Source organism: Rhipicephalus sanguineus, chromosome 4, assembly GCF_013339695.2.
Source record: "Rhipicephalus sanguineus isolate Rsan-2018 chromosome 4, BIME_Rsan_1.4, whole genome shotgun sequence".
Taxonomy (NCBI): domain Eukaryota; kingdom Metazoa; phylum Arthropoda; class Arachnida; order Ixodida; family Ixodidae; genus Rhipicephalus; species Rhipicephalus sanguineus.
The window spans coordinates 9062491-9183684 of NC_051179.1; the positions used below are offsets into that span (position 1 = coordinate 9062491).

General features: G+C 49.1%; 2 protein-coding genes across 2 annotated transcripts; one reads left to right on the plus strand and one right to left on the minus strand.

Moving 5' to 3' along the window:
* Positions 1–36899: 36899 nt before the first annotated feature.
* LOC119389208 (uncharacterized) lies at positions 36900–38385 on the minus strand. The gene is made up of 2 exons (XM_049415053.1): positions 36952–38385; positions 36900–36905 (listed from the first exon to the last, which is right to left on the minus strand). Exons 1-2 carry the CDS (start codon positions 38380–38382, stop codon positions 36900–36902), a joined length of 1437 nt encoding a protein of 478 aa, XP_049271010.1. The 5' UTR covers positions 38383–38385.
* A 17351-nt stretch (positions 38386–55736) lies between these two features.
* LOC119389342 (solute carrier family 13 member 5) lies at positions 55737–96923 on the plus strand. Its single transcript, XM_037656557.2, has 6 exons — positions 55737–55793; positions 57015–57133; positions 80436–80598; positions 84162–84329; positions 89550–89684; positions 96491–96923. Exons 1-6 carry the CDS (start codon positions 55737–55739, stop codon positions 96605–96607), a joined length of 759 nt encoding a protein of 252 aa, XP_037512485.2. The 3' UTR covers positions 96608–96923.
* Positions 96924–121194: the final 24271 nt, after the last annotated feature.

The window sequence follows — 121194 nt, forward strand, 5'->3', positions numbered from 1 at the left end:
GATGTGTGAACGTGATGCAGCGAACGTTCGTCGTTCCGCACGGTGGTGTTTCTATAGCAGTATCTTGTATCTTAAGATACACGATACATTATTGAATGTATCGGAAATACAGATACAGATACTCGTCTTGCGAGACGTATCGCGATACAGATACAGTATACCCAAAGAGTATCTAAGATAATATCTAAGATACATGTATCTTCGATACTGCCCAGCACTGACTCACGGGGACTCACGCTCGCCGGTACTCACTCACGTTCACTGTCACGTTCACTCACACTCGTCAGTACTCCCTCACACTCAACTCGCGACTACTCACGCATATGTACTCACTCACATTCGTACTCGTTCTCTTGATACTGGTACTGACTCACGTTCATACTCACGTCTACTCACGCTCATGGGTACTCACGTTCATACTCACGACCACTCACACTAATGTGTACTCACTCACATTCGTACTCGCACCTACTCACACTCATGAGTGCTCACTCACGTTCAAACTCGCACCTATTCACCCTCATGAGTGCTCACTAACGTTCACACTCACGTCTACTCATACTCATGAGTTCTCACTTACGTTCATACTTACGTCTAATCACACTCATGTGTACTCACTCACGTTCATACTCATTCCTACTAACACTCATGAGTACTCACTCGTTCATTCTCACCTCTACTCACACTCATGAGTACTCACTCACGTTCATACTCCCTTCTACTCACACTCATGAGTACTCACGTTCATACTCACCTCTGCTCACACCTCTCGTCACTCACTCATACTCACACTCACAACGTTCAAATGAGTGTGAGTGTGCGTACTCATGAGTGAGTATGCCGAGCTATGGAAGTTATCGGCAGCAAGCGTTACGCGCAAGAAAAATAGACGTTTTTTCGCAGTCGCGTCAAACAATCAGGTAGTGCCTCGAGCAGCAAAGGTCCGCCGCGGTTAAGGTGCTCGGCTGCTGACCCGAAGGTCGCAGGTTCGATGGAGGCGAAATGCTAGAGACCCGTGTACTGTGCGACGTCATTGCACTGTAAAGTATACACCAGACGGTCGAAATTTCCGGAGCCTTCCACTACGGCGTTGCTCACAATCATATCGTTGTTTTGGCACGTAAAACCCCAGATATTATTATCGAGCAGCAAGGCTAAGCAGCCCATTGAAGTTTGGCATGCACTGGAATGTTTTTCGTTTACCATCACAGTCCAGGCGGCACGCATTACTCTTGAACTCACAGACACGGACACCCCGCCACGGTGGTCTAGTGGTTATGGCGCTCGACTGCTGACCCGAACGTCGTGGGATCGAATCCCGGCCGCGGCGGTTGCATTTTCGATGGAGGCGAAAATGTTTGAAGCCGGTGTACTTAGATTTAGGTGCACGTTAAAGAACCCCAGGCGGCCGAAGTTTCCGGAGCCCTCCACTACGGCGGCTCTCATAATCATACCGTGGTTTTGGGACGTTCAACCCCACATGTTATTATCATAGACACGGACACGCTGCTGATGTACTTGCTGCAACAGCGGTCAGCATAAAAGTCGGTCTACAGGGAAGGTGAATTGGACAATGGCTGCCGCCATCAACGTACCGCACTCTTTGATGCAGAGAAAAGCGTCCGAGCTACGAAGGGACGCGCTGTCACCCGAGGAGTCGCCCACGGACTTTGCGGCCTCGATGGCTCAGCGTCGGGCCTCGATTCTCAAGCAGCCGGGCACCCTGCCACGCTTCACGGCCACAACCCGCGCGATGGGCCAAAGGGCCTCGGTCGTAGACTTCGGCGCCGACGAGTACGCCGCATACGTGTGAGCACATCTTTCGGCCGTGTGCACCTTGTACCTCGGAAAATTCGAAATGACTGTGCAGTGGGAGATTAATATTGACCGTCTCTTTAACGGGCACTTATAAAAACATTTGTAGCACGAAGATACCAGGAAATCCATGCGGAAAGCAAGGCCTCCTAGTTGACAAAAACTTCGTCCGGCAACCAAGCATATTAAGCCCACGCTTTCTCTTCGGCAGGCTACTCGAGATAGGGCCCCCTGCTAGTGATTGACATTGCTACACGCACGGGGTCTGGCTGCCGACCATCTTGCCAGACTATTCAACGTTATCTTTTGCATGTTTATTTTCAACCCTACCTTAACCGTTTCTCGGTTGAGGTCTTCGATCCCTTTTGCAATTCGTCGCCATCATTACTGAAGAGCACGATGCACTTTGCAAAGCGGAAGTTCTCCTTTAATCTATATTTACTCTCAATCAGTCGTTTAAGTATACTTCTAAATGTACCGGGAATAACAACGTCCTCGACGGACGCCGTTCTTGATCGGGATAGTCCTGCTTTTCTTGAGGGGCTGCGGAATATCTGTGGATAATCGCTATGGTCTTCACGTATAAATAACTAACTAAATACTTCTGGAGTACAAACTAGGCTGCCACCACCAGGGAACATGGCATGTGTGAAATAAAAGATGATTCCGTTGACTGTGCTACCTGTGAGCAGCCCTCGGTACAAACTACAAAGTAAGACTACTGTCATCAACAAGTGAGCGAACAAAATTAAGCGAACTTGGAACTATCAGGATTTTACGCATATAACGCGCACATTGGAGGTGCTCCATCCGTGTGTACAATGTGCAGGCCTGGAGACGTGGTGACGAAGCCGCGGATCCTGTCGGACACGAGCGTGTCGACGCAGAGCGTTTCCCAGGCGGCTACGCCCGAAAACAAGGGCGTGTCCCGTAAGAGCGTCTCGCTGCGCAGACAGAGTGTTCGCCATTCGTCCACGTACGGTACGTTTCTTGCGGCAATCTCTGCTTCCGAGAGTGATGCAAAATGAACGCAGGCAGGGCGGTGCTTTCCGCGAGAGATCTGGGGATCATCAAGTGAAAAGGCTCGCAAGGATTTTGCCTTGTGGGACTCTAGATTTATGGAGAATAAAGAGCGGGCCGACGCGCAGTACTGCTTCATACTCTCCCCAGCAGTGTTGCTTCTCCCGGTTCAGATGCGTGGACCATGCCGCGTCGTAAAGAGACACTAAAGAGAAAAACGATTTTTCTCGTATTAAAAAATTACGGTTTCACATTCCGATAGCACCACTGCTACCGCGAGAAGGCACTTGGTGCGAAAATGTGTAAGAAGAACACGCGAAAACGTGTAAGAAGAAAATACAGGTGGCGACACAGTTTTCAAGTTCCCCACCAGCTCGCCGTGACGTCATAGATTTTTGTGGCGTCTGCTAGGGCCTAGGTAATTGTTTGTCGCTAAAAATAATTAACACTGTGTTCTAAGGGACGCAGAGTGTTAACATAGCAAGTTTTAAGAAGCTTTCATGGTAACCAATAAGGCCAAAATACGCAGAAATACTGAAGTTAATGACTGAAGGAAGGGAATTTTCGAGGGCTCGCTTCTTTCTTTGACACAAAGCTTAATGAAAAGCAGCAGATAACACCACTGTTGTCTTTTCATTGTCTTTTTGTCCACATGCAAGTTGTCTTTTCGTCCACTTTACTTTCTTCGTGTCTATGTATCACACTTGAAGCAGTGCAATTAACGTCTCCTGTACCTTCTTTTTTGGCTTCATTACCCGCTGGTTTTCAATAAGGTTGAAATTGATGACGTCACATTGACGTGCTGAAGTTTCGACGCGAAACTCAAACATTAAACACTGACCTTAATTTTTCTTCTAATAATTAACCTATGATTAACGACGAAACAGCACATTCTGAAAGAATTTATCTGTCTGCATGTTTCATTATACAGTGTCCCTGCAGGTGGGAGATAACTGCGATCGGCGGCACAGGGCGCGCTGCATATTTTGCGGCAAGCTGGTAACATTGCAGTGAAGCCAGAAAAGAGTGAACTTGTTAGCAAACATACGTCGAAACACCCCGTGTGCGTGCACAATACACTCGTTAACTGAATGTTGGCTTTATGGAGGAACAGTGGCGGATACAGCTTTCTTCCTAGGGGTGTAAGCTCATGGGAAGTCCCCTTCTTGGGGGATTCTTCTTGATAGGTCCTCTTCATTGGGATATACATTAAATAATTAAAGGGTGAGGGAGTCAGGGCTTTCGAACCAGCCGGCCTGCAGTGTGCGTGCAGCGAGCTTGCTCTTTTCCCTTTTTTCGCAGGGTGTATAAACGACGATTTTTCAAGGAAGCGTCGGCAGATGAAGTGAGTGACGCGTGTTTTCAGCGATGTCAGTTTCGGTGCATTTTCATTGTTGTAGACGCAGATCTAATGCAAGAGCTAGCTGAAGCATTTACAAACATGAAAACGAGATAACGTGAAACGTATTTGCATGTCATTACACGGTTTTGTAGTGTAATACTGCCGCAGAGACTGCCCACAATAAGTTTTCTCTACCAAGAAGCCAGCGGGCCGCTGGCTTAGCGGCCGCAATGTCGCGCGCCTGCTCGCCCTTCTTGTGGCCGCGCAACGCATGCCTCTCGCGTACAGTCACGAGACAGTGGGTTAAGCAGTGCGTTCGTCAAACGGAAGAGGAGGAGGAGGTAAAACTTATATAATGGAGACTTTTATCTGTGGAAGGCTATAGCGGACTCCGTGATTTTGCACCTAGTTATCTGGGCACACGTTTGCCTACAATAAACGAGTGTTTGTTTCCCCGCTTCAATACGCTACATTCTGGTGGAGGTGCGGGGTATGATTGGAAGTCCCCTGGGTGCAAGAGAGCGGAGCCCTTAGTCTGAGCGATTGGAACCTGGCGAACTGACTCCAGTACACCAGTGTACAAGTCGCCGCGTCCGAGGAGACCCGCCTGAATTCGGACCGCTCCCTACTGCTCCGGCAACACAGACATCCTCCACTGCCAACGACAGAACGATGGCCAGCCCGGTGACATCCGATCTCATCGTGTTCCCATCGTGCATGCCTGAGCCCTTCCATGGTGATACGTAGGAAGATGTGGAGGACTGGCTGAAACACTTCGAGCGGGTGGGGAACATCAACGGCTGAGACGAGGCAAGAAAACTGAGCCGCGTGTACTTCGCGTTGGAGGATGCAGCAAGGACATGGTATGCAAACCACGAAGCGGTGATACCGACCTGGCAAGAGTTTCAACGGCATCTGGTCGCTACGTATGCCAGCACCGATCGTCGAGAAAAGACAGAGAATGCTCTCCAGTCCAGGAACCAGCGCACGAACGAGAGTGTTGGCATGAATATCGAGGATATGTCCCACCTGTTCAGATGCGCCGATACGAACATGACCGAAGAGAAAAAACTGCGTCACCTGATGCGAGGAGTCAAACAGGACTTATTCGCAGGGTTGGTTCGCAACCCACCACGCACCGTTGATGAGTTCCGCAGTGAAGCCACGACCATAGAGCGCGCATTGCAGCAGCGCTCCCGTCGCTACAACCGTGATGCCATTAGTGTACCTGCAGATGTCCTTTCGACAAGCCTTGGCAGCAACAGCTAAGCACTGAGGGAAATGGTGCGATCCATTGTAAAGGAAGAGCTTCGGAAGCTTCTGCACCCACAAGTTACGCCGACATCCCACATCTCACCACTGTTATTCGGGATGAAGTTGGTCACGCCATTCTGCAAGCGGAACCCGAGGCGCAACCTGTTCGATTCGAACAGCCATTGCAGGAACGTCGTGTACCAACGTACGCCGACGCTGCGCGCCAACCCGTCTGCGTGCGCAGTGCTTCGTTTGCAGCCCCCGGTGGCCGTCCATCGGCTTCGAGCGGCTCACCTTTCATAGGAGATCTGATGCCCCGAAAAAGCGACGTGTGGCGCACACCCGACCGGACGCCGCTTTGTTTTCATTGCGGAGAAGCTGGACACCTCTACAGAAGGTGCCCGTATCGGAGAGGCGGTCCCCGTGAGTTTTCTGTAAACGCGCCATGCCCCCGAAATGGTAAAAGACCCGTCAAAATCGACGATTATTTGTCAAGGCATCAATTTCCAGCTGTTAGTTTCCAGCACGAGCCAAGATCACCAGCGCCTGCTCGTTATCGATCGCCAAGCCCTCGGCGTTCAAGTTCACCATCTTCAAGCTCAGCAAGGTGCTGTTCAATGAGTCCCCGCCAGGAAAACTGAAGCCAGCGACCTGGGTAGGCAAGGCCGCTGATGTCCGACAAAGCGAAGATCCTCCGTCAAGGCCTCAGTGCAACAGCGACGAGCAGAATACGACGACTAAGATAAGTAAAGAAAAAAACAGATGGCTGGTCCCTCTTTCATAGGAATCGGCATAACACGACAGTGAAACGTGTCGCCACAGAAGTAGTTCATTGTTTACAGTGCATTGGTATATGAGAGGTTTGTACAATGTCTGCTGTTGTTTGGCAGACATAGCATCGCTTGATGTGGACGCATCGCACTCACGTTGACGCCTAGTGGCACATCTCCGTACCGACGACAAACGCCCATGATCATGATTTACCCCTTGCGGTAGCTGAAGTTCTTAACATACGTGGACATTGCATATGGTGGATCCCGTGTAAAGATGGCATCAACAAGCACATAATAAACACTAATGCTCAATATGCAGTTTTTCAAAGCGTCGTGAAATGCGAAGAGAAAAGCTACGCGCGTCGTGTCTTCCCTCTAGCATGGCCGTTACTTCTCACAGGGCGAGCGGGGAACGTGGTGCGACAGCCAGACGAGCGTCGGAGAGCTATTTGTCGATATGGATGGATGCTATGAGCGAGGCTTGCGCTAAAGCCGCCACCTCACGGTGTGTTAAAGCGTTGACGAAATTAAACTTGCATTGGAAATACGCCGAATGGGACTGTTGTTGTAACGGCGCGTTTTTGTTTTAACGGATTCACACCAAGTGATGTTAATTTATTTTGCATATGCTGTTTAACGAACAATCCCTTCCCCACCTATTCCCAAACTGCGGCCGAGCGCCTTCCTCTCCTGCGAAATAAAGGTTCAATTCATTCATTCATTTTGAGCCTGGTGGCACAGATGTCACCGCCCCGTTATAAAGGGGACGCTCATAGCATCCATCCATTCAAGAGCACTGTGAGCGGCAAGTGTGAAAGATAAAAGGCGCGTTCATGTCGCCTCCGTAGTGTATGTAGCTCAGTGGGCTAAACGCCCGCCAGCTATCGTCGCGGACCGAGAGGTCATTGGTTCGATTCCCATCAACGGAACTTTTTCTTATCGTTTTTTTTTCTTTGCCATGTGATGGCGTTCATTTTGTTGACGTACTTCCGTGACGGAAATACGCCATGAAAGTCTTGGTGGACCCCGGCATAAAACACTTTCGTGTTAAAAAAACATCGTGATTTGTTTCCGTTCCGTTTGCAGAGTGGAACGTAACAGCATGACATATTAAGGCATGCGAATGACGTGGTTGCAATACACTGAAATAGAAAAAAAATCATGGTTGACCCTCCGTCATAGGAATCGGAGTAACACGAAAGTAAAGCGTGCCCTTACAGAAGTAACTGAATGTTTACTGTACATTGATATAAGAGAGTTTGCACAATGTATATTGATGTCTGGCAGCTAATGGCACCGTTTAACGTGTATGCACCCACTTTGATGATTGGTGGCACATCTCCATCCCGACGAATAACGCCCATGGTAAATGATTAAACAAACCCTTGTGGTATAGCTGTAGTAGTTAACGGTGAAAGCGTAATCAGAGAACGAGGTGTGATAGCCAGAAGAGCGTCGCATATTGGACGCAGAACTTGGTCGCCATCCCACGGCACGTTAAAATGTGATTGAACACGACGGCCGGACTAGAGGGAAACGCAAAGCGCGTCGTGCCGCCCCGGTAGCCCGGCCGCGATTTTTCTCGGGGCGAGCGCGTGAACTGGGAACGCGGTGTTACAGCCAGGTAAGGCAGGCGCGCGTCGCAGAGCTATTTTAGTTTAGATTAACGTGATGCTATGAGCGAGGCCGACGCTTTTACGACGCTTGGTCTAATGTCGCCACCTCGCGGTGTGTTAAGGCATTGACAAAATTGAACTTCTATTGAAAACGCGCCGAATTGGACGGACGTGTAACGCATTGCAGGTGCTAATCGCGGAGGCCACAGTAATGAAGAATTGTTTTACTTTACCGCCTCCAGAGGGCAACACCACCCCGCCGACGGGGAGAGTGGTAGATATAAAAGGCGCGTTTGTAAAGCCTCTAGAGTCTGTGACCGTCGCGCAGTGGATAGCGTGCCCGGCATCTGTGTTGCGGACCGAGTGGTCGTGGGTTCGATCCCCGGTGACGCAACCTTTTTTCTTTGCCATCTGATCGTGTAAATTTTTTCGACGTCATTTCCGTGACGGAAATACGTCACTGAAGTCTTGGTGGACCCCGGCATAAAACACTTTCGTGTTAATAAAACGCGAATGCTATCAAACTCGAACGTAAGTATCGAACCGGCAGCACGGCTTGACAGACTGCCTGCGGAATACGCACGCTAGGGATGGAAAGAAAGGTGAAGATACGACATCTACATTCTTTGCTGTTTCGCATTTATTTTGAAGTGGTTATAGCCTGGATGATTGATGAATAGACGGAGTCATTCATGATACAATCAAAGACCATCTAACACCTTTTTATTGCCACCACGGTCAGAGTGGGATGAAAACAGCGCGCCGCTATGTTCGCGTTTCTTTCCACCCCCCCCTGCACCTGTGAAAGCCTGCCAGAAGCACGAATGCAATTCAACTCGGATGCAAACACGAATTCGTGAGCTTCCTAATACGTGCGGCCGTTCAGCGCGAGCTTCCCGTAGTCTACTCGCACCCCGCCACCACGCGGCAGCGGGGAGCGAAGGCGGAGCGAGCGCTCGACGGCCCGAGGAGAGCGTTCGCCCAGGCACTGAAAAAATAAAGGAGGCGCTGAACTTACTTAATTGAGTTTCAATGTGTGACATACACCTACCCACTTATGTACAGACTTTATATGCATTAGGCAAAAATTATATGGGTGTGTCTTTCTAGCGTGGGTTCTGAAAATATGTTCTTCTATGCTACACCGGAATAATCATAATAATTGATGAATTGGACATTCATGAAGCTCTGCGCCTTAACATCCATTTACTTGGGTCATTTACTCAGGAAGGCATTAGGTGAACGTTAAACTTACTGTGCAAACTACAGACTCCACAGCAGCAGCAACTGCTAGAAGGGCTGGTAATTTTACTTTATGATCTCTTTCCGCCAAGTGCAGAGTAGTGGGCCAAAGCAAACTAGCCTAGGCCCCTACCCTTCTTCTAATGCAAATTCTGTCCTTAAATTAAAGAACAGCCCTATGTCCTGTCTTTGCGCTGTTCGTAATTTCAGTATGTGCCAAGCCCGCATTAACACACTTTTTCAGTTTGTGTCCCGTTAGCACGCCTGCAAAATATGCCTTGCAGTTAATATAAATTAATATTGTCCCAAACCGCGCGCTGTGAAGATATGTTTGTGGAACTATTGACCGCCAGTGCTTTTTTAATAGCTTTGTAATTGTGCTGTTTCGTAAATTGTAGTCTTGATTTAGCATCAGCAGACATTGCTTTCTTCCTGACTTCATTATCTAATTTTAGCATGCGTACATTGCAAAAAAAAATGGTTGTCATATTTAATACCGACACTCAATAGTAGTAGAAAAGCAGATTGAAGTGCCTCGTTGAATAAATTAGCTCCTTTGCAGGCGTCGCGTAGACATACACAATGCGTTTCTGATGGGGCCGTCGCTAATGATGATGCTGGGCAGCCTCTGCAGCTACTGGACCGGCCCATCCGCCGAAGCATTCAGTGAGCTCGCAAAGTAAGTACTTCGGCCAAATGTTGTTCAACCATTTTATGGATTATTATGCTTAAACATGAAAGAAACCTCACTCCTTTATTAAAAGAAACAGTCGCTTATGGCACTCGCAATCAGGAACTATGTAACGTAAGGCGGCTGTCGCACAAACAACGCATGAAAAATGACGCAGGAAAAGTGATGGTGGTAACTTGGTTGTTAACTGTCATCCTGATGAAGCAACGGCGTCAACATAATGCAACAACTATGTGGCGAGGCAGTAAGGGTATGACAAGTAATTAGCTGTATTAATTAATGCATAGTTGAATCGATTGTGAATTAAAGTGGCAAGAGCATGCAAACAAAACAATGCAGTCGGCTGAAAACATCAATGAGTGTCTCGTGAGAGCACAGGCTTTCGTCTGTGCTCTCCGTCGCGTTGCCAAAAGTGACTAATTTATTTTTGTATTGATTGCATTGTGGCGATATTGCTCGTATTTTAGTAATGCGTAGCTGCACGCTTTGTTGATGCTGTGGGTGACAGTGATGATGAATTATAATTCAGCCCCCTCTAATGCGTTGGCAGCGTTCATCCATCCACTGGTTACACAGTTCACATGGTGTGGCGCCTGGTGAGATTCTGCGCTTATGTCACATCTGTGAACCTCACTCCACGCCCGACATGGCCCCTGCACAGGGTTTTAACGCGTTAAAGAGCTCATTTTGCAGAAACTCTCGTGGCGGCGTCATTGCTTGTGAGCGAAAAGTTATCATTTTGTCCATGACCGAAAAATCGAGAAAGATGCAAATAAAATAAATAATAAAAACTTCGGTTCGAGTGAGAATCGAACTCAGGCCGTCTGCGTGGCAAGCAGGTGTTCTACCACAGAGCCACGCTATTGCTTGAAACTGGTTCGAAAATTGGTTGGCAGATATAGCACCGCTTGATGGTGGACGCACCCACGTTGACGCCTAGTGGCACATCTCCGTACCTACGACAAACGCCCATGATCACGGTCTAACCCTTGTGGTAGACGCGGACACTGCATATAGTGAATCCCGCGCGAAGATGTCAACAAGCACACAATAAACAATGTCACTCGATGTGCACTCCTCCAAAGCTTCGTGAAACGCGAACAAAAACGCTACGCGCGTCGTGTTTTCCCTCTAGCCTGGCCGTTAATTCTCACAGGGCGAGCAGGGAACGCGGTGCGACAGCCAGGGAAGCGTCGGATAGCTATTTTTCGATATGGATGGATACTATGAGCGAGGTTTGGGCTAAAGCCGCCTCCTCGCGGTGTTAAAGCGTTGACGAAATTACACTGCTATTGGAAACGCGCCGAATGAGACGGTCGTAGCAACGGCTCGTTTTTTTTTTTGCGAGCCTGGTGGCACACATGTCACCGCCCCATTATAAATGGGGTGCTCATAATATCCGTCTATTCAAGAGCTGTGTGAAAGGAAAGTGGGAGAGATAAAAGGCGCGTTCATGTAGCCTCCGCAATGTGTTTGGCGGTAGCTCAGTGGGCCGAGAGGTCATAGGTTCGACTCCTGTCAACGGAACATTTTTCTTAAGGCTTTTTTTTCTTTGCCATTTGATGGCATTCATTTTGCTGACGTATTTCCGTGACGGAAATGCGTCATGAAAGTCTTGCTGGACCCCGACATAAAACACTTTCGTGTTAAAGAAAAACACTATATGAATGTCATGTAGGGGTGTGATGAGTGGAGTGCGCGTTTGAATTGTGCGCCTTTGAAACGTGTGCATCATAAAGAAAAAGACGACGAGGCGTGCGCGCGCGTAGATGAGCACAGTGCCGAAAGGAAGACGACGACGATGAAAACCTTCACGAGGGCGCGAGGTGTAAGGATTTGACGGACACGTGGCCCAATAAGGAAACAACACCGGTAATCTCAAGAGCCAATCACCTGTCAACGCGCCGGTCGAGCAGTGTCCAATGAAGAGTAGACAAGTGGACCGGAGAGCGAGAAAAGCCTTGTGCACGGAGTTCCAAGGGGGAGTTCGAAGGGAACGAGGCAAGGAGAAGTTTGTCGCTGGACCGGGCGCTGAAGATGGCCGTCGGGTTTCGGGCCCGAGCCTCCAGGACTTCAACCGGCCGGGGCTTCCTGCCATCGGGTTCCCGTGAGAGGCCATAGACATGGTGCGTGAACTCCACCCCAAGGCCTGCGGCAGCAGTTGGGCTGCGGGCCCGAGCTGTGCTTCCAGCTGCCTGGCCAGGTTGCCCTGGCATCTCAGTGCGTCGGCCAGCAGCCACCGTTTCCTCTTCGTCACCAGCCAGCCCGCGTCAACTCTACAAGCCTGAGCCACCGCGTTCCCGTCGCGTGTGAGTCACCCAGCCCGAAGCCATTTGGTGAGAATGAACTCGTCTTCTTCACCGCTCCGCTGCTCAGCCGCGTCAGAACTAGACTGTCCAGTTTAGGTCTTTGAACTCGCATTTTGTTTGTTATTAAGAGTATGTTACCGCGTGCAGTGACCTTTTTGTTAAGCGTTTGCCTATGTATAGTTATTTCTTCTTCAGTGTATACTTAAATGTTGTGTGTGTTGTTTGTTAAACCAACGGCTTTGTCCTCAATAAAGCTCTCCTAAGCTCGGCCTTAGAGAGCTGTCGTAAACTGAAAAAAGAACCTGCATCACAAATTGGCGTCCGCAGCGACAGGACAAAGCCGTTTGTTTTTCAACTTGATTGTTCAATAGTTAAAGCCATGACGAGCACGTGGGAAATATTGGAACTCGCAGACCGCATGGGTCTCGAGGGCGCGGAGTTCAGAGCTTGGTATGAAGAGCGAATGGCGCGAGAGCGAGAGGAACGGGCTGCAGAACGAAAGGCAAAGAAGGAGAAGCTCGAATCGGAGCTTAGGGCTAAAATGGAACAGCTCGAAGTGGAGAGGCGAGCACTTGAGCGGCGACTCGAAGTGGCGATGGATGAGAAGACGCACCTTGAGAGCCAGAGTTATGGGCAAGTGGTCGATGCTTGCTCCGATAGCAGTTTTTGCGGGAGCGAATTAGATTTCTGTAAGGTTAGCCTTGAACCTCGCCATAGCCTTTCGTTAGAGCCAGGAGCTCAGATAGAGGATGGCAGAGAGGTGGGCAGCCAAGAAAGCAGAAATCTTGCTGAGCTTGATGAAGCGATGAACAGCTTCGCAAGCATGGAACAGGACAGTTCCATTGAGAGTAAGTCGTGCTTTGGTACCTCTGAGAGGCCAAGCAGGTATCAGGAAGAGGTAGGATTGCCTCTCAACAGCTCCACTAAAGGAGCACAAAAAGATCACCTGGGTGATTACGGCGAGTGCCGTGAAGAAAGGTTTAAGATGGTGGCCGCATATTCTTGTGTAGCGCTGGATGTGGTCTCAGGCGCCACAAGCATTGTCGAAGATGAAGTGAACAACTCACTGTTAAAGAGAAAGAGTGTGACTTCTGGGAATAGCGCAGATGCTACTTCTCTGAGAGAGCAGGATGAGAGGGCAGAAGCATTCATCAAAACAAACAGTATCGAGTCGAAAGCGCGTTTGTTTGTACATGCTGATGCGGCCGAGCAGGATGGCCAATGTGTAAAGGTCACTAGTGTGGAACCTAGCGATAAATCGGTTGAAGGTGAACAAGATAGCCGATTGCAAGCGCAGTCCTCTTCGAGCACCGATGAAATTTTTGCGTTTGCTGGAGCGTCTTTGGTTTCAAAAAACACGCAGAATTCGTGTCGGCTAAGAGATCGTGAGCCAGAGCAACGCCTCCTGAGGCGCTGGCCAGAGGAAGGCGTTCGCGTGAGGAAAGACGTCGTGTGGACGCTCTTGTCTCGGTGCGCCTGGAGGCAACGCCTCGTGTTGGGATTGAATTCTGGCTGTGCTGTGGCTAGGAATTCCATTGAGCGTCCAGTTGTTTTCACGTGGGTTTTTAGACACGCGTCTTACCGACCACGCTTGAAAGCGTCTTTCTTTCTTTGGTCTTGTCGGCGTGTGAAAACTTCCACACGTTTGGTTTGGGACGCTATTACATGAGCATCAAGTTCAATGACCGGTCGCTGTTTCGGGTTCCTGACTTTGGACAACGGATTTATATGTTTTGTAGATATACGAGTTGGTTGTGGACATTCATTTGAGGTTGAATGTGATATAACATAGCTTTTGGCAAGGTTTTTGTTGTTGTATAAGGAAAGCATTGGTTGAACTAAACGGGCTGAGGTTTCAAATATTCATTGTACTTGTGTGTTCGTTAGGTCCGGATAGTGCGCGCAACTGAGTAATGACTTCTAGCCTATAACGAACGGACTTGAGTTGTGTGAATACGACTAAGAGCTTTATTGTGAACACTGTGTTCTCGATGTCTATATGATTAGAGAGCAGACTACAAATTGGCACTCATTGGTGTTAATTGTTTAGTGTTATATCATGGTAATATAACGCAATTGGTTAATTACTCTAAGGCAAGTGAACAAGTGTTGCGTTCTGGTTGTCGGTGTTGTGAGTGATATTATTGTGTGCTGTCTATCACTTATATGTTCCGCGCACTGAGCAGCGGTTTTTCAAAGCGAAAAACTTTTCGAAAAGGGGGCCTTTGTGATGAGTGGAGTGCGCGTTTGAATTGTGCGCCTTTGAAACGTGTGCATCATAAAGAAAAAGACGACGAGGCGTGCGCGCGCGTAGATGAGCACAGTGCCGAAAGGAAGACGACGACGATGAAAACCTTCACGAGGGCGCGAGGTGTAAGGATTCGACGGACACGTGGCCCAATAAGGAAACAACACCGGTAATCTCAAGAGCCAATCACCTGTCAACGCGCCGGTCGAGCAGTGTCCAATGAAGAGTAGACAAGTGGACCGGAGAGCGAGAAAAGCCTTGTGCACGGAGTTCCAAGGGGGAGTTCGAAGGGAACGAGGCAAGGAGAAGGTTGTCGCCGGACCGGGCGCTGAAGATGGCCGTCGGGTTTCGGGCCCGAGCCTCCAGGACTTCAACCGGCCGGGGCTTCCTGCCATCGGGTTCCCGTGAGAGGCCATAGACATGGTGCGTGAACTCCACCCCAAGGCCTGCGGCAGCAGTTGGGCTGCGGGCCCGAGCTGTGCTTCCAGCTGCCTGGCCAGGTTGCCCTGGCATCTCAGTGCGTCGGCCAGCAGCCACCGTTTCCTCTTCGTCACCAGCCAGCCCGCGTCAACTCTACAAGCCTGAGCCGCCGCGTTCCCGTCGCGTGTGAGTCACCCAGCCCGAAGCCATTTGGTGAGAATGAACTCGTCTTCTTCACCGCTCCGCTGCTCAGCCGCGTCAGAACTAGACTGTCCAGTTTAGGTCTTTGAACTCGCATTTTGTTTGTTATTAAGAGTATGTTACCGCGTGCAGTGACCTTTTTGTTAAGCGTTTGCCTATGTATAGTTATTTCTTCTTCAGTGTATACTTAAATGTTGTGTGTGTTGTTTGTTAAACCAACGGCTTTGTCCTCAATAAAGCTCTCCTAAGCTCGGCCTTAGAGAGCTGTCGTAAACTGAAAAAAGAACCTGCATCACAAGGGGAAGGAGTCTCCTTCACACATCTAATATTGCGTGGCAGAAGGGTAGGATCACGCCAGGCGTCAAAGCATGTGAATTGCGCAATGAGTGGGTGTTTTAAAGGGGTCATTAAGCACCCTTTGGGCTTGCTGAAAAAACACATTCTGGGGAAAACTGACACGGCTATGAACTGCTCAGCCAAATATTGCAGTCTTGCGCGCCGGCTAAAGGCTACAAGCGGAGCGCGAAGCTGCTGTTTTCTCAGGCGCCCTCTTTTCAAACAGAGGCCGGTTCTCACTCTCGTCTGTGGGCGGGCGCCTGTCAGTCGACGTCACGAATCTGCTTTTCCGCGTCGCAAGAGACATAGCATCCTTACTGGCCAATAGCCGATATAAATCAAGCGCGGTGTTTGGATCAGATGCGCTTGTTCTCGTTGACACTATGTATAGTAGTTGTTGTAGTTAAATAAACAGGCTGAAATATGGAAAAACTTTGTTGTTGCGAGTTTTCAGAAAGACGACTCACTTCCGCCAATTGTCGTCTGCTGAATTCAGCGCGCCCGCGCACGTTCGAGTGTAACCTAAATTTGGCCACACTGCCTTTTCGGTATCGCAGCCTCTTGTGCCTCGCTTGTTTCGATTAGCTTTGAATGTCATAACTGGCCTCAAATCTTACAAAACTTGTGTGTAGCGTTGAGTTCCAACGCCACGGATCTCGTGCTGACTTGATCAGTGCGTGAACAGATCGAGTTGCAAGCAGGTTCGTAAAGGCCAACTCCGGCGATTTTTGGCCATGTCAAAGTAATGGTGCTTTTATGTTCCTGAGACGCTCCTGTCACGGGTCCGATAGCAGAAATACTCGGCAAATTGGAGAATAATTTTAAATAAGCAAGAAAGCGCAACACCGAAACCGAAACCCAACTGAGCATACTGTCTTCGCGTGACGTATAAGTGGGGATAAAACCGGAAATCATGCAAGGCATGCCGGTCCCGCCAGCGCGTATTACGAAAGCTGCGAAAGCGGCGAAGAGCAGACGCTCACTTGAAAGGTGACACCGTCGGAAATCTTGTGTGTGACTGACCGTGTCACGTGCACAAGCTGAGCTGTCGGAAAATGACAGCTGCGATTCCGACGTATTTGGAGGCCAACTATAATGGCCATTCCTCTTCGATGAAGTGGAACACACCTGTTTAGCTCTTTGCTTGCCTGGTTGCGCATTCCACCGCCAGATGGCACCACCTGTCCAGGCAGCTCAAGTTTGTGGGGCCACGTGATCGGGTAAAATGCTATTGCTGAGAAGTTCGCGGACTAACTAAAGCTTCTTAATATTGCTATGGGAAGAGTGCATAAGTTTGGCAATATCGGCGTTCAACATCGCGTTGGTAAGGCTGAAGGAATTTAACATAAGCCAAGTATGAGCCACCTTTCGCACCATTAGGTTACGTTGTTTCGCACGATGCGCAGCTCACCGTATACCGATAGGCCTGGCCACGGTGAAAGTGTTTCGGTGGTGTTCTTGCACGTGCATTCTTTAGCCGGTACGGTATTACCGTACTTTCCGTGCGGTAAAGCGGCATTGCTAGCTAAAACACTATATAGAGACGCAGGGTAATTGTTAGGCGCGAGTGTGTCGTGATTGCCAACGGGGAGTCGTGTGGAGCCCACAACGAGACACCAGTTGCCACCCAACGCACGCATTACCACAAGGAACTAAAATTCACACGCCCAGCCAACGAAGCGCTCGCCAAACACACGCGATTGTTGCCTTGCGGATAGCAGACGCTCTATGGGCCTTCGGTTCCAACGTTTATAGTGCTCGGTTCCGTCACTTACGCTTTAACAAAAATGACGTCACGCACACAATGTTGCCAATAATTCTGGGAAGCCAGGTGGGGAGAGTCGGAGCAATCAGTGAAATTCATTTGCAATGAATCTGCGTATGTCTCCAGCTTGTAATTTGGCATAAATAACGGGAACGTGAAAAGGAACGTACCCAGCGAATTTTATTGAGATCCATATGGATCTCGAAAAATCGCCGGAGTTGGCCTTTAACAGGCCGGAGAGCGGCCCCTCGTGAACCAGGAGGGTTGGATTATAGCTGAGGGTTTTAACACTATTATTCTTTTGACACAGAATGCACACGATCATTTAACTTTTGGATAATACACTTCACGTCAAAGATATCCCGAAGACGGATTCAGCGGTAAGGTCGAAATAATACAACCTGAATTCCACTGTCAACTCACTGAGGGCACTTTTGCTTCCAGTCGTCTTCAAAGAACAACCATCGGCCTGTGTTTACGCTTACGTAAGGCCACTACATAATTTCTGGGGCGTCATGCAGGCCGAAGTGAACACCTTCGGCTCCGAATTCTTGGGTTCGTCTTGTCGTGTCGTTACAAAAATGATAAACGTGAGTGCTTCTCCATGTATACCTACAATGCTTCGCTCGCTCGAAATTCGTGGATACCAGCGCGACAAAGGTATCTTCAGTTGGCCGAACGTATGTGCATTCCATGGGCGCATGCTGTGGGGCAATTTTATTAATTTCTGCCGCGAGCTGCACGCGTCCAGTGGCAGAAGGGTGGGATCTGTTCTGAGCTGTTCTAAGACCGCCTGTGTTTGCATTGTAGGGGTCTGGGACAGTCGCCGCGCAGAACATCTCAGAGGCGAGGACGAGACACTGAGCAACACGTCTTCGTCATTCCAAGGCTCGGCCGCGACTCACTGTCAAGGCTACTGAGCGCGAGCCGCGAGCGTGCCCGTGTCCATCGTTATCTTCCACCGTCGGCGCGCTCGCGGCTGCCGCTCCCGTAGCATATAAAAGTTACACACGCAGACGCCCCAGTTACAAGGATATTGTAACGCGCCTACTGTCGCGAGCTGCACGCAGGGCAGTAGCGCCTTCTGGGCTGTTGAACGATAATCTATTTCCGCAGTTAGTACTTATTTGCAATCCGCGCTTTAGCGTGGCATACAGTGGTCCTCTGTAACTGATATTCTGTATTTAGTTGCTTTCATACTCGGAGACTTTTCTACTATCTTACTAATTAACCGTTATTGTTAAGCATCACGCCACCGCGTTAAAGCGAATGACAAAAGCGTGCCCCCAAGTCAAGCTAATCTACTAGCGTTGGTCAAGCACAACATCCACAAATTTACCAGTGACTTGCTCCTGCAAAATAAAAAAAGTTAATGCACTTGGCATAGTGGATCCTATAGCACTTGATATGCCATGAGGTTGAATAAAATTTGACCACGCACGTATAAAGGCTGTAAAGCAGTCAGGACTTATGCTCAGAGTTAAAGAAAGCGGGAAAACAAGACCACAACACACATAGAAATGAAGGGGACAGGACGACGCGCCACTAGCAACTGAAGTTTAACACGCCTTTGGCTTTTAAAAACATATTTGTCTCTTTCTGCGACTGCGTGATTCTTAAATTTCGTAGTTTGTTCATACTGTGTGTGTAGCTTTCTGTGGTTTGTATTAAACTTCAGTTGCTAGGAGCGCGCCGTCCTGTGCCTTTCATTCTCATTTCTCTGTATTTTGGGTTTTGTTTCCACACTTTCTTTAACTATGAATACACATCAACTCGCCCAACTGTCCATTTGAAGATAAAGTTTGCTGAATAAAGCCGGTTCCACTAAGTATCAGTTTGAACAATGAGAAATTTTCAGATGCACATGCTACTGGAAAGGTTGCACGCAGTATCATGCATAACACCCTCTGCATCAATCCCACTATTTTCCCAAATGCTGTAAGATGTACGGAATGTTCGAGATGGTGTACAGTGAGGGACAGTGAAGTGTTCCCACAACACACTGTCTCGTACACAAGCTGTGGGCAAGCAGCTCATGCTGCTTTGCCAGAAATGTCTTCCTGAAAATGATGCAAAAAAGAAGTCCATTAAGCTTTCTGTGTCCATAAAAATGAATTTCTTGCGAAGGAGTCACACTTGACTCTATCGCAGACTTTTTAACAAAACATGAAACAAATTCAATATTGCCAGGCTGCTAAGTAGTTCCTTGTGAACTTTTCACTTAAAGTACACAGGGCGAAAAATACACGAAGGTAAAGAAATGCGAAACAACACCTTAAGTGCTATTCTTGTCCTGTGTACCACCATTCGGGTAGTTTTCGATGTCAGTCAAGATAGCATTATAGTGTAAACGGGTGTGAATGCTGGTGAGATTCACTTTGTATTTAAACACGTTGGACACTAGCTTTTTGATCAACCACAGCTGCTCTGTTTAGGACTGAAGATTGCGCGACTTGGTATTGATTCATGGCAAAAATTAACAGCGTACTTGTAATGAGGACAAAAGAAGACCTGGACACAATACCAGCGCTTTTACCTTGTCAGAAATTGTGTGAACAGTGAGAACATTGTGTAGAGATAATAAACACTATGGCAACATGTAATGCAAAACAAAATAACGAGAGGGAAGAAACAAGGTGATTCTACAAAGTGGTTCAACATGTTGAACTCACTTATATCAATGTGATTAAAATAGCCTTGCACAACTAACACATCTCCTAAAGGCTATAAGTATGCACATGTAACCCTGGCAAGTTCTAGTGCTGATATGTGACTAATATGAGTGACAATACCATAAAATGCATGTTCTTCACAACACACACCGTCACTTTGTGGACGTCACTTTATGGCCAAGGTTATGTTTCATCATATGGTCATAATTATTTGACGATTATCGCACGTATGTTAACGCGCACAAATTGACATCAAGACAGAGGATCAAAACAAGCAAATCAAGCATGTAAACAGAATAAACAGACAAGAAATTTGACCGCAATGCGCATTTCATCACATGACAGCGTGATAACAGCGGCCTTTCTTTTTTTCTTTTTGCTTTAGTGCATACTCCTTGAAAGCACTCTGCTTCTTTATGCTTTATCGCAAGGAAGGAAATTATGTCGTACAAACATCTTTTTTCAAGGCGCACTCGCGCCTTGGCTGGCCGTGCGAAGCATATGTGCTATATTCACAGGAGTTTCTAAACACGCACTGCACATTGCCACTATGTGAGCTTAATTACTTTTCTTTCTTTTTTCGATATTTAATTGCACTTTGCACGCGACGCAATGTGCAGAACGACACCTACAGCTGCCCGAGCGACGATAAGGTCGCGCGAACAGAGGAAACATAACCCATGTTACACAGGCAAAGCAAGCGCGGTTACGACCAACCACGGTTGACCGCGTTGAACTGCGGTTAGCGCCAACCACGGTTCGCCGATGTTACACAGCGCGAAAGCATCCTCGGTTAAGGTGGCTAACGCCATCTGGCGTAGAACAAACTAACTGACGCACTAATCAACAGAGCGACGTTCTGTTTACAAATATGCCACTTATTTCTTGCATAATGTTCTTCAAACGTATAATTATGCGAATATATGCATCTTTTACGCTAAAGCCTCATCGCTTGAGATAGTTCTGTTTTTGTGTGCCTATTACAACTTTGGAACAATGCGTCAGGCGGAAGTTCGGCTTTTAACTCGGCTTTAATTGCCGCGTACACCTTTGCATTGCGTGACGTGCTCCGCAGATCACGCAAATGATTTTCCCACAACCTTATCAGGCTTTCCGTGGTCCGTGTCGTCCAGTTCGATCGTTTTTCACGCGCGCTCGCCGGCATGCACTGTAACTCATCGGTGGTGGGCGCCGCCATTTTCTCGGTTATCTGCCTAACCGAGGTTGCCAAGCTCGGTTTCTTAAAACCGCGGTTAGCGGCATAACCGCGGTTTCGTGTGCCGTGTAACATCAGCGAACCGCGGTTAACGTAACGGCGGTTAGCGTAACCGCGGTTTAGGCTGCCTGTGTAACAAATATTACCATTCGTGTTCCTGATGGTACCGCGAACGCAGCAGGCCCATCATCTGCTTGGTAATATACACTTATAAGGGTACTTGCTTGGGCCAGTTGGTATATATTCATTGTTACTTATTGCGCACCACTTTCAGGACGAAGACTGAACCACACGAACACTTGCGCTTGTGTTCGTGTGGTTCAGTCTTCGTCCTGAAAGTGGTGCGCAATAAGTAACAATGAGTAATATACACAGCGGCAGGCTCGCTTGATTCGCCGGGTCATCGTCACACCATATCGCAACCGCAGGAAGGCATATTGCACTGTCGTCAAACCACGCATTTCACGTCCAGCGGCGAGAGCAGGCACAAAACGCGCACACACGGCCGACACAGCTGAGTAGTTCAGAAGCGACGTTCACAGGGCCAAGGTAATCCCATGACGGCTTTGCTTGGGTTTCCCGCACGCTGCTGGGGCCAGCCTAAAACGACTCTGTTCTCGCGTTTCTTTCTTTTTTTTTTTTGCTTTCTTTCCTTCGTGCGCGCTTACGTCGCGACGCATTCTCCCATCTCGCTTGTATTCCGACATGTCTGATTGTCTGATTTCCTCGCTCTTGCTGACGAGCAGGCGGGCTGCAACCGTCCGAAGGTCGAAGGGCATTTTATCTCGTTTCCTCCCGTTCACCGTCGCCGCTTAAAAAGGATCGCGTTTTTTAAATGCGAAGCATTTCTTAGCGAACTTCTGCGACTTTGAGCGTATCTATCTATCTATCTATCTATCTATCTATCTATCTATCTATCTATCTATCTATCTATCTATCTATCTATCTATCTATCTATCTATCTATCTATCTATCTATCTATCTATCTATCTATCTATCTAGCCACCTACGACTTTGTGCTCTCCTGGCCGTTTCGTTAATCGGATGTATACCAAGATTGGTGTGTCATAACATGGCCTTATTACGAACATAAATGACAGGTCATATCATGAAAATCATGACACTCATGTCATGAACAGCATGATTTACATTCCTCGACCTTAGGCTCTTGCGGCCGTTCCGTTAATTTCATATACACCAAAATTGGTACGGCGTGACAAGAATTTATGACGAACATAATGACTGGTCCTAACATGCAAATCATGACGCGCATGTCATGTGCAGCATGATTTACATGACATGGTCGCTGGGCGCTCGCGGCTGTTTAAATGAAGGGATATATACGAAAACTGGTATGACGAGACATTTCTGTATGACGAACATAACTGACACGCGATAACATGAAAATCATGACATGCATGTCATGTATGACATGATTTACATGCCACGCTCATGGCGCACTCGCGGTCGTTTCGCTAGATTGATATACACCAAAATTGGTATTGTGCTATGTGACTGTATGGAGAACATGGATAACAGGTCGTATCATGAAAACCATGACATCCATGACATGTATGTCATGATTTACATGCCACGCTCATGGTGCATTTGCGGCCGTTTCGCTTGCTTGATATCCACCAAAATTGGTATTGCGCGCAGCGACTGTATGACGAATGTAAATGAGACATGGTAACATGACAATCATGACATGCATGACATGTACGACATGATTTACATGTCATGGTCATGGCGCATTCGTGGCCGTTTCGCTTGCATGATATACACCAAAATTGGTATTGCGCGACGCGACTGCATGACGAACGTAAATGAGAGGTGGTAACATGGAAACATGACATGCAGGTCATGTACGACATGATTTGCAAGCCACACTCATGATACATTCGCGGCCGTTTTCCTAGCTTGGTATATACCAAAATTGGTATTGCGCGACGCGACTGTATGACGAACATGAATAACAGGTGTTAACATGAAAAACGTGACATGATGTTATGTATGTCATGATTTACATGCCGCGCTCATGTTGCATTCGCGGCCGTTTCGCTAGCTTGGTATTGCGCGAAGCGACTGTATGACGAACGTCAATGAAAGGTGTTAACATGAAAATCATGACATGCATGTCATGTATGGCATGATTTACATGCTATACTCGTGGTGCACTCGCGGCCATTTCGCTCGTTTGATATACATCAAAACTGATATTGCGCGATGTGACCGTATGGCGAACATAAATGAGAGGTCTTAACATGCGAATCATGTTATGCATGTCATGTACGGTATGATTTACATGCCACTGTCATGGTGTGCTTCCGGCCTTTTTGTTAACTGGATATATACCAAAATTGGTATGGCACGACACGAGTGCGTGATGAACATAAGCGACAGGTCATGCATTGTATATACCAGAATATGCGTTTCATTGGCATGGTGTATACCAGATTGTGCATGCATGCGTGCATGGCAAACATGCGATATATGGTGGACTAGATGCCATGGCATAAATGATTTCATTTGGCTCAAAGACAAACAATGCGATGTATGCAGCTCTTTGCTGGCTGCTTCGCATTACATCGATTTCCACAGTGCGTGGGATCTGCCGACTATTTTTGCTTTTTTTTCTTGCTTTTTCGTCGCGTTTTCTCCGCACGGGATTTTATTCCGTGCGTTGAGGCAGGCCGCCTTGGCCTTTCGTTATCTAAAAGCGCATACTGAGTGTGCATGCCGCGCCAATCGGCCACATCGAGGGCTTGCCGGCTTTTCCTTTTAGTTTAATTTTGATTTGATGGAAAAGTGACATACGCGAAGTCATTCTGTGGTCGAAGTGCTCCGTGAACCCGCGCCTAACGGTCCAAGGTGTGCCCTCTGCAGCATTCCATACGACAATGTGTATCAATTGACGAGCCGAAGAAATTGTTTATTTGCTCGTTCATGAATTTATTAAGCATTCTGAGAAATTTGTGTTTTCCTATTACAACACGCTTCTTCCCCCTGCACAGCTGCATGCATGCCCGCCAGCACTGAAGGCATTGTAGAGAGCTTGGGAAACAGATGAAAAGAAAACATGACGCGTAGGAGGTGAAGTGGGAGTTACTGGTCTCGTTCGGGATGAATGACGTCAGATAGTGAATGTACTTCCTTTCTCCCACCTTTTATCCGCATAATTTCTTAACGAAGTAAAATTGAGGACGCAGAACCTTATTACACCCACCTCATTACACCCTAAGATAGTGTGGTCCAGATGCAGATGGTATTAGGAGGACTGCAGCCCTTAAAACGCCCAATTAGGCTAGCTTGCGTTTGCAGTGTAACACACACACACACACACACACACCCACACGCACACACACACACAACCTCTGCCCCGCCACGGTGGTCTAGTGGTTATGGCGCTCGACTGCTGACCCGAAGGTCGCGGGATCGAATCCCGGCCGCGGCGGCTGCATTTTCGATGGAGGCGAAAATGTTTGAGGCCCGTGTACTTAGATTTAGGTGCACGTTAAAGAACCCCAGGTGGTCGAAATTTCCTGAGCCCTCCACTACGGCGTCTCTCATAATCATATCGTGGTTTTGGGACGTTAAACCCCAGATATTATTATTATTACACACAACCTCTGTTTCCCACGGTCAGTGGAAGCCGCCGGCTCCCGAGTTGTAGACCTTAATGGTATGCCACTATAAGCGTCGAAACCAATTTCCCGTGTCGTACGTTCAATCCGCGCTCGCAGCGCGGGATCCATCGGCGTGCTGTTACGCCTGCTGCTGACGTACGCGCACAATCGAAAACAAGCCGCGCACAGAGGACGTAAGCATGCGCGCTTCCGAGCCAGTAGGCGTGCGACTAAGGGAAACGCAGCGGATTAGACGACAGTATCAATGCAAATATCGCGACAGCGCCTAGAACCCAGACGGCATACACCGCGCCTATAGTGAACTAGAATATTCTAGTTCACTATAACCGCGCCAGACCGCGCTGAGAGAAGCAGCCGACCGGAACTATTAGTTGCCAGCAGCAGCCGTCAACACCACCAAGTTACGCGGAAAGGAAACCACACAACACTGAAGCGAGGTGACGCAATGCACTAGGCGCGGCGCCTGGAACGGCGCTTCCCTCTCTCCTCCGGAATAAAGCGAGTTGAGCGGGAATGCGTCTGGTGAAACTAGCGATCGCTATATCTCCGGTCATGCTTTAGCTTTTCGAAAAATTATTTCGGCTATATATTCTTGGGAAGGGTCCGACTCATTCCAAAGTGTCTTTCACGCCAAGCGCGAGGGGTGGTTCATGACCCCTTTAAAGGCCCACCCATACAAAGCCGTGTAACACGTTTTACGGACGCGTAGTGAGCTCTTCGCTGATTCGCAAAAGGAAGAGACATGGCGAAGTCGACACTTAACAACTGTACTTGCAGCAGGCATTCTTGGATAATTTGAAACGGCCAATGCTATGCGCACAGTCGTTCGTTTCCTTACGGCGTGGTTGAGGCGTGCACCGAGAACCCAAGCCAGACTAACACTTGAGAAGGCGATGCGCTCGGGGACCGATTACGCTATCGTGTTCTACTCTTCAAAACGAAGCTCAAGCGTCCTCCAAGTTTTTTTTTTTTTTTTCGATGGAGTTCCAAGCAAAGGCGTGGCTCTGTGGTAGAATACTTGACTGCCACGCAGAATGACTGGGTGCGATTCCCAGGTCGGGTGACTCTGTGAAGTTTTCTTTTCATTTTCTTTCTGAGCTAACCACGTGCCCTTTATTGAAGTCACATCCATGATGGAAATAGGTGTTTTGATTCTTGGGGGACGCGGCATAAAACACTTTCGTGTCAAAAATGGTCGCGCTCGTGCAAGTACGACTCGGCATGATGCGGCCGGCCTTGTGACACAGTCCCATGTTGCGTCACGCTCACTTTTTCGGCAGCGCATTCTGTGATTAACGCCGCATTTTCAAAGAGTGCTGAATCGAATATTTATTTCGGGATTACTTGCGCGTTTGCGTTATCCCTGCAGGTTGGCTAAGAATACAACCAGGCGCACGCTTTCGTCTAAGACATTTGTTTTCGTTTGTAAAGCGACCGGTCAATCCCTCTCCGTTTAAAATATCGCACAAGCCGATAATTAGAGCACGCTACGCACAAGCGCTTCTTTTTTTTTAAATTATCGTTCCTGCAAATGATGTGGCCGGCTACTTAACAAGCAGAAACGTGGCGTCGCCAGAGCCAGACATGACGGCCTCTTCCTGGTGTGTGCTGACGCTCCCTGGCTGCATGGCAGCGCTCTTGCTGGCCTACTTCTACCTCTCGTGGGTGCACGTGCTACCTTAGTAAGTTCTCAAATCATAGAAAGCTGTTTGCTGCGATGACGTTGCGTTCACTGCTTGCGATTAACGTGCTGTTGAGTTTCTGTGCTTTACGTGAGCTAAGAAATGTCATCGTCAAACACGGCTGCTACTCCAGCTTCAAGTTCAAGTGTCGTGAGGACGAATGTCCAGTAAATGTTGATGCGAGCCTTAATTAAGCTTCCTCCTAACTAGCGTGTAACGCTACCTGTGAACGCATAGCCTGTCCACTTACTGAGATCCCTCGCCGATACTGAGAATTGTAGGTCTGACGAGACGCGTCGCCATAGAAACAAGTTAATGTTGGCCAATTAATTATCTTGGCTCGAACAAATCTGACACGGGGGTTCAGGTGGCGCCTTTTTTGTATGTTTTAAAGGTTGGAGGACTAGTGGTGGGTAAGTTTAGGGGGAAAAGACAAAAAATAAATAGTGTGAGAATTCAGTCTACTCTGCCGTAAGGCGCTGTGAATTTACGAATCCTATTCAATAGAAATAAAAGTTTAATTGAGGCAGACGAGGCATTAGGCTGAATTAAAACATAATAAGAAAGCTATGCTCGAGCTTGGCGGCGCACAGGTCACCGCCAGTTATGAAGGGGACGCTTATAGAATAGGCATCTCACGCTCAAACATCGACTCTCAAGTTTGCGCAGCGCCGTCCGCCGCCCCAGCAGAGGGAGGAGGAATCTTCGTTACGAATCGCGCTTGCTTGGTTTTCCCATTGCGCGCGTGGCAAGCGGGGTTCTCCACGCTTTTTTCTCGCGTATTTCTGGCTGTGGCTGTCGCCACTTCGTCGTCTTGGAAAACAGGCACGCTTTCCTGCTACATTGTGAACGGCCACAAAGGTTTAAAGGGACCGACAAGCGCTCAGAACACGGATTTAGAAAACTCCATTAGTAGAAGGAATGTCTATTGTATTGTCTAAAACAAACCCTGTTTTTCTCATTAAACGCAGATTTATATTATTGCGATAGGAATTATATGGACAGTCTCGACGGGTTTTTACCGTCGCCGTTGCCGTCGCGTCCTTCCGGTAAGAAGTCCAAATCGATAAAATCCCCCCGCGCATCGTACGTTCTACCGCAGCCAAAAGCGCGCGAGCGGGGGCGGCCGAAGCATAGATCAGACGAGCCGTCCCGTTTCCGTCGCTCGAAAGGTGCATGCGATAACGTCACCCCGCTCGTGAGGCCTGCCGTCGAAGCCGACAGGAAACGCCTCCCCGCTGTTAAATTTTTCGTCGAAGCACTCGAAGGTTGTAAAAAACGGCATCGCCATGTCTTGCCTTAAGTCAGCCCTCACCAAGTCGTGTGAGCACAAAATGAGTGATAGCTTTAGCGCACAGGTTACGCGTCTTTTAGATGTAGGGTATCCTCGTGATGCAGTGGCCACGGTCGCTGAGCGTTTAAAGAAGTCTATTGTGTTAAGTCCGAGCATGGTTGCAGAAAGCGATAGGAAGAAACGTGTCGTAGGTATTCCGTACATTCATTGCATATCCCACAGGCTAAAGAAAGTAGGAAGTAGATACGGCGTTAATGTTGTTTTCACGGCTGCCAATAAGCTAGGTAAGATTTGTGCCGCTGTGCAGAGGAAGAATGAGCGAGTAAAAGACAAGAAGCGGACCGATAATTGTTTCGTAAAACACACCAACAAATTCACTGATTGCCGTACGAGTGTGGTGTATAAGGTCCCTTTCAGCTGCGGCCGCTTCTACGTAGGACAGACGGGCCGATGCATTAACTAGAGATTGTTGGAACATAAGAGATCGCTAACAGGAGGCTCACCTTCTAATCTATCTTTACATTGTCGAGATTGTAAGTGCACGCCAAAATTCGATGAATGCGCAGTGTTGTACCGGCATAGAAATGAAGAAACGCGCCTGATGATTGAAGCATGGCATATCGAGAATAGTGGTAGCGCATGCGTGAGCCAACCGTCGATTAACTTGCATAAAGATGAAATCAAATGCCTTAACAGTTATCTTCCACGTAGACCGCCACGCGTGCCGGATTGATAGGTTCGCCGGTTGCATGGGCATGCGCAGATAAGTTTTCGTGCCTTCTTTCTTTTCAGCCGTTGTGCGTCTCTTCAGTTGTTAGTCGGCGTTTGTGGTGTCCTGATCTCTTTCTTGTGTCCGTGTTTGCACGCCCTGTCTCTATTTAGAATGAATACGTACCAACTAGCTCAGCTCTCTGTTATTCTAAGCGAGGAGCAACTTTGAACTTTGAATCTAAGGGCGCGGTCGCGATCGCTGGTGCGCGCGCAATCTCGAAAGCCATCACAGCGGGGGGCTCGTATACCCTTCTACGTGCTGCGCCCTCAATGCGAAGTGACTATGCGGAGAGCATCGCTCCCTGGAGCGGCCGTATTCTCTTACACCAGCGTTTTGTAGTTAAGCGAGATCGGATACAAAACAGTTAGCTGCCAACCTCACTTCGTGTAACACTACAACTTGTTGCTATCGCATTCATTGCTTCGCCTTTGCGGTGAAACTGTGACTTCTTTTTATTTCTTCACTGGATGGATGGATGCTATGAGCGTCCCCTTTATAACAGTGCGGTGACAAGTGTGCCACCAGGCTCGACAAAAAAAAAACTTTACTCTTCTTTTTCTTGTGTTGGCCTAGTGCATTTACTTCAATTAAAACTATCTTACTCCAGAAAAAAAAAAGCAAGTTTTTCGCTCCGTTCTCTGCCCTTTACGGCAGAATGACCTTATTTTTTTTCAATACTTATTTTTGTCCTTCCTCTCTAATTTTCTGCCACCAATACTCTAACCGTGTCTTACTTATTTCAATCGCGGGTATGTTCAGCTTTCCATTGTCTCGAAAACCCAAGGCGTCATGTAGGCTCGTGCCCAAACGTACACCTGGGTGGATGTCTCCACATTCAGTCAGAACATGCTCCGCCGTTTTCTTATCTTCCCCGCAGCACGTGCATTGTTGTTCTTCTTTACTGAATCTCGCTTTATAACTACCCGTTCTAAGGCAACCCGATCTCGCTTCAAACAGTAAAGCGCTTCACATTGAATTATCGTAAAATGCCTCCCTCCTTATTTCATTTTTGCCCTTTCGGTAGTTACTCAAAACCGGTTTTTTCTCCATAGCTGCCCTCCAGTAAATCCTCTCCGTCTCTCTGACTTTTCGCTTAACGCTCTTTGTTGACATACTGCTTACACTACTAGCCGTATATTTACTAGTGAGCTGAAATTACTGAAAATTAGTTTTGGCGCCTCTGGCGGCAAGAAATTCAACATGCACATGTACCTACCACGTGACCTTTTACTGGTGTGAGCTAATAATTGTCTCTATATTAGCGTTGAAATACAGCACACTTTTTATTATAATCTTTTCTAACGTAAAACGTGCAGATATGCATTCGTTTGCACTGAGCGGGACAGTGGCGCCGCCTTCGCTTGACGTATGACCCGATGCTCATGAGCGCAGCGTGAACGTTGTTGGCTGAGGGCCTAGCGACACCTGGCGACGTGTTGGAAAAGTACGAAGAGCGCCTAGCTCGCGGCCTCCGAGATTGCCTCCGGCGACGCGTTGCCGGAACCAATCGCGGAGGCCACAAGCGCCTAGCTCGCCAGGTGGTAAAGAGATGTCACGTGACGACGAAGGTTCTGAAAACTTATTCTACCTGATTTTTATGTTCTAAAACGGTCGAAAATGTCAATATGAAGATGGTTAACCAGTTTCACCCACTCCTGTGAAAGTAAAACCTTGAGCATAATGCGAAGAGGGCTATCGGCATCGCCGTAGCTTCACAGCGTAGCTGGAGGACGTGTACGTACAGCACAAGGGCTTTTCAGATCGAAAAATACTGCTAACAAAATAACCACGTGCTTTTGGGATTTACCGCTGCAGCTTCAAACACTGCGAAGGGTGAGCTTTCTATTGCGCCGTAAAAAACTTGGTCGAGAAAAATCGGTTGTCGGTCCCTTTAAAAATACCGAAAAGCCGAAAACTACACCCGTCAAGTTCTACCGTTTTCAAATGAATGGAAGCAGTGCGAGGAGCAGAGGCGTCAAGAGTGGAATATGGCAGTTCACCGAACTAAGCGGTGCTTTCACGGTCTTGTCACCTTGAAGCAATTTTTGTCGAACACTGTATTACAAACTATTAACGGCGAGAAACGCGATGGCCATGCTCATTTGGAAGGGAAGTGCGTTTGTGAAGCGAAGCTACAACATACAGACAGACGCTGCACATTTCGAGATTGCTCGCTGGATTTCCGAGTAAACCGTTTGTAAGTGGCAGCAGTGGAGCATGTTAGCTTAATACACCACAGTTTAAATACCGTAGCGTGAGTACTACAAGTGTTTTATTCAGCTGATGGCGGTACATTTGCCGTCGCGGTTCAATGTAAACAGAATTGAGCTGCATGTTTGCACTCAGCGTTTATATTCGCCTTGCATGCAACACGCCGTGATTGCTTATCAGGCTGAGGTGTTGCGCGGCGAAAATTGAGGTCGTGGGTTCGATTCCCGCATACGGCAGCAGCATTTCGATGGGAGCGAAATGCAGTACCACCGGTCTACTTAGACTTAGGTGCACGTTAACCCCAGGTGGCAGAAATTAATCCGAGCTCGCCCACCACGGCGTGCCTCATATATGATATCGTGGTTTTGGCTATAGTAAAACGTTATAACCTTGCATGCGCGTGAGCCGCGGGCGATATACAGCTGCCGCTTTGGAAACGAGCTGAAGAAAAAAACCTAGGCGGCAATAAAATTTTCGATGGCTTCACGAAATCAGACGCGGTTGTTATCGGGGACAAATCTCGGCGCAGTCATAAACAAGCATGATGCCAGTGGGTATTGCATAGTATGATGCTGACCAAGCGAGCTGTCGAAACAACCAAAGCGACATTCGAGTCAGCGCACACGGTGCGTGATCAGGCGTCGATATTATCCGAAATGCAACACGCCGCTGCAGGAAACATACGTGATCGAAGTGGGCTTGAAGCATTTTTTTGCGCCACATCATTATGCTGTCAATTAGAGCTGTAAAGAAATCCAAGGTGGCATTCAACTTACGATCCGACGTTGTTATCATCCGATGCAAACCTCGGCAAAAGTGAAACTCCCATGAAAATGAACACTGCTCATTGCATTACTACCAGCGACTCAACAGGGCAGACTAAATTTGGTCTCTTCACACTGTGCTCATAATAAGTTTAAGCCGCACGATAAACTTGGCATCCAAGCAATTGAAAGTCGAGCGCTATACAAACGCACGCGAAAGCGTGGTGGTTCTTTGCTTACAGCTCCGAGCAGACAGGACTGCCGCAACGAATGTGCGTTTTACCGGTAACATAATTACAGAGCCCGCGCAGTCCCATCGACACGCACGTAGCGCTCGCACATTCAGCATCGTCCTTGACGACCTGCTCGGTCCCGCAAAAGTGGTCGGTCAACCGCTGTCCTCTGGTGAGATTCACACAATGAAAATGTTTTATTGCGATAGCAATTATATAGACACTCTCGGCTGGTTTTTGCGTTCACCGGTGCCGTCATGTCCCGGATATGTATATGTATGTATGTATGTATCAATAAACGCCACAAAAATAATCAGAAGAAAAAAATTTTTGAAGTGCGCCATCGGGATTCGAACCTGCGACCCCTCGCTTCGCAGCGCGCCGCTTCAAACAATTCCACCACGCGCCACCGGCTGCTTACATAACAACGGCGAGCTATTTATATACACCATATAACGCTAACTGCACACAGAGCAGGTGCTTCAGCGTGTGAAGTATTACCCGCAAGATTGACCGAAGGACGCGCTTTAAAGCAATGCTTCTACATTTTCCTTCGGTTTGAAAGATGCCCTTGAGACGTGAACTATACTCCGTTTCACACATCAAGTGCAACGCTGTGTAAGCTATGCAAGAAGTTCGGTCAGCAAAATGTGTAAATCCGCGTGTCTTCTGCTTGGTCTCCGCGATCAGTTCCAGCTGCGCGCTGCCACTGCTATTCGCGGAGGCCGTGACACAAAAAAGAAAGAGACGCTGAGCGATCCAGAACAAACTATCGACAACAGTGTAAGTAGCGGGGTTCGTTTATTTCTTGGACACAAATCACCTTCTTTTATTACACAGCCCATGAACGAAAAAAAAAACACATTACGCGTGGTAAATTCACGGTACTATTTCTTAGTGCGAACGCATCTACAGCAAGAAGTCTCGCTAGCTCCCGTAGCGTTGCACCTGATGTATGAAACGGAGTATAAATGTGGCCCATTTCTGTACCCACCCACGATGTGGAACGCCGGGTAAACAATGCGTCGAACGCCACCGCGCGGCAAGAGACACGGAGGGGTCACTCCACGCGCCGCAGTTTTCAAGAAAAAAAAAATCTAAGAGCATTGGGTTGTAGCGCGCTGCTTAAACACGAAGAAGTAACAACCGTAACAGTTGTTAGTTCGCGCTCGTCCTGTGTATACCTGTGCGTTCTTTTCGAGTGTCCTTCCTTGCGTTTGAGCAGCGCGCTGCAAGTATCAAGCTGCTTGCCGTTCTTCGTGTGGCATTCTAATTTGTTGCTGTCGCATTCATTGCTTCGCCGTTGCGGCGAAACTGTGACTTTTTGTCCGTCTCTGATTCTTTTTTTAAACCTTCGGAGCAAGCGACGCGTCAGGCTGCACGTGCACTGGAGCAAACGACAGCGCGTGCAGGGCGCGTGAACGTGCGGGGAGAGTGGGGATAGACCTCCAACGCTCAAGTTTGCGCAGCGCCGTCCGCCGCCCCAGCGGAGAGAGGATTGGATTGGATTGGAACAAACTTTATTTGTGCCTGCAGTTGGGCGCTCGCGCGCCCCGACGAGGGCCTACGTCGTCTTCGGGGTTTACTCGGCGCGGGTCTCCGCTCGCCGTTGCCGGCTCGCTGGGTCCCTGCCTTTCGAGCGCCCCGAGGACCTGCTGGACGGCCCAGAGCTGTTGATCCAGGTCGTAGCTCTTCGCGGCTTCCTCGAGCCGCGACGGGATCGTTCTTGATCTCGCTTCCTCTGGGTGTTTGATGCAGTCCCACAAGATGTGCGTGTGATCCGCCGTCTCCCTCCGGCAGACCTTGCACTTGTCGGTCGGGTATGTCTCGGGGTACATGCGATGCATCAGTCCCGGACTCGGTAGCGATCCGGTCTGGAGCTGTCTCAATAGTACCGCCTCCGCTCGACTCAACCGCGGGTGCGGGAGTGGGAAAGTCCTGCGAGCCATGCGGTAGGCTTTTGTGATGTCGTTATAGTCCGTCATGCGGTCCTTGGCTCCGAACCACGTCTGACGGTCTGTCGCCGGGGCGCGGTTAGTTAGCGCTCGCGCCGCTGCGTGTGCCGTCTCGTTGTGGTTGGCATTGCGTTCCGACGCGTCACCCGCGTGCGCCGGGAACCACTTAATTCTCACTTTTCTGTCTTGCAGTTTGGCCGCACGCAATACTCGTTCGGCCTCTCTACATACTTGGCCTTTGGCGAAGTTTCGCACCGCCTGTCTCGAGTCACTTAGCACGGTGTGGCAGTCTGGGTCGATGATGGCCAGGGCGATGGCCACCTCCTCCGCTTGTTCCGCTCCAATGCTCTTCACGCTCGCTGCCGTCCTTGTTGCGCCGGTCGACGCCTCGATGACGATCGCCGCGAAAGCGTTCTGTTGGTATTCGGCCGCGTCCACATATCGCGCGTGCTCGTCGTTGGCGTGCAGGTCGATGAGAGCCTTGGCCCTCGCCGCTCTTCTTCCCTTGTTGTAGTCGGGATTCATGTTCTTGGGTATGGGGTCGGTTCTGGTCTGGCGTCGGACCTCTTTGGGGACGGGGAGCTTCGTCTCCGCTTCGTTCGAGTGTCCTATTCCCAGGTCATCCAGTATTTTCCTCCCGGCATTGGTCGTGGACAGCCGCTCCAGTTGAGCGCTCCGTTGTGCTTCGGCTATTTCTTCGAGCGTGTTGTGTATCCCGAGTTGTAAGAGGCGGGTCGTGCTCGTGGACTCAAACAGGCCCAACGCCGTTTTGTACGCTCTTCTGATGATGGCATTGATTTTGTTGCGTTCGTGTTGCAGCCATCTGTGGTAGGCTGCGACGTAAGTGACGTGGCTGATGATAAAGGATTGTACGAGCCTGATTATGCTCTCCTCTCTCATGCCTGCTTTCCGGGACGTGACTCGTTTGAGGAGTCGCGTCGCGTTGGCCGCCTTCGCCGTAAGACGGGCGATGATGTCGCCGTTTCTTCCGTGCTTCTCGATGACCATGCCTAGGATCCTGATTTTACCGACCTCGGGGATAACGTTGCCGGATTTGGTTATGATTCGGATCGTTTCGTATTCGCGTTTTTTGGTCTTGCCTCTGACGTTGTTGGTAGGTGGGAGTATTAGGAGCTCCGATTTGCTCGGCGAACATATCAGTCCGGTGCCCTCCAACCGGTCTTCTATCGCGTCGACGGCGGTTTGCAGCGCGCACTCAATGTGGGCGTCGCTGCCACCGGTCACCCACAGCGTGATATCGTCCGCGTAGATGGTGTGCCTGACGTGTTCGACATCCGCGAGCTTCTCTGCCACTCCGATCATTACCAGGTTGAACAGCATCGGCGAGATGACCGACCCCTGCGGTGTGCCAGTGCTCCCAAGCTTCTTCTCTTGCGTTTGTAGGTCGCCTGCTCGCAGCTCGGCGGTCCTGTCCGTGAGGAAGTCCTTAATGTAGTTGTAGGATCTCTCACCCATGTTGAGATTTGAGACTTGGGACAGGATCGCCGAGTGTTTCACCTTGTCGAAGGCGCTCTGCAGGTCGAGCCCCAGGATTGCCTTGTTGTCGCGTGCGCTGCCATCGCCGTCGATGATTTGGTATTTGAGCTGCAGCATCGCGTCCTGCGTGCTCAGGTGCTGTCTGAAGCCGATTACCGTGGCCGGGTACAGCCCTTCTCGTTCCAGGTAATCTTGCCACCTGTTGAGCAGGACGTGCTCCAGCACCTTGCCCACGCAGGACGTGAGCGAGATGGGCCGGAGGTTGTCCGTGTCCGGTGGCTTCCCCGGCTTGGGAATCAGAATGGTCTTGGCTGTCTTCCACTGCTTCGGCAGCTCGCCCGCTTTCCAGCACTTGTTGAAGTACTTTGCTAGGTTCTCAATGGAGCCGTCGTCGAGGTTCTTCAGCGCCTTGTTCGTGACGAGGTCCGGGCCGGCCGCCGACCGGCTGTTGAGGCCGTGCAGGGCCGCGCGGACTTCCTCGACGTCAATATCGCGATCGAGGTTCGCGTTGGGTTGGCCGCCGTACGGCGCGTGTTGTTCGGTGGGTGTAGTTGGCAGGTATTTGTCGTTGATACGCCTGGTGACTTCATCGGCGCCGTGTACCGAGACCGCCCGATGTATGAGCTTGGCGAGTCTGTCCCTTTGGTGTGACTTGGTCTTGGTTTCGTCGAGCAGATGCCGCAGCAGGTTCCACGTCTTCCCGCTGTGCATCTGCCCGTCTGCTGCGTTGCAGATCTCGTTCCACTGTTGCGCGCATAGCACGCGGCAGTGATCTTCGATCGCTCGGTTGAGCTCCGCCACCTGCTTTCTGAGTCTGCGGTTGAGCCGTTGTTTCTTCCATCGATTGAGTATCGACTGTTTGGCCTCGATGAGATGCGCTAGCCGGCTGTCTACTTTGTCTATCTCCGCGTCCGTTTTAATTTCTTTCGTCGCGTCGCGTACGTTCTTGGTGATTTCGGCCGTCCACGAGTTGATGTCTTCGATCTCGTCGTCACCGTCTTCCCTCTGGTTTCTGGTGTGTCGGAAGGCATCCCAGTCTATCCATCTGTGTGTTCTGTTGCTGGTGTCGTTGTGTTCTGGTATGCCGATTTCCACGATGGTGTGGTCACTGCCGAGGTCGGCCCCCGTGTTTCTCCAGGTGATCGCGCCCCGGACGTCGTTCTTGACGAACGTGAGGTCCGGAGTGGTGTCACGGGACACGGAGTTACCGATTCTCGTCGGATGTGTCGGGTCCGTGATGAGGGTGAACTCGAGTTCCGTGGCGTCTTGGTACAGGTCGCGGCCCTTTGCTGTGTACTTGTTGTAGCCCCAGGCTGGGTTCATCGCGTTGAAGTCACCGCACGCGATCAGCGTGTTGCGGCCCGCCGCGGTGCTGGCTCTGTGCAGTAGTGTCTTGAATCTCTCTTTTCTCTTCGATGGGTTGCTGTAGACGTTCAGCAGAAATATGCTTCCTTTTCTCTTCTTGCCCGGGATGATTTCGGTGAGTGTGTGCTCGATCTTGATAGTGTTGTGGAGCTCGTGTTCGACGAACGCGAGTCCCTTCCTGACCAGGGTGCACAGGCCTCTGCCGTCGGGTGGGCCCTTGTGCACTCTGTAGCCGGGGAGTGACGGTGCGTCGGTGAGTGTCTCTTGTAGTAGTATCACGTCCGGCTTGCGCGCGGCGCGTGCAATGTGCTGCTGGATGACTGCCTTCTTCCTTCCCAAGCCGCGACAGTTCCACTGCCACACTGTTACGCCTGTTGCTGCTGCTGCGTTGGCGGCCATAATTGCGTTGGCGCGTATGCGGTTCCTTGGTTGGGTGGATGTAGCGCGAAGATGGGCGCAAACGTCGGGTGGCTCACGATCGGCTGTAGGGTCCTTTCGATGTAGGCGAATCTGTTTATGTTCTCGGCTTGGTAGTTATCCACTGTTTGTTTCATTGCTGTCACTGCTGCGATGTTCGCCGTGAGTAGCTCTTCGAGTTTGGTGAATCTCGCTTCGAATTTGGCTTCGAGGTTGTCGTTGCGGTCGTTTTCTTTTTGCTTGCGCGGGGCCTCGATGGCTCGCTTCTTCTGTGCCGGTTCCTCTACAGCTGCCTCCTGGTTCTTCGTGCTTGTTTCCTCTGTCTCTCTTGAGCTTGGCGTGGGTCTCTGTGGAGACTCGTTGTTGCATAGCAGCAGCTTACGGATCTCAGCAATCTCTCGAGAGAGGTTGTTAATAGTTGTTCGCAGCGCCGCGTTTTCTTGCCTTAAGGTCTCGTTGGCTTCTCGCACCTTGTTCATATCGTCTTTCTTTGCGGCTTCCGTGATTTTCTGCGCGCTCCTTGTATTGTTCCCTTTCGCTGCGTCGACCCAGCCTACTCGTTCATGTGATGGTGACCTTTTCTTGCTGCTGTCTCTGGATTTTGGCGCGCGATTCTTCGATGGTGTCCTTGACTTTTGTACAGCTGACGGCTTGTCGAGTAGCGGGAAATCGCTTTCCGGCAGCAGCTGGAGTTCGGCCTGTCGCCGTACCCATTGTCGCTTGCGCACAACGTAAGGCATCTTGTATTTTGCCTTGCACGTTCGGTCTCCGGTCGAGTGTTCGCCCCCGCACAGCTTGCATTTTGGGGTACAGCTATGGTCTTCCTTGGGGTTCGCGAGCCCGCAGGCCAGGCACGTCTTGATTGTGGGTGTCGGGCACACGTCCTTACGGTGTCCCACTCGGCCGCACTGGTGGCAAACGTCGATCTGTTTCCTGTAGAGGTGGCAAGGTATCAGGGTGACTCCGTATCGGACGAAGTTCGGTACCTTGGGTCCCTGGAACACCACGATCGCGGAGGTCGTGCTGCCGATCCTCTTTGCGCCCACTGCTAGTGGGTTCCTCTCGTTGACAATATTTCTATCGAGCTCTTCGGCGTTCGCGTCGGTGGGGATGCCTTTGATGACTCCTTTTACGGTGTCGTGAGGTGCCGTGCGATATGCGCTGACTTCGTAGAGTTTGCCTTGAATAGAGATTTCATGGATTGTAGCGTACCTTGCTGCGTTGTTTTCGTTCGGTGTACTGACGACCATGATATTCTGTTGCGTGTTGGGGCAGATGGTGTCCGCCGCGCTTTCCTCGCTCGTGATCTTGGCCGCGGCGAGTATGGCCGTGGCGACGGTGGTGGTGCCGGTCTTGACGATGTCCAGTCCCCCTCTGGGTCTGACGACTATCTTGCTCTCTTCCAGCGGCATGGCTGGCATGCGTGCGGCCTTGATGACCGAGGCTCTCACGTTTTTGTTGAATTTCGATTTCGGGCTTGCTTGACTCCCGCCGGATCCGTCGGGCATGCCATTGGCGGGGGCCCGCCGGCGCAGCCTCGACATACGCTCCCCCGCGAGCGTCCATCCGGCCTCGTTGTGGTACTCCTCTGGTGTTATTTCTTCTCCTTGAACTTGAACGCGCATTTCGTTGTCCACGATCACTGTTGTCCGAGCGGACGCCTCCATCTCAGAGCTGACGAGCGGCCGCCACCGAGCAGTACGGCAGACGGCGACCGGCGCGACGGTGCCAGGCCTAGCGCCCGCGGAGCACGCCTAGGCCTAGCAGTCCTTCGCACGGCGGCGGTAGAAGAAGTCCCGAAATTTGACAAAAAAAAGCGTACCTCAGGGGTCAGCTGGTATCAGTCAATGCCTCTCGTCATCACGGACACATTGGTGGAGGAAAAAATTTTGGTTCGAGGTACTTGGCACTGCGTAATGGACCATTTGCAAAAATCTGCAAGGCGGCTTTCCTGCAAGGTTGTTTTCCAACCAAAAACTCTCAACCCCCGACTGCTTTTCTCGCTCATTCTGTTTTTGCTTCTCCCCCCCCCCCCCCCCCCTTTTTTCTTACGAACGACGGCTGCCTTGTCCACCTAGCGAAGGCTGAGGGTTCGTACGAGGCGGCCTTGGGGAAAGAGGTCGTTTTGTCGTACTCGCGTGCCTTCACTGGAATTAGGAGGGGTAAAAGTACAATGAGCGAGAAAACCAGTCTGCGACGGAGAGTTTTTGGTTGGAAAACAACCTTGCAGTAAAGCCGCCTTGCAGATTTTTGCAAATGGTCCATTGGTCAGCAACGGCGGAGCCGATGCAAACACGTCTGCTCGCCTGAGGGGAAAACTCCGGTAGCTGGGACGGGTCGCTCTTGCTTGGTTTTCCCATCGCGCGCGCGGAGAACGTGCTCCCCGGGGCTTTTATCTCGCATTTTTCACGCTATGGGTGCCGTTCCTTCGTCGTACTCGAAAGCAGGCACGCAGTCCTGCTGCATTGTGAACTGTCACAAAAGTTTAAAAATGTCCAAGAGCCGAAAACTTCCTGTCATGTTCTACCGTTTCCAATGCAAGCAGTCCGAGGAGCAGAGGCGTCAAGAGTGGATTATGGCAGTTCGCCGCGATGCTTTCGCGGTCTTGTCACCTTGAAGCAGTTTTTGTCGTACACAGTATTACGAACTATTAACGGGGAGAAACGCGATGATCGTGCTCATTTGAAAGGGAAGTGCGTTTGTGAACCGAAGCTACAACAATAAAGAGCCGCTGTACGTTTCGAGATTGCGCGCTGGCTTTCCGAGTCAACCATTTGTAATGTTACAGCAGCGGAGCATTTGGGCTTATTACACCACAGTTTAAATAACGTACCGTGAGTACTAAGTGTTTAGTTCAGCTGATTGCGGTACATTTCCCGTCGCGGCTCCCTGTAAACAGAATTAAGCTGTATGTTTGCACTGAGCGTTTATATTGGCCTTGCATGCGACACGCCGTGATTGCTTAGAAGGCTGAAGTGTTGCGCTGCTAAAATCGTGGTCATGGGTTCGATTCACGCATACAGCAGCTGCATTTCGATGGGAGCGAAATGCACTAACATCGGCGTACTTAGATTTACGTACACGTTAAAGAAACCCAGGTGGCCGAAATTAATCCGAATTAATCCACCACGGCGTGCCTCGTATTAATGTCATGCGTTCGGCACGTAATAAAAAGCCTTGCATGCCGCTTTGGAAACGAGCTGAAAAAAGAACCAAGATGGCAATTAAATTTTCGATGGCTTCGTGAATTCAGATGCGCTTATTATTGGGCACAAATCTCGGCATAATCATAAACATGCGCGATCCCAGTGCGTATTGTATAGTATCAGGGGCGTAGCCAGAAATTTTTTCGGGGGGGGGGGGGGGGTCCAACCATACTTTATGTATGTTTGTGCGTGCGTTTGTATGTGTGCGTGTACATATACGCAAGCAAAATTGAAAATTTTCGGGGAGGATTTGAACCCCCCCCCCCTTGGCTACGCCCCTGTATAGTATGATGCTGACCAAGCGAGCTGTCGAAACAACCAAAGCGAACACGGTGCGTGATCAGGCGTCGATATTATTCGAAATGAAACACACCTCTGCAAGAAACATGCATCGTCGAAGTGGGCATGAAATATTTATTTATTTTTTGTTTGCGTATATCATTATGCTGTCAAAGGGAGCTCTAAAAAAATCCAAGGCGACATTAAACTTGCGATCCGACGTTGTTATCATTCGATGCAAACCTCGGCAAAAGTGAAACTCCCACGAAACTGAACACTGCGCATTGCGATGCAGCCAGTTACTCAACAGGGCACATGTAAATTTATGCTCTTCACACTGAGCTCATAATAAATTTAAAGCCGCACGACGAACTTGGCATCCAAGCAATTGAAAAGTTATCAATAGAAAACGCACGCGAAAGCGTGCTGGATGGTTGCTGACAGCTCCGAGTATATACGACTGCCGCAACGAATGTGCGTTTTACCGGTAACATAATTACAGAACTCGCGCAGTCACTTCCCTACTCATGTCAAAGAAATGTGCCCGTTCAACATCTGCACGCACGTAGCGCTCGCACAAACAGCATCGCCCTTGACGACCTGCTCGGTCCCGAAAAGGTGGTCGATCAACCGTCCTCCTCTGGTAAGATTCCCACCGTTAAAACGTTTTTTTCCATCTCTGGGATCTTTCTAAACCTTCAGAGCAAGCGACACGTGAAGCTGCACGTGCACGGCGAGCAGAGAACAGCGCGTGCAGGGTGCCTGAACGTGCGGAGACAGCGCAGTCAAAAGGCTGGTGTGGGGACAGGAGCGACCGGTTTTCGCAAGAAAGGCGGCGAAACGCGTGCGACGCAGCGCCCCCTGGCCGAGCTTGGGAGGCCTATAGGCCTCCAACGCTCAAGTACAGTGGCTAGAATAGGGAAGTGTGAAGACCGCGCCGCCTGCGCTGACGCTCTCCACCGATGCCTCGACCGGCGCTGTCTAGGTGGCGCTGGTTGTAGCTTACACGTAACGGAATGTGGACTTGGGAGAGGACGGACGTGTTTTTCGTGGGCTCCGGAATGACAGCGTCAGATAAGTTTTTTTTTTTTGCATGATTCGAGCTTGTTTTTTTAGTTATATGAGTACATAAGCCACTAGATTGAAGCTTAATAGGGCTTACAATTTTGTACTGTTTCCTGTGTGACAGTCGCCTGGGTCTTTTTTTTTTTTTTTGTTCGGTCACCACGTGGCTGAAAGGCACACGTGTGCTTTGAAGTATAGCATACTTGCGGAGTTTTGAGATACTATTTGATTTTAAGTGTAACTAATCCGCCGTGTGAACGATCTAGCCATGGTCAAAAAGACCGTAAAGTGTACAGGGTGCGGAATGGGATGGAAAATAGAGGTTTGTACGGATGAGAAGACAGAGGGAGCTGACGCCAAGTGTAAGCAATGCGAGTTAGAGGCGAAAATGGAAATAATGATGGCTGCCCAGAATGAGCTCATGGTAAGAATCGCCGAGCTGGAGTTTGCGTTGGCGACAGAGCGGGAAAAAACGATGGCCATGGGGGAAAGGCTTAAGTCAGCCGAGGAGAAGTTAGCAAAGGTAGTAATGGTGAACAAAGAAGCAAGCGACAGCGGGGCATCGACCCCCACAGTGGTAGACGCGAAGGGGGAAACAGGTTTGGAAAAGACAGGTGCAAGGGTCACAGGACCCAGCTTCCGCGAAGTAGTTTTGGGAAAGGGAGGGGACAAAGCAGCAGTGACACGGGCTAATAACCGAGGCAGTAGCCAGGTGCGGGACGGTCCAGCAGAAGAGTCGGAGCACGTGATAATCGCCGGGGACTCGAATTTAGTTAGATGCGAAGAAGCAGTCAAGGAAAGGGTGAGAGGCGACGAACGAGTTTTAATAGGGAAGTTCCCGGGACATAGGTTGGGATCAGTGATGAGACGAGCTAGCGCAAAACTCGCAACTAAGGCTAATGGACGTAACCTCGTGATAATCGCGGGAGGTCTAAACGACGTCTTGAATGAAGAATCAGCCGAACTAGCGCCCACATTGGCGAAAGGGGTCGATGACATGCGCGCCATTTCCCCTCAGGTGCAAATAGTGGTATGCACAATACCGGAAGTACCAGTGAGGAATATCAACTTGCAAAGAGCAGTTTGCAAAGAGCGGTTGTCGACGCAAACAAAGAGATATGGCGAATTAGTCGTGAGAAGGGCTTCGAGGTAGTGGATATAAACAGGGAGGTGCACAGGTGGGGCGGTTTCCAAAGAGACAGAATTCACTTCGATAAGAGGCTTGGTCATGAGGTGGGTTGGCGACTGGCAGGTCGCGCAGTAGCTTTTTTGGGGGGCACGCGGGCCCTTCGGTGCCCAGGGTAGCTTGTAATGAGGGAAACAACCAGGGGGACTCTTTGACAGGCAGTATAGCGAAAAACCAGAGAAAAGGTAAAAGAAGGGAGAAGGCGCGTGTTGCAATTAGTTACATAAACATGCAGGGTGGCAGAAAAAAGGCAAAATGGTTAGAGATTGAGGAGCAGTTAAGCAAGGAACAGATAGGTGTTTATGCGGTTACAGAAACACACCTTAGAGACTTGGAAGAGCCACCACATATTGACAATTATATTTGGGAAGGATGTAACAGGATCACATCAGAAAGGAGAGGTGGGGGTGTTGGAATGCTGATCCATAGCAGAACAAAATTGGATAGAGTGAAACAAACGTGTTCAGAGCACATGTGGGTTTCGGGCACAGTAGGTGGAAAGAAAACGTGGCTAGGTGTAGCTTACTTGTGGACGGGGAATAACTGCAGAGAAAAGAATCTGGAGATAGTGAAATGCATAAGCACCGATATTAAAGAATTTGGTCCTGATGCCGAAATAACCCTTCTAGGGGACATGAACGCTCACATTCATGACCTTGACGGATATTCAGACACCAATGGCAAGTTATTACTAGATCTCTGCGAGCAACATAGTCTTGAGATAGTTAACGTGGGGCCTAAGTGTGAGGGGCAGATCACGTGGGAAGTCGGAAACCGGCAATCGAGCATTGATTATTGTCTCATGACAGAAGGAATATATGACAAACTTAGAGAGATGAGAATAGACGAGGAAGGCATTAACAGCTTGGGTAGTGATCATAAACGCATAATATTACAAATGGGATATAAAACTGATAATAAGAACATAGAATCAAAGTTTGGCAGCTTGTATCTAAATGACAAACAAATAGGAAATATAGCCGCAAGAGTCGAGGAAAAAGTAGACGAACTACCAGGTAAAGACTGGAAGTATAGTGAGCTGCTACATATAATCACAAAAGAAATGGAAAAAGAGAAGAAAACTATTTGTTGGAAAGGAAAGAGAAAGCCAAAAAGTTGGTGGAACAAAGAAATCCGGGAGGCGATCGAGAAGCGACGTGAGGCATCACGGGAGCACAGACAAGCAAAAAAGGAGAAGCGGCCACAGGACGAAGTCAACCAAATATGGGAAATATATTTAGAGCAAAAATCCATTGTGCAGAAATTAGTCGAGGCAAAAATTAAAGGTGAAAGTGAACGCTGGATGACAGAGATTCGCGAAAAGAAGAAGGCCGCGCCTAGGATATTTTGGAGCCACCTAAAAGCGCTGGGTAGGAAGTCTGTCACAATGCAACAACATATGGTAGATGAAGGAGGAAATCAATTGGAACGGTATGAAGCGCTAGGTTACATCCGAAAGATAACAGCCGATTCATTTAAAAAGGTCGCCCAGGGGATTCCCCCGGTGAGTAAAAGTGCGCAAAGGAGTGCAACCGACGAAGATGTAGTACTAGAGAATTTCAATTGGAAGAAAGCCGAAGGAAAAATTCCTAGGCGCACTACACCGGGCTTAGATGGGGTTCCCGTCAGCCTCATTAACGAACTCGGACATAACACTAAAGAAGCACTGCTGAAAGCCGTAGAAAAGTGCTTACAGGAGAGGGAAATACCAGACAGTTGGCGAAAAAGTAGAATGAACTTAATCTATAAAGGCAGGGGAGAAAAGGATAACATTCGCTCGTATAGACCGCTAACCATTACATCGGTGCTATACAGGTTGGCGATGCAGGCAGTAAAATTAAAAATAGAAGCGTGGGTAGAACAAAATGATATTTTGGGAGAACTTCAGAATGGATTTCGAATCGACAGGCGGTTAGACGATAATCTGTTTGTTCTTACCCAGTGTATAGAAATATCGAAAATAGAAAACAGGCCCTTATACGTAGCTTATCTAGATATTACCGGGGCGTATGACAACGTTAATCAGGAAATTTTGTGGGATATACTGAAAGAAGTGGGCATAGGTGACGACTGTATACAGCTTTAGAGGGAAATATACCGAGAAAATACAGTTTGTATAGAATGGGAAGGAATAAGTAGCAAGGACAGCGTTGAAATCAGCAAGGGGCTGAGACAGGGATGTCCTTTGTCCCCGCTGTTATTCATGCTGTACACGGTGAGGATGGAAAAAGCGCTAGAAGGTAGCAACATTGGATTTAATTTGTCACACAAACAGGTCGGCACGATGGTTGAGCAGAAGCTTCCAGGTCTATTTTATGCTGATGATATTGTCTTATTTGCGGACAGTCAAGATGATATACAGCGACTGGCAGATATATGCGGAAGGGAATGTGAGGCTTTAGGACTAGGATTTAGTGCAACAAAATGTGGATTGATGGTATTCAATGATCACGAAGACCATGCGGTCTTTATACAGGGCCAAGAAATACCGAGGGTAAGCGAGTACAAGTACCTCGGAGTATGGGTAAATGAGGGGGATAGATATATGGAGGTACAAGAGAAAGCATCGGTAGCAAAGGGAAAGAGGAATGCTGCAATTATGAAGCACAGAGCTTTATGGGGGTACAATAGGTACGAGGTGCTTCGAGGGCTGTGGAAGGGTGTGATGGTCCCGGGGCTTACATTTGGGAACTCAGTGGTGTGCATGAAGTCAGAGGTACAATCAGGAATGGATGTAAATCAAAGGACGGTGGGCCGCCTCGCATTGGGCGCTCACGGGAAGACGACAAATGAGGCTGTAAAGGGTGATATGGGATGGACAGGCTTTGAAGTGCGGGAGGCTCAGAGCAAAATGAGATTCGAAGAGAGGCTGAGGAAAATGAAGAAGAGTAGATGGGCAGAGAAGGTTTTCAGGTATTTGTATAGAAAAAGCGTTGACACGCAGTGGAGAAAAAGAACTAGGAGGCTCACCAGTAAATATACGGCTAGAAGTGCGGGCGATATGGCAACAAGGAGCATTAAGCGGAAGGTCAGAGAGGCGGAGAGGACTTATTGGATGGCAGCGATGGAAAAGAAGCCGGCTCTGAGTAACTACCGAAAGGGAAAAAACGAAATAAGGAGGGAAAGGTTTTATGATAATTCAAGGGGAAGCGCTTTACTGTTTGAAGCAAGGTCGGGCTGCCTTAGAACGCGTAGTTATAAAGCGAGATTCAGTAACGAAGAAGAACAATGTACATGCTGCGGGGGAACTAAGGAAACGATGGAACATGTACTGATTGAATGTGGCGATATTCACCCAGGTATACGTGTGGGCACGAGTCTACATGAAGCCTTGGGTTTTAGGGACAACAATGGAAAGCCGAACACGTCCGCGATAGAAATAAGTAAGAGACGGTTAGAGTATTGGTGGCAGAAAAGTAGAGATAAAGAACAAAAATAAATAATGGGGGGAAAAATAAGGTCATTCTGCCTTAAGAGGCAGAGAGATAGACCGTGAATTTATATTTTTTTTGGTATAATAACATAGATTTAATCAATGTAAATAAGGTATTAGGCCAACATAAAACAAGGAAGGTTTTTTTTTTTTTTTTTTTTTTTCCTCCGAGCCTGGTGGCAGACATGTCACCGCCCCGTTACAAAGGGGACGCTCATAGCATCCATCCATCCATCCACGTCGCTCGCTCGGCTCGCTGCAGCGAAGCTGCCATGTCAAGGCTGATTTGTGGCGGATATGGTTTTGTTTGTGCCGTAAATTTACTATACTATATTGCTGGGCGTAAGTGTCTCATAAATAAATGAAATTCGCGGCAGATATTATCAAACATTATCACCGTATGGTATGACCGTACGCACAGTATCATAAGTGAAGCTTTACATTCGCAAACATCGCGGCCAGCTAAGCTTGCCACTGCTTGTGATCATTCCTCGATGCTGAGAAATGTAACCGATTAACATTTTGAGGGGATTGCCATTTCACAAGGTTATACGCAACCTCAAGAAGCACGAAAAAATGCTACTATGACATTGATATTCATTTTCTTCATGTTGTTATACAGTATACTTAACATTTTGCATGAGATAGTTCTTAAGGATTTAATTATTCTTGCGTATTCACACTGGAAATATATTTCAATTAACAACTGCACAGAAAATCGGAGAGCATTTCACTCTTCTCACACATTTTATTTAAAGTGGGAGGCATCAAAGTAGGGAAGAAAGCTAGCACACTACAGGGTGATGCACATAACATCGCTCTTCGAAGCTTGAGGTGCTTTTATCTTCCTCTTGCAGAACTTTTCTGTTTGTTTAGAGGTTTCGTGAAGAAGTGAAGCCGTGTGAGAACAAAAAACTTCATTATATGTTGCTCGTCAGGTCTTGCTTGTGCAAGTCGCACCCTACGGGTGGTACGGTCTGCATCGAGTTAGGAAGTTCAACTATAGTGTCCCTTTGGAGCTTATTATAACTGAACCACAATGTGAATGTGTCCTCCAGTGCCTCCACAAATGAAAACAGTTCCGGTGACAGGTACAAAAGCCCTCCAACATCACAGAACGCTGTGAATGACGCAAGATCCTTATCTGCGTTCTCGAGTGAGCAGCTGCTCAAAACAGTCCCGGCATTTCGTTGCCATAACTTTCCTCCGTGCCACATAGCCGGCCAAATAGTACACCGGTCTTCCGTCACTGACTTGCACAGGATACACATGGTCAGAAAGGAGAGTCGATGCCTGTAGTAGACTTGAACAGTCGTCCAGGTTTCCAGTGTCCAGTAAATTGTAGACATGGATGGCCACTTCATCAGTTCCAACTAATGACGTAAGTATGTCACCTGCACAGTTGTCCGTGCCTGCTGCTTTTACCAAATTGTAAAAGCTAAGGGAATTCACGGCAGTAAGGAACTGGGTCGATGTGGGATGATCATTGCACCCGGATAACTGACGAATTATGCCGAATAGCTTTTCGATTGGATCTTGCCGATTGGAACGACAGCATTCTTTTCCAAAGGCTTGTCTGCTCTTGGTATATTACGCTGCCACTGCTGGAACAAATGGTCGTCTTTCGGGACTCCAAGCAATGAATGCTTCTGCTTGCACGATTTCTACCCAGTTGAGCATCTAGGCACAAAACAGTGGCTCTGACGTCTGCTCGTGGCACACACCCCGCAAAAGACATAACGTAAACATGACAAGGCTGTCCGACCAGCAAATGCAGCACGCAAGAACAGCGTAAACATGCAAAAGAATCACGTTTGACCGGCGAGTTGCAGCGTTGAACAACGTGTTCAGCCTGAGAGCCTGACGTGTATACGACAGCGCGCGCCACCTAGCGGAAACATCGTAAGGCGGCTTCACTACCTCCCATTGCAACCGCTTGGCGGTGATCACACTTCTAGTATTCTAGCCACTGTAGCTCAAGTTTGCGCAGCGCCGTCCGCTGCCCCAGCGGAGAGAGGGGAAAACTCCGGTAGCTGGGACGGGTCGCTCTTGCTTGGTTTTCCCATCGCGCGCGCGGAGAACGTGCTCCCCGGGGCTTTTATCTCGCATTTTTCACGCTATGGGTCGTTCCTTCGTCGTACTCGAAAGCAGGCACGCAGTCCTGCTGCATTGTGAACTGTCACAAAAGTTTAAAAATGTCGAAGAGCCGGAAACTTCCTGTCATGTTCTACCGTTTCCAATGCAAGCAGTCCGAGGAGCAGAGGCGTCAAGAGTGGATTATGGCAGTTCGCCGCGATGCTTTCGCGGTCTTGTCACCTTGAAGCAGTTTTTTTCGTGCACAGTATTACGAACTATTAACGGGGAGAAACGCGATGATCGTGCTCATTTGAAAGGGAAGTGCGTTTGTGAACCGAAGTTACAACAAATAGACAGCCGCTGTACGTTTCGAGATTGCGCGCTGGCTTTGCGAGTCAACCATTTGTAATGTTACAGCAGCGGAGCATTTGGGCTTATTACACCACAGTTTAAATAACGTACCGTGAGTACTAAGTGTTTAATTCAGCTGATTGCGGTACATTTCCCGTCGCGGCTCCCTGTAAACAGAATTAAGCTGTATGTTTGCACTGAGCGTTTATATTGGCCTTGCATGCGACACGCCGTGATTGCTTAGAAGGCTGAAGTGTTGCGCTGCTAAAATCGTGGTCATGGGTTCGATTCACGCATACAGCAGCTGCATTTCGATGGGAGCGAAATGCACTAACACCGGCGTACTTAGATTTACGTACACGTTAAAGAAACCCAGGTGGCCGAAATTAATCCGAATTAATCCACCACGGCGTGCCTCGTATTAATGTCATGCGTTCGGCACGTAATAAAAAGCCTTGCATGCCGCTTTGGAAACGAGCTGAAAAAAGAACCAAGGTGGCAATTAAATTTTCGATGGCTTCGCAAATTCAGATGCGCTTATTATTGGGCACAAATCTCGGCATAATCATAAACATGCGAACATGCGCGATCCCAGTGGGTATTGTATAGTATCAGGGGCGTAGGCAGAAATTTTTTCGGGGGGGGGGGGGGTCCAACCATACTTTATGTATGTTTGTGCGTGCGTTTGTATGTGTGCGTGTACATATACGCAAGCAAAATTGAAAATTTTCGGGGAGGGTTTGAACCCCCCCCCCTTGGCTACGCCCCTGTATAGTATGATGCTGACCAAGCGAGCTGTCGAAACAACCAAAGCGACATTCGAATAAGCGAACACGGTGCGTGATCAGGCGTCGATATTGTTCGAAATGAAACACGCCTCTGCAAGAAACATGCATCGTCGAAGTGGGCATGAAATATTTATTTATTTTTTTGTTTGCGTATATCATTATGCTGTCAAAGGGAGCTCTAAAAAAATCCAAGGCGACATTAAACTTGCGATCCGACGTTGTTATCATTCGATGCAAACCTCGGCAAAAGTGAAACTCCCACGAAACTGAACACTGCGCATTGCGATGCAGCCAGTGACTCAACAGGGCAGATGTAAATTTATGCTCTTCACACTGAGCTCATAATAAACTTAAAGCCGCACGACAAACTTGGCATCCAAGCAATTGAAAAGTTATCAATAGAAAACGCACGCGAAAGCGTGCTGGATGGTTGCTGACAGCTCCGAGTATATACGACTGCCGCAACGAATGTGCGTTTTACCGGTAACATAATTACAGAACTCGCGCAGTCACCTCCCTACTCATGTCAAAGAAATGTGCCCGTTCAACATCTGCACGCACGTAGCGCTCGCACAAACAGCATCGCCCTTGACGACCTGCTCGGTCCCGAAAAGGTGGTCGATCAACCGTCCTCCTCTGGTAAGATTCCCACCGTTAAAACGTTTTTTTCCATCTCTGGGATCTTTCTAAACCTTCAGAGCAAGCGACACGTGAAGCTGCACGTGCACGGCGAGCAGAGAACAGCGCGTGCAGGGTGCCTGAACGTGCGGAGACAGCGCAGTCAAAAGGCTGGTGTGGGGACAGGAGCGACCGGTTTTCGCAAGAAAGGCGGCGAAACGCGTGCGACGCAGCGCCCCCTGGCCGAGCTTGGGAGGCCTATACAAGCGACCGGTTTTCGTCAGAAAGGTGGCGAAACGTGTGCGCCGCAGCGCCCTCTGGCCGAGCTTGGGTCCATCCTTCCATATCTTGCTCCTTACGTTCCGTTAGCTTACGCCAGGGCTCTCAAACTCCCTCAGCTAGAGGGCCGCGGTCACGAAATTTATTCCTGCAAGGGCCGGGTAAGTGAAGAAGGCTAAAGCTTGGGGGAAGGGATGAGGGCTAACAAAATGTCATCTAACGCTGCCATTTGAAAGAGCGAATTTCCCATGTCTCATGTATGGATCATTTCTGAAGGGCGTCAGGATTCGAGAAACATGTCGATATACTCATCTCCAGAACGACTGAAATCTGGACGCCAATTCTGATATACAGAGATTTTGTGCGACGGTTATGTTTCAACACGCGGTGACCGCATGAGTTGCCTCACGAAAAAAAGAATGCTTGAGACCCAACGTTACTAGTCTAGTAACGGTGCTTGAGACCAGTCCTGTCTCTGTAGCTTACCCGAACAATTATTAATCGCAATAGGCGAGTAAGTAATGCGAGTAATATTTAGCAAAGTTACAAACATTTTATTCACGTTAAGCTGAAAGTCTTAAATAGACGCGCACCTAACGAACTACATTGCATTAACAAAGTGCTGTGGTCGCTGTGAAGCATTTCAATATTTTAGAATCGATCTTCATTCCGAAGCATCTTTATCCCACATTTGTGATGAGCCTCAAGTCTACAATGCAGCGACTGCGCCAGTTAGTTCCGAAAATGAGGTAAATCAATCAATGGCGTTTTTCTTTCTTTTGACAATATGCTGTGTCTTGAGGTAACTAAAAGTGTGTGTCTTGCAGTGAGCCGGATGACAGCAACACGGAGCACTCAGCTGCAGTGCAAAATGCGTTCACCAAGCTGAAAGCGCTCGGCACGCCATCGTGAGTAAATATGCTGTGCATGCGTTGAGGGGCGACTGAAAGCTCCTCGGTCGTCGCAGATTGGCGGGCGCTCTTATCGTGCACGGTGCTGTGTTGGCCCTCGTGATGTGCGTGCCGGCGGGCTACATTGGAATCGACATCAGGCAAGAACCTGCTTTGATCGCATGCGCAAAGGAACATCAACACAAACGTTGTTGAGAAAAGTCTGTTTTACGACACACACGAAACAAAGGAGCTATCGTCCTTCTGAAATCGGTATGCGACCCGACCACGGCGATGTTGGGTGAAGGGATTCAGCTTTTTGCAACATATATGTCCGCACTCGAAAACAAGTTCTAGCGCTTAGTGCCAGCGCGAAATTTTTGTAATCGTTTATACAAGTCACTCTAATAACTCCCCGATATTGTAGGATGCTAGTAGGTATACAAGAAAGTACAAACATTGTGAAACACTCCGCAGGCGCACTATACGCGGCAAATAAACTAAACGTGATATTCAATTTTCGGCGCACATATTCTCGCATATTCTGTGCAACGCTGTGCTGTCCTCGGCTCACTTCTTTAGCCACAGGTATCTCTACACTTTTCACGATGGCATGTGTCAGTCTTTTTCGAAAGAAACAAGGCATGGACATGTGCATGAGCGGTGCGCCGCAAACCAAACAAAAATACTGATCGTGCATTTCAAATCTACACAAGGAGAGCGGCCCGAGTACGTAATGCTCTTTTACTGCACACTGGTTGTTTATAATGCGTCGTGGCCGTAATCTATCGCGCGGATTTAGTATTGTCGTTCTGGTTTTCTTGAACGCTATGCGTGTCCACTCATTGGCATATCTTTTTAAAATCCCACGGCGGCGTTGCATTACCGTGCGCCATTGCGCCCAGTGTACGAGGGGACGAGGGCCCGCGATCAGTGGAAAGGTTAAGACGTGAACAAACAGCGCTGAACACGGGACGAAGAAGAACGACAGAAACAACCGCTGGACTAACAGCCACTGGTTTATTGCTTGGATATGCCATATATACGGAAGCAATGCGCCGAAAAATAACACGAAAGTAAAGCGCGCCCTTACAGAAGTAACTGAATGCTTACTGTACATTTATATAAGAGAGTTTGCACAATGTATATTGATGTCTGGCAGTTAATGGCGCCGTTTAACGTGGATGCAGCCACTTTGATGATTGGTGGTACATCTCCATCCCGACGACTAACGTCCATGTTAAATGATTAAACAAACCCTTGTGGTAGCTGTAGTAGTTAACGGTGGAAGCGTAATCAGAGAACGAGGTGTGATAGACTGAAGAGCGTCGCATATTGGACGTAGAACTTGGTCGCCATCCCGCGGCATGTTAAAATGTGATTGAACACCACCGCCGGACTAGAGGGAAACGCAAAGCGCGTCGTGCCGCCCCGGTAGCCCGGTTGCGATATTTCTCGGGGCGAGCGCGTCAGCATGGAACGCGGTGTTACAGCCAGGTGAGGCAGGCGCGCGTCGCAGAGCTATTTTAGGGGCGAAACTCCTTAAGGCGGCACCGGTTCGTCCCTCGTAGTAGTGCGTAACCAGTCGTAACGCTAGTACCAGATCTTGACCTCCAAGGTGGTGCCGGCGGGAGATTTTTCCTGTGCGTTGTTGAACAATAAAAAATTCGCAGCGTGCGCGTTAACTAAAAGCCGAATTCTTCTGTCTCTCATTCCCCATTAGCAGCCATTGGCATGTTCCAGTAGGAAACGTTAGTAGAAGTAGAAGTGTAAGTGTTAGCTAAAAACCGACTTCTTCTGTCTCTCATTCCCATTAGCAGCCATTGTTTGCCTCCAAGGTAGTGCCTGGTGAGATTTCTCCTGTGCGTGATTAAACAATAAAGATTTTGTTCAAAACGCCGTTGATTGATGAAATAAACCAACGAAAGACGCCAGATGTTTTGTAAAAGCAAAACGAAAGAACGCCAGATGTTTCTAAAGCAAAACGAAAAGACGCCAGCTGCTTAACGAAAGACGCCAGATGTTTTCTAAAGCAATGGTTTTCTAAACAATGAAAATTCACAGCGTACATGTAAAATAAAAGTGAGCTGCAAGTCGTCATAACTCATCGAACCTTTAGTATAAACGCGCCCGATCCCACGTCGGTGATGATGTACTGGGCAGAATTCACGGAAGATTCACGGTTTACCGATGAACCTCCGCAGCTTCGCCCACTCATCATCATTCACTCCGTGGATATGCTGTGATTTTTAAAGACGATAGTCTTTCTTGGGGAACTTAAACGCAGAAATTTTGGTCTGTCTGTCTTTCTGTTTGTCGGCACGTCCCTCGATTCAGCCACTCGGCCAAAGTTGAACCACTTGCCCAAGGGCCAGCCGTCTTGAACTGGTATGGCTGTTCATACTTGTGAACGTTGTCGATCATAAATTAAATATCATGCATATCTGAGGTGCAACATCACTAGGTAAGTATTAGGTGGCGTGTTCCTTTAATAGAAAATGCATACATACGTAATTTTAAGGACCCTAGTTTCTTAAGCTGCGCTGAAAATGCATAAGAATGGAAGCTTGAGCGAGTTGGTATGCGTTCATATTTGTTGAAACAGCGCTCACTAGACGACGACGAAGTAAAAGAAGGCACAGGACAGGCGCTGCCTGTCCTGTGCCTTCTTTTACTTCGTCGTCGTCTAGTGAGCGCTGTTTCAACAAAGCTGAAAATGCGACTGCGCTGAAATTTGCCTTCCTCCGTGCCCTTCGCACGAGCTCATTGTTGTGTTTCGGTTTCGGTTCTGTATTGCACTGTACGAATGCCATGGGTTGATGTTGAAAAACTTTAGTTTTGAGAAGGCCAAGAAGGTGAAAAAAAAATATTTAAAAAATGAAAAAGCAGCGTTGTGGGCGGCCTTCAGGCTGCCGGTTGTGGGCGCCGCTCTGGCGTTCCTGTTTTACCCAGGCGACGTGTAAATAAAAGAGTGTGTGGAGAGTACTCGCTGAGTGCGGACGTTTCTCTGCTTCAGCGCTTCTCGCCAAACCGCGTTTTCGGGCTGGCTGGCGTCCCCGCCGGTCGCGTTGGTCACCGCCAGTCTTCGCCTGCTGCTGCGCCGGGACTACCAGCACGCAACACAGCACTCATGTTTCCCGACGTATTGCCAGATGGCGTCCATATCTCACACAGCGCCTCTTCTATCGTCTTTACACGACATTTGCAGCGAAGCACGCAGATACGCGGCCAATTTTTTTTGGTTTGTGTTAGCGTGATGCTGAGCGAGGCCGACGCTTTTACGACGCTTGGACAAAGGTCGCCACCCCGCGGTGTGTTAAGGCATTGACAAAATTGAAATTCTTTTGAAAACGCGCCGAATGGGACGGACGCGTAACGCGTTGCAGGTGCTAGTCGCGGAGGCCACAGCAATGACGAATTACTTTACCTTACCACTCCCAGAGGTCAACACCACCCAGCCGACCGGGAGAGTGGTAGATATAAAAGGCGCATTCGTAAAGCCTCCAGAGTCTGTGACCGTGGCGCAGTGGATAGCGTGCCCGGCATCTGTTGTTGCGGACCGAGCGGTCGTGGGTTCGATGCACGCTGACGGTACCTTTTTGTCTTTGCCATCTGATTGTGTATAATTTTTCGACGTCATTTCCGTGACGGAATTACGTCACTGAAGTCTTGGTGGACCCCGGCATAAAACACTTTCGTGTTAAAACAACAAAAACAGAGTAACTGCGCAATGCGCAAAGAGGGGTAAGAAGTCATCATATCAGATGCGTCGGCAAAAGAGGCTGTCACGTTATGGACAAGTAATTGATTTCACAGTTGTGTAGATAAATTGATGGAACACTTACGCAAGCATATCCGTGTGCATGGATATGGTGTGCTTCACTAATCTCACGTGTTCTTTGCTGATTGTACGAATCCAAAACGGTGCACCGCTCAAAAATTGGCTTACAGCCACATGCTTTGCAGTGCTGGGCTAAATGACTGGGCACAGATCTGTTAAGCGAGTACGCATGCTTTCGTAACCGGTCGTTGAAACGTCGGCCGGTTTGGCCGATGTAGCAACTTCCGCGCGTAAATGAAATCTTGCACACTACAGCTTTCCTGCATTCGACAAAGTGCTTTGTGTGCTTTTTCTCACGCATATCTTTCTTGCCACCTTTGTTCACTTATCTCCACAGCGCTGCAAGTTTGCACTAAATACAACGCCTACACCAGTCTTACCAGCAACCTTTTAGATGCGTAGCAGCTCTTTGACTAGCCTGTGTAACGCTGTCCGTCCGTCCGCACAAACGTGAGGCAACGCGCTTCCCTCGGCGCAGGTGTTGGAGCGGTGTCAAGTAGGTCATGCCCCAGCTGGCCGTTGACGTCACGCACCCCTCGCACGCTTCCCTTGCAGGTGTGCGCGTACGCCACTCTCTCCCTCACCCGCCGGAGCGCCGCAGCTGCCGGCTCCAACGCCCGCTTGCCTCCCGTGTCTGCGTTTCAAACAAACGTTTACACCAGTAAACGCTACACCGAGTTTCGCTTCAAACGAATCTTCCAGCGCTCGCCGCAGCATCCGCGTTAGCGCCGTTCAACCCGTGACGCCACCCGTGCGCAACGCTGCTGCTTCGCATTCCATCAGCGTTCCCTTCGGGGAGATGGTCCAATTTTTTTTTCAGTCTGTGCGAAACTTCGTGAACATAGGGTATAACCGCCGTACCTGCACGAGGCCTTGGATCCTCTTGGTCGCGTATTGCCCCTCCCCTTGTCAAGCTCACCAAAAGCCTTTCGGCAACAGACACCAGCCGCGCTTGGGGATAAACAGCATGGCTGAGACGTTGCAGCTGGTGCTCGAATCTACCAGCCACCTGGAGGTGGCACGAGTGGGTCAGAGACGCTTTTAGGCAGGATACGGCAATACCCCTCTTTACAAGTTTAGAGTGCGCTGACGTGAAGGGTAGGTTTGCTTTCTTCGAGCGGGGTTTATATTGCCAGCACACATGGTCAGTGTTAAACGACAGCTCAAGGTCTAAAAATCTTATCTTTTTGTCGGAGGGCTGCTCAACCATAAGGATTGGTGGCTTAATTTCACTCTGAAATACGTCAAAAATATCCTGTGTTGACGACCCACTCGTGTGAAGCACAAGGAAGTCGTCCACGAAACGGAAAACCTTGGCCACTCTGGTCTGCGTAAGGTGGGCCATGAGGCTTCTGTCAAATCTTGCTAACATAAGGTTGCTAAGAACGGGGGCAATACTAGAACGGATGCACACGCCATCCCGCTGAATGTAAATGGAGTCATTAAAGCTGGTGAAGGTTGAATGAAGGTAAAAAGTAAGAAGTTCAAGGAACTTGTCCACATGGATTTCGCAGACATTTTGAAATTTTGTGTTCCCATACTTATTGATACATTCGCTCACTTCATTACAGACACGGTTACGGGGCAAGGAATAAAACAAGTCTTTCACGTCAACCGAGAATCCACCTACAAGCTTGCTTCGGGCACTCGGTCTGAAAGCATCCAGACACACTGTTCGGGCTGGCGATGACACCCGGATCATCGATGGGGAGGACATCTAAGGACGACTGCAGAAAAGAAGCACGCACCGCTGCCAAGAACCACGTTCTGAGACGATGGCTCTGAATGGGTTACCGTCTTTGTGGGTCTTCACAGAAAAGAACACGTCAAGGCATAGGTTACGTGCGGCATTCACGGACTTGGTCAAGACAGGAAGGCCCACCTCGTCACAAAACCTGGCTGCCTGCGTTCTAGCTTTTGTCGCGTTGACGCTAAAGATCCCTTTGAAGTTCATCGAGATGGCCCCCTCAGCTTTTCAGTCATATTCGTCCTTCGGCATAAGCACAAAACCTCCCTCTTTATCAGCCTGAAGGAGCCTGGCGTTGGCTTTAAGCAACGTAGAAACCACATAGCGTGAGCGTTGTCCTGTCTTCGTTATATCTTGTGGGAGGCAGTCGACTCCTTCCTGAACAAGCCGCCCAACTTCATCTTCCTTCGCACGCCCCACGGTGTCTCTAACCAGGCCGAGCGTTTCCACCTCGTCAAGTTTTGGGTGCTTGCAGTATTTTGGTCCCTTTCTTAACAGGTTTTCCACATCGTTTCCAATGACGACCACGTCTTGGCCAGGCTGCACGTCTCTGCGGCTTCTCTTTGGCAACCAAGGCAAGAGCTGGAGCCAAAGGAACTCAGCCGACTGATCCGAAGGTCCTTGTGGAAGAGCCTCTCGCTAAATTCCCGGGGCGCTTGTTCAAGTTGGCAGGCTGGTTGGTACCAACCAACCAGCCCAGTTAAGCACACTCCTGCAGTTGAAAGATAAGTGCGGTGATCTACTGTCACGGATCTCCGGACAACAGTCAGCCAGAAGGAACGGACGAGGCGAGAGCGTTAGACACACTTATATTAATTACACACAAAAGAAAAACACACATTGTTACCCCAAACCACTGCAAACATATAAAACGTATACCGGCACTAAACAAAGCTATCATACGTACAACAAACAAATTATACAAGTCGCTAAACCGTATGAAGCGTTCGTCGCTTAATCAACTCACAGCGTTCTGTGCCGATGCGAGATGAGTCGAGGCGTTGCGTTGGTCACTAGTCAATGTCGGCGTACAAGTCGATGACGCATGCTTCGCCTCGTGTGGAACGCGAGCTGGCGTGGTTGAAGCTAGGAGGCTCGGAGTTCAGTGACCTGTGCGTCGCAGGTACTTGAGCTGGCCAGTGTCTCCCGGGAAAAGAAACTGGCTCGGTCGAAGTTTACGGAGCGGTGCCGTAGGTCGGTGCGCTCGGGTCAACAGCCGATGGCGCGTCCTGGGCGTTGCTGGTAGTCCCAGGTCCAGGTCCGTGGATGTGTCCTCGAACAGGCGGTGGCTACGGTGCGATGCCGTAGAACGAAGAAGAGCCCGGAACACAGGCCGGCGACGCTCGTCCCAAGCTCACGCGCTGACGTTCGAATGCACGCAGGGCCCCCTGCCCACGTCATCTTCTCTTCTTATCTCTTCGACGTCGTTTTCGTCGTCTTCTAGCCTTCATGCCATGATCGACGTCTTCCTCTTCTTTTGTCATATTTTCAGTGCACCTGTCAATTTGACATCTACCTAGAGTTTCTGTATATGCCACCTTTATAGTTGCACATAGATCTGGCTAGTAACCACAGCTATGCGGCGAAAACGCACTCCGTTTTTGCAGGCGACATGCCTACCGTGTCGCCGATCGACATGTTTGGCGTGTCGAAGACCGGTGATTAACTTGACTCTGAATGACTAGTGTAAATCCAGTTCGCTGCAGCGGCGGCATCAAGAAATACAAAAATTGGCGCGGGCGTCAGCTTCTCCGCAACGAATGGTTGCTGGTGGCGTTTGGAAGACAGACGCGCCACTGTGCTACCTAAAGGTAGCGTATACAGTAGCTCTATGTCTGCCGAACAAACAGCTCCATCTATTGTATGGGCTCCGCAACTCTTAGCTCCAACGACGTGTTCGCAGCGCGAGCTGACCGAAGAAATAAAAATAAAAGCGAAGGGATAAGTATAGGGATAAGGGGGTGTAAAGCGAAGGGCAGACGCGGCATGCGGAATGTGCACTTCGGCGCACACTGCCTTGCGAAGCTTTCAAAGGAATGCCTATTCGGATCATTGCGCCGATCGAGTCTCGTGTGGCGGCACTGATATTCCGCGTACGCGCGCAGCAGCCTCTGTGGCACTGCTTACACACGTTTATATACGTAAATCATTGCTTTCGTCCATCTGCAACACCGACAAGCTAATGTTAATCAATCATGCTCCCTCGCGCGTGTGCGACGTCGGCCGTCTGTTTTAAAATGCGTATGTCGTAACATTGTTCTGCAAGTCTAGCTTATGTTGCAGGCGAGCAACTAAATTGCACGGAGAAATAAGAACTGAGGTTGAAGAGCACTTTTGCGCGCGCCGGTCATTTTCGAACCAAAGCGCAGTGCCGATCTTGTTGACGAAACAAGTTCGCGTCGGTGTACTTTTTCTTCCTTCAGGTGGTCACTTAAAATTAGCGTTACCTTGTTCCCGGCATTGTCACGGCTCCCTCGTTGCCTGAAGAGCGCACGAAGCATTGGGAAGTCATCGCAGAACGAAGATGAAAAAAAAAACAGCGGCTAGTACCTGAAAGGCTGCGATATGCGACTGGTTTCGTTTTCACGCCCAGCTGAACATAGCGGATCGAGCTTATGGACTGGTCGACAGTTGGCGACACTGGTCGACAGATGGCGAGCTTATGGACGCGTCGAAATTTTGAACGAAAATTATGGCTGTTCAGAGCGGGCTCATGACGAGAATAGCAGAGCTGGAGAATGCTTTGGCGACAGAGCGAGAGAAAGCGAAGGCCATAGGGGAGACCCACGCCGTGGGAGGCGCTGCGGTGCTGGGCGCTGTAGGGTGCCTTGATGCCCGCGCGCCCCCGCTTAGGGTGGAGCCACTCTTTGACGGAGCAGTTGCCGCCACAACCGGTTCTCGGGGAGCTCCGACGCCATTTTCTTGCTTTCCGCTCGCGCCGACTCTCCCGCTCGACACGGAAAGCACCACTCTTCACGCCGTCTTTGCGCAGAATGCCTGGGTGCTGCATTCCGCAATGCAGTAACAGCGCTAAAAATGGCTGCAGAATGTTTTCCTTTCCCAGACACCCAAAAAGACGGCTCCTATGGACCGCTAAAATCAAGCGGGACAAGTGGCAGCCGACGAACCATACCTGTATATGCAATGTGAGTACCTGATTTGTAGCAGTGTGAAATCCATATGCCAGCGTGTCTGCACCACTCTTTCTAAGACGCAGACTTGCTATTTTATGTGTTCAGATTGGTGGCAACGTAGCCTCTTACAGCGGGAACCAACATATGGAACCTCTGGTGCATTTACAGCTCCTTTTTTTTTCACTTGATATAATGAACTAAGGCACAGGCTTGGAAAATACGATCAATCTTTCTGAACCACAAAGGTTGTAGCTATCTGAGGCGCATCGCGCTTATTTTAACGAAATTGTTCACTACCTATCTTTGCGCCTACATAGCAGTGTGAGGAGTGAATCTGAGAGCTCAAAACATGTGAAGCGCTATGCTTGTGTTTCGCAGTGTTGTTTATAAAGGTATTTTATACGTTATGTCGTGCAGGAAAATTATTATGCTATTGTGACAGTTATTCTAGCTCGAAGGAACAAATCACATATATTAACAACGTCAATTTTCCGTACAGGCTCACTTTGAAGAATGCTGTTTTGAACAAAAGCGGGCAGATGGATGGAAGAAGCGGAAGCCAAATGCTACATTTCTACATACACCGCGGACAACAAGCTATGAGCTTGATGATCGAGACTACCTCGTCGAACTCCTTTCTCAAGCGAAGAAGCAACACTCAGAAAATTTGTATGAAGAAATAGACGACTCCGAGATTTTGTTCATTGAGGAGCTGACGGCAACGGAATGCTGCATTTTGTACTATCTTGGAGGCTACATCCTGAAAGGCGTTTTGAAGTCCGTAACCTGTTCCCAGTGCAAGGATGCCCTCCTTGGTGCAGCCAGCAATGAATATGCTTCTTTGACAGTTCTCAAGGAATATGTGAGTGATGGACGAAACTTGATTTATCCGAGCAGGGAAGTGATCCGCACTCTGAAGAACTATGAGGAGCACTTCATGGGCGTTATTGCGTGGTGTACAAACAATGTAGACACGATGAAGTCGCCACTACGCTCTCTGACAGAATACCTTGCGAAGGTAGACCGGCCATGCCTGAGTACTTGCGCAGAACATAAGGAAGGAATATGCAACATGCTGGTAGCCATCTACACAAGACTGAGGCTACGCATACATTTACGTCAGAAACCATCCACACATGCCGGAGGTCACGGAAGCAAAACTTGTGCTGGTGTTAGTCTACCTTAACAGCAAGGCCTTTTTGTATCTATATATATATGCACATACGCATGAGAAGAAAAAAAGCTCGACGGAATTAAGCACACAGTTCATAATCATCTTGTCCATAATATATTATGCGTAACGGTATTAAATGATTGTACTCCATCGCGTGTGTTTGTTTTGATTACCTAGTGCATGACACAGTTTGCCACCATGTAATCGTGTAGGCGGCGCGTAATAGTGACAAGGGTAGTAAGGATGCCGGGCAAATTCGTACTTATATACACAGCAGCTATCTACTTTAGCATATTTCTCTTACTTTCCGCTATGTCCATATGTGAGCGCGACGACAGAAAGCTCGCGGCGACGGTGCAACTACGAAGACGAGCAGTTGCCCGCCGTTGTCAACTCTTATTATAACAGAAAGAATATTAATCTCTATACCTTCGCTAATCCTCTCGAACTAGCGGACGCGTCACTGAATGTTCACTCTCGCTTATCATCTACTCTGGCAAAGGAATGAATATCGAAGCTAAAGTAGAATGCAAGCGCCTACTGCAAGCAGGAGCCACCGCTATCGAGGCGCTCCCCGCGACCGGCGCATGCAAGAAAATGGCGGTTGCGCCAGCAGACGACGCGGTTGTCCTCACCCTAGGAGGGCGCTCGCATCGAGGCACCCTAGGGCGCTGTCAGTCAATGTGGGGAGAAAACTGGTTACTCGAGTGGTACCCCTGCGCTCTCCCCTTCAAGCTGCCTCGAAAACGCGTTGCTTTGCTCGCACGCTGCACGCGTTCTGCACGTGTTTTTGAGAATTTCGCGTCGCGCGCGGTTAGGATGTACACACGCTTCTGTCCGCGTGGCAGCAATTTGGTGAAAGGTCAGCGTCTGCTCAGCCATGTAGCAGATGCGGAGCGAGTGATAGCAGACGACGCCGCCCTCGTCAGAGCGACGTGCATTTCGCAAGTGAAGGACGACAGAAGGACGTTTTGCTGGGCGAGTTGGTAATATTCCATTATTAAACTTAGCGCAAAATAACACGGACAAAGTGAAGTGGTAACATACACAGCGCAGATGTTACCACTGCGCTGTGTATGTTACCACTTCACTTTGTCCGTGTTATTTTGCGCTAAGTTTAATGAAGGACGACGCTGTTTACGACGTGGAGTTAGCACAATGTTCTGTACGTTCATAATTATATACCTGTTTTATTTGGTTTGCTGTGTGTACGACGCGCTCCCTATGTTTGTTACTGGATGCATGGGTAAGGCCGCTTCTCGTGCTATAGGTTAAGCGGCCCTGGCGCTGTGACTGCTATTATTAGTTGGGATACCTTAATTTACTAGCAACCATTCGCGTTATCGTGCGGTACGCAACACTCCATAAACAAATGGTCTCTTTTGGGCTTCTTTCTTTCCCGCAACAAAAATTGACATCTATCTCGCGTGTCTTTCCTTGCATTATCGCCGTTCTCATAGCCTGTACTCCGAGTTCACGAACAGCGTGCGTACTATCAACGTGACATAGCATTATTAATAGGGAAATGACGAGCCCCCAGCTTTCAGAAAAACTTTTTTTTGTGTGCAATCTATCTTGGTCCCTGTCGAATGTGCACCGTGTTGTACGGACTGTACCTGCACACTCAGTAACAACTAGTTCACTGTATCTGCCAAAAAATCTAATGGACGTGCAACAACGGCTAATGCTTTTTTTTTTTTCTATTTTCGTAGTTGTCGTCGTCGTGCCCACTCAAGCGTGAGCTTCGCATCCATGCCTGTCGTCTGCTTTTTTCGTGCCATCTGTTTGGGAATCGCTAAAATTTCACTGTTGGAGCCGACCCCTTCGTGTTTGCATGGCCATTGTGACAGTTGACGACGCAGCAATAGTTCCCCCCTTTCTGTCGGGGTGACATCGCGGAACGAGGGGGGTTTCACGTGCAGCGCGCGCTTCGCAAATGCGTGGGAGCCAAAGGGAGCGGAAAGGTCGTACCGCTCTACAGTTGTACGCTTTTTCCGGCAGGGGAATGGCAAGCGCTGGCGTCGGCGCGCAAACTTGAGCGGGAGGTCCCTATAGACCGTTTTCACGGAGAGGAGGAGCGTAGCCTCGAACCGGTGTATTTTCACCGCTTTCTCTCTCTCCACCTCGGCCGACCGCTGCCGCTGGTGTGTGCGGAATCCCGAGTTTCGCACTGCGTGGTGCGTGAGAGGTCCGCGTGTTTCCATTTTTCGACGCGCTGAAGCAATTGTGCTGCCGCAAATCGAAATGTCGGACGAGAACAAGTCGACAAGCTACCACTGCGCTGTGTTTGGCTGCGGCAACAGCTACGGAAGCCTGAAAGACTGGCAGCCAAGGCATGCGAAGTGCACAGTGCTTTTAAATGACTTCGCTTCTCTCAGGTCGCACGCCTTCTTCTGCCGCAAACAGTATATTATATGTGCTGTCTTCAATTATGGCCACATTTTCCAGTCATCACACCAGCTTGTGATTGTGCTTGGGTGCTGGTACACTTCATCTGCACCAAAGAGAACCAATGTCAAGGCTGACGATTAATACACAAAATGTTTGGCCAAGAGTTGTTCTCTCATAACATCAACCTCTCTGATTCCTGTGCTACAGCGTATGATTTACAATGCCTCCGGCTAGAAAATGTTCCATCTTTGTGCGTCCAATTTCGAGGTTATCGAATTAGCACTTTCCAACCTACATGACAGAATGGCCTGCCGGACATGTGTGCTTTGGCGCAGGTACGCGTCTCTAACGTTTTGTCGAGAGCACGTTCTTTCTCGACTTGACAATTTTGTGACGATAACTAAGGTAGCGTTATGACAACCGCACCTTTTGTTTTCTTTTTTGCGCGGCAACCTGGGTGTCGTGAATAATCGACCCACGTTCGTTAAAGCCAGGTCGTTACCTGGACACGTGCGCTCGTCGTAATGCTTCTCAAATACTCGCCAGAAAACAGACTGACAATATTGTTACCAAGAGCGGGCGCCCTTTCGGCGTATCGTTAGTGGCGGCGGCTCGCGCCGAAGCGAACTTACGCCATGTCATGCTTCCAGATGTGCAACAGGCTTATGTTCATTTTATCATCGTGTTGTTTCTACGCCGAATTTTGAGCTCACCCGTCGTACATCTGTTTCTTATCCTGTGCGACGATCAGAGGCCACAAACTTTTCACTACGACGGTCACACGAATGAACACAGGCATCGGTGTTTGGGCTCCTGTCGTTCCATGAACATTGTATTGCGACGTGCTAAGCGAAACCAAATGGTCTGTTAGGGATTAGAGTAACGTTTAACTGGCATAATCACGGCACGGAAACCCGAGAGTCATCTTAAACACTAATGCGCGCAGCCGGACAATGGCCTACGCGTTCGCTCGTCTCCATTTACGTTTCTCCGATTACTTCGAGAGTTGTCCTAAATGTTAACCCTCTCTTATAGCGCATATTCCAAGAACCACACCGAGGTCAGCTATAACAAAACATACAAAGCAATTGCCAATTTACACACGCTGCTTAAGAACTGCATTGTCATTCTACTCATCGTCGGCGCTGCTGCGGGAACGTCTCGTCGGCCGCCGCTGCTTGCTGTTTCAGCCATTTTGAAGCTGACAGCTAAGCGATTATTTACCAGCGCCTTTACACTCGCGAAGCGTTCCTCTGTTTTGCCCGTGTACCGCGAAGAAAAGCAATACCTTGTGAACTGAGCGTATACGCTGCATACACCGCCACGGAACCCCACACACCGGAAGTGCGGCAAAACATCGAAGACGCTAGACGGCGCTGCGGCGGTGGCGAGCTTTAAAAATGGCAGCCTCCTTGTGAAATTGGTGTATTGGAGAAAGGCTTAGGTCAGCTGAAGAAGGGCTATCGAAGGTTGTCAAAGGGAACAGAGGTGACGGCAGAAACATTAGGGCGTCGACCCCCCGTGGGGGAGAGGCGAACGGAGCATAGGCTGACAAAGGCAGCTACGATGGTCACAGCTTTGGTCACAGGGCCCAGCTTCCGGGAAGTAGTTTTGAAGGAGGGAGGGGACAAAGACAAAGCGGCAGCCGTGACTCACGTTAGGCACCTAGTCGGTAGCCAGGTGCAGGTCACTTCAGCAGGAATGTCTGAGCAGGCCGTTATCGCCGGTGGCTCGAATTTAGTTCGATGCGCAGAGACAATCAAGGAGAGGTTGAAAGGCGATAAAAGAGTTTAGATAGGGGCGTTCCCAGGAAATACGCTGGGGTCAGTCATGAGGCGAGCGAGTCAAAAACTCGCAGCTAAAGCTCACGGACTTAACATCGTGGTAATTGCGGGAGGGCTAAATGATGTCTTGAACAAAGAATCGTCAGGGCTAGCGGCGATCTTGGTGAAAGGCGTCGATGACATGCGCGCCGTGTCACCCCAGGTGCAGATTGTAGCATGCACGGTACCGGAAGCACCAGTGAGGAACGACAACCTGCAAAGAGCGGTTTTCGACGCAAACAGAGAGATATGGCGAATGAGTCGAGATAAAGGTTTCGAGGTAGTGGAAATAATCAAGGACGTGCACAGGTGGGGTGGTTTCCAAAGTGAACGGAATTCACTTCGATAAGAGGCTTGGTCATGAGGTGGGCTGGCAACTGGCAAGACGCTCAGTAGTTTTTTTGGGGGGGCACGCGGGCCCTTCGAAATCCGGGGTAGCTAGTAACAGAGAAAACAAGCAGGGGGCTCTTTAACAGGTAGTACTGCGAAAAACCAGAAAAAAAGCCGCCCGCGTCTTCCCACGGGGGGAACTCGAGTAAATGCGTCGCAGAGTGGTGGGGGTATCGCGTCGTCATCATCAAAGACGTAAGATCGGGCACGTTTATACTAAAGGGTCGATGAGAGTTATGGCGACTTGCAGCTCACTTTAATTTTACATGTACGCTGTGAATTTTCATTGTTTAATCACGCACAGGAGAAATCGCACAAAGGCACTACCTTAGAGGTCAAAATCCAGTGCCTATATATAAGGAGTGGTCAGTGAACGGTTGTGCAGCGCGAGCGGTCGGTTTTTTCAATCAAGAAACTCGCTAGCAGACGCTGCTTGCTTTGAACGGTTGTGCAGCGCGAGCGAGGGGGAGGGGGAGGGGAGGAGGAGAGGGAGGGAGAGGAGTGGCCTGCTGCCGGCACGAGACGAGCCGAGCATGCGAGGGAGGGAGAGGAAAGGCTTGCTGCCGGCACGAGACGAGCCGAGCATGCGCAGTGGGGGTGTGGACGGCGGCCGACGCCGCAGGTGCGACTAAGAAATGCTCCGCATTTAAAAGGAAAAGGGAGAAGGCGCGTGTTGCAATTAGTTACATAAACATCAGGACGGTGGAAAAAAGGCAAAGTGGTTAGAGATTGACGAGCAGTTAAAAAAAATGATAGGCGTTTATGCGGTTACAGAAACTCACCTTAGATACTTCGAAGAGCCACCACATATCGGCAATTATGTTTGCGAAGAGTGCAACAGGATCATATCAGAAAGGAAAGGTCGGGGTGTAGGAATGCTAGTTCACTGCGGAGCCAAATGGGATAGAGTGAAACAGACGTGTTCAGAGCACCCAGGGGCGTAGGCAGAAATTTTGTTCGGGGGGGGGGGGGCACCTCAATGATCTGAAGGGGCAGGGCAGGCAGATGTGGTCTCGTGTCATTTTGGGCTGTGTATGCCATGGCAAAAAAATTTCGGGGGGGGGGGGGGGCGGCGTGGGCCCGGTGTGCCCCCTCCCCCTTGCTACGCGGCTGAGAGCACCTTTGGGTTTTAGGCAGAGTAGGTGGAAAGAAAACGTGCCTAGGGGTAACCTACTTGTGGACGGGGAATAACTGCAGAGAAAAGAATCAGGAGATAGTGGATTGCATATAAGTACGGATATTAAAGAATTTGGTAATGGGGCCAAAATCATCCTTCTAGGGGACATGCATGCCCACATATATGACCTTGACGGATATTCAGACACCAATGGGAAGTTATTGCTAGATCTCTGCGAGCAAATAGTCTGGAGATAGTTAACACGGGGCCTAAATGTGATGGGCAGATCATGTGGGAAGCCGGAAACAAGCAATCAAGTATTGATTATTGTCTCATGACTGAAGAAATTTATCACAAACTGAAAGAAATGAGAATAGATGAGGAAAAGATTAAAAGTTTGGGTAGTGATCATAAACGAATAACATTACAAAGTGGATATAAAACTGCAGCTTTCATTATATCCCAAGGCAGCTCGTATTTCAGTGACAGACAAATAACAAATATAGCCGCAAGAGTCGAATAAGAAGTAGGCAAAATACCAGGCAAGGACTTGGGATATAATGAATTGTTGCATGTAATGACGCAAGAAATAAGGAAAGAGAAGAAAACTATTTGCTGGAAAGGAAAGAGGAAGCCAAAAAGTTGGTGGAGCAAGGAAATCCGGGAAGCGATCGAGGAGCGATGTGAAGGATCACGGGAACATAGACAGGCAAAACAGGAGAAGCAGCCGCAGGACGAATTCAACGAAATATGGGAAATATATTTAAGAAAAAATCCATTCTACAGAAATTGGTCGAGGCAAAAATTAAATAAGGTGAACGCTAGGTGACAGAGATTCAGGAAAAAAAGAAGGCTGCGCATAGGATATTTTGGAGCCACGTAAAGGCCCTAGGTAGGAAGTCTGTCACAGTGCAACAACATATTGTAGATGAAGGAGGAAATCAATTGGAAGGGTACGAAGCGCTAGGTTACATCCGAAAGGTAACAGCCAATTCGTTTAAAAAGATCGCTGAACATCTCGTAAGTGGCGCGAAGCTAGGAACATGAAAAAGGGCCGGAGGAAAGAGACAGAAGAGCGCCAAACTACCAACTGTTTATTGCCAGCGCAGGCTGAAAAACAGGTAAACTTCCACACATGCGCAGTGGAGTGGAAGAGTTACCCCAAACATGACATCACGTGAGCAGTTCATTAAAGAAGGACAACTCAGACTGAAAGAGAACAATGGATGTGTCACTGACACAAGCGGACCCTTTACTTCTAATATGATACGCCTCTAGTAATTCCCTTGCTGTTTGATCTCTGCTTTTGCCGATAATCCTAGCTTGCGCAAAACGTGGCACACACGAGCATGACCTGACATGCGCGGGAAGGTGCGCACCATCACTCTTACCTATGCTGTTGGCATGCTCCCTGAGGCGGTCGTTGATACACCGACCCGTTTGACCGATGTAGGTCTTGCCACAGCTCAGGGGAATTTCATATGCAACCCCTTCGGCACAACGCCTGAAAGGTTTTACGTGCCTCTTTTGGCACCCTTGCTCCTTAGCACGAGAGATTCGTCGGCACAAGTGCGCCAGTTTATTCGGAGCGGAAAACACAACAGGGATTGCGAACCTGGCGGCCACCTTCTTGAGGTTGTGGCTCAACTTGTGCAAGTACGGCACCACCTGTGGTTTGACGCGCTCCTGTTCTCTCGAGTGCTCTTCCTGAGTGCTGAAGTTCAGCTTCCGTAGCAGAGATTCGGCAACGGCATACAAGACCGCCCGAGGAAAGCCAGCCTTTTCCAGTCTGCCAATCTGATTACACAGGCTGGTGTGCATCATGTGCGGACACGATCTGCGCAGCGCGGATTGAAGGCAATGCTGAGCAATACTACGTTTTACAGTCTTAGAATGAGTGGAATCAAATGGCAAAAGCTCTTTTTTACTGCGAGGCATGTAAGCACAGCAAACATGATCGCTTTTCACGGCCAGGTCTAAAAACTGCAAAGCATTGTCGGTAGGAAGCTCATGAGTGAAGGTTAATCCTTTGGAATTTGTGTTAAAGGCATTTAAAATGAAGTCCACCATTTCATGGTAGGGCACTGGGCACGTCTTGTCTAAAACAATTAAAAAATCGTCAACATATCTAAAAACATAAAAAGGATGTGATGAATTAGAAACACATTGTAGTGCCTGGTCAATAAAGGATAAAAAGATGTCACATAAAATAGGTGCTACACTTGACCCGATGCAAATGGCTTTCTTTTGCAAATAAATGTTTGCTTCAAAAGTAACGAAAGTACTCTTGAGGTACGCTTCCAGTAAAGACATGAAATTAGTTACCGACATTTCAGCACAAGCAACAAAATTAGCCTCACCGCTTTTTTCAATACATAGCTTAACAGCAGCAAAGAGCTCAGGGTGTGGAACTGAATAAAATAGATCAGTCACATCGACAGAAAAAAGATACCCTGTGTTTACTTTGCAGCGGAAGAACTCGACAACTTCATCAGAATTTCTTATTAGAAAAGGGTCATTGATGGAAAGGCACTTGAGCGACTTTTTCAGAAACCTACTGACATGCTCTTGCCACGCACCCCACTCACTAATTATCGTTCGGAAAGGAATGTCCACCTTATGCGTCTTCGCGCTGAAAAAAGCTATCAAGCTATCCGCTTTTGACTTGGAAATCTGCTTAGCCAAACGTTCAGCTGAACGTTTGGCTAAGCAGATTTCCAAGTTCGTGTCCGCACATGAGTTCGTGTCCTCACATTCCAAGATCGTGTCCGCACATGATGCACACCAGCCTGTGTAATCAGATTGGCAGACTGGAAAAGGCTGGCTTTCCTCGGGCGGTCTTGTATGCCGTTGCCGAATCTCTGCTACGGAAGCTGAACTTCAGCACTCAGGAAGAGCACTCGAGAGAACAGGAGCGCGTCAAACCACAGGTGGTGCCGTACTTGCACAAGTTGAGCCACAACCTCAAGAAGGTGGCCGCCAGGTTCGCAATCCCTGTTGTGTTTTCCGCTCCGAATAAACTGGCGCACTTGTGCCGACGAATCTCTCGTGCTAAGGAGCAAGGGTGCCAAAAGAGGCACGTAAAACCTTTCAGGCGTTGTGCCGAAGGGGTTGTATATGAAATTCCCCTGAGCTGTGGCAAGACCTACATCGGTCAAACGGGTCGGTGTATCAACGACCGCCTCAGGGAGCATGCCAACAGCATAGGTAAAAGTGATGGTGCGCACCTTCCCGCGCATGTCAGGTCATGCTCGTGTGTGCCACGTTTTGCGCAAGCTAGGATTATCGGCAAAAGCAGAGATCAAACAGCAAGAGAATTACTAGAGGCGTATCATGTTAGAAGTAAAGGGTCCGCTTGTGTCAGTGACACATCCATTGTTCTCTTTCAGTCTGAGTTGTCCTTCTTTAATGAACTGTTCACGTGATGTCATGTTTGGGGTAACTCTTCCACTCCACTGCGCATGTGTGGAAGTTTACCTGTTTTTCAGCCTGCGCTGGCAATAAACAGTTGGTAGTTTGGCGCTCTTCTGTCTCTTTCCTCCGGCCCTTTTTCATGTTCCTAGCTTCGCGCCACTTACGAGATGTTCAGCAAACTAAGGCACCAACTCGCCCAAAAACAAGTTCTTCTAGTTTAAAAAGATCGTCCTGGGGATTTCCCCGGTGAGTAAAAGTATGACGGAGAAAGCAGCCGAGGAAGAGCTAGCACCTGAGAATTTCAACTGGAAAAAGGCCGAAGGTAAAAATTCCAAAGTGCACTGCCCCGGGTTTAGATGGGATTCCCGTTAGCCTCATTAACGAACTAGGACACAACACTAATGAGGCACTGCTGAAAGCCACAGAAAAATGCTTACAGGACAGGCAAACACCGGACAGTTGGCGAAAAAGCAGAATGAAATCAATCTGTAAAGCCAAGGGAGATAAGGATAAGATTCGCTCGTATAGACCACTAACCATTACATCGGTACTATACAGGTTGACGATGCAGGCAGTAAAATTAAAAATAGAACCGTGGGCAGAACGTAACGATATTTTGGGAGAACTTCAGAATGGATTTCGAGTCGGCAGGCGGTTAGACGACAACCCGTTTGTTCTTAAAATCTAAAAATATCTTAAATCAAAAACAGGCCCTTATACGTGGCTTTTCTAGACATCACTGGGGCGTATGACAACGTAAATAAGGAAATTTCGTGGGATATATTGAAAGGAATGGGCATAGGCGAAGGCTGATAGAGCTTTTGAGGGAGATATACCGAGAAAATACAGTTTGCATAGAATGGGAAGAATGAGTAGCAAAAAGAACGTTGAGATTAGCAAGGGTCTGAGACAAGGGTGTCCTTTGTTGCCGCTGTTAGTCATGTTGTACATGGTGAGGATGGAAAAAGCGCTAGAAGGTAGCAACACTGGTCTGTTTTAATCTGTCACACGAACAGGGCGGCGTGACGGTTCAGAAGAAGCTTCCAGGTTTATTTTATGCGGACGATAATGTCTTATTTGCGGACAGTCGAGATCATATACAGCGGCTGGCGGATATATGCGGAAGGGAAGGTGCAGCTCTAGTACTAGGATCTAGTGTAACAAAATGTGGATGGATGATATCCAATGATTCCAACGATCAGACGTTGTCAATACAGGGCCAAGAAATTCCGAGGGTAAGCGAATACAGGTACCTCGGAGTATGGGTAAATGAGAATGGTAGGTACAGGGAGGTACAGAAAAAAGCCTCGGCAGCAAAAGGAAAGAGGAATGCTGCAATAATGAAGCACAGAGCGTTGTGAGGATAGAATAGGTACGAGGTGCTTCGAGGTCTGTGGAAAGGTGTAATGGTTCCGGGGCTTACTTTTGGGAACTCAGTGGTGTGCATGAGGGCAGAAGTGCAATCGGGAATGGATGTAAATCAAATGACTGTGGGACGTCTCGCGTTGGGTGCTCACGGGAAGACGACAAATTAGGCTGTAAAGGGCGATATGGGATGGGCAGGTTTTAAGGCGAGGGAAGCTCAGAGCAAAATAAGGCTCGAAGAAAGACTGAGGAATATGAGGGAGAGTAGATGGCAGACAAGGTGTTCCGTTATTTGTATAGGAAGAGCGCGGAGAAAAAGAACTAGGAGGCTCACTAGTAAATATACGGCTGGTAGTTGTGGAGATAGGTTTGCACTAGGCTTACCTACGAGCGCGACCGTGTAGGGACGCGACGTTCTCCACTGCCGCTGCGTGCGACGACGCTGCGGCCGGGTTCGTCGTTTTCTCCGACACGGCGCAGAAACCACGCACGAGGCAGGGTAACAACAACAACGGGTTTGTTAACCCAAGATGCAGCACAGTGCGACACTCACGGGCTTGCAGGCCGTATAGGGAACTCCGCAAGACCGAGCAAGTACGCTTTTCTACGGCGCGACGACTCACGCACGAGGGGCGAAGTCGAACGCACGAACGAGAAGCCGCCTGCTCAGCAGCGCGTCAACCTCTCGTCAAGGCCTGAGAGCATCTGACGCGGGCAAGCCCGCGCCAGACAGAAGCGAGCTCAACGGGGAAGGGGGTTGTCACTGGCGGCCAATGAGAACAGGCGTTGCGCAGTGACGTAAGCTAGCTTGGTGGCGTGAGCATGTGAGCGTGTCGAGGCATGCCCGGACGCGTGCCCGCGCGCCGGGAAGCTGACGCATGGCTCGCACCAGACAAAGAGGCCTGGCGCTACCGCCGTGGTTTGCCGATTAACGGCGGTTCCCGGCGCTCGAGCCGCGCGGGGCCAACACGCGCGCTAGCTGGGGAACGAGGCGCCAAAGGGAAGGGCGCGCTCGATTCCCACATAGTGTAAGCAACATGTCAACAAAGAGCGTTAAACGAAAAGTCAGAGAGGCGGAGAGGATTTACTGGACGGCAGCTATGGAGAAAAAACCGGTTTTGAGTAACTACCGAAAGGGCAAAAATGAAATAAGGAGGGAGGCATTTTACGATAATTCAAGGGGAAGCGTTTTACTGTTTGAAGCGAGATCGGGTTGCTTTAGAAAGCGTAGTTAGAAAAAGAGATTCCGTAAAGAAGAGGAACAATGCACATGCTGCGGGGAAGATAAGGAAACGACGGAGCGTGTTCTCATTGAATGTGGAGATATCCACCCAGGTGTACGTTTGGGCACGAGCCTACATGAAGTCTTGGGTTTTAGGAAGAACAATGGAAAGATGAACAAGCCCGCGGTAGCAAAAAAGACGGCTAGAGTATTGGTGACAGAAAACTAGAAAGAAAGGAAAAAATAAATAGTAGGAAAAGTAAGGATGCTGCAGTAAGGGGAGAGAACCGGGCTGTGGCTTTGTTTTTCTTTTTCTCTGTGGTAAGATTGATTTGATCGTAGTAGACAAGACATTACGCCAATCAGAAAAAAAACGGGGCGGGGGAATGCTTTTTTGTTTTTTGTCGAGTCTGGTGGCACACATGTCACCGCCCCGTTATAAGGGAGACGCTCATAGCATCCATCCATCCGACCAGGGGCGTAGCGAAGGGGGGGTTCAACCCCCCCCCCCCGAAAAAAATGTCTGGCCACGCCCCTGCATCCGACACCGTAGAGCCGGATGCAGGTACTAATGACGATGCCGCGTGTGCTACTCTGAGAACGACGAACCAGGATGCTGTTCGCCTAAGCCCCCTTCCCTCTAACCCAGGGGCTAGTAAACAGCAAAACATCGATGACAGGAAAGGAAATGAGCCGAAGGCTGCTCAACGGCCCCAAACCGCAGGCATTGGCCGAGATGGGGGCGAATCCCACCAACCTGTCGATGCGCGCAAAGCGGGGAAAAACCGAAACGCAGCCCCCGGACACACTCCACATGTGATACTGATTTGCTGTGACGACAACACACCACGCATCGCAGCCGCGCTACGACACTAGTTATGAAGCATTGTGTTGCAGAAAACCCGTGTCGCTAATGGGGGCACGATGGCTGTGGCGACGCGCCTTATGCGGCGATGCTGGGAGAGAGAAGGCCAGTACATCCGGTTGGTAGTTTTCTATGCAGGGCTCAGAGGCTCATTAAAGGGAAGCCAGTCGGATGATGCCGTGCAGGTGCTCAGAGATCAGTTGGTTTCTCCAACACCAGGACTTGTCATCTGCTCAGTACCGGAAAGTGAAACCTACAGAAAAGGAGCGCACGCGCGAGTCGTTCTTCTGAAAGCTCGACTCAAACAGCTGTGCACAACTTGGAATCCTGAATTCCTCAACGCCTCAAAAGTGCTCGAAGGAAAGGGTGGTCTAGTCAAGGAGAAGAACCTCTACACAAACGAGGCCAGTACCTTGATTGCAGCTGAAATAGCCAAAGTGTTGTTCTTTAGGAGCAAAGCGTGCACGTTATCGCAAACGCGACCATCCCCGGCGCACCAGCACAGGGCAGAGTGCACCGACGCCGACACAAGAAGTGAGGGGCCAGCATCCTATGCAGGCTGGAACAAGACCAGCCGCTCAGGTACAGGCTTGCCATCACGAAACGACAGCACAGCCTTATCTGGCGCACACTGCGACACCGGAGACAAGTCCACAGCTTCTTGCCGCACCGGCAGTCCTACCAGAAGGCCATGTCCTAGGCTATTACTTAGGAATGATTCAGCTTCCGCAGGGGCACAGCCACCAGCACGGCGGAATTCCACTGGCATACGCGCGAGTGCACCCACCGTAGGCGGAACCAAGAATGGCGATAGCACGAGCCCAATACCTTGCCAGCAGCCATATATGCCGCCCCCACCGACAGTGCAGCAAGCCCCGCTCCACCCCAGATCTTAGGGTGGCCTCTACCTAATTGTGGGGGACATGGTCCACCACCACATACTAACGCAAGGAATCGTGCGGAACTTGGGCAGCCCCAAATAAGAGACGTGCGACGCAGACGAAAGAACCGAAAGCACCAATATCTCTGTAGAGTGGGCTTCCTAAATATGAGCGATGCACGACATGCGCTGAAATGGGAAGATCGCACAACGACCGCAGAGCGTATCCTGCTCTATGCTGTAGCTGAAACGCATCTCCGCGAACTCGAGGAGCCACCTGTTCACCCCGATTGGAGATGGCAGAAACAGAGCTGGACACGGTCGAAAAAAAATTGCACCATCTCCCGCTAAAGGGGACCATGAGGCGATGCGAAGCCGGAGCACTTGCACGATCGCGTTCCGTTGGCGTTCGTTGGGCATGCTACCGACCTCGCGTCGTGGAACGCGAAGAGGGACGCTACGCGCGTCGTATCTTCCATCTAGCCTGGCCGTTAATTCTCACAGGGCGAGCGGGGAACGCGGTCGACAGGCGGGCGAGAGGGGGGCAGCCTAGGAGAGGAGAGAGAAGGGGAGGGGACGCGCATGCGCTCGAGCTCATCGCGGCGTTGCGCAGGAGAGAATTTCGGCATGTCTAGCCCGCGTTTCAGAGGAAGAGTGGAAAGGGGGAGGGGAGAGAGAAAGTGGAGAGGGAAAGCGGATAGGGGAGGGGGAGAGGGGAAGGGGAGAGGGTGAGTGGAGAGGAGGCGTGTGGAGAGGGTATGCGCATGCGCAGTAAGGGTGGTCACGCCGCACACCACCGGATTGAGCTCGGCCTTAAGATACTTCGCATCTAAAAAGCAGATGGTGTGGGCCTCCCGTCGCGACTAGAACGGCAATGGCAGAGAGAGGACAGAGACTGTGCTGATCATCTGTGGATGACGGGCGACTTAATGAGAATACCATCTGCAGTGTGTGTGGTGTATATGGCCGTCCAGGGTGTGCACTATGAGGAAAACGAGTGACTGTTGGAGTGTGTTCTTGTCGAGTCTGGTGGCGATTTGTCGAGTCTGGTGGCGCACTTGTCACCGCCCCGCTATAAAGGGGACGCTCATAGCTTCCATCCATCCATCCATCTATCCTACCTTTTAGTACATTCTGAAAAAAAAAGTTCATCTTGAAAAAAGTTTATTTTTCTTTATTTTTTTTTCATCGAGCCTGGTGGCGCACATGTCACTGCCTTGTTTGAAAGGGAAAGCTCATACCATCCATCAATCCATCCATGCCCTATGGGGAACCCAAGCTCAAATTTGGGTGCGACGTTCGCGCGGCTGAGCTATGCGTTAGGGCAGACGCTGCCCGCGAAGGTGGTTTGTCGCTAGATTTGCCAGCGGCGGCGGCAAGGACACGTGCGCGCATGCGCTCCTCATTCGGCCCAGAACACTGCTAGTCAGCAACAGTTACATTGTGACGCACTACAGATGCAATCCGAGAGCTCTGCGCTTGCGCGGAAGCGGGGGCGGCAGCGTTGTTATGGTGTTGTGGCTGTGGATGCCCCAAGTTGCGATAAGAGCAGTGGCGCCGCTCGACGTTGCTTTGGAAGCCTATTGTCTCTTGAAGATGAACACACTGTGGTGAGCGGTTGCTAATAGAATATATTCAGCACCCACCGATACCTTTCCGCACCTATGTCGTTTTGCACTGCCTCCGTGATTGGTCCACCTTTGAGCCAGCGATGACGTCATGTGATATCATGACGACCTCATGATGATTTTTTTAACACGAGAGTGTTTTATGCCGGGGTTCACCAAGGCTCCACTGACATATTTCCGTCACGGAAATGACGTTGTAAAATATAAGGACTAACAGTGGGCAAAGAAAAAAACCAGAAGAAAAAGTTCCGTCACCGGTAATCGAACTTACGAGCCCTCGCTCCGCAGCGCGAAACGATTCGGCCACGGACGGTACGTTCTTCACAATGCTAACGTCGAGCTATTTATATACACCATTTGCCAGTGGCGTTACTCAGAGATCGGCGTTACAGCGTGTTTTCGTTATCACTAGCGAGATGGCGCGAAGGGCTCGAAGAGCGTAGAAGAGTGCGCTTGAAAGGTCGTCGCCGTTGCGACGAGCGCCCGCGTCTACAGGGCGTGGTCGCTCGTGCGTGCGCTTATCTCGTGATCGCGGTGGTTTGTACGTCTCGCGTTGAGAGCACGAAGGTCACTTGGCTCACTGCAGCGGCCGCTTTTGCGAAAAGAGCGCGGTGCTCAGGTAGAAATAAGTTACAAATGTGACAGTTAGTTCGCTCTCATCCTGTGTATGTTCGTACCGTGCGTCCTTTCTGCGTGAGCAGCACGTTGCAAGTTTCGAGCTGCTTGCCGTTCTTCGCATGACATTACAATTTGTTGCTGTAGCATTCAATCCTTCGCCCTTGCGGAGAATGCGCAACAAACGTTCAACTATGTCTGTGAAGACACGTTTCACTTTCGTGTTATACCGATTCCTATGACAGAGGGAACAGCCATGCTTTTTGCATCACTCGTGTTGGCGCCGACGCCGCGGGACGCCGGTCAATTCTCGCGTTTGATGAGGCATCTAAGGCCGTAATAATTAAGCAGTTAATGAATCGGCGCGTGGTTGCCCGTGGCTGCCGGGACGCGTATGAAACACCGAAAGCAACCGAACCGATCGCGGAGGTCGTTTGGTTTGCAGCAGTCGCGGCGCCTCGTGCACAGGCTCGCGCGAGCATTCGCTAACACGAAGGCTGACCGTGAGTGAGTGAGTGAGTGAAACAACTTTATTCGGTCCACAATAGACGCGAGTAAACTCAACGTCACCTGGCTAGGCCCACTCGGGGACCATCAGGTTAAACCTGACGGCCCTCGCGCGGGTCCTCTGGACGGCCAGGATTTGAGAGGTCTGGTCCTGGGCCTTAATGAACCTCTTCATTTCCGCTTGGGTGAAAGGGGGACCGGCAGAGGCGCAGCGCCACAGGACATGCTCGAAGTCCGCATAACCACCACACAGGGGGCAGTCCGGGCTTGGGAACCGTTCAGGGTACATTGTGTGCAGTGCCGCAAGGCTCGGGTAAGTGCTTGTTTGTAGCAGTCTGAGAGTAACAGCTTGGGCCCTGCATAGCGAGGAGTGTGGTAGAGGCAACGCTCTTCTTGAGAGATAGTGATGCTTACATATCTCGTTGTACGAGCAGAGAGGCTCAGGTCTCCCACGAGATGACGCGTTACCCGGTACACGGTCAGTCAAACCTCGTGCAGCCGAGTGCGCCTCCTCGTTGGGATTGAGCGAGGCACCCTCAATGGTTCCAAGGTGCGCAGGAAACCAGACCAATGAGTGATTTTTGAGATCTTTGACTTTGTGAATGATCTGTAGGACCTGGGGAGGCACCGTGCCCATCTGAAAGGCCTTGATAGCGGCCTTGGAGTCTGAATAAATTGTGTCATGCACACCGTCCGTCAACGCAAGAGCAATGGCAACCTGCTCTGCAACGCTGGAACTAAAGGTGCGGATGGTAGCGCAGCTGATCACTTTGCAATCACAGTCGATGACCACTGAGGAGAAGGCTTCTTCTTGAGTGTACGAAGCAGCATCTACAAAGCAGGCTCGATCCTTGTCCAAGTGGGCACTGGCGAGCAAAGATTTACCCCTGGCTCGTCTTCGCGCTTCGTTGTAGATTGGAAGGCTGACCGTGATCGTAAAATAACAGCGCAAAATACGACGGACGAACACAGAGAGACAAACGAGCGTTGTTTTTTTTTTTAATGCGAAGCATTTCTTAGCGAACCTTTCGCACTTTGAGCATTTCTATCCACGTATCTATCTATCTAGCCGCCTACGTCTGGGTGCTCTCACGATCTCCTCCTTAACTTGGTGTAGACCAACATTGGCATGGTAGGGTAAGAGGATTTGAAGAATATGACTGTCGGGTCATGACATGAATAACGTGAAAATCTTGTCGTGTACGTCGTCAAACCCTCTCCTCCAGACACGTGTGGCACATACCCGTGCCGCGGTATACGGGTATGCGCCACAGGTGAGTGACAATTTATATCTGCCCAGGAACGGCGACAACAAACATTGTTAATTTAAATACGAGAGCTTTAAGAAAAAACCGACATCGGACGCGTTCACCCGGCGAATGGAAAGAATGAAAATTAGGATCCCAGCAGGAAACGAACCCAAGCATTCTGCGTGGCAATCAGGTATTCTACCACAGAGCCAAGCCAGATCTATGAACTCGTTTGGAAAAACAGGCAAGCTATGCAGGCGTAATATCTGTGCAACGTCAATTGTGGTTGTTGTGCTCGCTGTCTAATTTTACAAGAAAGGAATAAACACTACATGTCCTACGATACAGGCGTCATATCAGAGTAATGTCTGTGGTTACAGTGTTGGCTCCGCTTTTATAGCAGTCTAATAAACATACATTTGTATTCCTATGATTCAGCGAGCTATATTGAAGCATTGCTCTGATCCCGGAGGAGTACATTAACGAAAGTTACATATGATATTCACGTGATTGCACCATAAACTCCACTTAGTTGCGATAATACTGGCGTATGTACCCTAACGTGAGGGCTGACGTTTTATCGCACCATAAGTTACCCTTTAAACGCCAGTGTTGTCGGCCTGCCTGGTAAAGCCCACGATGTGCACACAGCTACTATACACTTAAAAATGAATGCACTTACTAAAGAGCGTCGATCCACCTCGTAACGCTGGGCTCAAAGCCATAAAATACAGCATAGAACTACTCGTCGACTGCTTCGCATAAAACCGATTCCCACAACGCGTGGGATCTGTCGAAGTTTTTCTGACTTCCAACTGGTTTATTTATGCGGAAACATAGAAATGTATAGAACTCACATATCACAAGAAACAGAAAAGTACATCATGCGCAGAAAATCCTTTTCTTTATGAAGAAGAGCTATTGAAGGAGTGCTAACGCACTGATCACCAAGCTTATCAACCAAGTCAGCTTCTGTGATCTCACGCGTAATCTGTTCTCGGTTTTTAGCGACGAAACTCGACTTGACAAACAACGGAACGCACCCGCAGCGAGAACAGTGATGAGCTAGATTGCCTTGCTTATATTTTTCTACATTGTACTTGTGTTCAGATAATCTAGAATTGAGGAACCTGCCCGTCTGGCCAATGTACAATTTTCCGCACGATAACGGTAGACGGTATACAACGTTCACTGTGCACTGGACAAACTTTGCTTAATAGTGCATGCTGCAACTTTTTTGCGGTTCGGCTCAGTGATCTTCCAAATCTTAGACAACTTACCACGTGCAGAAAATGCAACACGAACATTAGCTCGCTGAGCTATTTTTTTTTTCCGACCGTGGGAAAGGGTACGCAGATTGGCACAACGGCGGTTTTTGGCTTTTGTGCAGCCAACCTGCAAGTTGACTGCTCAGACCTGTGCTCATTTTTGAGCAAACCCTCAAGTATTGAGGTTAACAAAAGCTTTGGAAGCCCCATGTCTGTTAAACGAAGAGCTTGTCTGTTAAGGCTCTCGGTCATGGAATGAGAACATGATTTTTTAAGCGCACTAGTGAAACATAGCTTAGTTATGCTTCGCTTGACGAGTTTTGAATGCGCGGAGTCACACTGAAGCAAAGGCTTGTGTGCGCGCGGTTCATAAATCCAACTCTGTGTGTTGTCTCTGTGTGTTCGTCCGTCGTCTTTTGCGCTGTTATTTTACGATCATGAGCAACCAAATAGCTCGATTTACCGCCATTGTGATGACCATGATAGGCGTTTTGATGACGGAACTTGTTGCGAAAATATCACCTTCGGTAACCGAGTGTAAAGCACAAAATAGTGTCTAACAAACGTCCGCTTTTTATCTGTGCATCTGATTGCACCTTATAGGTCAGCATGCTACTGCGGAGTTTCCTGCAGACAGAGTATGTCACTGCTAACTGAACGATATACGCAACCGCCATAATGCAACGTCATAATGTGACGAGGTGCGGATGAGCATATCTTAAGGGCCTTTCTCCCTTCGCATTGGCTAAACAGTGCGGTAAGGAACATCATTATTACAAGCCAGGAGAGAAAAAATATATCGAACAACAAGCGAACTTTTTATTTCTTTGACGTTTTGCGGAAGCTTGCTTCAAAGAAACGTTTTTCCCTGTGCAGGCTGACGCTCCTGACCTTGTTGACGTGGACCGCGCTGCTGGTGAGCGCGTTTGGCTCGCTGTTCGCCAAAACGGCGATGACGGTGCGTCAAGCCTGGTGCAGGATGCCATGGGGCGTTATTATCGTCCTCGGGGGCGTCCAGGTTGCCACCAGGCTCGTTGAGGTGCGTCAGTTTGCTGCGGAAGAAGTTCGTCATAGCAACCATCAACAAGAGAGCGTGTTCACTGGGGCTGGTTTGTACGTCGTAAGGAAGACGGGACGAGCACACGACAGACCAAATGCTTCATTTCCAGAAGCGGCACGTAAAGTCATCATGACGTTTACACACACACACACACACACACACACACACACACACACACACACACACACACACACACACACACACACACACACACACACACACACACACACACACACACACACACACACACACACACACACGCGCGCGCACGCACGCACGCACGCACGCACGCGCACACACACACACACGCACGCACGCACGCGCACGCACGCACGCACACACACACACACACACACACACACACACACACACACACACACACACACACAAACGAAATGAAAAAGAATAATGCGCTTTAGCATAGAAGACAGTCCAGTTCTTTCGTTGAACTAGGCTGACGCATGCATCTCCACTTGTGAATACGCAAAATGCTTCAAAAGTCTCACGCGCGCGCTATTCGCGGTATCTTCTATTTTGCCCTCGTCAAAGATCGGGCTGCAACCGCACTTGACACAGTCGGTCGCAAGATGAGTGTAAGGGTTACCGTTCAGTGAAGATTTGTGTTCGCGTAGGCGGTCATTAATGCGCCTGTCCGTTTGCCCAAGCGGGATTTTATGCAAGCCCTGCATTTTACACTCGAGCATACTTCTTAGAATAGTGCTCTCGCACGATATTTTCATCCCTGTTGACTATATCGCATAACACGCTAAGTTTTTTAGAGGCGTTACAGACAGCCTTTACTACTGTCTTATCCTGAACTTTCATGTTGTGGGAAACCCGCTGCAAATATATGCTATGACCACGGCGTCGCTATGACCGCAAGCCTAGATTTTTTAAAGGAGGTGTCTGAATTTGTTCTCCACGGTTTCGTAACACTCTGACGACAAGTGCAACAACACGGCACAAGGTGCTGTTCGGCCAGCCTGATAGTTTTCTTCTGTCAACCTTTGTTGAAAAGCTCTGTTCGACAGAGTGCTCGCACGAACGCCCGAGAGCGGCCCGCCTTGCCGAGGCCTCGTTTGACCACTATGGAGTCTGCAGGGAAAGAAGCTCTTTCCGTGAGCGAGGCGCATATATTACGCCGACACCAGAGCCCTTTTTAAGTGCGAAGCATTTCTTAGCGAACCCAAGCCGTATACCGCGATCCACGGTAAGCGCCATAGGTGACTGACAGTTTATACCTTCCCAGAAAAGGCGAGAACGTATATACATTGTTAATTTAAATGCGAGGGCGTAAATAAAAACCGACATCGGCTGCGTTGACCCTATGAATACAGAGAAAAAATCAGAATCCCAGCAGGAATCGAACCCAAGCATTCTGTGTGGCAGTCAGCTATTCTTCCACAGATCCACGCCACGTCTTGAAACCTGCTTTGGAAAAAGGCCCTACGCAGGTGTAACGTCGGTGCAACGTCAATTGTGGTTGCAATGCTAGCCATCTATTTTTTATAACAAAGCGATAAACATTACCTAGGTGGCGTTTTTTTTTTTTTCTAAAAGAGCCAAATGCACTTTAACTGAAACTGAGAAAAACGCACTTTTTTTTGCTGCTGCCAATATGGTCGGGCCTGCTCCAACGATTTTTTTGCCACTGTGTTCCTGTCCCCTAAATATCTCAAATCTATATGCGGCTAAAATCTGTATCCGTCTTTAGCGGCTGAGCATTGCTTGCTGCCGTTCGTAGCGGTTCCGGAAAAACCGCAGTGGGAGCTGAGCGGGTTGAGAGACGCGGCAATGTTGGCACGCCCGTTTTCGGTGACGTTAAACTTCACCTCCACTAGTTCACGGCGTGGCCGCTTGGCGCGGCAGCTTGCGAGAAACGCATTAAATAAATTATTTTCCGCTAATCCCTGTCTGAAATGAAGGTTATGTCTGCCGATATCAGCAGCAAGTTTTTCAGCTTGGCTGAAAATCTCGGCAGCAACAATTTTGTTCAGTATCTCTTTAACATAACATAAAACGCGGAAAGTTTTAGGAAATAAGTTGATTCAGGGCAAGGCACTAGGCCGAATTAAATACTGAGCCGAGTTGCTCATTGGTCATCGCGCCGTTATAAAGAGGACGCTTGATCGCAGCATCCATCCATAAAGATTGGTGAGACGGGAAGTTTGCAACCAAGTACAAGGTAATCCAAACAGCCAACGAGGTGTCACGAAAAAAAAAAAGTGTTAGTGAAACAGGGACGGCATGGCGAATAATTGAAACGAAAAAGACCATGGAGACTTGCAGAGCCGAGAAAAAAAGACATCGCTATAGGGAATGATATCGCTTTGCTATGTGAAGCCCGAGCTGCCTGCCCGGGGGAAATTACAGGCGCTATGTTTGCCTCTCTTGTGCCATCCAAGCTCAATATATGATACCAACAAGCCCATGTAGCCACCCTTATAAATTTTGTGTCTCTAAGTCGAAGTAGCGTCGCAAACATAAGTTATTTCGTTATATCCGAGTGTAGACGACAGGCGGCTCTGACAATTCGACATTCTGGCTGGCGAAAAATCCTAGACACGAAACGCATTATTCTAGGCTTCAAACCCACCATAGGCGTGCGCACAGGGGGGGGGGGGCAGGGGGGGCGGCCGCACCCCCTAATCACCTAAGAGGGGGGCGCGAAAACTGCCCCGTACGTTGACCTTTCTAGTCATCTAAGAGAGGGGGAGGCGCGAAATACATTGACTTAGTAGGGTGGGGGGGGGGCGCTGCGATGAACCTTTGCCCCCCCCCCCCCCCTCTGATGGGCAACCCTGCGCACGCCTATGACACCTACTACAAACGAGGTATATTTACCTGTCTCCTTGCGGCAATTCAAAGTTGGGTTCGCACGGTGGCCCAGCCAGTCAAATGCGCTGTTTTTCGTTTTTTCGCCGGATGACCGAAATATCTGCAACTTTTTTAAACGATTAGACGAATGCGGCTGTGAAATGTATTTCAATATTTATTTTGCTTTTTATGTTACCTTTTGAGTTTTGAGCCTCGCGCAAACCAGATATTTGTTCGTTACTGCCGATATCGCGACTGTCGCGTTTTGGTTTCGTTATAAAAAGAGTGAATGTCACTGACCAAACGTGACCAACAAAAGCTGGCATTCAGTTCAATATAACTGATATTTGGCTGTATCAGTGTTCGTTATAGCGAGGTTCGTAACACACTGCATGCACGCTAATCGCTTGCGCCTTTTTTGCTTCCGTCGACTCGAAGAGAACGTGACGCTTTTCGTTTTGTTTCGAGGATTACTCACAAGCCAAGCACGTGGATGATGTCTTCCGTGAAAGCGGTCTTGCAGTGCGTGAATTAACGAAGGTCTGCCGGCGCCTTCGGACAAGAATGCTGTGCCCCGTAAACTTGCGATGTTGCACAACTCTTCCGCCAGTTGAGATGCACGGGGGTGCAATCAAAAGCAAGGTTATCGAAAAGATGTGCCGACCGTCAAACAGCCTACAGGCGACGATGAGCCTAAGTTAATCGGCGATTTGCTTGGCATGCAGGAGTACGACTTGCTGCCCCAGCTATTCAAGATGTTCAAGCCGACTTTCTGGACAGCGCGGTCGCACATCGAGGTGCAGGCTATTCTGGCCACCATCTCCTCCATGCTGGCCGAGGCCACCAACAACCGGACGCTCAGCGTGCTCATGATGCCCATCGTGCAGGACATCGTGGGTGGACTTATGCAAAACATCCCTCACGCATAATTAGTGCTCACATACGAGAGATGTTTCTTATTGGCTAATTGTGGCTGCAAACCTTGTTGTCACGCTGCCATGCACACCTCTTACGCTGAACCTAGCCACATTTCGTTTTTTTTTTTTAATGCGAAGCATTTCTTAGTGAACCCAAGGCACTTTGAGCGTTTATCTATCTATCTATCTATCTATCTATCTATCTATCTATCTAGCCGGCCGCCTACGTCTGGGTGCTCTTGTGTTTGCCTCCTTAATTTGATGTAGACCAAAAGTGGCATGGGAGGGTAAAAGGGTTTGACGAATATGACTGTCTGGTCATGCCATGAATAACGTCAAAATCCTGTCGCGTACGTCGTCAAACCCTTTCCTCCAGACACGTGTGGCACGTACTCGTTTACCACGGGCTGCGGTGTACAGGTATGCGCCACAGCTGATTGACAGTTTATATCTGCACACGAACGGCGAGAACAGACATCGGTAGTTTAAACGCGAAAGCGTTAAGAAAACCCGACATCGGCAGCGTTGACCCGATGATTGCAAAGAATAAAAATCAGGACCCAGCAGGAATCGAACCCAAGCATCCTGTGCGGCGGTCAGGTATTCTACCACAGAGCCACGCCGCGTCGTGAAACTGCTTTGGAAAAAGACCCTATGCAGTTCTGGCTATCTAATTTTATAACAAAGCAATAATATGTACTCCTATGATACAGGCGTCACGCCGGGTTAACGTCACTTGTGCTTCCAGTGTAGGCTCCGCCTTTTATAGATGTCTGTAAAGCATTACATTTCTATTCCTGTGATTCAGCAAGCTATATTCAAGCGTCGCTCGAGCCCGCGGAGGCATGCGCTAACGAAAGTTACGTAGGATATTCACATCATCGCACCGTAAAGTGCACTTCGTTTCAATAATAGTGACGTCTGTGCTCTAAAGTGAGTGCTGACGTTACGTTAGACCATAAGTTACCTTTTTAGCGCCAGTGTAGTCGACGTGCCTGTTAAAGCCACGATGTGCACACAACTACTACGCGTACAAAAACACGTCGATCTACCTCGTAACGCTTGGCTGAAAGCCCAAAAAAACATGGCTGATCCCTCCGTCATAGGAATCGGTATAACACGAAAGTGAAACGTGTCTTCACAGTAGTAGTGCTTATTGTGTAATGATATATGAGAGCTTGTACAATGTCTATTTGTGTTTGGCAGCTATAGCACCGTTTGACGTGGATGCACCCATGTTGACATCATGTCTCTATCGCGACGACTAACGCCCATGATCATGATTAAACCGTTGTGGTAGGTGACGGTGTGAACATATATTTGGACACAGCGAATCATGAATCCCGCGTAAGAATGATATCAACAAGCTCATAATCAACACTGGTACCCGGTATGCACTTCTTCAAAGCGTCGTCAATTAAGGAGAGAAACGGCACGGTGTGCGCTTTCTAGTAATGGGTAGCCGACGCCTGTGCTCATGCATACATAACACGCACACTGCGCTTCAGCAACACGAGAGGTAGAGGTTCGTAGCCTGAGCCGCAAACGCGTGCGTCCCGCTGGCCTCTGTCTCGCAAGCGCTGCTCTCGCTCCACCAAGGCACGACATTCGCCCGTCGAAATCGCGTCCTTTCTGCAACACATATTGCAGCAGTTTTGTTAGTCGGTGCTCTCGCAATCGAAGCATTCGGCGGCGGAGAAATCCCGTTAGTGCACGTGGAAGCTGCACTACTCTGATGAGCCGACGCACGCTAACACGAAGCCAAAGGCAAAGAACGTAACTGCGTCAAGGGTGCCTCGGCGACGCCAGCGCGGCCAGTCTAGCTCTCTGGTATCGAGACGCTTTAACCATGACCTCCGATATCACGTGCAATCTCGGAGTAAGCGCTAGTAAGTGTGGATCGTGAAGCATTACTTATTTTTACCTCCCGCAGACGGCGGCACCGCCCCGCTCCGCCCGCCGCGAAAGAGAATGTGTGAAAGATATAAGGCGCGTTCGCGCCGTATTATCAACTCCCGAGTTGGCTTATTCGGTAGGGCGTCGGGCGCTTGCCGTCGCGGCCGCAACGTCGTGGGTTCGATTCCCAGCGGGGTATCTTTTCCTTCATTTTTTTCTTTCTCACCCGTTGGCGTCCATTTCATCAACGTCATATCCGTGACGCATGTACTTGGTGGACCCCGGCATAAAACACTATCGTGTTAAAAATGCAGCATAGACAACTATTGTATACTCGCTGACTGCTGCGCATGAAACCGATTTCCACAAGACGGAGGATCTGCCGATCTTTTTTTCTTTTTTTTTTGTGGGTCGTTTTCTGCGAGTACAGCGATTTTATATGTGCGCTTAAATTGCGCCACACATGACGTCAATTTCCCTTGATGCGCGCTTTAAAGGGACGCGTTTCATTTTCCTTTTATTACGTACGAGCCGAGTTAAATATTTACTCTTTTACGGACTACGTTTTTTTAATGTAGAAATAGTAGTTCTTTTTTCATCCCGTGTTAGGTTTCTTAGCGAGCGTAGTCAGAGTAACCTTTACTGCCATTTACAAAGATTTTTCGGTGATGTCCGAGAATTATTTCTGAAGCTCAGTTTCTTGGAACTGATGTCTTGAATAACTACGGTAGCACGAGGTAACGGGACACAGGAAGAACACGGAGACACACACCTGTCTCCGTGTTCTTCTTGTGCCACCATAGTTACTCAAGAATGCCGCACCAACAAGCACGCCACTTTACTTGACGTAGTAGTATTTATTTACTCCCGTAACTCAGTTTTCACGCCTATTTCTGATGGTTAAAAAAAAGCCATGGCATTTCCCATTAAATTCACATCGAAGGACGCAGTTTGGATGACAGGTAAACAGCGTTGGCTGTCTGGTTAGGTTTGATTACTCAAGTCCAACCAAATCAATATTCAAGAGCCGACCTTTCGGAGGTGGCTCGGCTCCTGTGGGCCAGCAGCGGTGAGCGGGTCGACGAGGGAAGTTGGATGTGCTCCCAACAAGGGCTGCAGAAATAGCGTCCTCTCGTTCAACCCCCATTTTCTGTCTGGTTCTGCGCTGCGCAGGGAGGAGCGAAGACTGTGGGTGTAAACAGGGGCAGGTTTCATTGACAAGGGTTCAATTTGTTTGGATATGCCAGGACCCAAGTAATAGCCGTAATCTCGTTCCAACTGGAACGAACTACGGTTCTTCGGAATGTGAGGCTTTAGGATGTCTCGCAGCATTGCGGACGTCATTGTGGTGCTGTCGTAGTTTTTCTTCGAGGTTTCACAGCTAGCGCAAGGGATTTCGTATACTACGCCTCTCTCTTTCGGTGTCCGGTATTCGGCAGCGAATGTGCGCCACTCGGTTGCGTTCTCTTTGAGGACACGAGCGGTGCTTTCGCCTCGGACAGGAGGGCGGCGTATTTCTGTGGTGGCGTTGACTCGGGGGCGCCTGCGCTGCTGTGTTTTTGGAAGTGGATTGATTTCCGGATAAAAGTTTTTGGGTAGCCGTTCTTGCCGAGTTCCATGAATATCGTGTGTTCTTTTGTTTTTTCGAGTTCTGTGCTGCAGTGCGTTTCGCCTCTTCGCATTAATGTCTTTATGACCGATGTGGATTTTTGGGCGATATGAATTGCGAAGGTACGGACTTGTGTTGGTGGGTTTCGGTATACTGAAAATTGTAGAGAGCTTTAGGGTTACGAGAAGATCCGAAAATGGCAGATAGTCTTTATATTTGAAGGGTGAACTGAATTTGTGGGGTTCGATGGAATTTAGAGAGATTTAGGTTCAGTGAACAGTAAGGAGCTATAAATCTGCAATATTAATCGGTCAGCGGTGACGCGTTGCCAGTAACTAGCTACGTGGTGCATCTCCCGGTGCTCGGTCGTTTGTCCTGTGTGCCTTGTGTTCCTGCTATTCAAGATGAACACCACGCCCAGGTGATTGGGCGAGTCGGTGCAACACAGCTTGAGTGGGCCGCGGCGGCCGTATTTCAGCGGAGGCTAGAGGCCCGCGTACCTACAGATTCAGGTGCTCCTTAAAGAACAGCTGGTGGTCAAAATTTCTGGAGCCCTTCACTGTACGGCGTCCCTCAAAATCATGTCATGGCTTTGGGACGTAAAACCCCAACGATTATTATTATTATTATTATTATTATTATTATTATTATTATTATTATTATTATTATTATTATTATTATTATTATTATTATTATTATAGTTTGAGTTTGAAGAGACGTAAGCAAAGAAGGAAAAAGGCAGACGACAGGATGAGCGCTAAACTTGCAACTGATCTTTATTCCATGATCCGACTGCACATTAGATGGATCGCTCACAACACTCGTGACAGGAAAAAAAGAAGCAGTAAGAACACAAACACATCTTCAAACTTACAAAAAGTACATGACAGCAGCTCACTGGACGCATGTTGTCCGTAAATCAAGTTATTTTCTTTATAAAGATTGCGGCAGTCAACTGACGCCCACCTTGACACTTTTCGCAATATCATCTCGCTCAGTCAATTCGCCCAGTTTGACACTCATTGAACGTATATAGAAACTGAGCGACGCCTCCTTACTTTCTTTGTTGCGCTAATAATTTTAGCAGAGTGATGAAATCTGACCAATATGGCCGCCAAAAGCGAAACGCGGAAGAGCCATACTCTTCAGGGATGTCCAGAATGAGCGAGCGTCGTGATATCAACCATCCATCTACTTCGAGTGCGAGGGCTGCGATTCTGGCACGCATGGCGCCTGTAGGTTAACAAATGCAGAACACCACAACTGCAATAGTTGTAGCGAACAGTGACGTCATTCTGGTCGTCTGCTAGCGTGCTCACCTGCGCTTCGGTTTCGGTTTTGCCGGCGAATTTGGTCGAGTTTCATTTCTTACCAGAGGCCGGTTTTTCCAAATCTAAAAGCGGCAATGAGCAGGAAAGCATCCAATTCTTACATTCGACCCTGCCACCTACTAAATGAAATGGTAATTTAATTTCTTTAATTACTGCCGTGATTGATGTCTTGTAAATTTAAGATGTCTGCCACTACAGCAAAAGTAACTATGAAGGTAGCAATCTTATATTTCATATTTTTGAGGATTTTCGGACAGATTTCCTGAAACAGCCTGTATAGCGCAAGCGCGCGACAAGTGCATCTGTTTGGCCGTACTGAAAGTGGCTCGTGGCCATGCAGACCAATGCTTGGCTTCGCAGGCGGAGACCAAGAACGTGTACCCGATGTACTACGCCATCCCGGTGGTTGTGGGCGCGTCCAGCAACGTCATCATGCCCGTCTCAATCCCCATGGTGGTCATGCACGACGTAGGACGTGTGCCCTTCGTCAGACTCGTACGTGCGGCAACGTCCATGCTCATCACAACTCCAGAGGGTTGCGGCGACGAAACAGAATGAGATGTCGCGGTGCCCGTGATGATGGTTACGACGGCCAAAGGTTTTGAATCGCGCATTGGCTCACACCTGAATGTGCTGCCTACAGCTCTCGAATGTATGCTCAGAGGACTAAGGGAATGAGTGTGGCATTGAAGAGAAACTTCAATGCCACACTCATTCCCTTAGCCCGCGCTCTTCACAACATCCCTCACCTTCACCACACCCTCTATGCAGACGACATCACACTGTGGACCACACACGGTAGTGATGGCGACATAGAGAAAACCTTACAAACCGCCGCAAACATCACACAACAACACGCACAAAGCATTGGTCTCTCCTGTTCCCCAGAAAAATCTGAGCTGTTTATCATACGCCCTTCACCACGCACTCTTCCCACTGCCCCGATCACTGTAACTCTGGCCGGTCGCCCTATCCCAGAGGTCGACACAATCCGGATCTTGGGCCTTCACATCCAAAACAACGGCCGTAACACTTTCACTATCCGGATACTCAAGCGGGTGACGGAAGCGCTATCGCACCTCGTCCGCAGAGTTTCTGGCAAACACTATGGTATGAAGGAACACGATTTGTGTCGCCTCATTCATGCCTTCATACTGAGCCGCTTCCTATATACAATCCCGTATCTCCGACTTCGACAAGAAGAAATAGCCACCCTGGATGCCATGCTTCGTAAAGCCTACAAGGTGGCCCTACACCTCCCCCCTAACACACAGACCACTAAACTTCTTCAGCTTGGGCTCCATAACACCACACAGGAACTCATTGAGGCCCACAGACGAGCGCAATACACTCGTCTAGCTCAGTCTTTCACCGGACGCTACATCCTTGACACCCTCAATATTCACATACCAGCAGCCGACCCCACACTTCTACCAATCCCCCGACCCATACACACACAGCTCATAGTAAAACCTCTCCCAAGAAACACCCACGTTACCTACCATTCGGCCCGCCGCAAGGCACGTGCAAAAGCTCTCCACAAATACTACGGTTCTGAAGAGGACGCCGTATGGGTGGATGCAGCTTGCACGGGCGACGACGCGGCAGTTGCAGTCGTTGATCGCACACTCCGACCCATCGCAACTCTCCGCCTTCCTCCTGCGTCCACACCGGAATCCTCGGAAGAAGCGGCGATCGCGCTTGCCCTCACACAGACTGACGCCCGGTACGTTCTTTCCGACTCGAAAACCGCGATCCTAAATTTCGCGCGAGGACGAGTCCACGAGACCGCTTTCCAAATTCTCAGCTCGCCCACCAAAAACCCGGCCCGCCATGTGGAGCTGATCTGGGTGCCTGCGCACTCTGGGAATCCCGGCAACGAAGCCGCCAATGACCACGCCCGAGGTCTCATCAACCGGGCGGCGGCGGAATCGGAGTCGGGCTCTTCTAGGGAGCGCATGCATTCGTTCAACGAGATTACCCAGTCATACCGCGCCGAACGCCAGCTATACCCCCCACCCCACCGATCCCTGAAAAATTTTCACCAAATATTATGGCGCCGCCTTCAGACTCGCACCCTTCCCTCCCCCTACTTCTTTTCCCGCATTTACCCGGGAGCGTACGCCCCGTCCTGTGCTCAATGCACTCATCCCCACGCTACCCTCACCCACATTCTCATGGAATGCCCGGCGGACCCTCCCCCGCGGGGCCCGGAGCCACTGACCACATGGGAGGAATGGGAGACCCTGCTGCGCTCGACGGACCCGGCCAAGCAGAAGATCGCCACTGACCGGGCCGCCCACGTCATGGAACTGCATGAACTCATGAACGCATAGCGCAGTGGGGTCGTGCGGGGACCCTGGGACGTACGTGCCCAAATCCCTTGGTCAAATAAAGTTTTACCTCCTCCTCAGAGGAACGGGCAGGCGCCAATTTTCTTCCGGCAATCCGTGGCCTTTTTTCGTGGCCTCCGCGATTAGCTCCCGTATTCACGCTGCCGGAGCTAATTGCGAAGGCCACGTTCCTTCTACGTGGCCTCAGATCCGCGAGTGTGGCGATATGGGCTTACCTTGACTGGCGGAGCACTGGCGGAGAACGAAAGGAAGATACACGTCTCGCAACAATGAATCTCTTGATCGATCCGAACAAAAGTGTCTTAGGTACACGTCACCGATCACGTGACGCTCATAACATCCGGGGAGCAAGATAGTTAAACAGAGCGAAACAACTCAAGAACCAAAACAGACCACTCGAACAAGATTAGAGAATAATATATCGCCCACCGAGGTGGTGATGCGGCTACGGTGCTCGGCTGCTGACCCGAAGGTCGCGGGTTCGATCGCGGCCGCATTTCGATGGAGGCGAAATGCTAGAGGTCCGTGCACTGTGCGATGTCAGTGCACGTTAAAGAACACCAGATGGTCGAAATTTCCAGAGCACTCCACTACGGCGTCCCTCATAATCGTATCGTGGTTCTGGGACGTTAAACCCCAGATATTATTATTTGACAATAATATATGTTACGGCTTCGGCAAGAAACTCCGTTCTTTATCGGACAGTGTTAGCGAAGTTTTGCTGACGCAATAATAGCGAATCTGTTCACTTTCCTTTATCAAACGGATGATTTCGCGCTTGCTCTTTCCAGCTATGACGGTTTTGTCAAAGAGGTACAGAAGCGCATTAATGGAAACGAATTACAAGAAAACCATCTGCAGGCGTCTCGCTATATTTGTAGTAGTGCTCTCTCTACCGCTTGGACGATAACGGAATGCGACAAACTGCACTCAACAAGCTTCCTTTTGTAAAATCACCTTCACTTGGATGAGTTCTTCCACTCACACTTCGCAGTTTTTTTAGGCGTTGATAACACGGCCTGTACGTTTCCCCGAGCAGCTGTTTTCTTTAAGTTGTACGAAACTTGGTGGATATAGGGAATGACGGCTATCAAAAGGTGGAATGATGTTCGTGCTAGATACACCATGATTGCTTTTACTACGCCGGTATGTACCTATAGACTGATACTAGCGTAGCAATACGATAAGCGGACTTGGAGAGTTGATAAACTTGCTTATTGAAAGTGTTTTGTAGTAAATGGCAACATAACTTGTCAAGTGCATTGTTAAAAGACATCTTCGTAATATCACGTTTCATCAATTTAAAATGGCTGTAATGAAATGGTAAAAGCGCCTTTTTAGCTCTTGGCGCATAACACCAACAGGAGCGCTGACGTGTTCATTAAAAGTTTACTTCTAGGAACCTTATGGGCGTGTCAGCAGTATTTCGATAGTCAGGACGAGGGGGTGAAAACATTTACGTATATTAAAAATGATGTCATAACAGTCTCTCTGGAATTGCTCAAAGGAGAAATCCAACACAATAAAAACAACCACATACATATATAAAAAAATGCATGCATTTTCCGTGTGACACCGGGCGTAGGGGCAAGGCACTATCGAACTTCGCTAAAAACAAATCACTTCAAACGGGAAGGAGCCAGTGCGAACCCCGTTCTTTCGTTCCACTCAGTGAAGGCTGAAGAAAGGTAATTCTAAAAAACCACCGACGGAGACACCCGCTTCAGAGAGAACATTTACGTATTCATGAATGCATTGTTCGACACACCGTCATCGTGCGGTAAGGAATAGCCATCCGTCACAACTATGGAGAAGACCTTCAGGCCAACGTCACCCTGAACGTGGGATCGTAACACGCATAGTGTGCATAGAGAACAATCTGCATTTCGCATGGTGGCCGCGCAGCGCTGGGGCTGAACTGTCACGACACGCCGTTTGCCATGGCGTTCTGTGCCGACCATGATTACTTCACCAAATAGTAGCGTGGTCTGACGGTACATCTTGGGAGGTTTGGAAGAATGGATAACCGTTGGTGTCACTAGGACGACGTCTTGCTACCAGCAGGGTGTCGGAACGAAATGTTTTTACTTTCGGTTTTAGTTTCGTTCCACCGCAAAAAGTTCCGTTCCGTTTCTGTTCCGAAACAAAAAAAAAAATGTTCCGTAACGGTTTGTAACTTTTTTTGTGTGTGTATGCAAAAATTTGAAGTTAAGGTAATCATAAAAAAAAACATTTGATTTGTGCTGCAGTTACTTGCCCTCCTCTTACCAAAGTGGGACAGTGGTAAAACACGTTCTTCCCACGTTCTTCAGAGCGGAAGTAACTGTACCACGAATTGCTACCAACTAGCACAAACCAGTATACCCTTCGAAGTCATGGTATTTATTTTCTCAACAGTCAATTACGATTTTTTGTAGTGGGCTCAATGCTTTGTGTCAAGGAAGTGAGCACGATCTCAGAAGCAGCACGTCATTGAGCGTACCCTCTGATGTGCGAGACCGCTGTTATGATAAAAAAAGATCGCCAGGCCTGCGCAGAACACGCAGCACAGTCACAGTGAAAGCTGAAAGAGCGGCCTTTCTAGTGCCCGTTGTAGACTCTTTTCGGGCAACTAATACAAGTACATATGCGAGGTACCCACTACGCCATAAATCGCCGTAGTTTTTCTGAAGTAGAGAAGCAGCCACTATGGCATTTTTCGTCAATTTTCGGAGAATCGTGGTACCCGCTACACATCTGTATGGTATTACGTGCACTTTCTGCTGTTGCTGATGACGATGAAGAATTATGGCTGAGCCCTTTGTAGATCATTGCTCGCGCCCTAACTTCGTTGCTGACTCTAATGACTATCGCCAGGTATACCACATCACTTCTCACTGCACGTGTGAAGGATTGAATAAAGACAAACTCAAATTTCGTTATAAATGAAAAACTTGTATTCTTAGATATGAAACAAAGAAAGAGCACGAAGAGAGAGAGAAACAACTTTACTGACGGCACAGCGAGGTCGTTGAATTTAGCTTGCCGGTGGTTCGAATGGTGGTGGCAAGTAGATCGCCACGATCTTTTCGGCCCAGTTAATAACTTCTGTCTGAATACGTTACATCTCAGCGTTTGGACACGCGTCCGCTCTCTACTAGATCGTATGAGCGTCTCTCAAAACACGCACGCACGCAGTCCGTCCCCTCCTGCTGACGTAACTACACACCACCCTCACAAGCACAACACACGCGGAGCGACGCCCTGCTCTTCTGTCAACACCGCGGTCAAAGGTTGCCCCGCCGAGGCTATGTTGGCGGAGGTGGCGCGGTCTCACGGTTTCAGACCCTCGACGCCGGCAGACGAGGAGTTGTGGTGCTTTCCTGGAAAAGCGTCTTGACTGCGCGCGTCACGTTCAACAAGTACAGATCGAAACAACATAGAAATTGGCAATTTGAGCGTTTCTCAAAATAGAAATTGGCCTTTGGCAATTTGAGCGTTTCCATCTATCTATCTATCTATCTAGCCGCCTACGACTTTGCGCCCGTTTACCACGGGCCGTGGTGAATGGGTATGCGCCACAGGTGATTGAAAGTTTATATCTTCCCAGGAACAGGGAGAACATAAATTGGTAATTTAAATGCGAGAGCGTAAAGAAATACCGACATCGGCAATGTTGACGCAATGAAGAAAAATCAGGATCCCAACAGGAATCGAACCCAAGCATTCTGAGTCGCAGTCAGGTATTTTATCACAGAGCCATGCCACGCCTTGAAACTGCTCTGGAAAAAGGCCCTGTGCAGGCGTAATGTCGGAGCAGCGTCAATTCTGATTCCAGTGCTGGCTATCTAATTTTATAAAAAAGCAATGAACATTACATATGTGCTCCTATGATACGGGAGTAATGCGGGTTAACGTATATTGTGTTTAGTGTTTGCTCCGCTTTCATAGAAGTCCAACAAACATTACATTTGTATTCCTATGATTCAGCAAGCTATACTGAAGCATTGCTCTGATCCCGGAGGAGTACATTAACGAAAGTTACATATGATATTCACGTGATTGCACCATAAAGTCCACTTAGTTGCGATAATACTCACGACTGTGCTCCTTAAGTTACCCCCCTTTAAACGCCAGTGTAGTTGCCGTGCCTGGTAAGGCCGCGATGTGCACACAACTACTACGCTTACAAAAACACGTCGATCCAGTTCGTAACGCTTGGATGAAAGCCAAGAAATGTAGCATAGACAACTACTCGCTGATTGCTTCGCATGAAACCGATTCGCACAAGGCGTGGGATCTGCCGAATTCTTGCCTTGTTTCACGCGATAGCGGTTACGGACACCGGCGGACAACTATGGCACCAAAATCGGCTGTTGTGATCCCGTAACAGCTTTCGTTGTCACAAACTACAGCGCCGACAATGCCCTCTCCACGCTGGCCTGCGTGAAAGGCACGCAAAAGTAGATTTGCGTTAATATAAACATCTCTGGTTGCCACTGTTTTCGTTTTTTCGGACAATTTGAACATACCTTTGCTTTGGAATTCCTGCCTGAGGTACGCGCTAATGCTGTACACTGAGATATGCGTAATCGCACACGTTGCATGACCTCACTTGTTCCGGATTTCCAAGTTTTCTGGTGAACCGAAAAACGACTTAAAAATTTTCGGTTTCACTCCGGAACGAAATAATAGAAAACGTTTCGGTTACGTTTTCGTTCCAGTCAAAAATATCGATCTTTTTTCGTTTTTCGTTTTTGGTTTTCGTTCCGTTCCGACACTCTGGCTACCAGTATTATTATATTGTATACCACACCGCAGCACCGATCTCATATAGCTGCACTTATAACGAGCGCTGAATCGGTAACAAAAAAACAGTTGTAGGCAGCAACGGCTGCTCGGGATTCTCAAATGGAGCATGTCCGAGCTGTTGCGGCCGCAAAGCAAGCATCCCTTTTTTATGCGCAGTTGGTGCTGGGCATAGTGCTCAAGATGGTGCTCGTCGGCGTGGTCCTGCTCACAGTAAACGCCATCGGCCGGACCCTCTACGACTGGGGCAACCAGCACGTCGTTCCCGACGCCTGACAAAAGAAGACAATGATTTTTTTTGCATACATTATGACCCCTGCGTGCATAGACTCGAACGCCTGTATAGGCCTTGGCGGCAAGCATGTAATGACGTTATTGCGCTTTTTTCTGTCGTGCCTGTGAATACTGGTGTCGTCCCTGCACGTTCTCGATTATAGAAACTGCATCGCATTAAATTGGGCTACTTCGTTCCATCAGGTTATGCTACGCTTTCCGTGATCTTATCGTCAGCGCAACAAATCTAGATGAACTTCGCCAGCTCGCCAGTCAAACATTCATGGCCACTCTGGCAACGGCTCGTGAAAACACCGGTATTTGCTACCACGGAGAATAAAATATCAAAAATATATTTTTCTTATTCTCACGTACCATGCTGTATTCTATTTCGAGACACAACTTCCCCGTAATTTCAAAACAGCGTGGCGTTCCAACCGAAGCTTTTTATCGCTGTATTAGTGCTTTAAATGTTTCCCTCGTGTGCAAATTTAACGCGAAAGCGTTAAAGAGCCGGTGTCACAGAGATTGCGGCGTCGGCGGCGTTGTCCGCAAGTGAAAAATCGCGATGTATCGCAATGAAGCACAAAAAAAAACTTTGCACAGCCACGCATCATTCTATTTGAAAATAATCGCTAAAACTACGCCTTCGCGAATGACAAGCACATCGCAACAGCTCGCCGTGACTCACGACCCCGAGAGGTAGGCCTAGCATGGCGGACGCCGGCCGTCGCCTACGCCGCTCGCGATCACACGTGAGCTCGTCATAGAGCGCTTGTTTTTGCCAACAATATTAAGCTTTGTACTCGCATGTAACGCGTTAGCATACGCTATTAACTTTCTCGATGTCATCGATGTGAAAAGCAAAGGTGGAAACGAAGCGAGCCGGCTCGCCGAGACGAAGGTGTCGCTGTGTTTACCTGCGAAATGGCCTTGCATCGCTGGTCGCGATCTCGCTAGTGGTTTGGAAACGGGCACTGTCTTGCAGAAATGACACACTTCAAACATCACTTTATTCAATCGGGAATTATTTCACGTCACAAACAAAATGTACTCGATGTTTATCACGCCGCCGCGAGCGGCGATCGCGGCAATTGCTCCGAGGCTCGACTCCACCGACGCGCCTTGGCCACGGTGACCGGAGCGGCGACGTGGAGAGGGCGCCACCAGCGGCGTGACTACACACGTCTCCCGAGCTGTCATTGGCTGCGGCCTTCCGACGGTCCGATGCGGAGGCGAAAATATCTGCCCGGTTGGATACACGCCGGACATGCGATGCGGCGATCCGATGCGATGAAACGTCACAAAACGTCACCATTCCGGCTGCCGCATCGCCGCGCCGGACGTCGCATCGGATGGAAAATCGTACCGTCTGTCTCGGCCTTAAAAATGTCACGCGAGAAGAAAATTTGGTTGAAAAGCGAGATCCAAAACATGTTAGACGCTGGCATAATACGGCCATCGGTGTCCGCGTTCGCCTCACCTATTGCGCTGGCGCTCAAAGAAGATGGATCTCTGAGGCTATGTACTGACCAGCGTTGCCATATGGTGAAATACGGCACCAGATTGGGAAAATCTGGTGAAAATTGGGGGCTGCTGGTGTTGAGGTGCCAGCACAGCTACACCAGACAAAATCTGGTGAAAAGTGGTGAAAAATGTTGAGGAATGGCTTGTCACTAGAATTATTCGTATTTACATCGCGTTGTTGCCGACGACTTGTTGGCCCTTCATCCACATCCCACGGGTAGCGCCAGTTTCTTTAGCACTCAAATCTCCCAAACCCTCAAACCAAAGACGGCCGAGCAGGCCGATTGTGTGGCGAAGGTCGCGGGACAGTTCACGGGCATGGAACACCACCGTGGCCCTCTCCGCTCGTTCCTCTTGTCTTTAATAAAGTTTATTTTCTCCTCCTTGTTTATGCATATCCACCGTTATGGCTCTAGAAGGCGACGGGCTCTACGGAGGTTAAAAAAATTCTAGAGTGGAAGCAATCGAAGCTTCATAGGAGCGAATGTGAAGCCAGCGTTTGGACATACTTTACCTGAAAAACACAGCCTTCTCGTGTGATGTCCGATTAGAAAATGCCCTTGTTCTGGTGACGTAAATGCTAGGTTAGTCATTGGTCCGTTACTATACCGAGGAAAGTAATATATCCGAATGAGTATGTGATGGTCTAATAAAGCTTGCCAAGACTTTGATAAGGAAGCCACTAACACAGATGCACGTTGGGAAGTATCTGTCCGGAACAATTAGCCATCGAAGGTCCGTATTCAAAACCAACCTTGTCTTTACCTCTTGTTTTCTTAACACGTGCTAAGTGGATAAAAACTGTAAACAGGGCTAAATAACTGAAGTCTGTTTGTGGACACTGGCTTCATCATACAAAGAGAAAACGAGAGGTGAAGGCACGGTGTAAGATATATGTGGAGTATATATCTTACACCGTGGGTAAGGGTAAGCTAATTTATTTTAAACTAAGAGCACATGTGACAGCTGACTTGCTACTTTTTCTTAGCCGACGTTTTATCGTTCGGCTTTTCCATTCCAGCATCTTTTTTAACATCCTTGGGTGGACCTTTCTTCGAGAAGATATCTCTGCTCACTCCGTCCTGGTTCTTCTATTTTTATATATATTGTTTTTCTTCCATTCTCGTATTTCACTCCGTGGCGCCTCGTTCGTTGGTTCCCGCTATTTTCGCTGCCCAGAAGTTTGCCTGCCGATACACAGTCCTTTCGCGAAATAAACATAAGAAAATGCATAGAAAAGCGACAGTTTCGGGTCCTACAAGGATACTTGAAACGAATGCATGGCTGAAGCTAACTGCTGCTGCAGGACACACAAAGGATTCAGTGAAGAATGCACAGAACGTTGCCGAGTCGGCTGGTCTTCAGGCGACGCTCCGAAAATCTTTTTGTTATGTAGTAAGTAGTGACAGTGACAAGTAAAAAGTGCAGAAATAATCAAATCACTGTCTTTTGTAATAAAATAGTTGTAAACAACAGAAATATTTTCTCCGAGGCAGGGCTTTTGGAAAGTAAAACGCTAAAAAGAAAAAAAAATGACGTCATAGTCGCCATTTTAAAGTGTTGGTGAAATCTGGTGAAATTTTGGTCTAGGGTTGGTGTCGAAGCCCCTTTCCAATCTGGCAACGCTGGTACTGACTACCGAATCCTTAATCACCAAACAGACCTATCTCTTTTTCCGATGCCAAGTATCGACGGAATAATTGAGGCAACAGGAGGTTGCAAAGTCTTTTCTCGAATAGATATTTGTAAATGATTTTGGCAAGTACCACTCGAAAAAGAATATAAGATGTGCACGGCCTTTGACGTATATGAGTGTAATCGCTTACCTTTCGGGTGGAAGGACAGCGCTGCCTGGTTTGAAAAGATGATTAATGGCGCTTTGAAACCCTTCCTTGGAGTGTTTTGTAACGTCTATTAGAGCACCGCACGAGCCCGGACCGACCCGAAAGCCCGGGCCCGGCCCAGCCCGCGGGCCGGACCGGGCCGTCCGAAGCGTTTTCCGGTGGGCCCGGGCTGGGCTCGGGCTTGAAAGTACGGGCCTGGGCGGGGCCCGGGCTTGAGGCTGCGGACCGGGCCGGACTCGTGCCCGCTCATTAAAAGGCCTAAGGCAAGCCTTCGAGCACACGCGAACGTTATGCAGTGCATGGTCTAAGGCATTCTGTGCCAAGCTGAAGTGACACGTGCAAAGAGCTGGCTCTTAGTAAAGCTTAGCAAAGAAAATAGAAAAACAGTTGAAGTTCTATTTTTTTTTCTCTTTTCCACAAGAACGAACATGGCTTCCATGTGTAACGACCTGCCATGTGCCATATAGGCAACATTTCATTTATATTCCTTGGTATTACGTGCAAAAAGTACGTATGATTACGAGGCACGCTGTAGTGGGGACCGGATTAATTTCGACCACCTGGAGTTCTTTAACGTGCACCTAAAGATCAGTACACGGGTGTTTTTGCATTTCGCCCCCATCAAAATGCGGCCGCCGTGGCCGCGGGAATCGCACCCGCGTCCTAAGACGTAACAGCGAAACAGCTTAAACCGCGGGCAAAGCAAGATTTCGATGCATGTACACACCGGATTTTCCGCACAATCGCCCGCTACAAAGCGCATGGCATCATTAATAATCAACTAATATCCTCTAGCGGGCCCGGGCCGGGTCTGGTCATGAACACGCGCGGCGCCCTGAATAAGTTTAGTAATGAACGCCAGGGCCCGGGTCCGGGCCGGGCCTGGGCTTGGAACGACAGGCCCGGGCCGGGCTCGGGTAGGGTTCGGTCATGTACGCCAGGGCCAGGGCCGGGACCGAGCTTGGAACCGCGGGCCCGGGCCGGGCGCGGGCCGAAAAATCAGGCCCGTGCAATGCTCTAACTTCTATATCGACAATATTGTCACGGGGTCGTGACGTCGACGAAGACAACAGCTGGCGTGGTCTGAAACTCTTTATATGGCCGAACTTGTGGCTGGGAAATGAAAACTCAGACTACAGCAATACACGCTGTACACTGATAGCGGCGAACTGGGCGTCGGCCGTCGAACAACTGACAAGCGGTCAAGCGCGTCGGCTTTTATACAGGCGCTATCGAACTTTCCAGCGATATCGCTGGCGGCGGCGTTATCTCTCGACAAAGCTGGAACATTCGCGTGCAGCGCGCAATCTTAACAAAACGAACTGCTACAATCGCGAAGCTTCTCGAACACTGCTTCGAGGACAGCGTCGAGCGTTGATAACCGTCCTTGCTGGTCAAGCCCGAATACATCAAAATAAAACAAGAAGTGGGCGTGGCATTGCCACCCTCTTAAAAAGCATCGTCCCGATGCTTGCAACAGAACATGGAAGGGGAAAAACAAGTGCATACACAAACAAATTACAATAACAAAGGAAAAAGCAGAGTCCCCAGGTTCGCTAACGCGCAAAAAACGGCTTAAGGCGCACGACATGGACGACTTCAGGTCGTGCGCGGCGTCGCTGGGAGTTCGTAATGCCGTCCGGGACGACCTCGTAGTCAAGAGCGCCGTGACGTCGAAGCACCTTGTATGGGCCGAAGTATCGCCGAAGAAGTTTTTCACTGAGCCCACGTCGGCGTATCGGCGTCCAGACCCACACACAGTCACCGGGTTGGTATTCCATGTGGCGTCGTCGAAGATTATATTGACGGCTGTCAACCCTCTGCTGGTTTTTGATGCGCAGGCGGGCGAGCTGTCGAGCTTCGGCGCGTTGCAAATAGGCGGCAACGTCGAGATCGTCTTCGTCGGTGGCGGTTGGTAGCATTGCGTCTAGCGTCGTTGCCGGGCTTCTTCCGTAGACCAGCTTGTACGGCGTCATTTGCGTCGTTTCTTGCACGGCCGTGTTGTATGCGAAGGTCACATACGGAAGGATGGCATCCCACGTCTTGTGTTCGACGTCGACATACATGGCCAGCATGTCGGCGATGGTCTCGTTTAGCCGCTCGGTGAGGCCATTGGTCTGTGGGTGGTACGCTGTGGTCCGGCGGTGGCTTGTTTGGCTGTATCTCAGTATTGCCTGAGTTAGGTCAGCAGTAAACGCCGTACCTCTGTCGGTGATGAGGACCTCTGGGGCGCCATGACGCAGGACGATGTTCTCAACAAAGAATTTCGCTACCTCGGCGGCACTGCCTCTGGGTAGGTCCCTTGTCTCGGCGTAGCGGGTCGGCAGCTACGACGATCCATTTGTTTCCGGTATTGGACGTCGGGAACGGCCCCAGTAAGTCCATCCCAATTTGCTGGAACGCCCGTCGAGGTGGCTCGATAGGCTGCAGAAGTCCGGCTGGCTTAGTCGGTGGTGTCTTGCGTCGCTGACAGTCTCGGAAGGTCTTGACGTAGCGAGTTACATCGGCGGCAAGGCGCGGCCAGCAGTACTTTTCCTGTATTCTTGCGAGCGTGCGAGAAACACCCAAGTGTCCAGACGTCGAGTCGTCGTGCAGAGCCTGGAGGACCTCTGGTCGCAATGTCGAGGGCACTACGAGAAGGGAATCGGCTCGAAGCGGCGAGAAGTTCTTCTTAAGGAGAACGCCGTTGCGCAAGAAAAACGACGTCAGTCCTCGCGTGAATACCTTCGGAACAACGGCGCTCCTGACCTCGAGGTGTTCCACAAGGCCCCTGAGTTCTGGGTCCGCTCGCTGTCGTTCAGCGAAGTCGTCGGCACTTATGGTTCCCAAGGAGCAGTCATCCTCCTGGTCGTCCTGCGGCGGTGGGTCGACGGGGGCGCGGGACAGGCAGTCAGCGTCGGAGTGTTTTCTTCCGGACTTGTAAACGACGCTTATGTCGAATTCTTGAAGTCGTAGGCTCCACCGTGCGAGGCGACCTGAAGGGTCCTTCAAGTTAGCTAGCCAACACAAGGCGTGGTGGTCGCTCACAACTTTTAAGGGCCGGCCGTAGAGGTAGGGGCGAAACTTCGATGTAGCCTAGATGATGGCCAGGCACTCCTTTTCTGTTGAGGAGTAGTTGATTTCTGCCTTTGATAGCGACCGGCTAGCATAACTGATGACCCTTTCCAATCCGTCGGTCTTCTGCACAAGGACGGGGCCGAGTCCTACGCTGCTTGCGTCGGTGTGGATTTCCGTATTGCCGTATTCCGGCCCAGCGCCTTACAACACCGCGGCCGGAGCTAATCGCCGAGGCCACGTCTGTAATAGTCATGGTCGGCCTGTACATTTTAGCGTGTTGCTCGGCCGGCGCGCCCTCTTCGTCTTCTTATTAATCGTCTGCTCGCTCCCCGAGCACGTGCGCCCGGCTGAATAGCTAATTGGCTGGGTGGTATACCTGTAGCTAATTAAGCTAGGACATGCTATGAGCAAGCTAATTAAGCCAAGTCATGCTAAGCCCGAGGTAATTAAGCCACATCTTGCTATGACCATGATAATGAAGCCGTGTAAAGCTAATACAGATCTAATGAAGAACACGCTAATTAGCATGACGCTAATTATGGGGGCGCTAATTAAAGTTATGTGAATTAGGACCTTCCTAACTAGGTATGTCTAATTAGGACTATGTTAATTAACATCGTATTAATTAGGACCTTGCTAATTAAACCTGTGTAATTAATATCGTGTTCATGAAAACATTACCAATTAAGACAGAACTATTCAATATTATGGTAATTAAGACCTAGCTAATTAATACCATCAAAATTGAGACGGAACTGGCGTGGTCTTTACTCCGAAGCAGACCGAGCAGACGAGCCACGTAAAGAGCTGGAAGAAGCTGGGTGATCACAAGCTCCTTCGATGGCTCCAGCCTTGCGCGAGAAGTGCAAGCTGACTAAATTATTTTATATGCAAAGAAGCTGCTGCTTAGCGTCCATCGCATGAAATGCTTGACAGGCACACAGGCGCTATGACAGTCACGAGTTGAACTGGGGCCTTTTCAGAGTCAACGAGTTTATGCCCGAGTTCGCGCGTCAATCAGCTTCATTGACAGACGCCCGCGGTGAAGATCCGGTCCGCCCACCGCTTTTGCTCTTGCTTGCCGAAGAGCAGTGCTCACTCGGCAACGCCATTGAGCGGCACGATTCATCTATAAGCTTAATCGCACAGACTATGCACGAAAAACTAAAGGTTATCGCTCGGCCCGACTTACAGCAAGGCTGAGTGGGATGCGCTTTTGCGCAGCCCAAAGCTACAGGACCAAATCCTGGCCGTCCAGTGCGCCCGCGACAGGGCCGTTAGGCTAGACCTGCCGGTCCCAACGTGGGAGTAGCCGGGTGGCGCGGGGCAACCTCTGCGTCTGCACTGGACTCTTAATAAAGTTGTACTCTCTCTCTCTCTCTCGTCACGGGGCTAGGACGTCTCGCATTCAATTTCACCACGCTCAGGACGTACCACTCACAGCCATAAAGCAAGCACCCCTGGTGGCATTTGCGGCGAGAAATGTTACTATTCGTAAATAGTAACATTTCTCGCCGCAAATGCCACCAGGGGTGCTTGCTTTATGGCTGTGAGTGGTACGTCCTGAGCGTGGTTAAATTGAATGCGAGACGCCCTAGCCCCGTGACGAGAGAGAGAGAGTACAAAGGGCACTCGGCCTTCCAATCCGAACTAGCACGGAGGGGCTGCTAGCATTAGGAATTCACAACACGTTGGATGAAATTATAGAGGCTCAACGCACGGCGCAGATCTCTCGCCTCTCGGTCACCCGGGCGGGTCGGGAGATTTTGGCACGTGCCGGAATTTCTACAATACTGCAGGAAGAGCGGATGACTTCTGTTGACTCCACCGTCAGACAGGCACTCGTAGTTTATCCTATTCCTAGGAATATGCACCCTCAATTTAACGTCGCAAGGAGAAGGGCTAGAGCCAAGAAAATTTTGGAGCAGGTGCACTCGAAGTCGCGATCGTCGACCTTCACGGACGCTGCGCGTGCGGATAGGAATCGTTATGTGGCCGTTGCGGTCTCTGAGCGAGGTACAGTAATGTCGGCATGCTCTGCCGAGGCAACCTCCCCGGCAATAGATGAACAGGTATCCATCGCACTAGGGCTTTTGGACTCATCCCGTGTTCAGATCTATTATGATTCCCGTTCGGCGGTTAGAGCCTTTGCCTCTGGCAGGGTCTCCCCACCTGTTGCTAGGATTCTCAGAGGTCGGACCATCACTCCACACGAGATCATTAGGCTCCCGGCCCATATGGGCTCCACGATCAGCGGCATCACCAACTCCAATGAATTGGCCCACGCCCGGGCGCGAGGGCTTGCCTTCCGCGCGGGGCTTCACGGCCCTGGCACGTTGGACCGCTCCGCCCCGCCCGGGGCCGATCCTCTGGATGGGGGTGCGGCTGATCGAGGGTCGCGGGACGTTCTAGCGACAATTAACTAAGTCACTTCACATTATCGTTTGAGTCGTAGGGTCTTTCCTCCACCCCATTCGCATCTTACCAGAGGACAAGAAGTCACGCTCAGACTACTACAGACAGGGGTTTACCCTTGACCAGCTAATGTATCTATTTATATGGATATATCTCCTGACTGCCCGGACTGTGGGTGTGTGTGTACATTTGAGCACATGATGTGGGACTGCCCCCACATACACAAGGAACTCAAGGCGCAAATCATCCCAAGACAAGGGTTTTATTCCGCCATCAAAAGTACGGATCGTCACCGTCAGCTTCGGGCAATCCAAGGGGCCCACGATGCCGCAGGCAGGTACTCCCTGCCTGTTCCAACGTGGGGGCGGCCCGTCGGGGTAAAACCCGGCTCTCCTCCCTCGGTGTACAATAAAGTTAGATCTATCTATCTATCTATCTATCTATCTATCTATCTATCTATCTATCTATCTATCTATCTATCTATCTATCTATCTATCTATCTATCTATCTATCTATCTATCTATCTATCTATCTATCTATCTATCTATCTATCTATCTATCTATCTATCTATCTATCTATCTATCTATCTATCTATCTATCTATCTATCTATCTATCTATCTATCTATCTATCTATTTACTTGTTCGTGGAGATATTGTTTCTACCGGTTCGTTACTGCAGAAAAATATTCGGACCTGTAATGTAAGTAGCAGTAACCTGTCCATTAATTTATCTGTAATATTCGAGAGAAGCGAAGCGAGCTGCAAGGGAGTGCTGCGTGTGCGCCCTTGTTGCTTTCGAGAGTATAAATTTACATGATGCAGGTGGAACGAAAGAACTTGCCCGAAAGAGGACAAACGCCCACGAACACGCCTGTGGGAGGCGCGGTGGCCAGTTGGCAAAAAGATAACGCGACAATCACGCTGACGTCGCTGCACTGCTGAAATGTTGACTGAGTGGTGGCGCTGACGCGTGCGCACGCGGTGTTCCATTGAAAACCGCCGCAAATGCCGCACATGCGTTTGTGACGCCATGCTCGTTCTTGTAGCCGTTTTTATTAACGCTGCTACGCGCGCTTCGCACTGTCTTCCTATCATGACCGCCGTAGTGCGAACTCGGAGCAAACTCGTGTTCCCGAGAAGCTCGGGACATCCTGCATAGCACCCCAGTGCCGGTTCGTTACTCTGCAAGTATAAGCTGGGAAGCGACAAGGTCCGGTATGCACCGTTTGCCAAGCGTATCCCTTTGTTATGTGGGGTCGAACCTCTTGAGGTAGGCCTCCCTTAACCGTAAACTACACTATCATAATCTAATTCGCTACGCACCAATGAACGATGGATGTTCAGAAGGCACTTACGGTCAGCGCCCCAGTGCTTCCGTGACAAAAATTTAAGGGCGATGAGTGCCCTAGTCGCTTTAATTTTTAGTCTGGTAATGTGTGACAGAAAGTTGAGTTTCTTGTCAAATATGACCCCCAAAAATTTGTGCTCTTGTTTGACTGGTAATACTGTCTCATTCAGTTCAAGAATTGGGTCCGGCTGCAAGCCTCTTTTCTGAGAATACACTACAGCAACTGTCTCTTCCCCGGAGAAACGAAAGCCGTTTTTCCCAGCCCATTGTGTTAGTTTGTTCAACGTGATTTGAGTCTGTCGTTGACGTGCTACCATGTTAGACGCGCGGCAAGCAATCGTCAACGTACAGGGAATGCATGTGTGGATCGTATAACTTTGTTTACAGAGTTCATTTTCACAACAAAAAGTGCAGTGCTCAAAACGCACCCCTGAGGTACACCGTTCTCTCGAGTAAATATAAGAGAAAGTGTCACGCCAAGGCGGACCTGGAAGCCTCGGTTGGACAAAACATCGGAGAGACAGTGAAGCATTCTGCCGCGGATTCCTAGATCCGCCAGGTCTCGTAAAATGCCATACCTCTAAGTAGCATCTTAGGTATTTTCGAGATCAAAAAAGACTGCTCTGAGACAGTGTTGTTTGTGTAAGAAAGCTACTCGTATTGTGTTTTCAAGCCGAACTAGGTGGTCGGTTGTTGAACAATCTTTTTTGCAGCCACGTTGGTGGATGTCTAGCGAGTTTTCTGTTTCGAGGACGTACGTTAGTCTGATGTTAATGACACTGTCATAGCTTCTTGCAATACAACTTGTAAATGCGATTGGCCTATAGCTGTTTGCTAATGTAGGATCTTTTCCAGATTTTAGGAATGGGATTATAATGGCTTTCTTCCAATCCGTGGGCATTCGACCAGTTTGCCAGATAACGTTGAAGAAATGCAGGAGGACCTCAACTGTTTTCGGTGACAGGTGGGCGAGCATTGCATAGTGTATTTTGTCAGGACCAGGCGCTGTTTTTCTTTTTGCCTGCAGAAAGTACTGTGTTGAGTTCATGGAGGGCAAAGGCGCATTGTGTGGCAAGTCTAAAAAACCTGTTGTAGGAAGCTTTTGTTTTTCTATAGATTGTTTGTGCCTTGAGAACGTTTCTGAATAGTTTGTTGAGCTAGATATGTTGTCACGTGGTCGTGACGTCGACGAAGGCAGCAGTCAGCGCGTCCGAGATGAAACTTTATTTGGCCGAACTTGTGGCCGTGAAACTGAAAGTCAAACAACAGCAATACACTGATAGCGGCAAACAGAACGTCAGGTGTCGAAAAACTGCTCATGGCTGGCACGCGCCGTCTTTTATACATCGCGCATCGAACTTTCCAGTCTTATCACTGGTGGTCGCGCAAGCTCTGGAATAATCTAGGCTGTTCGTGGCCTGCGCGCAATCTCAACAAAGTGGTCTACTACAATCGCGAAGCTTCTCGAACACTGCCGCGCGGTCAGCGCCGAGCGTTGCTAACCGTCATTGCTGGTCAAACCCGAATACATCAAAATAAAACAAGAAGCGGGCGTGGCAATATGTTGTAGAAGTGTAGCCCCTATTAGGTCTGTCTGTTCCTGTAGGGATGTCTGTGTACCTGTTGTTGAAAGAAAGGGGACGGTTAGAGGCAGCGTAGTTGCCATTAAACTTGCGAACCTGATCCCACATTCTTTTGGATGTGACCGAGCTATTTATGGATGAAACATAGTTTTCGGAGATTATCACGGCGTGTCTACGAACTTATCTAGCTTTCGCTTTCGCTTTTTTAAAGGAGATGAGGTTATCGTATGTCGGGTACCTCCGGAAGATGCCCCAGGCTTTGTTTTGGAGTATTTTGACTTCTGTACTTCCCGTAGTAGCACGCAATGTAGCCACAACGTTGAAACAACTTTCTTAATGTGGTGGCAACGTTGTGTCAACATTTGGTGCCACTAGGGTTCGCGCGTCCACCAGGGCCTCAATCTCTTAAGAAAAAACAAAAAAGCAGAAGACTGAGGGATAGCTTTCTCTGCTTCCGTAACTATACACGTTGTTTTTCTTCCATTCATTTCATCAACGCTCAAATGATCTAGACTCTCCTTATCCATACTGGCTTGATGGGTAAAAAGAGCCCAGTCTGCCAAATGAATTAAGTCGCCAGCAGGGTGGTGGGAAGTGCTGTGGTTATACTGGTGAGTGCAGGCATGCGGTCATCTATTACATTCCATTTAAAAATCTGTGAACACGGCTGGAGAGCATAGCGCCAGGTCCAGGCAGCTCATAGCTCCTGAACTTGGGGAGCAATAACTGGCAGCGCCAGAATTTAAAAGACAAACATCATTGGCTCAAATAAAATCTTCAAGTTTTTGTCCTCTAGAGTCAACAGTTTTACTACCACAAAGCGTGTTACGTGCATTAAAATCACCTGCTATCACAAAAGGCTGGGGTAGCTGGTGTAAAATTATTTCTAAATTGCATTGCGTGTGTGGTGGAATGTAGAGGTGATGGTTTTGTGCGCTAGAATGGTGACGGCGGCAGCCTCTACGTGACTATTAATATGAATTTCTCTCACTACTACGCCACCTTTAATAACAACGGCCACTCCACCCGACAGTCGGCTTGCGTGCGTACGATCGCGCCGCACAACCGTGAACCCTTTTAGGATGTTTTGATATGGCTCACCTAAGTTGGTTTCCTGAAGGCACAAGGGCACAGGAGAAAAGTCGTTTAGTATTTCCTTTATGTCACCTAAATTGTCCCTCTACAGTTCCAATGATTAATAAAAGCCATTTTGAATGTGATAGTTTAAAATCGAGGTGCAAGTGAGTAAGAGATAATAGAATGGGATGTGACTTGCTTCTAAAACGCTAAAAGATGTGTGTTCAACATTGGAGCAGGTTCACTTATTTTAGAGGGCCCTTTCCTGGCCCTGTAATTGGGGTATTGCTTTTTTTGGAGCGGTCGAGAGTCGCCGCTCTTTAGGCGCTACCTGCACCGCTGGGCTAGAAGTAGTGTCCATCGCCTCGTGCTGGGCGTCGGACAGTTGCTCTAGCGAGCGATGATGGCGTTGTAGGCTTCGTCTTGGCAGACGAGAATGGGATGTGACTTGCTTCTAAAACGCTAAAAGATGTGTGTTCAACATTGGAGCAGGTTCACTTATTTTAGAGGGCCCTTTCCTGGCCCTGTAATTGGGGTATTGCTTTTTTTGGAGCGGTCGAGAGTCGCCGCTCTTTAGGCGCTACCTGCACCGCTGGGCTAGAAGTAGTGTCCATCGCCTCGTGCTGGGCGTCGGACAGTTGCTCTAGCGAGCGATGATGGCGTTGTAGGCTTCGTCTTGGCAGACGAGGTCTTTGACCCCACCTGAGAAGGGGTTGAAGGGACCTCTTTGGCCACTGGGTTGCTCTGGCTGGTGCCAGAGCTTGAAGATGCCTCCAGTGTGGTCGAGTTGGGGGAGGCCAGGGCAGCGTTGGCTGCTCCTACCGTGAGGTCAAGGGGCGATCGCCTCAGCGCGCTGCGCGTGGCTTGGGCGGCCGCGTGATGCCGTTGTGGTACTGCCCTACGTTGCACCACTTCGGCGAATGATGTCTTTTTGGCAAGGTACGGTCTGGCTTCGGGGAAACTTATGTTTTCTTTAAATTTGATAGTGATGATCTCCCTCTCTTTTCTCCGGTCTGTGCAGGATCTCGAATACGCCAGGTGGTCACCATCGCAATTCGCGCATTGGGCTTCAGCACTGCAGTCGTCATCAGCAGAGTGTCCTATGGCACTGCACTTAGCACAGGTAAGCTGCCCTCGATAGCTCTGTGATGCATGACCAAACTTTTGGCACTTGAAGCAGCGCCTTAGGTTCGGAATGTACGGTCTGACGTGCAACTTGAGGTAGCCTGTTTCTATTTCGTCTGGAAGTGTGCTAGAGTTGAAGGTAAGTATTATGTGCCTGGTGGGTATTTCCTTGTTGACTCGTCTGATTTTTATTCGTTGTACCTGTACGACATTCTCGTCCTTCCAGCCGGCCAGGAGTTCGTCATCAGTAAGTACCATGAGGTCATCATCTGATACGACACCCTTAATTCACCGTGTTCATTGTTCTGTGGGCGGTGACAGTGATGGGTTTATCCCCAAACGCCACAAGGTTGGTCAATTTCTGGTACTGCGACTTGTCTTTTACTTCGACTAGCAAATCCCCACTGGCCATCTTGGTGTCCTTGTAGCCGCTTCCCATGGTCTCAGTGAGGCACTTTGACACTAGCAATGGTGAAATGTTACAGGCTTTTTCCCGGTGTTTTCACAGTGAATGACGTGATACTCCAGGAAGGTGTCTTTCTTTTTCTGGAGGATTTCAGCAGTTGCATCGGTGCGCCACCGTTTCGGGGAGGGGGGAGGGGGGATCAATTGCGAAAGGGTTGGATGACCCCATTAAATGAGTAAAATGTTCGGCAACAATGCCAGTCACCCGCCACCGAGCCCAACAAGGGTTCACGACATAGGTTGTTGTGGAGCAAGCCCTGCCATGCCAACTGTACATCGTTGCTATAACCGAATATGGTGTACCCAAGGTAGGACCACCACACAAGGTTAACCCTTGCCACCAGGAAAAATGGAAGTAAATGGAAGGGAGAAGACGACAGTACAGATTGAAAGTGGGAGAGAAAGACGAAGATGTGAGGAGAGAGAGACAGGAAAAGGCGACTGCCGATTTCCCTTGGGTGGGTCAGTCCAGGGGTGCCGTCTTCGTGAATTCTGGAAACAAACAGAAGAAAAAAACGTAAGACTAGCAGAAGAAAGCAACAGGACAAGCGCATATTCTTCTGCGCTTGTCTTCTTGAAGCCGGGGCCAAAAGGGCGTGTTGTCTCTGCCAGGGGACCTTAAAGGTCCAAGCACCCAGCGTCGGCTCAACCCCCAGGATCCCTTTTCCCTGGACACGTCTAAGTCACGCACGGCTAGGCGTGGGAGGGGGTCGAACCCCCCTTGGCTCGAGTCCGTGGTGACGCCTCTCACCAAACGCCTGCTTGCACAAACGCCCCTGCGGGGGCCTCTCTCGAATAATTGCTTTCCTCTTTACAAATGCCTCATTTATGACAGACACACATGCCCCGCTATCCACCAGTGCATCACCATCTTCACCTTTAGTTTGATATATAGAAGGTTAAGAGCCGTTAGAAAAACAATCTCCAAATTTGTTGTCAGGGGACTGCGCACCCTCTTTTATTCGTTTTTTTTTAGATGCGTAGCAGCTCTTTCACTAGCCTGTGTAACGCTGTCCGTCGGCACAAACGCTAGGCAACGCGCTTCCCTCGGCGCAGGTGTTGGAGCGCTGCCAAGTAGGTCACGCCGCAGCTGGGCGTTGACGTCACGCACCCCTCGCACGCTTCTCTCGCAGGTGCGCGCGTACGTCACTCTCTCTCTCACCCGCCGGAGCGCCGCAGCTGCCGGCTCCGACGCCCGCTCGCCTCCCGTGTCCGCGTTTCAAACAAACCTTTAAGGCCCGAACACACGTACGCGTCGCAGCGCGTCAACGCGTGACTTTTTGACGCGGCGTCGAGCCCTCTCCCTATGGGGAGAGAGGGCGCGCGGCTACGCGAAGCTGCGCGCCCTCCCTCTCCATAGGGAGAGGGCGCGACGCCGCGTCAAAAAGTCACGCGTTGACGCGCTGCAACGCGTACGTGTGTTTGGGCCTTTACACCAGTAAACGCTACACCGAGTTTCGCTTCAAACGAATCTTCCAGCGCTCACCGCAGCACCCGCGTTAGCGCAACGCCACCTAGACAAACTTAGACAAACTTCGTCAAGGCCGGGAAGCTAAACTCCATTTGTCGCGTGTCGTCAGAGGTAGTGGGCTGACTTTTTTCAGTGGGCCGCTCTTGCTCGGCGGACGCTAGCACCCATGCTAAGCCACCATACCCATGCATCACTACAGGGCTGCGACGCTGGTTGCGTTGTGCGCTGTGCTTGGTGGCGGATTATCGCCTACGCCCGCGTTCGGCGGCGCGTTCGCACCGGCGTTTTGGTCACTTCAGCATTACTAGTGTTCGAAGCTGGACGTGTATCGAATCTCTCACGCGCTGGCTGCCATTCGATGCCGAGTTAAGTTGAAAGCAGTGCGAGAAACGCTAATGCTGCGTTGCTTTGAGGGCCGTTGGTTCCTTCGAAGCTGTGATGTGTGCTGCTTGTGTTTGTGCGCGTGTTGGTCGTTGAGTGACTAGGCTGTGATGCCTGGGAAGTGTTGTGTTCTACATTGTTGTGGCAACTACGACTCGAGGCCCAAGGTACACGTATTTGGATTTCCAACCGATGAAGACACGCGGAAGGCATGGATAGGTGTTAACCCAAAGGATAATTTCAGCCCGACCAAGCATTCAAAGGTAAATACACACCTTCTCTTTTGATTTTCGTGTATTCCGTTTCATGTAGTATGATGGTATTAGGTTTCGTTTTTGTCACGTGCGTGCGTTTCGCAGTATGTTAGGGTGAACTGCAGAAACGCGAATCGTAAAGTTGTCACTCTCTTGTCACTTGCAGGTGTGCGAAAAACACTTCAGTCCGGACGATATTCTACGAGAAGTTGGCAATAAACAAGGCACAAAAGCGGAACGAGATGTGTATGCTTATTTATGTACTTTGAAGCATGCGTTGTTTTTCATTATTAGAACATTTGGCACACAAATAACGGGGGTTCCAATCGAATATAAAAGTCGCCACATGTCACGCACTGCGGGAGTTGATGTAATGCGTAGCAGTGAGCAAGGATCTGCATATATCGCATTATTTGTATGTGAGGCAAATGAAGGCATTCATGTCATAACAACGGGTTCACTATTGAATGTTTGTCGTGCATTCATGCATGTACATTTCGGTAAATACCGTGCTATAGAACTTACATTCTCGTGTATACAATACATGGCTGCTCATTTATATTCGTCACGCACTTATTTCACGTCCTACCACTTTTGGTATAAATCCGGCTAGCGAAACAGCCGGAAGTGTACTTTGACAATGTCATATAATTCCCGCCTTACTTGACAAACATGTCATGATTTGCATGCTAAGACCTGTCACTTATGCTCCTCATATAGTCACGTCACTGCATACCAGTTTTGATACACATCTTGCTAGCCAAACGGTTGCGAGCCCACCATGAGTGTGGCATGCAAGTCATGCCGCACGTGGCATGAATGTCATGATGTTTACGTTACAACCTGTCATTTATGTTTGTCATACAACCATCTAACGCTATGCCAATTTTGGTATACATATATTTCATGAAACGGCAGCGAGCGCTCCAAGAGTGTGTCATGTAAATCAATCCTTAAATGACATGCGCGTCATAGTTTACATGTTACAGCCTATGAGTCCTGTTTGTCATACACTCCTGTTCCGCCATACCGATTTCGGCATATATTAAATGAACTAAACGGCCGCTAAAGCACGAATACCGTAGCTCACGCAGGTCGAGCGTCAGCCCACTAGTGACACGTCACTCGAACAGCTTCCAGGCCTTGACGAAGTTTGTCCAGGTGGCGTTGGTTAGCGCCGTTCAACCCGTGACGCCACCCGTGCGCAACGCTGCTGCTTCGCATCCCATCAGCGTTCCCTTCGGGGAGATGGTCCAATTTTTTTTTTTTTGTTTCCGTTGCTCCTGGGTGCGAAGAAGCGATATTCTCTTGCTCGTTATTGGCATCGGAGATTAGATGGACCGCCCGGTTTCAACCATGCCAGTTGTCAAGCTCGCGTTACCTCTATGATGCTTTCCCGGGATGATATTCTGGCCGACGCGGATACTACGAGTTCGAATCAATTGAGAGGTTCCTGGAAGAACCAAGAAGTTCCTCTACAGTTTCGGGCGATTGCACTTGCGCCTGTCTCTGGAGTTCCTTAGGAAGGCCGCGAATGATGAGAGGAACGATCGTAGACTCCAGAAGTTCCGGGCTTGCCACTTCAAGAAGCCGCCTCTTCTCATAAAAATACTATAGGGGCTTTCCTGATCGATATTTGTAAAAAACCCACCTTTCAACTGGGTTTTCGTCGAAAGCTGCCAGGAAGCTCTTTTTTCACTCGTTCCATGTGTCGGTCTCGTCACCAGCGTAGTGGAGCTCGTGCCACTTAGCCATTCCGGTAAGAAACGGACGCATGTTCCTGATGCGCTCACTGTACTCTTGCCACGAGTTGTCCTCGCATGCTTGTTCGTAGAACTTGATCCAGGTCTCTGGGCTTGTGCTTTCATTGTGGGATCGATCAGGCTTTACTATCCCCTTGCTGGGTTTTTGCTGTGCTTGGATGACGGAAGAAGACTGTCCATGAATTGCTGCTGTCGCTCTGCGTACTGCTGCTGACGGTGGAGCATTTCTAGGAGGCATGAGTCAACAGAACATTTTTCTTTGCTTGTCGAAACCCTTGACGGCGTTTTCAAAAGCGGCAGCATGATATATTCTTGAAACTCTGAGTACTTCAGTCGGAGCTTCACTGATGTTGGCGGTCGATCTCCTCCGGCGTCTTCCCGGCTTTTCAAGCGGTGAATTCGCGCAGTTCGGAAGTCGTGATGCTTTCAGGCAACTCATACTTGGCGTCTTCATCCACGTCGTACGTCGAAAAATACGGCTTGTCACTTGAATTGCGGGATATCGTCAGTATTAGTTGCGGTCTTGATCCGGTCATAGACTGCGCCAACGTACTGATCATAATGACGATGATGATGATGACCTATATAAATGGCTCACACCCACTCTGGAGGATTGGTGAAGAAACGAATAATTTATAGCTAAAAGTGGTCACATGTGAAAATGAATTATAGAAGGTTAGAATATATTATTAATGCTCATTTAAAACTTCAGAATCAAAATCGCCCTGATTCAATTAAGAATTTTTTTACTGCGGAACAGACATCCCGGTGACAATGACCTAATGAGGAGGCTCCCAAGGATAGAATATTCGAAGTAATGAAATCCAGTCTAATACGATTAAACGCTGCTTTGAGAATGTTTTTCCTCGGTAAATTGAAGCGGTTACATGATAAGAAATAATGTTCAATTGTTTCGTCCTGGTTACAAAACGAGCAAAGAGGGGAAGGAGCCAGACCAGATCTATGCATATAAAAGTTTAATTTAAGAACGCGACATCGTAATTTAGTAAAAATAACTGCATCTTTTCTAGTTAAACAGAAATTCCTACGCCAAGGGAACAAGAGGTGTCGATATTCGTTTAGATGAGTGATTAATGTTTTACCGGAATCTTGAATTATGGCACGCCTTCTAAATCTGTCACGAATTATGAGTGCTGATGTGGGGATAATCGATAGTATCGGACCACTGAGAGCGGCTTTCGCCAGAGTGTCCGCCATTTCGTTCATTTTTATCCCTTTGTGGCCTGGTACCCAGAATAATCTGATTAAAGTTACGTGGGAGGGAACAAGAAAATGAAAAGTACGTGATAATTGAGAATCACTATGTGCAACGAGTGCTGAACACAAAGATAACGAATCTGTAACTATGGCCACTCTTGAGGTTGATGGGCTCAGCTTTCGTAAAGCCATAATCACCGCTAGAAATTCCGCCGAAAACACTGATAAGAAATCAGGAAGTCTTAATGAGAATGACCAATTGAATGTCTCGGAGAAAATCCCAATGCCAGATTTTTCTTCAGACTGTGAGGCATCGGTAGCTATAATATTTGTTGTATTTATCCCCTCTAAATGCTTTTGTAGTAGGCCGTTTAATATCTGTTAAGGCAAATTTTTGGCATGATTTGGATATATATCGTCAAAAATGATTTTAAGGTTGTGCCTTTCCTTGTCAATGGAAGGAACTTCACTGAGTTTAACATCTTATGGTCGAATAAGTGCTTGTACGTAACCCATGGTTTATGAAACCGAGGCCAGTAAGATTGAAACAATAACGCTGGGTGAGACATGAAAACAATTTTTCCATTCATAACAAAACATTTCTTCTTCTTCTTTCTCCAAAGTAGTTCTTCGTCGTCTTTGGGCCACTACATTTGCATTTCACTCCAAGAAATGAGGCGGCTGGCAAACACACCCGCGCCCTCGACATCCCACGCGATAAGCTGCCACGGCTGTTCGACAAGAGGCGTTCCCGAACAGTTTCAAGCGAAACCTCGACTGACCTTCAAATCTGTAGCGGAGTTCCTCTTAACAGTGATTTTCCTACACACCCCCTAGGGGGGAGGGGTGTTTCCCCCCACCCCCCTGTTTTTCTAAACCAAGTTTTCGCCAGCTTATCGAACGGTGCCGACTGGCTATTGATTAGCCATCAAGTAGCAGCACCGCATTAACACGATTCCAGTAGCTCAATCAACTTAATTATTTTGATTAACCTTATTAAGCCAATAAATCAGCTAATTAATATGAACGTTGTTTAGTTAATTAGTACAAAATAAACTTAGGCTTAGATAGAACTAATTCGTCTTAATTAGGCTTGACTCGGTAAGATTTACCAAGCTCGACCTCACTAGCCACACTAAGAATTCAACTCCCGGCTTAAATGAGGCTAATTAAGTTCTGACTTAATTAGCTTAATCATGTTTAGGTAATTATGTGTTACCATGCTCAATTAGGCAGGCTTGGCTATAATTACCTTGGCTTAACTGGTCTCATCTATCATCTAAGCCTAAATTGGCTTGACCTGGAAAAGGCAAGCTGTGCATGATGATGATAATTTTCTTTCTACGCCACACGGACAAGCCTCAAGCATAAGCTCTGCTGTAAAGCTTTAATAAAGGTCCGTCGGAACGCGCTCTAGCTCGTAACTCCCACGTCGGAACAGAAAAACAAAGTATCTTTGCTGCGTCGCGGGCCCGTTAGGCTGCCCATGGCTGTTCTTCGAGTCCGGGGCTTAGCAGCCTCCCATTTGGACGGCGTGATGCCTTCGCCACCGCGTAACGCGGGGCACCGCCAGAGCACGTGTTCTAAGTTGGCGCATAATGAGCATGCATCTATAGTTGGCTCCGTGTCCGGACAAATCTTTTGCAAAAGTGCGGGACCCTGTGGTAAAAAAAAAAATGAAGAATTTAACTCAGTACGCGTCCCGGTTGCGTGAGGCGTACGCGATAAGTAAAGGACGCCGAAAAAGGGGAGTAGCAATAGCACATTTTACACATAATTGCTATTGCGATGTAGGTCGAAAAGACACGTGCAGAATTTACTTCGCTTGGCTACCAGCGTCATGGCGACGTTTTATTACAGATACCGAAGCAGCGGTGTGTAGCCGCTGCTTCCGTGATGCGTCACTGCGCATGCATGCGCTACAGAATGTAGTACGTATATCGGTGAGTGTCTTTACAATAAGCAGTTGTTAGTCACCTGTCCTTGTCGTCTGCCTCGTATTTTTGTGTCCGTCATTATTTGGGCATTTTATAACGACGGTCTTCGGTAGTGACGCAGGCAGATTCTCCTCCGAATCGGATTAGCCTTCAAAGCGCGACAGCAGTGTTTACACGCCGCCTGCTGTTCGAAATGAACCAGCGGGAACCATGTGCATACTAACAAGCGTGTCGCAAATTGCCGCGCTGCTTAATATATGCCGTGGTTGAGCGCGGCTAAGTCCCCGGAATGCTGTTGCCGGGCTGCATCGGCATGACGTCTTTCATGTTCGTATAGCGTTCGTCATTCTGTAGAGCGGCCCAGCGAAGGGACCATCACGCCGTCAAGGAAACGCAAGTTAGGAATTCAATTTTCTCGAAGCCGGAATTTTGCTGAAATGTTCAATTCCTGATATCGGCCTTACGCGTTGTCCAGCAGATCGCTTTTAGTCCGCCAACAGGAAATATTTCAGAGAAGCGCCCATAGCAAGTGTACTGGGGTGCTATGCAGGATGGCCCGAGCTTCTCGGGCACACGAGTTTGCTCCGAGCTTGCATTACGGCGGTCATGACAGGAAGACAGTGCGGAGCACGCGATAGCGGCGTTGATAAAAACGGCTACAAGAACGAGAATGGCGTCACAAACGCATGTGCGGCATTTGCGGCGGTTTTCGAAGGAACACCGCGTGCAACATGTCAGCGCCGCCACTCAGTCAACATTTTGACAGTCCAGCGACGCCAGCGTGATTGTCGCGCTATCTTTTTGCCAACTGATCATCGCGCCTCCCACGGGCGTGTTCGTGGGCGTTTGTCCTCTTACGGAAAATTCTTTCATTCCACCTGTAGCATGGAAATTTCCACTCTCGAAGGCAACAAGGGCGCACACGCAGCACTCTGGTGCAGCTCGTCTCGCGTCTCTGAAATATTACAGATAAATAAATGGACAGGTTACTGCTATACTTACATTACACGTCTGAATACTTTTCTGTAGTAGCGAATCGGTAGAAACAATGTCTCCGCAAACAAGTAAACAGTAACATTTCTCACCGCAAATCCCACCAGGGGCGCTTGCTTCGTAGCTGTGAGTGGTACGTCGTGAGAGCGGTGAAATTGAATGCGAGACATCGTAGCCACGTGATGATATAACCTTTAGTTCTTCGTGCGTGTGTGCATAGTCTGTGCGATTAAGCTCATAGATGAATCGTGCCGCTCGCTGGCGTTGCGTCGTGAGCACTGCTCCTCGACAAGAGGAAACGCGGTGGGCGGACCCGCTCTTCGCCGCTGGCGTCTGTCAATCAAATTGATTGACGCGCGAACTCGGGCACAAACTCGTTGATTCTGAAAATGCCCCAGTTCAACTCGTGACTGTCATAGCGCCTGTGTGCCTGTCAAGCATTTCATGCGGTGGACGCTAAGCAGCAGCTTCATTGCATAAAAAATAATATGGTCAGCTTGCACTACATGTGCAAGGCTGGGACCATCGGAGGAGCTTGTGATCACCTAGCTTCTTCCAGCTTTTTACGTGGCTCGTCTACTCAGTATGCTTGATCTGCTTCGGAGTAATGACCGTGTCAGTTCGGTCTCAATATTGGTGCTATTGATTGGGAAGGTGTTAACTAACATGATATTGATGAGTCATTTCTTAATTGTTAATGTTTTAATTACCACGACAGTAATTACCCGGGTTTAATTCGCAAGGTCCTGAATAGCACAGAATTAGCATAATACTAATTAGCACGATCATAATTAACAGGACCTCGGTGAGTAACGTCTTGGTTATCATGGTTTTATTTACACGCTCCTACTTATCGTTGTGTTAATTAGCATTATTGTTAATGTTTTAATTACCGCGCAATTAATTACTCAAGCTTAATTCGCAAGGTCCTGAATAGTACAGAGGTAATTAGCATATTCCTAACGAGCACGATCCTAATTAGCGTCGTGTTAATTAGCATTAACTGATAATGTCTTAATTACCACGGTATTATTACTCAGGTTTAATTCGCAAGTTCCTGAATAATACAGAGGTAATTAGCATAATCCTAATTAGCACGATCCTAATTAACATGATCTTGGTAAGGTCCTGATTATCTTGGTTTTAATTACACGCTGCTAATCAGCATGGTCTTAATTACCTTGTTCTTAGTTTACACGACTTTATTAGCATGGTCTTAGTAAGACGTGGCTTAGTTAGCTCGGCCTTAGCATGATTTGGCCTAATCAGCTTCGTCATAGCACGTCCTGACTTAGCTAGGTATACCGCCCAGCCAATTATCTAATCAGCCGGGCGCACGTGCTCTGGGAGCGAGCAGACGATGAAGAAGAGAACGACGAGGGCGCGCGCCGGCCGAGCAACGCGCTAGAATGTACTGGCCGACTATGGTGATTATACACATGGCCTCGGCGAATAGCTCTAGCCGCGGTGTTGCAAGGCGCTCGGCAGGAACTAATCTCAGAGGCCACGGTGCCGATTATTCTAAAGAATACTTAGTGCTTACATTAAACGCTTCAAAATGAATTCAAACGGCCTGCGCACACATAAAAATAGAGTTTCCTGCATGGGTGCACTTCTGCACTCAGTGGAACGACAAACAAATGAAAGAAGCTGCCTCTAGTTTGACGACACCACCCAAGCTTCTCGACCGCCCTTGACGTGACGCCGCGTTCCATCGTAACCAATGGAACGGAGCGCGCGCCGAGGGATGGATTTCACCTTCTCGTACTGTTAGCTCGTTCAAAAGGGGGTGTCGCCAGAGCTCGGAAAGATCCCGAGTTTCGCCAAACTCGGGCCATCCTGCATAGCGCCCCTGCTTCCAAATTATTTTTTTGCATCGTCGGTAGAACGCATTCGTATATTTCAGTTCAGTTCACATTGGGCAAGCATGGGCACGCGGGCACATGCCAGAGTCAGCCTATGGTTGGTTGGCATGTCTCTGAATTGCGGAGGGAAAAAAATGATTTGAATGGAGTGAAGGTAGTAAATAAAGAAAAAAAAGTTTTCGGACCGGGTGGTTCCGGATTCAAACCCGACCCCAGGAAAGAAAATTGATTTCATTTTATTGTTTCTTTGGTGCGCGCCAGCTGT

Excerpts from the sequence above, each read along its gene's own strand:
- LOC119389208 (XM_049415053.1), bottom strand. The coding sequence starts at position 38,382 with ATGCGCGTTCAAGTTCAAGGAGAAGAAATAACACCAGAGGAGTACCAC.
- LOC119389342 (XM_037656557.2), top strand. The coding sequence starts at position 55,737 with ATGGCTGAGACGTTGCAGCTGGTGCTCGAATCTACCAGCCACCTGGAG. Across the intron at positions 57,134-80,435 it reads CTCAGCCGACTGATCCGAAG|GCTGACGCTCCTGACCTTGT; the intron begins GTCCTTGTGGAA and ends TTCCCTGTGCAG. Across the intron at positions 89,685-96,490 it reads GTGTGCCCTTCGTCAGACTC|TTGGTGCTGGGCATAGTGCT; the intron begins GTACGTGCGGCA and ends TTTTATGCGCAG.